Below are 144,179 nucleotides of genomic sequence, written 5' to 3'. Positions count from 1 at the left end.
AATCAGTCCCTGCTCGTATGAGAGCTGAATGTTAAACCATCCAAGCTACAAAAAAACAGGCCCGGCATTAACCTTGTAGATGGAGACGGTTCGCGCATCCACAGTACTTGGCAATGAAGGGAAAAGGAGAACTTCTCAAATTGTTTCCAGCCCTGAGCTGCATGAGCGAACGGGTCTGTGTGTGTGTGTGTGTGTGTGTGTGTGTGTGTGTGTGTGTGTGTGTGTGTGCGCGCGTGTGTGTGTGTGTGTGTGTGTGGCGGTTCCCGGCTTCGCTATAAATAAGCCTGGCTGCTGGAGAGGTGGAAGTCTGCAGAGGAACTGACAGTAGAGGGCAACACGGCCTTGTCTCACTGGGAGACGCCAATTAAAACTGGACCCAAACCCAAAGTGTGCAAACTACTTGAGAGAATGAGAAATGAGTTTTGGCATGGAGCAGGTTCGAAGTAACGGCGCTGCAAGATGTCAGCCAGTCATTTAAGGAGTTTCACTTTGAAAAATCGCTAACACGCAGCTTGTGTGGCGTCAAACAACAGAGTTAAAATCTTCTGGGATGGCAGACATCCCATTGCTGATGATCAGCTACAAATGACCCTGAGTATTTGCTAATACAGGCTATCTGATGTGCTAACAAGGAAAAGCGACGCACTGCTGAAGAGTAAAGAATAACTTGCTCCTAATGTGGGGTAAGTTACTCTAAAAAAGTCATTAATTTCTAGCTACTAATTACATTTTCAACCGTGCGATTAGATTACTATGTTACTCTCTCTAAAAAGTATTGCATTACTTATTACTAATTACTTTCTAAATCCCATATCAACTTCAACCAGTTGAACAATAAAAGGATATAGACATGAAACTGCTCTTTTATTCTTTTAAATAAATAATATAAAACTGCATAAATTATTCTTGACAGGCCAAAGTATTTAAAGGTAAATTTAGAAGGTTACATTAAAAACTTATATTTTAACATGAGATGTTAAATTTTGATGTTAAAGGGATACTCCACTTTTTTTGGAAATAGGCTCATTTTACAACTCCCCCAGAGTTAAACAGTTGAGTTTTACCGTTTTCGAATCCATTCAGCCGAACTCCGGGTCTGACAGTACCACTTTTAGCATAGCTTAGCATAGATCATTGAATCGGACAGGACCATTAGCATCTCTCTCAAAAAAATGACCAAAGAGTTTTGATATTTTTCCTATTTAAAACTTGACTCTTCTGTAGTTACATCGTGTACTAAGACCGACGGAAAATGTAAAGTTGCGATTTTCTAGGCTGATATGGCTAGGAACTATACTCTCATTCCTGCGTAATAATCAAGAAACTTTGCTGCCGTACCATGAGTGAAGCAGGCGTAATGATATGACGCAGCGCCTGAAAATAGGTCTAATAGGTTAGACAAACTTAGTCCCGGTCACGTTGGAAGTTACCGAGCTGGGGACTATTTTCAGGCGCTGCGTCATATCATTACGCCTGCTGCACCCATGGTACGGCAGCAAAGTTTCTTGATTATTACGCAGGAATGAGAGTATAGTTCCTAGCCATATCAGCCTAGAAAATCGCAACTTTACATTTTCCGTCGGTCTTAGTACACGTTGTAACTACAGAAGAGTCAAGTTTTAAATAGGAAAAATATATAAACTCTTTGGTAATTTTTTTGAGAGAGATGCTAATGGTCTTGTCCGATTCAATGATCTATGCTAAGCTATGCTAAAAGTGGTACCGCCAGACCCGGAGATCGGCTGAATGGATTCGAAAATGGTAAAACTCAACTGTTTAACTCTGGGGGAGTTGTAAAATGAGCCTATTTCCAAAAAAAGTGGAGTATCCCTTTAAATCCAGTATTGTTTTATAAAGAGTTTTATAGAGTTGTTCTATAGTCTATAGTATTTCATTCAATGACATGAGAAGTAAAAGTAATACAACTTCACCACTGGCAAAATGGGCTTTCAATAAAACTCGGCTGCCAATACAGTAGAAAGGCAAAATAATTGTTGAAATCACTGGTTCCTGGCTAGAGAAAACATTGAAAAAAGGCTGTTGGTTTCCCTTTTGCTAAATAGGTAGGAAAACTTCAACACCCATAATGCATTGGGCATGTTGTCGTCCAAGGTCATTCCCATCAGTTTGCTATGGATACGCTTGACCAGAGTCAAATACTGCCTTGTTGTAGATGGAAATACTTCTTAGCAAACTTTTTGTCATAATGGTTTAGTTGACTTGTATTGTTCCCGGGTGCAAGAATTCAAAGAGTAAATGTTTAGCGGGAGTGAGTTACTTTCGGTTTCCAGTGAAGGGTCCAGTGCGTTGTAGGCAGTGGATAAAAGCCACAAAGAATCGTAAATATGGAGAGATGTCACGACGTAAAATCTGAAAAACCTCTGTTTCTAGTCAGCATTTCAAACTGGATGACTAGAAACACAGTGTTTTAGGCCAAACGGAGCAGAAAAAATCTGAAAGAAACTGCTATTCTGTCTGTTTCCCCTATAAGGGATGACCTTAAAGGGACATCTTTGTACCCTATTTACATTTGGCAGACGCTTTTATCCAAAGCGACACATTGCATTTCAAGTTACACATTCTTATCAGTTCTTGCTTTTCCTTGGAATCGAACCCATGACCTTAGCGTTGCAAGCGCCAACGCTCTACTGTTTGAGCTACTATTTACCCATAATAGTTTTAGGGTACATATTACTGCTCTAAGGTATTAAAATGGTATTAAAAGAATATTTAATGCGTTTAAATGTATTGAATGTGCACTTATGTACTTCAAATCTTAAATGAATACAAAAAAACTGAAATAAAAGGCCACGTTAGTGTACTTAAATAGAGTACACTTTCATGGCTATGTTTTTTTAACACACTTTAATGTCAAATTAAAAGTTTTACTTTAAAGTGCATTTGAAATAATTGACTTATTTTGTCATGCTTTAAAAGTACACTTATTGGGATGTGTTGACTAACTTTTAAAAAGTGCACTTTATAATAATATCACATTAAAAGTTTTACTTTAAAGTGCTTTAAATCATGTTTTAATAATCTTTTGTCATGTTTTAAAGCACACAGTTCGATGTGTTGGCTAACATTCTAAAGCACATGTAAAATACGTGATTACAATCTGATATTGCATTTAAAGATAATATATTTTAATAATACAAACTAATATTGTCCTAATATTACAAATATATTAGTAAAATACTAATATTTTCCTAATATTAAAATATATTTAAATACAAGTTTCAATAGAAATGACATTCAAGTATGTTTTAGTTCACCATAAATGATTGCTAGGACATTCAAAAGTATGGTAAAAAGTTTGTTCCTGCTGCTGTATCATAAGAAACAAATTGACATACAGTATGACATACAACCAAAATCTGATAACAATATAAAAAGAAATCTGGTGTGAAAAAAAAAAAAGAAGGTTTTGTGCATGTCTAATTCACATTTTCTTTTATAGCTAAGGTAGCAAAAATCTAGGTTTTGCTTTTTTTTAAATCTATTCACACACAACAGAAGTATTTTACATGACCTTCAACCTTCAGCTTAAGAATACTGAATAAAATCATCCTTAAAGACACCTACACAACACCAGTCATTTTAGTCAACCTGGCCCAACTTTCACAAAAGCAGTGGCATACTTTTGCCGCATTCACATTGGCATTTGTGCTTGTAACATTCGAGGAACAAGCATCTGTGAATGATGAAGAAATATTCATTCTTACCTTGCCCTTGAGCATCCACTGAGTCTGTGCACAGGATCCACAGGACACAGGTAATGAGGAGGAGTGGAGGTCCAGCTAGGACACCAGCACACCTCGCTCGGTCTGGGTTGGCGGCCATGACACCATTGGTTACTGCCAGATAGAAAAGATTGAAAGATTTTTGTCAAGTGTACGGTAATTTGAAAATAATTAATTCAGTCTTTTATTCAATAAATTAATTGATAAAAATACAAAATAAATAAACAGTATTCTACTGTCAGTAGCAGTGTTAAGGTCAATGCATTACAAGTAACTAAAGAGTAATGTAATCAGATTACTTAACTAGTAAAGTAACACATTACTTTAAAATTTACAACAAAACATCTGTTACTTTGTTTTCTCATGTATTGACTGACAGCTCTCCTGTCCTCTTGTTGAAAGAAATCGTAAGCGTGTTGTAAGTGTGTGTGCTGTGTGTGAACATGATGATTATTGTAGATCTAGACTAAATGTGAACATACATTTACTCATTTACTCACTCGCACTAAAACAGATTTCAGTATTCATCTAAATTAATAAAAAACTGTGGAATGCAAATTTACAATATTATGCAAACTTCCAGTAATTAAATATGTTAAATAACATAAATACACTATGTATTTTAATCTCACTTGATTAACCTATGTCTTTGCTGATTATAGCCTTACCAAGCCTTTGATGATCAAATTCAACCATACGAATAAGCAAAAGTTACTTTAGGTACACATGTGTGTTGTTTTTATTTGTTTTTTTTCTGAAAGGTTTGTTTGAGCTGCACTCTCTACTGTACAGGTGTGAGTTTGCATTTCCTTCAGCCTAAAAATGATTTATTTCACTTTAAGTGTGAAAGGGCCTTTACATTTGTCAAAAATATAACTTTTTTGTTGTTATTGTTGTTAAAAAATAAACAAGCAAGCCCAGTCCAGATGAGAAAAAGTAACACAAAAGTAACTAAGTAATGCAATTAGTTACTTTTTAGGGAGTAACGCAATATTGTAATGCATTACTTTTAAAAGTTACTTTCCCCAAAACTGGTACCCTCAGCACTGCCCTGCCCTGACATTCATAAAGTTCATATTTCAAGTACTAAATAAAACAGAGTACAGTTCTTTTTGTGTGTTGTGGGAACATTGTGTCAGTGGTTAAACATGTAAAAAAAACACAAGTTTATGAATGTACCGAGACTCGTTACAAGATAAATTCCCATTTTTCTTAATATCTCAAAGGATATCTGAAAGTCAAGACATGTTCTGATATTACAAAACATTTATTTAGTAAGACAAGTCCAGTATGTGATTACTTCAATATCCAAGGACTAATTCTGAAAGAAAGCCGCGCGCAATTTATCAGAGGCGACATTCCCGCCATGCAAGACGTAGCCAAGCTTTCTTTTTTAATTCACTGAGAGTAAGACGACTGCTATGAAATATAACTCGCGGTCTGGAATGTCCCACTCATTAAACACAAAGCTTTTATGAACCAACAATTCATCAAATTTTAACGATATGTTTGTAGAGGCGCATTCAGGCCTAAATTTATGAAGTTACCATTACACTTAATGAAGTATCATGTCTTTATGATGCCAATAACTAAAACATGCCCAGCTGACATGGAGTGCGGTTTAAGTGAAAAACTGGCAGAAGTTGCAGCTCACAATTATTACTCAGTAGGCTATATGAAATGGAGGTTACCACACACGTTATGTATGAGACATTCCTCATTGTCGGCTGTGGCAGTGACACAATTCTTAAAGTCCCTAACATGCTCAAATGATTGCAATTAATGCAATGCAAATGAAAGAAGCAATAGCATACTGTAATGCAACACAAATCCATTTATGGATTTTATTGATTTCTCTGTTCAGATATTCTCTCTTTCACAGATACTCAGTCTGGCTCAGTCAGACCAGTGATGTATCATGCCTGACTTGGTTCACTTTGCCATCACTCACCCTTACACTTCTCGACATGCTTGCCTTGTAGCAGAGGGTAAATAAAATCAATAAGCCTCCATTTCGCATCACAACTATTTAATTTATTTCTCCATCAATAGCTCCTTGGCTGGAATTAAAAGCACAGGCATTTGCATATATACACAAGTCAAGACTGAGCATTACTGAGAATGAAGAAATGAAAGAGACTATTTTTACAGTTAGAACGTAGCCGCCATTGACAGAATGCACATTAAACATATCGTAACACCATTGATATTATAAATAATAATAATAATGGTACTTGTAAAAATATGTCTAAAAAGACTGTCTAAATACAGTATGTCTTTTAGTAGTTTAATAAAAGTTTCTGCATTTTATATGAAGCAGTTTGCCTCATGGGAGCTGCTGTTGCTGTTGAGCTGTAGAGAGAGAGAGAGAGAGAGAGAATTACCTGTGTCTGTGCACAGTGCAGCGTCTTTCTACTTTATGACGTGTGTCCCCCGCTGAAGTTGTGAGTTTAATTATTTAAAAAAGGCAATGTTACAACCCCCTTGCTGAGTAATATAATGTAGCGATTCAGTAGTGAACTTAATCTCTTAATAAAAGTCGCGGGGCAGCGTTGACAAGAAGTTTCTGTTGTCTCCGAACTGTGTGTGCAGTGATGTAGGCCTACGTGTGCGCGTGCGCTATTAAAGCAGCGCATTAATACAGAACGGTGATAGAACTGACTTGGAACTACCTGTTTTATTTCACTCCCTGCAGGCAATCAGAATCGCGTATTCAGTATAAAAAAACCAGCACTGATTAATGATGTGCTTTTTTTATCTCTTCCAGTAACTGCATGAAAAATACAGACCATCACATTTCTAACACAGATCACCAAATAGTAATTAATTAGCTTGTCATGACTACACAATTTAAAAAATATATAAAAAAAAACCCACACACTTTCATAATTCTCAGTATGGCCACAATAAATTAATAACTCCAGTTAATAAAATTAATAACAAATATGCCTATATTACAAGTATATCCATTCATATCTATCTTAAATGCTAAAAAAAAAAGTAAATATTTATAAAGTTTGACTCATTTTGACTTCCACACATACAGTATACTCGAGTACATACTAGATAGCAAGTCTCAACATGCCTGATTTTTCACACACAAAAAAAAACCCACATTAGCCTTAGCCTACCATCCAGCTAGATGGATGTGTGTCAGCCTGACAGTGTCAGGTTGTCACAGCAGTCTTATGGAGAAAGACAACCAAGATGCAGAATGACCAAGCGATAGAATTTTTGACAATACAAGGCACAATAGGGATGGTTAAGAGTGAGGATGATCCAAATAGTAGGACAGGGCAGTCAACAGGGGAAAGGCAAGACAGACGAGATCCGACCCGGGCAAGGATATGCTGGAGAATTGAGAAGATGGAGAAGCACCAGATAATGTCTGGAGATCAGGCAGTAGCTTGAGGAACCAGAGGCTGAAAACTTTGAGCTGCAACCAAAGCTGTATCAGTCACACTACCTGGTCTTATAAGCAGCAGCCAGGATGGAGGACAGGAACAAACACAACAAGAAAAAGCGATTACAGAAGAGCAATAAGCTAATTTAACTGAAAATAGAAAATAATAAAACATTTATAAATACTAGAAATAAATAACTGAAGCTACAAACAGAGAAAGGCCAAATCAAAATAGAAACCTAAAGCAAACTCAAAAGAATAAGGTGCAAAAACTAGAACTGGCAGGAAACACTGTCTAAAAGCTCAGTAGACATGCAAGAATCTCATCCACTACATGCAACAAACCAGCAGAGACATGAGGGAAAGGAGCACAATATAAAGGGACCAGAGCACATGAGGATCAGGTGAGCATAATTAGTGAAACAAGGACTAAACAAGGGGGCGTGGTAAAGGGAAACAAGGAGGCGGGACAACACAAACAAAGACAAAGCCATGTGCTCAGACACAAGACACACAAAGAAACATTGAACGGAGACAAGACTGACTAGCCTGGGAAAACCCAGACAACTTCCGGCAAATTTAGATTTGTTCTGCAAGCAGTCTGGCAAAGAGCCCATTCAAGCCCATTTCTAATCCGTCGAAATCGCGGCACCAATCAGAAACGTTGGGGCGGGCTTTACACGATGACGATCGCTCTGATTGGTTTTAGGTCTATCCAATTGCGCCCAGAGGCATTTGAGCGATGTCCGTTGGTGAAGTGCACCAATTTTTAAATGCATTATTATATTCAAATTGCAAACACATGAGGACTCCATGAAAGACCCACTGGCAGATGAACGTGCTACTACATTTCTCTCCGAAACGGTAGGAAATTAAATTAGATTTAATAGAGGATTTTAACTGTGACAAGATGATTGACAGGGTGACAGGATGCACGCGACAGATCTGTCCGATAAAGATGACAAAGTAGTATGTCCCAAAGCTTGCCTACTTTTTGCTACACATTCAAAAGTAAATACATTTTCTTCACAAAAAGAGTACATACTTTTATGGCGTAGTGTAACTTAGGCGAATTGGGACACAGCATATGGCTTTACACGATGACGATCTCGCTGATTGGTTTTAGGTCTATCCAATTGCGCCCAGAGGCATTTGAGTGATGTCCGTTGGTGACGCCCCTTTGGAAATGAGCTATTAAAGAAGCTTTGCCAGACCATAACTCAGTTACTACTGAGAATGGTCTGGTTTTAACCAGGCTAAAGACTGACAAGACTGTCTGGTCAAAACCCTGACAGTATACTTGCATAGAGCAATATGCTATTTAACATATCTCAACTGCCAGGTTACATGTAGGCTATTGTTTTAAAATGTAAACAATATTATCTGCTAAATAACTATAAGATATTAAGATATAACAAACTTTGAAACGGGTATTGTGAAAAGTGCTACACAAACAACTTGATTTTGAAGAATTTGAAGAACTTTTCAGTGAAAACTCTGCCCTAGTATAGTCGACATCACAAGAACCATTCAGTTTCAAACCTGCATCTACACTGACAAAAGTAGGCGCCACAGAGAAGACTAATTCCCCTGATCAATATCTACTTCCACGTTGGGCTGGAGTTCAGAGTGGATGGCAGTGGTCAATGACTCTTGCTCAGAGGTCCGGGGGCAGTGCTGGACACAGGCCCAGGAGAGACAGATTGGTGAAGAGTGGGACGGCTACAGCCAGGCGCCTGGATTCCTGTCATCCTCTCCCCCTCCTCCTCCTCCTTCTGTCTGCTAGATCAACATGCGCCACGGCTCTCAAACACAACAACCTGTTTGAGATTAGCCATCGGATGGGCTGCTCTGCATAACGACATCCTTACAGGCATCCACAATTACATGGCTTTTATCTTGTCACGTCAGGATATGTTTAAGGAGCTGTCCGTGGTTCTGAATGCTGTTGGATCGGTTCACGCTGTGGAGGTGTGGACGCAGAAGACGTGCTGTCCATCGGCCTGTCAGAATGTAATTATGTGGGAGCCTCGGAGTGCCAAGACAGAAAGAAAGAAAAAAAAAAAGGAAAAAAACACAGTCGAGGTCTTGGAGGGCAAGTGTGCCACCGTGGATTTCGGCAAACATTTCAGCAAACTCCCCTGAGCGTGGCAGGCCTCTGCCAAATCACAAAACCGTTAGGCGCCTCGCTCAGCAGAGAGGAGATCTTCAATGGTGATGTTGACACAAACCAATTAAATTCTCCTCTGCTGTAAGCTTGACATGCTGTGATCGGCTTTGGGTGCTCGAGCCCCTGCCCTTTTTCAAAATTAATCAAAAGAGCCCTTCTCAAACAAATATCAATGATTATATTGTGGTCAATAAAACAAAATGCATTTGATTATAATTAACATGACAATGTGTACAAAACTAAAGTAGCCTAAATTAGAGTTAGAACATATCACACCAGTCCTCAGGTCTTTACACTGGCTCCCAGTTAGATTTAGGATTGATTTTAAAGTAATATTACTGGTATATAAAACATTCAATGGCCTAGGACCTCAATACATTGCAGATATGCTCACTGAATATAAGCCCAACAGATCACTCAGATCATTAGGATCATATCAGCTAGAAATACCAAGGGTTCACTCTAAGCATGGTGAGTCTGCTTTTAGCTATTATGCCAGCCGCAGCTGGAACCAGCTTCCAGAGGAGATCAGATGTGCTCCTACAGTAATCACATTCAAATCCAGACTCAAAACACATCTGTTTAGCTATGCATTTACTGAATGAGCACTGTGCCACTGTTCGTCCGACTGTTTGTACTGTACTGTACTGTATTTTATTTTATTTTATTTTTTTTTTTTTATTTTTTTTTTTTTTAAACTGTTTTAATTTTTTTTAATTATTTTAATTTCTTCTATGTAAAGCACTTTGAATTGCCATTGTGTATGAAATGTGCTATATAAATAAACTTGCCTTGCCTAAATTCACGTTTATTTCAAACTGAGGTCGGTGTCGTTGCCACAACGCGTTGCTATTGGTTGCGCCACTTGCGTCAAGTTGCGTGTGTCTTGTAGTGTGTGTGGACGGCAGGCGTAACCGTAGCAAAACTTATGCGTTTTAAAATGAAAATGCACTTGTGTCAACGTAGATATTCCACAGTCTGCTCGGGAACCGATGCTCTCGAGCCAAAATATAGTTATTTCAATGAGTATATGGCTCGACGGCAGGAAGGACAATTTTTTTGAACCTTTTTTTTTTTTTTTATAATAAAATGTGTGTCGATTCAATAAAAAATCCACATATCACATGATACAGTATTTCAAAATATTACATAATTCATTGAAGCCTGTTTGTCATATAATACACCGACCAATCGTTATCTGGCACAACAAGTTCAAATTTCAGTGGACAATGTGAAGTGGAGCAGTAATTTTCCAGTCATTCATAAATCGTTTGAAAATTAGATGGAAAGACGAATTTACATTTATGAAGCGATCTGAATCTGCGTCGTTTAAACAATGGATGCTAATGACTACAAAGCACTGCACAAAACCAGCACCAAAAGTCGCATTGATGGTAGTATTAAAGTCACTTTTTATTTAGTCTATGCATATTGATACACCGTTAACCTTGATCAAACTATCATATATGGTTAAATAAAGCTCATCAGGCGCCACCTACAAGCCTATTATGTGAAGTGTAGGCGGACAACAACACGCGAAATGGTGATGTGAAAGGACTTTAACATTTTTGTTAATTATGCAGCAATAGTATAATTAAGTACTGTAGCCTATCACTGGTCAAAAATTTGGACACATTACTATGTTTATGTTTTTTTTTTTTTAAATAAGTTTCTTATGCGCATCAAGCTTGCATTTATTTGATCAAAAATACAGAAAAATATTATTACAATTTAAAATAATGTTTTTCTATTTCAATATACTTAAAAAAAAAAAAAAATTCTGTGATGCAAAGCTGGATTTTCAACAGTGTCACATGATTTTTCAGAAATCATTCTAATATGCTGATTTATTATCAATGTTAGAAACTTTTTTTAAATTTATTTATTTATTTATTTTTTATCCGTGATACTTTTTTCAGGATTCATTGATGAATTAAAAAGTTAAAAAGAACAGTATTTAATTAAGTCTTTACTGTCACTTTTGATCAATTTAGCATATCCTTGCTGAATAAAAATAGCCTATTAATTAATTTATTTTTAAAAAGACAGAAAGAAAGAATATTACTGATCCCAACCTTTTTTTTGTTGTTGTTGTTGTTGTTGTCTTGCATTGGTGAGTCAGGCATTAAAAGCATCTAAAAAGTTGTCTTAAAGGCAGTAAACTATAAAAGGTATCAGTATGCATTCATCACTGGGACGTTAAATGAGCCCACATTTAAAAAGAGATACATGTAAAAATGAGCAAATGTCATAAATAAACTTACAAAACAAACAAACAAAAGATTAAAATAAAAATAAAATAAAATGCATTCATCACTAATATATGGGATGTTGAATAAGCCCACATTTAAAAAGGGATTTATTAAAAATAAGCTAATATTGTATAAATAAAACTACAAATCAAAACAGAACAAAACCAAAATGCATTTATGCAAACTGCATTCATTACTAATATATGGGATATTGAAAAAAGCCCACATTTAAAAAGAGATGCATAAAAAATACGATAATATTATATAAATAAACCTAAATAATAAAATGTATTAATCGCTAATATCTGGGATGTTAAATATGTCCACATTTAAAAAGAGAAATAAGCTAATATTATATAAATAATCATATAATAAAATAAAACGCATTTATCATTAATATCTGGGATATTTGTGATGAAAAAGATACATTTAAAAAATAGGTTAATATATATATATAAATACACATAATACAATAAAATGCATTAATCACTAATATCTTAAATAGCCCACATTAAAAATAGATATATTTTAAAAACAAGCCAATATTATATAAATGAGCCAAAAAAAATGGCCATTAAAACCTGTTACAGAATTAAAATGATTTCAAATGTTACTTTAAGCAAATTACAGTTTTTTCTGATTGCTTAAGCACATTTTTTGTAACTATTGGCTATTTTTGCAAAACTCTACACACAAATAAGAAAACCTTTCACCCAATTATCAAAACATTGTAGTTCTCTTGCAAAAGCGAACACAGCTAGATTAACTCTTCACACCTTCGTAAAAATGGTGTTTTCGTATCAAACAGTAAACACAAGCCATCATCTACTAAGCACACAATGTGCCAACTACACACTGATGGTATGAATACAGAACACATCTGGCTTTTGCTTTCTCTGTGTACAGATGTCAATTTGAGGTCATACTTTTGTCATAGTGTCATGTAAACATACAAGGATCCAAACTTCAAGTATTGGTGTTTATTCACACTCATCAAAACCAAGACAAAGTCAGAACACAAAATAGTAATTTCACAAAAAAAAAGAAAAAAAAAGACAATCAGCCTACATCATGTTGTCTTTCTGGGACCGGCCACAAAATTTTGTCCACATCGCATGCGATATCCTCCAGTCCAAGGCACCGGGGAAAATATCTCCTTGAATGCCGTATCCAGGCCTGACATGATGCCTGGTCAATATCTCCACATGCCTCCTCCATTGCCTGTAAAAGGGCTACCTGTTGATGAGGATGACGGTCGTACACTTTCCAGCGCCAGGCAGAGAAGGAGAATGAAGAATGGAGAGTATGGAGGGAGGTTGAGTGCCATGAAGGATGGGTGGTCTGTAAACCAGTTGCGGACCAAAGCAGCCCGCATGGAAACTAACATTGTCCCATATGATGACATATCGGGTATGCTCTGGTCTCTGAACAGTGAGCATGTCATGTAAGGTGTCCAGGAATGCAATAATGTGTGCAGTGTTGTATGGGCCTATGGTTGCATGATGGTGAACAACACCATTTTGGCTTATAGCTGCACAAATGGTTATGTTACCACCACGTTGTCCTGGGACATTGATGATGGCACGGTGTCCAAAAATGTTCCTGCCACGTCTCCTGGTTTTACTGAGGTTAAAACCGGCCTCATCTACAAAAAGTAGCTCATGTCCCATGGCATCTGCTTCTAGTTCCATCACTCTCTGGACAAGACAAAACAAATGCAACACATCAGGCCCATGCACAGCACTACAGTATGCACTTCCAAATTCAGAACCATTGACACTATAGCTTACCTGCACATAGTCATATCGCAGTTGCTTTACACGTTCTGTGTTTCTCTCGAAAGGAACTCTGTAAATTTGCTTCATTCTTATTCTGTGGCGCGCAAGTACACGACTTAGTGCAGAAATGCTTACACTGTGTATATTTTGAAAGATGGTGTCATTATCAATTATGCGCTGCTGTATTTCGCGCAGTCTTATTGCATTATTGGCAATCACCATGTTCACTATATGGGTCTCTTGCTCTGGAGTGAACATTCTTCCTCTGCCCCCAACATCTGGACGTCTAGCAATTCTGTAAAGTAACAATTTCAGTATTTTTGCATGTATGGTACTGTTGTGTTTCTCATTAGAGTATGGCAGTGCTACAAAGTACTTACCGATTCTCATTTCGAAATGTCCTAATGATGCTTGCCACAGTGTAGCGGCTCAAATTAGGCTGAACCCGTTGGCCAGCTTCCCTCAGGGTCATCCCATGGTTGATGACATGGTCCACTATTGTAGCTCTGATGTCATCAGTTATTCTATTTCTTACTCTTCTTACCCTTCCTCTTCCCCCTCCTCGTCCTCTTCTTGCTCCTCCTTGTCCTCTTCCTCTAACTTCCTCTAACCCTCTCGCTTCTTCAACTCCACGTCCTCTTCCTCCAACTTCTTCACCTCCACGTCCTCTCCCTCGGCCTCCTCGTCCTCTTCTTGCTCCTCCTTGTCCTCTTCTTCTAACTTCCTCTAACCCTCTCGGTTCTTCAACTCCACGTCCTCTTCCTCCAACTTCTTCACCTCCACGTCCTCTTCCTCCAACTTCTTCACCTCCACGTCCTCTCCCTCGGCCTCCTCGGCCTCCTCTGATTCTCACTCTTCTCACTCTTACTGCTCCTTCCATTGTACTCCACACAGACAGCTTACCTGTGGCTTATTTATAGTGCTTAGGCTGATTGCAAAGTGAACTAATTATCTAAAACAGTTTTCACATGTGAAAGTGTGCCAGACAGTTGGCAAAATAGTGTTAATGATAGCCATACATGTGTATAATTTTGCTAGGAGTGTGTTGGAAATTTGGTAATTGAGTGTAAGCAGTTAGTTGTGTTTAAAGTTCTGCAAAAAGAGTGCTGTGCAGTGAATTGTGCCTACAGTTTTGCAAAGTGTGTGTTACAAAATTGCAAACTGAGTGCAAAGCAGTGTTTGTGCTTTTAGTTTTGCAAACTCAGTGAGTGGTTTTGCTATATGTATTAATAGTTTTAGAAATTGTGCTACAAGAATCACGATTAGCGCTTAAGCATTCAGAAAAAACTGTAATCAAGAGGTCTCCTTCCACTGGAAGAGTCTCTGACATAAGAAAATGACCATGCAAAAAATACACTATACACATATGAATCACTGCATATGGTGACCAGATGTTTTGTGTCATAACTATATTGAAGCCAGATCAGAAGCCAGACAAGCCATGTTAAGCAAGTATCAGTGAGAGTGAGTATCAGCAACCTTTTTTTTCTCCCTCCACCAATGAAAATAGTTCCAAAAGAAGCTAAATCGACGAGGCTTACGTGTATCCAAGCAACAAACTGTTCTGTAACCATGCATATTTTTCTTGATCTGAGCTCTGCTTTTAATACCGCGCCACCACACCTTATGCTCTCCAAACTAAATAGTTTTGCTGTCAATCCATATGGCATCAAATGGCTCAATTGAATTGAATTGAATTGAATGGCATCAAATGGCTCCATGCATTTCTTACTGGTAGGGCTCAACAAGTTATAGTCAAGCAGACTCTTTCTGAGTGTAGGTCCACTCTTATTTACTCTTATTTACACTGTACGCCAATACGTTTAGGAGTCACCATCCTTTGAATAACTGTTGTCAAATTTTCATATGATACTGCCATTCTTGGTCTTCTGTATAAGGATAAGGACATTCAAAATTATACAGAGGAAATTATTGTAGAAAACCACCTCATGATCAACAATGAGCCCATTAGACAGGTTGCTTCATACACATACTTAGGTTTACTTATTGATAATTAACTTTCATGGGAGGTGCATCTGTGTTGAAAGGTGCAACTTTTTTTATATTTTACAGAGGCTCAGACTTTTTGGAGTTGCTCAGAGGGTCATGTTGCTGTTTTATCATGCCTGTATCTCACTGTGTAGCAGCCTGGTTTGGTAATCTGACATTTACCCTTAAATCTCATCTGAACCGTTTGGTGCGTACGGCAATGAAGATGGTTGGTCTGGGGGTTTACAATCTATATTCAACAAAAGTACTTTTAAACAGGCAAGGAAAATTACTCTGGACCCTTCTCGTGGGCTCAATCCAAAATTCAATCTGGTCGACGTTTTTGTACCCCAAGGTTTAGATACAACTACTGTAAAAATGATTGTGTTCCTTTGGCTGTTAAACTCTAGCGAAAAGGACACGACTGTGTGACTGTGATTGTTATTGGTGTGGGTATCTTGTTTTTGCCCAAAACAAATTTCCCTTAAAAGGGACAAATAAAGTATAAAAGTATATACTGATTCTGGAACCTTTGCAATTATTGGCCCTATGCGAGAGTTTTATAAAGAAAGAAAAAAGAAAAAAGCAACTAGCAAATGTCTTAGTATAACCACAGAGGTGGGAAGAATCTGGCCAAAACTCTGAAAATCAAGAAAAACAGTTGATTCTTTAACACACCAGATCTGTCAAGATGCTTTGTCTTCATAGGAATTTAGGTTGTGTCCCATTCAACCTGAATTCACCCTACAGAGACTGACAATGGATTTGCATAAAGTCCAACAGTGAAAGTTGATATGTACCAAAGCAGAAAACTCCCAGATTACGTACTGTATAATGATATTGAATAACACATAATATACACTCTAAAGTGCACTCAACAGTAATGTAAGACTAATGTGAGAGCACTGTGACTGACTTCCATCAACACGCCATGTGACAAACAACCTAACCCACATGCACAGACATAGATGAAGTTCCTCTCGCCTAGCTTACCTCTATCAGCAGGTGTCTTCAAAGCATAGCTTGAAAACGCATTTGCGATGTGTTATTCCCCGTGCTCTCGGAATAGTTTGCGCACGGTTGGAATTCCTGCCCTCTCTCACACACAACTGGCAAAGCACTCTGCCTTCCTCCCAGGCTCATCCCATCTGCAAAGCGAGGGAGAGAGATGGAGCTCACGAGAGAGAGAGAGAGAGAGAGAGAGAGAGAGGATGAGGCAAAGGAGAGTAAAGGAGGAGGAGAGACATCGTTTCGATAATGCAGATTGTCATAAGAGCGCTGCATTCCTGGTAATCCAATAGAAGTGAAGTAAAAGCTTCTGTCATTTCAACAGACTTAATGAAAGCAATTTGATTAGGTGGCCCTGCATCTGCACAGCTTCCTTCAGACTCATTGTTTCGGATTTGTGCCGGCCTGTCTCACTCTCAAATTAACTTGCCTTTAAATGTATTTAATGTTTGGCTTGAATACTTGCACGATTCCTGCTTGGAACGGTTCGGTGGAGGGGAGCCATTCAATTGAAACTGCTATTCTTTGAGTGAAGTGAAGCTCAACTGTTACAGAATGGGGCTAGCAACATCAAGGTCATGGGTTTGATTCTCTGGGGGAAATGTTTACCTATGTAGCTTTGCCTAATGGTGACAGAAAATATGACATCAGTAACCCTGTAAGGTCTTAAAACGGGGGTATTCAACATTTTTCAGGCAAATGAACTATTGATGGATAAAGAGATGGAGCAGAGACCTGGTACATATTGTTTTCAAAATACAAACTGTTACATTTTATACCTGGCCAAAAAAAAGTGTATAGTACCACAATTATATAAGGCCATGTTTAAAAAGAGATGCATTACAATAATGTGTTATTATTATGTAAATAAGCCTACATGACATAAAAATGCTTTCATCACTAATATCTGGAACTTTGAATAAGCCCACATTTACATTATAAAAACAAGTTAATATTATATAAATGAGCCTATATAAAATAAAGAGCTAACATAAATAAAACTCAAATAAAATAAGGCCTTTAAAAAATGTAAAAGAATAAAAAATATATTTTAAACAAATTTATCAAGAAATATCCTTCAATTGGAAAAGCTGACCAAAAGATTTTAAAGATACAGGTTTTAGCATAATAACTACTCTCTGTTGTCATTCATGCTAAGTGTCTTGTTGCCAATATATTTAGCACTTTAAACCACACGTCTTGCACCGGATATATAATACGAACATATACAAATATTTATGAATGGTAAAATTAAAATGAAACACTGTAAAAACTATCAAAAAAAAAGAAAAGTAAAGTACCCCTATTATGGTTTTTCAAATATTCCCTTTCATGCAGTGTGTAATAGGCTATAGCTGTTTATAAATGTAAACGTTCTGCAAAGTTGTAAAGTTGAAAGTGCACGATCAATAAAGTTTCTGTCTCCCAAAAGAAAGAATCGACTCTTGGTGCGTTCAAGTCCTCCTGGGAAGTTCGTACTTTACGAGATGGGGAAGTCGTGTTTACGACGGCAGGTGCATTCAAGTCACTTTCGTCGGAGTAAGATGGCGGTGTACTTTCTCTTAATTAATTACACAAAAATAGAGCAAGTTTCTTAAACTCTAGTTCTAGAAAATGAAGAACAAAGAAATGTGCATCAGTGCTTTGGGTTTTTTATGTGTTTAATTTATGAAGCCACTGCAAACTTTATCGTTACATATTACATTGTTATATTATAATGCCATCATATTCTATGCAGGCAATTAGCTTACTTCGCTGTAAAGAGAAAAGTCTAGCAATATCACTGTTAAATAGGCTACCTTTAAAGGGATAGTTCGGCCAAAAATGATATTTAACCCATGATTTACTCACCCTCAAGCCATTCGAGATGTATATGTCAATCTTTTTTCAGACGAACACATTTTCAGTTATTTTAGAAAATGTCTTAGATCTTTCAGTGGTTATAATGTGAAGCTATGGGGTCCACCTCCTTCAAGTCCCAAAATGTGCATGCATCCTTCACAAAAGTAATCCATCCGGCTCCAGGGGGATAAACGAAGGCCTTCTGAGGGTAATCCGTGCGGTTTTGTCATAAAAATATACATATTTAAAACTTTATAAACGAAAATAACTGGCTTCTGGTAGCGGTCGACGCGCGTTCACGGAGATGGATGCTGGCGTATGACGTAGGACGCGTTGTGACGTAGAACGAACGTTGAGTTTTGTTTTGCTCTGCTCTCTGGCTGCGCTGTCACGTTCGTTTTATGTCACAACGCTTCCTACGCTACGTCCTACGTCATACGCCAGCATCCATCTCCGTGAACGCGCGTCGACCGCTACCGGAAGCCAGTTATTTTCGTTTACGAAGTTTTAAATATGTATATTTTTACGACAAAACCGCACGGATTACCCTCAGAAGGCCTCCGTTTATCCCCCTGGAGCCGGATGGATTACTTTTGTGAAGGATGCATGCACATTTTGGGACTTGAAGGAGGTGGACCCCATAGCTTCATATTATAACCACTGAAAGATCTAAGACATTTTCTAAAATAACTGAAAATGTGTTCGTCTGAAAAAAGATTAACATGTACATCTCGAACGGCTTGAGGGTGAGTAAATCATGGGTTAAATATCATTTTTGGCCGAACTATCCCTTTAAGTATTGTGGTATTCCGCGATGTTTCTCAGTGACACGCCCCCTACTCATAAAGATCGGGGATTAAAGAAAATTCCGAGCTTCCCACTCATATTTACGGCATTGTAGTGGTGTTCATATACATTCAACTCGTAAATATGATCGAGAAATTACGAATAGAAATAGAAATTACGAGATGACTTTAATGCACCATCTGAACCGCCAATACAAGTCGTTTTTCATTCGAATCCAACTGATTTACGGTTATACGTCACTAGAAGATTAATTTGCATAACGCCCGCCTATGTTGTACGTTGTACGAACTTGAACAGCCCTCAAATGTCATTTTACTGACAACTGCTTCTCAAAGTTCAACGTGGGATTCGCAAACCGCTTGCTCTTGAAAGATGGGTCAGTACCCAGTTTATTTGGACCAGCTTGCTCCTCAGAATCACAACCTGTAAGTATGAATAATTATTGATGTATATATTTTCTACCGGGTGTTCAAAATACTTTAGTGTTTTATATTGTGTAAGTTTCCAGCTAACCTGCTAACTCATGTTATCACTGTCTTACTGAAATACTTCTGCTAATCAGCTGTGGGCCACTATTACCTAAAACTCTGTCCATTAATGCAGATTGTCTGTTGTTCTTACTATGAGTAAAGATAAAGGATGGAGCAAGATTTGTTTTACAAATGTTTGTTACATCAGTCATTCACGTTAGTGCTGGGCAAACATGTGCACCGTTATTGATACAGTTATTGATACAGTTCCCGCGTATGCACTGCAATAAATTAGAAAAATACACATCGGTTTGTTGATGGACATACACTTCTTAATGCTGATGGTGAGGAATTACAGTTGCAACATCTCCTAATGTGCCTCAAACTGAGTAGTGTAACACTGAGAAACACCAGAGCCCGTCTACGGAGAGCCTGCCCACTCCCTATTAAGTCCTATTGTACCGAATTTTGGCTGTAGTACCACCAGAGTTCCACTGGGGGCGATCGCCATGAGTGCAAAATGAATGGGAGTCAATGGGGCTAGACAGCTAAATTTGTCTCTTTCACCCGATTGCCGTTGAGAAATCTCAGATCTGATTGTAGATTTTGCAAGTTCAACATGGGTTTTAGGTCGAAAGTTGAATGAACGAGTACTTATGTCCTTTTGATTTCTTACAGGTTGAGTTGCTGTTGCCCATAACACGCTAGCATTCTGCTAATGACGTCAGCATTCTGACGTCATTGACATTTTGAAAGACTTTTTAAAGCAAATAAGTGACTCTAAAAAATCTAACACCCAGCAATGTGTAATTTCTTTGCATCTCCTTTCGAATACAACATTCAAATTACTAGACAAAAAATTATATCCTGAGAAAAGTGGATTTTGAGGGGTATACCGCCATTGACCTCCATTCATTCTGCACTCGTCCTGTGAGCGCCCTCATATGGAATCAGAGTGGAACTGCAACCAGTTCAGAAGCCGGAAGTGTAGTGAGAGTGAAACTTCTCGCCATATTAGACATTCTCTGGAAACACTGAGTCCTGCTCGAGCCATCCTTGCGATGGAGGCCAATGTTTCATCATCGGACTCGCGCTCAGATTGATATGGTAAAATCGACGTCATCGTTACTGTCTTTAAAGTGTGTACAATTGCCATAGACAGTAAAAGAAATGGACACAGCGACCCCATTGGATTCAACGGAGAAAGTGAAGCCAAATTAGAAGCACTCACTTCCTGATGGCTGAGCGTACTGCGCAGACTCAAACTGAGCTTGACGACGTAGATGTGACGTGAGCAACCTGTCTGTCTTCTAGTAGCTGTGCCAAGAGAAATCTGAATCATTCCCTTCCAAAACTTGCAGAGATGGAGAGTGTGAGTAGGAGGTGTCCATGAGCTAGGAGCAGGAGAATCTTTTGCTAAGTATTCTGATTAATTATTTTGTCATTTTGCCTCCACATCCCCCCGATTGCCCGCGAGCTTCTCCTCCTGTCCATACGGTAATCTCTCTACTGTGACAGAGAGTCGCGTGGTTATGACGCAATCGTTAGCCTATTTTTACAGAAACTGCTTCTACGGGGCCATAACGTAAGATACAAGGTAATGGAGCCTTTTATACATTTTCGTGTTTCTTTAGAAATAAATAATGGGCAAATGGAGTCTTTAAACGCTTCAGATGTAAAGTTATTCGCTCTCAAAGTGACGCCAAAATGAATGGGAGTCAATGGAATGCTAACAGCAGGTGATGGTCTGCTTATCAATGGCGGCGCCCGGGGAAGCTTCAGTTTTTTTTGAAACATTACCCCCTTAACAATTGCCTCTGGACAGAGCTGATGTTCAGTTATGGTAATAGCCATGTAGCTTCCACGTGGTAGACCAATCACGACAGACTGGGCCATCTGGCCAATCAGAGCAGAGCAGGCTCTTGGAAAGGAGAGAATTTAGAGAGACTGATTCATCCATTGAGTCATTTGAGAATCATTGAAAAATGTGGTGATGTGCAATGTATATTATGAGAAAATTAAACAGTTTTTTTTACTTTTGATGCACGTAAACCTGTTATAGGAGACTCCAAAACAACATTATGAGCATTTAAAATAGCATAATAAGGGCACCACGTTTTTCCATTCTCCACTTTGCCTTGAGTTAATCAGATACAAAGCAATTATCCCCAATTCATCAGCAGCAACACAACTCCTTAATCAATCTCTCCAACATGAGAGATTGAAACACGACTATGAAAAAACGAAGTCATGGTTTACACGTCTCATACTGTACAAGCCGATGCATTTGTCATCATTACCTTCCGAGCGAGACTGATGGTAGTGCAATGCAAGTAAATGTAAACCAATTAATAACAGCAGAAATTGCATTAAACCATTGTGTCCTAAAGCGAAAACCACTAGAATTGCTCTAAAATGAACCGTTAACTACTTGAAGAATCTCTGTAAAATCTCTGTGGAAGATTTTTTTTTTTTTTAAATAAATGCATGAAAACTGTGCAGAGTAGCCCTATAAATCTTGTTTACGTTCAAACTAATGTGATCGACAGTTAAGTAATAATTTGCGGATTACGGCAAGTGCATGTTTTTGATATTATCAGCAGATTTAAACATCTAGTGGATTGTCCAGCCGTCAGAGGCTGATGAATGACCACTCATTAGAATTGCAAAGGCTGTCAGCTGCCGCAGCGGAGCGTGGTTCCAGACGGGGTTTGACAGGGCCACCAGACTCCATCGGGGTAATTAATTTGCCACATTCTAAAGGACGTAGGGTGTACTTCTCGAAATTAGGCCGGTAAGAGAAGTGGCAAAGGGTCATAATCAATTGATTATCATGACGACTGAGATGGAGGCAACATGGCTCTTTAATGATTAATGCTTTTGTTTGTGAGCTTTCAGAGAAACCCTTCCAATGCTAATCAAGTTCAGATAAGTTTAGCTTAAACCAAGTTTGACAAGCTGCAAAGCAATGCTAGCACATTGTGGTAGCAGAGAACCTAATATGCTGTCTTGTACTATATATCGATGGTCAGTGTTGGGGTAATGCATTACATGTACTGTAGTCCGATTACTTTTTTGATGTAACAAGTAAACTAACTCATTACTTTATACATTTACGCATAAAAATTTTAGTTACTTAAAAAAAAATAAGTAAAAGTAGTGCATATTTTGAAAATACTCTCTCTTCTCCATAATGTAGACACTTGTAGTCCTAATGTAGTACTCATTCGTGCAAATTGTGCAAAACGCATAGGGTCTAGGGCAGGGATGGGCAACGTCGGTCCTGGAGGGCCACTGTCCTACAGAGTTTAGCTTCAACCCTAATCAAACACACCTGAACAAGCTAATCAAGGTCCTCAGGATTACTAGAAAATTACAGGCAGGTGATTTTTTCAGGGTTGGAGCTAAACTCTGTAGGACAGTGGCCCTCCAGGACCGAAGTTGCCCATCCCTGGTCTAGGGTCATGAAATGTGTTCAGAATATGATAATATTCTAAATGTATTTTTAAAAGAAAATGACAGTGTATGTTATATAGACTGTTGTTGAATGCATTACTGTGTTGAACACTTGCAAAAAAGAACTTATCAGTAAAAAAACCCCAAAAACATTACTTTCCATAAAAAGTAACTAAGTAATTTTATTAATTTCTTTTTTAGGGAGTAACACCATATTGTAACTAGTGCTGTCAAATCAATTAATCACGATTAATCACAATCTGACATAAAAGTTTGTGTTTATATAATATATGTGTGTGTGTGTGTGTGTGTGTGTGTGTGTGTGTGTGTGTGCGCGCGCACACGTGTATGTACAGTATATATGTATATCATACATATCATACTGTCAGCTGTTAAATTTAAAGTAACACTAAGTAACTTTTCAACCTTCATAATATATTTCCAAAATCCTTGTGATGGTACATCGACTTAAAATAGGTTGAATGACACGTCTGCCATAGCCTGACGGGGTTTGTATAGTTTTTAATCGTACTTCTAAACTTCGGGGTTCGGGTAGTAACCCCGCGCACAAAAAGAACTACAAAATTCGACTGCTTTACGGCATAGGCTACCTCACTTCCCCCAACACGTCCTCACATGCTGTTGGACTTGTAAGTATATTGCTTATATTGTGTATCACTCGGACAAGCACCTGGCGTTCTTGTTGATGGATTAGTAGACATCTTCGGAGGCTGCTTGTTCGATGTCCGACGATTTGTAACGCGTTGTGTTTATTCCCCAATCGAACTCGTGTAACTGTCTGTCAAACGTTCTACCGTCCACAGCATTACTTGATAGACAAAAATAGGACAAGAATGAGCGTCATACAGAAACAACCCGCTTACGGGGTGTTCGAGGCGCACATATAATACAGACTGCCGAAAGTTAAACAGGGCGCGCACAGCTCTTAAAGGGGACACACCTTATTTCCACTCGTTACAGCTTCTATCCGACTGAACGGGGACCGGTATACAGGGGGAAGGGAATCAGGCCGTGAATGAAGAGACTGCTCTGCGTGAGTGGTATTTACGACAGTCACGTTAAATACAAGTAGTCCACAGCGACTCTAGGGGTCGTTGTTTGACCAAAACGGAAATCCTACATAGTGTGGCTTTAAGTACACAATTAGATAATACCAATATAGGTCAACCAATTACCAAGCAATGCTTAATTTAGTTCAGTCTGTGGTGTAAAAAGGTCACTTTAGCAATTAAAGAAATAACACTTAAGCAAAACATGGTCAGGTCAAAGTGTCTGAATAATTTTTGGTCCCAAATTTTCGTAAATGTTAATGGTAAGTCCACTGTATGAAGAATTTTCTTATGTCACAGTTTACTTTATTTTGCTATCCTCACTTAGGCTACATAAATTAACTATAGTGTCCTAAATATATATATAAAATATACACACCATATCATTTTTGATATTTTGATATTAGGACACTATAGTTAATTTATGTAAACACAATCATTTATGTTAGATGCGATTAATCTCGATTAATCAATTTTACAGCACTAATTGTAACATCACTTTTCAAAGTAATGTTCCCCATTTTCCCCCAAGGTTTCAAGGTATAGCTTGAATCATTAAACATTATTAGAGTCACACTGTAAAGGCAGAACGTGAACTGTAATTAACCAAATGAAATGCAACAGTACTGTGTGCTAATGAGTGTTCTCCTTGGGGAGCATTTCTGTTATTGGTGCTGAGTGGGTGGTACAGGCTTATTCCCAGAACAAGATGATACATCAGTAAACGAAAACAAGGCTGGTGCAGAGGCACAAAATCACTAAACGGGTCTTACACAACCACATTGTTCCTTTCTGGATTCACCTTTCAAGCTGACATGCGAGAGCTGCTCGCTATTTTGGTCTGACGTCTTTCTCAAGAGAAGTTGACTGATTTGAGGTGCTCCTATAAAGAATATGGAAAACCTTACGGTGAGTTTCAGATGGTTAGATTTGAATGAATCAATTATTAAATGCAATAAGCTCGAAAAGGGAATTTTTTATCACAAATAAAGGGTGTTTGTAGGCACATCGCAAAGTGGAGGGCCTAAAAGTCGTAAAATCACTGTAACTGTGATGGATTTGAGTGGCTTATTGGTTTTAACTGTGGCAATATGGTCAAATATAGCAATGTTTAATAACAGTTACATTTTGAAATCATTCTGAAAGTAGTTTATAAACAACTCTGCTGAGTAGTTTATTAGAAGAACTGTAGGCCATTTATGGTTTCCAAGCCGCATAGAAACTTGACGCATTAAAGGGATAGTTTACCCAAAAATGAAAATTCTGTCATTATTTACTAACCCTCAAGTTGTTCCAAACCTTCTGTTGAACACAAAAGCAGATATTTTGAAGAATATGGTTATGCAAACAGTTGATGGACCCCATTGACTTCCATAGTATGAATACTATGGAAGTCAATCTGGACTAGAAACTGTTTGGTTACCAACTTTCTTCAAAATGTCTTCTTTTGTGTTCAGCAGAAAAAATTAACTCATACAGATTTAGAAGAACTTGAGGGCGAGTAAATGATGACAGATTGCTTAATATTGTGGAAGCTGAGACATTTTTTCAGAATTAATGGCATTGTAAGTTATAATGGTGAAAATACACAAAAAAAGTCACCAGTATCATTAACATGAGAGTAATACATCTAAATATCAGATATTAAGATTTTTGGTTTGCTTCTTGAGGTTTCACCCTCTAATGATGGTTTGGTGGGTGTTTTTAACATCTCCTGTGTCCCGTCTCTTTGAGCAGACAGACAATTGGAGGGAGATTGTGAACAAAAAGCTTCACTTTCCACCGGAGCTGATCCCTGCAATCCAAGAGGGCAACATGGCCTGGGTGGACAGTCTCCTCTCCCTTGGTGATGGGATCATCCGTCAACTGGAAGAGTCTGAGGATCGGTTATGGAGGGAAGCGTTGAACCTCTCCATCCGACTGGGCGCCGAAGACATCATGACTTCCCTTCTTTTGGGCGTCAAGTTTGACTTCCGTCAGATCCATGAAGCTCTACTGGTGGCTGTCGACACCAACCAGCCACGATACGTCAAACACCTCCTGGACCGCCTGGATCAGGAAAAAGGCAATAAGATGGACGTTCGTTCCTTTAGCATGGCCATCTTCGACCACTCCATCGACGATTCTCAGTTCGCTCCGGGAGTGACGCCACTAACGCTGGCCTGCCAGAAGGACCTGTATGAGATCGTAACTATGCTGACCCAGAGAGGCCATGATATTCCCATGCCTCACTCAATCTCGTGCGCGTGCTTGGAGTGCCGTAACGGACGGCAATACGACTTGCTCAAGTTCTCGCTGTCCCGTATAAATACGTACAGAGGCATTGCCAGCCGCGCATATTTGTCGATCACCTCGGAAGACGCCATGCTCAGCGCTTTCCACCACAGCCGAGAACTGCGCAAACTGTCTAAGAAAGAACCAGAATTTAAGGTGAGCTCAGAAAAAAGGGTCATTCATTTTCTGAAAACATCACAAATAACAAATTCAAAAGACAAATCGTCAACATAGTGTCGGCCCAGATCCGGCCCACATCCGGTACACGTGGATTCCACACGGCCCAGATGTGGGCCGAATCTGGGCCAACACTATGTTGCTGTTGCTGTCTTGGCTGTTTTTCATGAACCAATCTGCCACCAGTAACTGACTTCTTGTTTTTACATGCATGTCCTTTCACAGATTATGCTTCACAACTTGTTAACATACACTATAAAGTAATGTAAATGATTTAATGGTGTTTTTTCATCAGGTAAAAAAACATTTTAAACAAAGAAATCTGTTGATTTTTGCCATTACCGCCAGATAAACATTTGTGAGCATGTCTGTTTGTGCTTTGAAATCATGCCAGAGAAAACTCCATTTCAAATCTCTTGCACACTTTAATTGATTGTTAGCATTTCTTTCTCAATACTCTTTATCGATGTTTAGCCTCAGTACCTGGCTTTGGAACAGCTGTGTCAGGAGTTTGCTGTGGAGCTTCTGGGAATGTGCCGGAACCAGAGCGAGGTCTCCACCATCCTCAACAGTGCTGAGGGGGACAGTGAGGATGAAGAACTAGGCCTAGATGAACAGACATTTGAGGAAGGCATCCCCAACCTTGCTCGTCTTCGCCAGGCGGTCAACTACAATCAAAAACAGGTAAATCATCTTGGTTTAATTGCAGCAGATAACTGAAAAAAAGTGATATAAACAACAATTTAAAAGACACAAATCTAAAAACCTACATTAAAGGTGCAGTAAGATATTTCTGAGAAACACTGTTGATATTTAAATTCAACCCAAAGAAGCACACCCCTCCCTTCATTACTCCGCCCACAAAATGCATGAACACGCAGTGCAAGAGTGGATGTCTCCTTATCATAGCTGAAGCAGAGCAAAGTAATGCATCACAAAAAATAACGACAAAGGAGAACAAAAAAATTAACATACACGTAACCGGTCCTACTCAACCCACTCCGAGCGGGATTCTAACTGGCGTCTCTGGCATGGGAGGTGGGCGTGGCCTCTTTAGGCCAGGGGAGTGAGGTTTACTCACCAAGCTCTTACTGGTTGGCCTCCGTTACAAACAGTAGCTACACAAGAGTATACAAGCAAGAGTTGGTTGTTAGTCACCAGCAGTATAGCATCCAGACAATAGTAACAGACTGTCCTGTTACTAGCTAACATTAAAACAGCATATCTTGGTTCTGAGAAACAAAAACAATGTTTTACACATTTAAATAGGTTTAAAAATAATCTTTTTTTTTGTGTGTTTTTTTTTTTTGCATTTACAAATTATAAAGTTGGCATAAAATGGAAGTTGAGATAGTCTTTTCTTTCCTATTGTGACGTATATCAGAGTGAAACGGCTTTTTGAACAAGAAAAAACGAAGGGTGGGACTTGATTTTGTCCAAGGGCAATTGATTGGATGTTTGTGGTTCGCTATTGGTCGATCTCATGTGAGTAACCACGTTTTCAGTAAACATGTCATCGGAGAAGAGAAGAGATGTTGCTGCAAGAGGGAGGGGAAGTTATTTTTATTAAAGATTACAAAGACACATGAACAAAACAACAAAATAACGTGCACGGATAAATCATTTATAATACACTTTATATATATATATATATGTATGTATATGTATATATGTTTTTCTTTTTCTTTTAACGTTAACGTTTATTTCATTTCAAGTAATGACAATATTTTTATTTTTTATATATTTTTTGGGGGTTTTAGTTTTAATAAACTATAATAACCCTGGTTCAGGTAACACACTGCCCACACAGACTGATGTATTTGAGGAGAAACACAGGGCATGTGAATCTCATCTTTCAAAAGCTCACAGTCGTTTGACCCCTGCGTTGATGCCGTATGGGATGCCTGATTGATTGACAGTTGGCTGGGAGGCCTGACTGTTTGTTTTCCTTGTCTAGTTTGTGACTCATCCCATCTGCCAGCAAGTGCTCTCCTCCATTTGGTGCGGGAGCCTGTCAGGTTGGAGGGGAAGTCGAACTGCTTGGAAACTGCTAGTGTCTTTGGGCATTTTCATTACCATGCCAGTTCTGTGCCTTGTCTACTGGATCGCCCCAAAGTCCAAGGTTATAATAGTTCAATAACATCATAATAATCAAGAAATCAGATGCCACGGCTGATGTAAACAGCATTCATACAGGTTTCAATTATTTATTTTTGTTCTACCAGCTGGGTAAATTGCTGAAGGTTCCCGTGATCAAGTTCCTGTTACACTCTGCATCATACATGTGGTTCCTCATCACTCTTTTGACGGAGTCGATTTTCATGGAGATCTACCGTAGCGATTTCGCCTCCCGGAAGCAGAACATTCTCCATAACTCTCTTCACATGATATGGGTTGCAGGTAGGTCATGTTGACAAATAAAAATCCATAGAAAAATCATTTAAAAGTCACTTAAATCTCTGAGTCTGATCAATAATTGTCTTTGAGATGGTCATGCAGAATAAGGCATTAACACGTGCTTTAGAAGTACTAATAAACAGCGTGTGTGTGTGTGTGTGTGGATGGATGGAAGAATGAGAGAGAGATTGATTATTGATTATTATCTAAATATTATCTATTATCAAATGATTATTATCTAAAAAGGACGGTTTCATTTTCTATATTGGTAGGATTCTTCTGGTTTGAGTGTAAGGAAGTTTGGCTCGAGGGTTTGAAGAGTTACTTCTTGGATTTATGGAACATTCTGGATATGATGGTGCTGAGCATGTATCTGGCATCCTTCACACTGCGCATTCTCATCGTGCTAAAGGGACATTTCCTCTGTCAGGACTCCAGCACACAAGAGCTGTGTGACTATTTCACCAACACAGGTGACATCTCAAAAAAAAAAAAAAAACACCAATCCATACTGCTACTGAATATATATATATATATATATATATAGTACAGGTCAAAAGTTTGGAAACATTACTATTTTTAATATTTTTGAAAGAAGTTTCTTCTGCTCATCAAGCATTTATGTGATTAAAAATACAGAATTTTTTTTTAATATTGTGATATATTATTACAATTTAAAATAATTGGTTTTCAATTTATTATACTTTAAATTATCATTTATTTCTGTGATGCAAAGCTGAATTTTCAGGATCATTACTCCAGTCTATCACATGATCCTTTAGAAATCATTCTAATATGATGATTCATTATCAAAGTTGGAAACAGTTCTGCTGCTTAATATTTTTTCAAAACCTGTGATACTTTTTTTAGGATACTTTGATGAATAAAAAATAAAAATAAAATAAAAAAGAAGCACATTTTTTAAAAATGGAAATCTTTTGTAACAACAATATACACTACTGAATAAATGCAGTTCTTTTTAACCTTTTATTCATCAAATATATTAGGCAGCAGAACTGTTTCCAACACTCATAATAAATCACAATATTAGAATGATTTCTAAAGGATCATGTGATAGACTGGATGTCACATGTGACACTGAAGACTGGAGTAATGATCCTGAAAATTCAGCTTTGCATCACAGGAATAAATTATTTTTTAAAGTATATTCAAATAGAAAACTATAATTTTAAGTAGTAATAATATTTCACAATATTACAGTTTTTTTTTTTCTGTATTTTTGATCAAATAAACACAGCCTTGATAAGCATTAGAGACTTCTTTCAAAAATATAAAAAAATCGTAATGTTTCCAAACTTTTGACCTGTACTACTATATATATATATATATATGTGTGTGTATATGTATATATGTATATGTATATGTATATGTGTGTGTATATGTATATATATGTATGTATACACACACACACACACAATCAAATTTGAAATGATTATTATTATTTTTACATTTGAAATAATCTTACAATCTATTATTATTATTATTATATTTAAAAGAGATAATAATAATAATGTTAAATGATATTAAAATAATAATTATTGTAATTTTATTTAAATAGTATTATTGTTAATTATTATTATTATAATCTTATTAGTAGTAGTATAATTATCATAATAATAACTGTCATAATATTATATTAATTATTGTAATCTAATTTAAATAATACAATAATAATTATTGTTATTATTATTACAATAACAAGCATTCTTAGCAGTAGTAATTATAGTAGTATAATTGTCATAATTTTTGCATTATTATTTATTTGTATTTAAAAACATTATTATATATTTAAAATACATTTAAAATAATAATAACAATATATATGCATTTAAAAATACATTTAAAATGAAAATAATAATAATAATGTAGAAAATTTAATTTAAAACTACTATTACTATTACTACTACTATTATTATTAAAGCATATATTTTGATCATGTTTCCGAACAGTACGAGAGGACTGGAAACAGGAGGATCCTCAGCTGATTGCAGAGACTCTCTTTGCCGTGACCAGCATGTTGAGTTTCACACGTCTCGCCTACATTCTGCCGGCCCACGAATCCCTGGGAACCCTGCAGATATCCATGGGAAGAATGATCGATGACATGATGAGGTCAGATCTCGGGGTTTGATCTTCGCAATCGCACGTCCGATATGCTTACAAGAGTGAGAGTGGCTTTCATCAAATGTTTTTCTTCCTCTACAGGTTCATGTTCATCCTCATGATTATAGGAACAGCATTTTTGTGCGGAATAAATAACATATACGTCCCATATGTTGTGTCTGAACATCTTGGAAGGTGATTAATAACTTGTTTGCATGCAATTTCGCGTGTTTGGTTGGAGATGAATTATAAATGTGTTTGTCTCTTGTATTCCTTTTAAGACTTAATGAGACATTTAACTTCCTCTTCTGGACCATGTTTGGAATGTCAAACCAAGAATATGTAGACATGCATGATTACGCTCTGGCTGAGTTTGTAGGAAGGATCTTCTACGGGATATTCACACTGCTCATCGTAATAGTGCTCCTGAACATGCTTATTGCCATGATCTCAAACTCATTTCAGAGGATTGAGGTGAGCACGTATTTATGAAGAATGATTTGAAATGATTTGGTAGGAAACACTGTAGTTTTAGCACTCAAAAATGAAAATTGCAATTATTTACAGTTCATGTCATTTCAAACCTGCGGAAAACAAAAGACGACCATTTTAACCTGACCTGGAATTTTAATTTTTTTTGTATCTGAGGGGTCCAAGACCCCATGACTTTTGTTGCACTTGAACCAGGAATACACAAAAAAATAAATAAAAATTATGGATTCGAATTTTAAAAAAGTAACAAATCCTTCCCTCGTGGTTCAAATTGACCCCCATAGGAATGACTGGAATGCAAGGAATGCTTTAGTACACATAGAAAAGTTCTCAAAATTCGAACTAAAAAAGGCTAAAACTTTACCAAAAAAAAATATTTTATAATGTCTGCATGTGTATCTGAACGCATAATGAAGAGAAATGACTTTAGGACCCAGAGGAACGGCGCATTTGCTCCAAATAGATTTACGTATCTCTTGTTCAAAACGTCTCTTCCTCACAGGATGATGCAGATGTCGAGTGGAAGTTTGCTCGCTCTAAACTCTACCTCAGTTACTTTAGGGAGGGTCTAACTATGCCAGTTCCCTTTAATATCATCCCATCTCCAAAGGCTCTCTTTTATGTGTTAAGGTAGGAAAACTTAAGCAATGTCAAACCTTGTACAGTGACTGCATGATATCCCAGAGTATGTGAACGTCTATGAGGTTCTTCACCTTCAAGACCAGATGTAACCTTCATGTTCCTCGCCGTTTTGTGTAGAAGCATCTTCCAAAAGATTTGCTGTTGCTGTAAGAAGAAAGCCCCAGAATACCCTCCCATCACATCTATGGTGAGTATCCGAGGGGTTTTATAACTAGATCCTCTTTAATTCTTGGTTAAATTTGGCTGATGAGGTGTTTTTCATACTTTTTTTGTAGTCTAGCAATACCCTGAATAACAGCGGAGGTCAAGGTGAGGGCAGAGTGCCATACCGCCTGCAGGTCACCAAGGCTCTAGTGCACCGCTATATTGAAGCCGCACGCAGAGAGTTTGAAGAGAGCAAGCGTAAAGGTAGGTCATATTTTCGGCATCTCTGGGTAATAATCCGAAAGCATGCAGTATTTCAGGAAAAGAGTGACACATACAGCATTGCACTACCTAAAAATAACCTGTTCAGGGTGCTGCGGCCTAGTGGTCAAAGATATGTTCTAGTAACCACAAGGTTGTGGGTTCAAACCCCAGAAGGGGATCCTTCAGAAAGACTTCAAGTTTCTCCAGAGGAACTGTCTCTGTAATTAAAGAATGGAATAAGTGGACTAGAATACAAAATGGATAAAAGTGTCTGATCTTGTTTTAAGACAGTTAGGCTACTTCTGGTCATCTGGGATCAACACTTGGAATGCATACAGTATCATAATTCAGTAAACACTCTGTAGTGCATACTAGAGCCGGGGCGCTGTTTTCACAGGTGTATAAACGCATTTGTTTTATCAAGAAAAAATAAGACATTTTAAATCAGTAAACCTCCGGTAAGGATTTTAATTACAAAGTGTAAGTGGTCTACTTAGTGTTGTAAGTAGATTTTAATTTTACACGGTTTACTTTCTTGAAACTGGAATAGTCTATTCTTTTGATTGACGCACACCAGGGTAGGACTGCACCAGCCGTTCGTAAGTTCTTTCTTAAATTGGAACGTAAAGTCCACACTAGAGGCTTAGTAACTACTAGCAAGTTTGTAACTAACTCTGTACTTTATTCCGTTGCACCATTTGTACGTAAGGCAGAACGTTGCTAGTAGGTCGTAAGCTCTCCGTAAAGTAATGCGTAGTCGCATAATATGACGTTTCGCCTCGATGATCCAATAGCAGCCTTCAAATACATGAGCAAAAGTTGTTGAAATGCCGTGAATTTCAGTTTATCCTTCATTCTTTGCCTCACGTTACTAACGGTAAAAATAAGTTTCCATTAAATACGAAAGCCTACTTGATCATTAAAGGTACAATATGTAAGAATTTTGCATTAAAATATCCCATAATCTCAAGGCCAGTGTTATATATTTTGTTAAGTTGATTACTTACAATATCCCAAATGTTTCCAACTATTTTTAAATCGTGAGAAAAATCCGATTTTAACCAAGGAAACGGGGCGTTAGAGCAGGGGTGAGCTGGGAGTCGCCAGTCAATTGCGTCATATCCGCGTTACCCTCGTTTTCCGCTCGTACTGCGTGGAGTCCTGGACAAATGTGGAAGTTGTAGTTGTAGCGTCTATCAAGCAACAAACGTTAGCTTGTTTCGTGCAGTCGTTATGGAACACAATTATTCTTTACCGATTGCAGCTGGTTCTGTCGACAAAGCATTTTTAATTTTATATTTTCCAAATGTAGCATTCGGTAATAGTTATGTTTATGTAAGGGAAGTATTATTGCTTTAAATTTGTGTTTAGTTTATTGACATTGTTTATCACGTCTGGTGTTTATGGCCATGTAAATAAACATAGCATGTGTTATACATAAAGATTAATCAGTATTTTGGCAAATGATGTGGGTATGTTCGAATGTACTTTTACAACAATTGTTTAGAACACGTAAAACTGCGCAGCGTTATCACAACAATGAATTCGACATACAGTAACATCTATGATAACCAATATAGTATTAAACCTTACTTTTCTTGTGGTTAATTCATTTTAATGAAATAAAAGTGTGATGAGGTTCAAGAGTCAGGAAGGAAGAAGACGGGTCGGCATGACTGGGACTTGTACTTTATTAAAATAAAACGAAACAAACAAAAGTCGCACACAACGCGCATTCACCGTGGCAACCGCGACGGCTCAAAACAGTTAAAAAATGAGAGCTCGGATCCACCGGTTTTCTTTCTCTGCATCCAATTTTCTCTCCAGTCTCTCTCGTTCCAGCGCGCGGCTTATAAGCGGTCTCTCCACGCCGATCACTGCAATAAGACACAGGTGTTCGTCATTTGCACTTGACCTACTTGCGGGACGCTCGTCTCTTCTCTCTCCCATTACAGACTGCGCTGAAGCACGCCCCCCTGCCCCCCCATGTCATTATAAAAATAAAACTTAACCTCATCCATAAACATGATTTTTCGATTCCCATCTGACTGATTTACATCCACGGTGGAGTTTAAAACGACAGTTCCCATCATTCAACGCTCCTTCACATCGTCATCAAGCTACGCCGTTGTTGTTTGGAATGTAGCGCCCTCTAGCGGCCAAACATTCTTGCATATTGTACCTTTAATAACATAAGTGTTTTTATATGTAAATAACATTCAGAAACTGTATTTGAAATGAAATGAATAAGGATCAATAAATAAATATTGATACAAAAAACATAAGAAATTACGTTTATTGATTATGACTGATATTTGACATGCACAACATGGACCGATGCACACAGCGTCGTGCTGTTCAGGACGGGTTCGTGTTAAAGAGCCGCTAACAAAGTTATATTTTCACATAATGTTCTCTCTCTTAAAATGTAAGCGAGTGTAAATGTCAGCATAAATAATCATATATGTCTAAAGAATTGAAGTCTGTCAGGTAAAAGAAGAGCTTATTGATGCAGTTCAGTCTGTCTGATGTTTTATTCCAACCATTACTCCTGATCGGAGGCTGCCGTAAATATTTAGTTTATACTTAGAGTTACGCTTCAACTAAGTTTAATGGTGCAACGCAAAAATATTTAGAAGTGCATAAGTCGTAACTTAGTGTCCATTTACGTCAAAACTAGGCTAAGTTGTAACTTACTGTAGTTGGTGCAACTGGCCCCTGGATCTGAAATTAATGGGGGCTAGTGGCAAAAATGCTAACAAAATGACAAAAATGCCTCCAAAACTCAAGTTATGTGGGCAAAAACAAGCCTCAATGAGGTTCTCTTTTTGTATTTATAACTATATTTAAGCAATATCACACAAACAGGAGTGCACAGTAAAAAAATGATATAATCAATAAGTTATGACAACATGTTTTAACACATAAAATAAGTTATACAAGATTCAACAAATTTTTTAGATCAGTTTAATGTAATTTAAGTTGAAATGACTTAACCAAGGTGAGTTTACTTACAAATTTAAGGCAGCAACTTTTTTTTATTGTGCAGTTTTCCCCGCGAACAATTTATTGCAAATGTGAAATTGATTTTATAGAACATATCAAACAAGAAGTTAATATTAAGTAACGTACAGTAAATGTATACAAAAATGCGTTTTGTCAAACCTATCTGTTTTTGCTCCTTCCAAGAAAATAGTTCAAAACAAAGCCACATCAGAAATGTTTCACGTCTGTGAGCAACATTTAGTTCTTGAATGAATCAACGTTTCTGAACAAATTGATCTGAATGAATGATTTAATTTGGTGATAAGGTAGGCACAAGAGTTTGAGCTGCATAATTAAGAGTTAAAGGGATAGTTCACCCCAAAAATTTAAATTCTGTCATTAGTTACTAGTTAACTAATTAGTTATCATTACTCATGTCGTTCTAAACCCGTAAGACTTTTGTTCATCTTCAGAACACAAATGAAGATCTTTTTGATGATATCTGAGCAATTTCTGTCCCTCCATTGACCGTCTACTCAACTACCACTTTGACGCTTCAAAAAGAGATCGTAAAATTAATCCATATTGAGCGGTTTTGTCCAAAATTCACTTTATATGATGAAAAGACTAAATTTAGGCTTTTATTGTGCCCGTAAAAAGACATTTGTAATTATTTATACATTTCAAAGATTTATATTTCAAATAAACTGTTCTTTTGAAAATTCTATTCTTCAAAGAATCCTGAAAAAAAAAGAAAAAAAGTTGCTTTTCCATTATAAGTATTCATTACATTTTAAATATAGGCTTATATTAAAATTATGGAAGCTTGTTTCCACTATGGAATAAAAAATAAAATAAATGGTTATTGCAACATTCTGACTTTTTTCTCGCAATTATGAGTTTCTATCTTACAATTCAGAGAATAAAAGTCTGAATGGCGGGATACTTTTTTTTTTTTGCAATTGAAAGGGAAAAAAAAGAAGTGAATTGTGCAATGGTTCCTTTTTTAGTTTTACTCTGTGGCAGAAACAAGTTATTTTATTTCATAAAAATATTTTACAACATTACTATTTTACTGTATTTTTGGTCAAGTAAATGCAGCTATGCATTGGAGATATGTTTAAAAAATTCTCAAACCTTCCAGTCTAATGAAATGAGGCAAGAAAGCGAAGAGGAAAAACACTTTGGCAGCACTTTGCAGTTTATCATCCAGGAATTCCATGCATGTAAAATGCTTGTTATTCATGCAGCAAGTAGAATGCTATAATAAACCTTGCCATTGTCTTTGTGTTGTTGTGATGCTCAGATGTGGGGAACAGAATCACCGAGCTGAATAAAGTTGTGGGCCGGCTGCACACCGAGATGAAGGACTTCCACCAGAAGCTGCAGTGGCGGCGCAAAAGCGAGCCAGACCAGGCCAACATTCTGGGCAAATACATCATGGGGGCAAAAAACAATTTCCGTTACTTTGATAGGAATGAGGCCATGGGGTGTGAAAATGCAGGTCTGCACATCAGTACGCAGCTCACAGAGGAAGAGGAGGAGAAGAAAGGAGAGATCGCCTCAGAGGAGAGGGAGGAGCCCGAGTCCGAGGGCTCTGTGGAGCCCGTCCCGGGAGAAGAAACTGCTTTTGAGACTGCTAGCACTCCTGATGTGTGAGAAACAAACACTGCACTGCCGTTCCCTGGCAAAATATCTAGTAAGAAGTTTCTAGATACATTCAAAACACTTTACATTACTGATCAAATTTGACATACTGTAGTCAGGTTTAATGTCATTTGTATCGTAACTGATATTTGAATTAATACGCCTAGACAGATCAATCTTTTTTATAAGATTAATGAGGTTTAGATGATGCCAACAATATATGATAAATACATTTTAGAGAGTGCTCTGTTTACTTACGCAAGTACCTTGATAACCTTAAACAACAACAAAAAAAAAAAAATCACCAAAAATTAAAGCACAAATTTTCCAAAAATAAAAGCACATTATTTTCAAGTTGATAGATGACCACATTGTTTTATATTACGATTATCAATGACAAAAAAACACTTTCTACAAATTAAGTAATATTTTTTGAATAATATTTTTTTTTAAATGTTTTTGAAAGAAGTCTCTTCTGCTCACCAATGCTGCATTTATTTGATCAAAAATACAGTAATATTGTGAAATATGTATGTAAAGTGGAATTTATTCCTGCATCAAGAAACATTTCTGATTATTAATGTTGAAAACAGTTAATATTTTTGTGGAAACCATGATACATTTTTTTTTTTTTTTTTGGATTCATTGATGAATGTAACAAAATAACAAACGCTTCAAAATATTTCAATTAAAAAAAAAAAATTCTAATTGAAAGTTAATGGTTAAAAAATAAGTGATGAATAAATAAGTGACAAGGTCCCATTCGTAAATGTTAATGCATTAACTAACAGTGAGAAATATTCCTGCAACACTTATTAACCTTTGTTAATGTTAGTTAAAAGTTTAAGTTATGTTGTTCAAGTTTACAGTGCATAAACTAATGTTACCAGATACAACTTTTGATTTTAAATGCTGAAATGAACATTTACTAAGATTAACAAATGCTGTAGAAATATTGGCCATTGTTAGTTCAGGTTTACTACTAGTGTAGTTAAATGAAACCTTACTGTAAAGCGTTACTTTTTTTTTTTTTTACTTTTGGGAAAATATAACTTTACAGTGTGCAAAGCAACAGTTGGTAATGCAAAATATAATAAAAAGCAGTAACACTTTACAATAAGGTCTCATTTGTTAACATTAGTATATATTATATACACTAACCATGAGCAATACATTTGTTACTGTAGCCTGTTTGTTAATGTTAGTTACAAACGCTGTTAATTGTTTGTTCATGTTGGTTCACAACGCATTAACTTATGTTACCAAATACAACTTTTGATTTTAATAATGTATTAGTAAATGGTGAAATTACCATCAACTAAGATTAATAAAAGCTGTAGAAGGATTCTTAGGTCATGTTAAAGGGTTAGTTCACCCAAAAATTAAAATTCTGTCAGTAATTACTCACCCTCATGTTGTTCCAACCGCGTAAGACCTTCGTTCATCTTCGGAACACAAATTAAGATATTTTTGATGAAATCTGAGCCATGTTTCACTCCTCCATAGGCTTCCAGTGTGACCGAAACTTGCTGGCCCAGAAAAGTTATTAAAGAGATCGTTAATATAGTCCAAGTGACTCCAGTGGCTCAATCTTAAGTATATCAAGCGACGAGAATACTTTTTGTGCGCAAAAACAAACAAAAATAACGACTTTATTCCACTATTCATTTCCTTCTCTCTGGATGTCTAGTTGGTTTGCGTAGTGTTTTTGCGCAGCGCGTCTGTGTTACACGTCACCACGTAGGCTCACTATTGGCCGACGCCAGTCATTTGTGTGTTGCGTGATGACGTGCAACACAGACGCGCAGCGCAAACACACTACGAGGCCCAGAGAGAAGGAAATGAAAAGTGGAATAAAGTCGTTATTTTTGTTTGTTTTTGCGCACAAAAAGTATTCTCGTCGCATGATAAACTTAATGTAGTGCCACTGTAGTTACTTGGACTATTTTAACGATGTTTTAATAACTATTCTGGGCCGGTGAGTTTCGGTCACACTGGAAGCCTATGGAGGAGTCAAAATTCTGTCAGATTTCATCAAAAATATCTTAATTTGTGTTCCGAAGATGAACGAAAGACTTACATGGTTGGAACAACATGAGGGTGAGTAATTACTGACAGAATTTTCATTTTTGGGTGAACTAACCCTTTAACTAAAGTAGTTAACTTTTATTGTAAAGTGTTTCCAAAAAAGCTAATATTTAGAGTTGAAAGCACCATTTTGTACCCCATTTGTGGAAAGTGCCAAATATTACTTGCTCCTTTAGTGCCTTTTAAAGTCAAAGTCAAAAACATCATCTAAAGTTCAGCAATTATATATAAAAGCCAGCAAGGGACAAAGAGCGCAGAGGCAATTTTTCACAATGATTGAGGGCTTTAAAACTTGTTTCTTTAGCTATTACATTGATTGAATCGTGTGCAGAGTCAAACATATTCCCTGAGCACTTTATAAAAGCCCATTTAATAAAATATCTTCACATTATGTTTACTGTAAATTAGCCCACGAAATGCATACATTGTGAGGAGACCCATGCTTCCAGAATAAGGGTCTCCCACAGAAAGCATGAGTTTTTTTTTTTAGGTGAACGCAGTGAGATTCCGGTCCCCTGATGAGTCAGCACTTGACACTCCCTGTCACTGGGGATCAGTCAGCTTTTGGTGTTGTTTTTAATTAACCGTGAGCTTCGGTGTGTGTGTGTGTGGCCGTGGGCACATCACATCGCAGCTTGCTACACACCTGCTGTTTGCATCAGAAGCCTGGGGAGTCCTCGCTCTCAGGCAGAGTGGCCCCCGCTGGGACACCGTACCTCCAAGAGGGGGTACAAGGAGTTTGCCTTGAGAGTTTGAGACACCAAAGTGGTACAGTCAGATTAAATTACGTGTCAGAAACAAGAAGCCAACAAGTTCAATGGGAATTAAACTTAAAAATATTACTTTATTGAGAATAATTATTTTACTTGTCATGTTTTTTGTTGTTGTTTTTTTTAACTGATGATTTAAGTGACAAAAAATTAGGCAGAAAATGTAACTTTTTTCAAAAAAGCACTTTCATATTATTATAAAATTCATATTATATCCACTAGTTTATAAATAAGTTTGCTCTAAAAAGTTAAGTCTACCCGAATAGAGATCGCTGCATTTTAAACAGCATTACGCAGTTAAATGTGCTTCTTTTATAAAGAAATGTCCAATTATCCTGCTGTCAAATCGATTAATCACATCTAACATAAGTTTGTAAATATATAATCGATTTGACAGCATTCATTTTGTTATTTCTCAATGACAAAAACGAGGATTAAAAAAAACCAAACTAATTGGTAACACTTTACTTGAAGCCTTTATGATGCATTTTAAAGGTATTCTAAATGTATCTTTTCATAAATAATTGAAACCAAAATTAAAATGCATTTTATTTACAGATTCCTTGTTACATCTAAAATTGGTTTTCATGTGTTTTAATGCATTGTACTTTCAATGCATTATATATTAAGGCTTAAAGTAAAGTGTTACCAATTATTCCTATTAAAAAGCAAAGGTTAACAAGTGCTTTGTGTGGAAGAAAACCACTGAGTATAATAGAAGAATATTAAAAGTGATCTAGTAGTTTCCGTCAGGATTCCTCCTCTTCTTCCTCCTGGGATTGGCTGGAAGCAGATGATTGGTGGAGTGGTGTTGTCCTCCATTTAAAGAGTCCGAATGCAAAAGACAGGGTTCCTATTGCTGCTGCTGAAACTGTGGCGATGAGCTACAGGAACAGAGAACGGCTAGTGTGAACATCTACTTGTGGAAATGAGTCCCTCATCATTACACATGAAGAGATGAATCATTATGATGTTAACACGCTATCGTCCCAATGAGGCGATCGTGCAATTATACACTATTAAACAAATTAAACAACAAGGAGCTCATCCAGGCTATTTCTTTCTTTTCTTTTTTGTTGTTGACTGACTGACTCGTGTTATAATTACACTAAATTATCCATGATACAGTATGCTTTTGGACACACATTCAGTCAACATTTGTACTTTAAAAGGATAGTTCACCCAAAAATGAACATTTTGTCATTACTTAATCACCCTCATTGTGGTTGCAAACCTCTTTTCTGTTGAACACAAAATATATTTTGAAGAATATTTGTTATGGAAGTCAGTGGGGTCCATCAACTGTCTGGTTACCAACATTCTTCAAAATATCTTCTTTAGTGTTCAACAGGACAAAGAAACTCATACAGGTTTGCAACAACATGAGGGTGAGTAAGTAAGACAATTTTCATTTTTGAAAAATATATATACACAGACCTTTAAGGCAGTATCTTGATGAACTTGGAAAGATCGTAGGTGTGCGCTGATCAGTGCCAGTGTGCATGGCAGGTATGCGTCGGTGCTATTGGTCTCTCTACATCTACGGAAAAAACATGGAGAATAAGACACACTGTAATAGAGTTGTAGGAGCAGGTATGACGTCAGAACCACGAAGACTAATTCGCCGCTGGTTCCTTCGAGATTTTCCTATGGGGTTTTATAATGGTTTTTTTTGATTTATGAGTAAAATAAAGCCTGTGGTAAACATAACGTGATGATACTCATTTATTTTACCCATAAATCGAAAACCCCCATTATAAAAGCCCATTGGAAAATCTCGAAGGAACCAGCGGCCAATCAGACTTCCAGGTCCTGACGTCATACTGTACCTGCACCGCTCTATAGCTTGTGAGAACAGTATAATGGAGTCGTCTGAAGTGTATAATGGCAGTCTGAATGTTTTAGGGTGATTGAGATGTTGTCTTGCCTTTGGTACAGGGTGCTGAGAAGCTTCTGTCGGTCTGTTAAGTGAAGGTGGAGCAAATTAAGCTCAGAGAGAACACTGAACGGCAGAGACTCTCCGTTTTGGACGAGCAGGCCAAGATTATACCAACCCTGAGGAGACAGAAATGTGAATATTAAAATATGAAAAATGAATGAGCCAAAGAGAAACCAACCCTAAACAAAAAAGTTTTTTTATTTTTTTATTATTATTATTATTTATTTTTTTAAGTAAACTGAAAATAACGAAATCCTGGAAATAACGAAATCTTAAAAATAATAGAGCTTGATAGAAGAAATACATATAGCTTGTTAGAACAAACAAACAAATATGGCTTATTAAAATAATAAATACAAATGAACTCAGCTTGTTAGAATATAAAAATATATATTTATGTTATAATAATTAAATATAGCTTGTTAAACCAAACATATATAGCTTAAAACAAACTAATACAAAAAAACTAAATTAAATCTAGCCTGTTAGAACAAATACAGCTTGTTAGAATAAACAAAATATTTCTGTTCATTTAAAACAAATACTTTTTTGAATAAAATAATATAGCTTGTTAAAAACAAAACAAATATAGCTGTTAGAATACATAAAATAAATATTTCAGTTTTTTAGAACAAACAAATATAGCTTAGTAGAATAAAACGATAAACATTTATGTTAGGAGAAATATATATATAGCTTGTTAAAACAAAAAAAGCTTGTTAGATTCAAACATTTTTTTGTTATATAAATAAAGCTTGTTAGAATATTTTTTTTGTTTGTTATATAAATAAAGCTTGATAGAATAAAAAATAAATACTTCTGTTAGGATAAAGCTTGTTAGAATATATACATGTATATAAGAATAAAAAAATATGAATAAATAAACAAAGCTGTTTGGATTTTTTTTTTTTACGTGTTAGAACAAACAAACAAACAAACAAACATAAATAAATAAATAAATAAAGTGTGAGTGAGCTTATCTTTTCCCCAAATAATGACTTCTGCTTTGTCGGTTATTAAATAACTACATTTCCTGATCATTCAAGGTCAGAGCACTAGCTGACACTGGTACCTGTGGTTCGTTTTTGAGAGCTGCTTGCTTGTACATCTCTGCGGCATCAGAAACCTCTTTTCTGCCCAAAGCCTGTTCACCGTAGAACAGATCTCCCATTCTGATCAAAGCTGAGAGGAAAACAGACACTCATCACCACATGCAGTCACTGAAGCTTAAGCCACAGGGAGCATGAGAAAGAGCACACGCCATCCAACCTCAGCTGTCCTTCAAGAGGAGCACTTCAGTTCACTGTGAAGACACATGACTGCCGCCCTGATTATATTACACTGCAGGTATGTATTCGTATTAATAAGAATTAAAAATGGCTAAATTGCCCCTCCCAATATTTGATATTCTTGATGCTGCTCTGCTGCACTCCATTACACACCACTCTGTTTGTTAGGATGACAAAAACGGTTTAAAAATTTACATTTAAGGCTGGTCAGCCGTCAACAGTGCTCGTCAATGTCAAAATTAATGAGACGGCCAATCAGATTAAAGAAGGTGGGGCTTATTGTTCACTGACCCGAGTGAGAATTCCAACGCGACACTTTAGTTTTTACAGTGAAAAGAGTGTATAAGATCCAAGTAACTACACATTTTATATTTGACAAATGTTTTACGATAGATATGTTCAACGACAGACAGTAATAAAACAGTGCAAACTGCTCAACTTTTATGGAATTGTGCCATTTTGCATTGAAAATATGCTCTCATTTACATGATCATGTCATTTGTTTTTGACACAAGACAAACAAATAAGAGTGAATTTGTGCATATTTTCTTAAATAAAATATAATTTGCAAAAATGTTACCGTCCTTATTAAGTTTTTTTTTTTAATTCCTTAAATCACTTTTTAATCCTTTAATTTCATACACACATGTACACGTACACGTACATACACACGCGTACACACACATATATAACACATACACACACACTCTCTCATGTGTATACACATAAAATGAAACAATGTATTAGTATATTAATCATAAATTTGTTTAAATTACCATAAGGAGCTGGAACTTGATTCTGTATCGACATGTTGTAATATCTTAACATGCAGTGAGTCACCAGTGCTGGATCCAAAGAGCCCTATAAAAGATATAAAACATCTATCAAAGCCAATCGAGTGAATATGTTCATCTGAATCTAAAGCAAGTGTTTAGAACGGACTCACTGAGTTGAGTTCACAAAGGTACGCCACATTAAACTGAGCGGCTTCAAATCCACTCTCTGCCGCACTGAGGTAATAAATCAAAGACATGATCCTGCAACAATACGAGAGAGAGAGAGAGAGGGGGGTAAACAATAGAAAGTGGCCTTTGCAACTTCCTTTTCTAATGTAAATTAAATCTAAAAGGATTCTCTTATTGTAATTTAATATTATGATAATTATACATTAATATTTGCACTCAAACAAAAAGGTTTACCAGTCTCCTTTGAAATAGGCATTCAGCCCGTTCCTCAAGACTGTTCCCAGATATCCATTCTGTTCAGATGCCCATTTAACCCAACTAAAGTCCAAAGAGAGAGAGAATTATGTAAATAAATCCTCATAGCGCTTTATACAATACAGATTGTTTCAAAGCAGTGATCAAGAGGAAAATAATGATTCGATGACGCAAACAGAGTTCAATTCAAACGCAAAGTCAAAATGTCAACTAGTAATACTAAGAAAGAATGCCACTAGGGGATTATGGGTAGCAGAGGCATCATGCCCATTCACACGTGCACACTCAGCCAATTATGTTAAGTTGCACGAAGGGTTGATGAAGCTTGGGTCTATATCTACAATAACAATTTTTATATAATATTATTTTGAGTTACATACAGAATAGCGTCTGCTGGGCGTCGAACAACTTGGCCGGGGATGCCATGAATCCAAATGTCAGCCAATTCAATGCCACCGCTTAAGAGTCCTCTCTGGGCTGACTTCAAGTAGTACTTATATGCCTTAAACTGATGAAAAGGCAAAATCATAGTTAAAGAAAAAACAATCTTTATGTGATTAATATAATAGGTTTAAAAGCACATCGCCGTGTGAGGATTTACCTGGTCGGCAGGTTCTCCGGGATAAAGGCCCTGAGAGTAGAAAACTCCCAGATTCATGGCAGCATCGGGGTGACCTTTGGCATCAGCCTGTTCCCACAGATGTACCGCCTTCTCGTAATCCTTCTCGTACTGCTCAAAGTACCAGCCCAGAGCTGTGAGAGCGGGAACAGACCCCTGCGGGATGGCACATCACTTAAAGGGTGTCTATTGAGTGACATACAGTCAATATGGCAGTAAAAAATTAAAGAAATGCATGAGCATCTATTACATTCAGTAACATAAATAAACAGCGTGCATAAACAAATCAAACTGTTTATTTTTTAAAAGCCGAAATAGTTCAAGATATGACAATTAAAAGGTAAATTGGGCTAATTTGAATTGGAAAAGGCTGATTATCTCTTAACTAACTAACTGACATAAATGTATTTAAAATACATTTTAGTATTGTTTTGTTTTTTTCACTAACTAAGTTTATGCACCAAGCCCCAGTCTAAACAAATTTAGATGTACGACACCGGGAAGACATACCTGTTCTATTGCTTTCTTCAGGAATTTAACACCTTTCTGAACATCTTTTGGAACTCCTTGACCCTGTTAGTACAAGAAAATATGATATTTAGTACGCCTGGTTTAGCTTTCTCTTCAGCAGTATTCACCTTAAATGTTTTGCAAGACTGCCCTCTGCTGGCCAAATCAGATATTCTTTATGAACCATCACATTCTGAAACATATTCTGAACATATATGATTCAGGATTGCACATAAGATCAGAAATATCAAAGATATAAAGGTCACGGACCGTAAGGAGCACAATGGCGTAATCGTACATGGACACGGGGTCGTTGAGTTTGATGGCTCCTCTTTCATAGTGCTTCACTGCTGTCTGAATGTCTGGAGACACACCTTGCTGACCCCAGAATAACATACGACCCATTGCTTGCTGAAGAAGAAAACAAACAAACCTTTTCAGCAAGGATGTATTAAACTGACACACAGTACAGTGGAATACCATCTTCTAAGATTATGTGCATTTGATTTGTTGTTGGATGTGAATTGTAGTACTTCAGCCTCAGCCACTCCGCTTCGTGCCTGCAGCTTTAGCCAGTGAAATAGATCATCATTTTCATTGGTTTGGGCCTTCAGGGTCTCTTCATCATTTAAACGGATCAACTCAACAAAAGTCTAGAGAGAAGATGAAATGTTATTTAGAAAGCCATTGAAACTGCCTTGCACAACTACCAGAAAGGTAGTAAAGACATCATAAAAGTAATCCATGTGACTCCAGTGGATTAACCTCAATTTTATGAATAATTAATGACAGACTTTTTATCTGTAGGTGAACTAACCCTTTACAAAGGTATTATAGAAGATGTTATTTTAAAATGCAATGGCAAAAAAAAAAAAAAAAAAAAAAAATGCATCAATGAAATTAAGCACATCCATTCAGTCTAAAGTCTTTATAAAAATGTCTACTGGATAAGACATTTTCAATGTTTTGTTGTGCCTCACAGCCTTATTTTTGTCTGTTAAATTCAATTTTAATACAGGAGACAACTTAAAGGTATAGCGGAGGATTTTCTTTTAACGGGTGGATCATCAAGACTATTGGTCCTCCTAAGTGTCAATCATTCTGGTGATATGTTTACATAAGGCCGTCATACGTGCTCGTGCACACGATTCACACTATGGCGTGCTCTCAAAACACAGGTTGGGCTTCCCACTGATGCCTCAGTCACGAAGTTTCTACTTGACAGGTAAAGTTTGGCTTGCTATTTGGAGAAATCCATTTAAAATCACTGCTAGTAAAAGTTAATGTAAGCTATGATTAGCTCGTGCATGCTCTCTCGTGCACACGTTTAATAGGCGTTCCCTCTCGGGAGCAGGTAGAGCATGTGCATTTTTTCAAAAAGTGGAGAGGGCGGTTCTTTTCTAAAATTCGGGAAAATCCTCTGCTATACCTTTAATTTATCCACCCATAATACTGGATGAAGTTTATGGAGCCCTTAAAGGAACATGGTGTTTGAAAAAAGTATTGCATTCCACTGAAAAACATTAGATGTGTCCCAATTTGCGTACTTATGCACTATTCTATGCCGTTTTGTAGTATGAATGGTGTGAGTACATTCACATTGAAAATTCAGAAAAGAAAAAAGGCCAATAAATACCCAGATGATACACATAATTAGCCTAAAAAACAAAAGTGTGGAATATTGGACATGCATGCACTCAACTGACGCAGTTTTAATTACGTAGCGGGCTATCAAACTTCGATGTTGAATAACAAAATAAGTACAGATTGTATAAGTACATAGTGTATAGTGCGTCATTTGGGACAACTACTATTGTGTTCTCTCGCAAAAGTATTTTGTTCTTTCACAAAACGCAGCGTTCCACCAAGAAACATTGCGTTCTCTTGAGGAACGTTTGCGTTCCACTGAGAAACATTGCATTCTCTCGCAAAACATTTTCCATTCCACAAGAAACACTGCATTCTCACGCAGAAGTATTGCGTTCCACCTAGAGACATGATGTTCTCTCACAAAAGTATTGCGTTCCACTGAGACACATTGCGTTCTCTCGCAAATCATTTGCGTTTTCTCACAAAACAATTTCCGTTCCACCGAGAAACATTGCATTCTCTGGAAAAAGTTGAAAATTTCATTTTAGCAAAACAATTGCGTTCCCCCGAGAAACTTTCTGTTCTCTCAAGGTTTGCAATACAACAGAATCTCTCAGGGAATGCAAATGTTTTGCAAAAGAATGCAAACGCATTAAACTATATTTCAATCCCATCTTTTTAAAAATTTATTTTTACCATCAAGTCCCTAGCGGTTCCATCGAAATTTGGGACTTGTTAAAAGTTTGAAATTGGGCTTTACAAAGCAAAAGCAACAACAACAACAAAAAAAGCCTCTTACTTGCTGTGGGGTGGGTTTCTTCTGATCAATGCTGGTTTGTCTCGCAATATTAATGTAATAAGCATAGGAAAGGTCACGGTCAGGGGTCATCTCCAGGTCACCAACATGGTGCATGTGCCCTAAACGCAGAAGTGCCAATCTCCAGTCCTTCTGAGCTGCCAACAGGGACAACAGCCAAGCCTGCAGTGCCACAGATCAGGTTACATCTTACTCGGCTAATTCTCATTCACTTTTTGTTGTATTATACAGCCATGCTTGAGATCATATTACAATTACACACGCAAGAATAATGCCGGAGTGACCTGATCACCACATTACCCCCCCAAAAAAATACACACCTTGTATGGCCGTCTCTTGACTCCGATTCCACTGCTGTAGAGCACAGAGGACAGATGCAGAGCTCTATAGTCTCCCAAGCAGCCAGACTGCAGCAGGAAAGGCATCATCCTGGTTATAACCTCCACACTGTGAGCTGCACTGATTTTACGGAGGACTAGAGCATACAGCACCCTTCCCACTGCTGTAGCATCCACCCTGCCTACAATAGAGGAAACAATAAAATCACAAAAGTACATATCATTGTGGCAGCGGCTTTTGCACAGACAGGCACGTTTCGAAGATAAGAATCAGACTGAGATTTATTGCCAAGTATGCTTAAACGCGAGGAATTTATCTTGGTGACAGAAGCTCCAGTGCACAGAGAGAATGACAGAATGACAAGACACACACAAAAAAAAAAGTAAAACAAAAAACAAAACATGGCCTGGGTAAATAAACTTTTCTTGTGTCTGGCTGTTCTAGTGCTCTGTAGTGCCAACCAGATGGCAACAGTTGGGCCTGCATGGTGTGAAGGGTCCAGAGTAATTTGAGCCCTTTTCCTCACTCTGGATGAGTACAGTTCTTGTAGAGTGGGAAGGGTTTATTCCCTCAGCAGTCCAGACTGTCTGTTGTAGTCTTCCGAGGTCTGATTTGGTAGCTGAGCTGAACCAGACAGTTGAAGTGCAGAGGACAGACTCAGTGACAGCCGAGTAGAAATGTGTCAGCAGCTTCTGTGGGAGATTGAACTTCCTCAGTTGGCGAAAGAATTACAACCTCTGCTGGGCCTTTTTCACAAATATGAGTGTCCCACTTTAAGTCCTGAGAGATGGTAGAGCCCAGGAGTGTTCATGATGGAAAGGGGAGGAGTGCTGGGGTCGTCCTCCTGAAGTCCACCATCATCACTGGCCTTGTCCCAAATGGCACACTTCATGTGCACTTGCAGTATGTGGACTTACAATGGTGGACTTACCGCAAGGTGTCCCATTTGTCATTTTAGGTTTCAGAGGGTGCCCCCTTCGCGGCCGATATGCGCACTTTCGATCCCCCAAGCCCGCGAGCTCCGCAACAGACTTCTACCCAACCGTCAAAGTGGAAATACGTCACGAAAGTGTGGACTAGGAGGAAGATTGTGAGGGCTTAGGGTTCCATTTGGGCCAGTTTTGAGCGTGTTCAGCTCCAGGTTGTTGTGACCCACACCAGACAGCCAGCTGTTCATCCGCTCTTCTATACAGACTCATCACAATCTCGGATGAGGCCGATGACTGTGGTGTCATCTGTGCACTTTAGGAGGTTAACAGAGGGGTCTTTGGCAGTGCAGTCATTTGTGTAGAGGGAGAAGAGCAGTGGGGAGAGAAAACACACAGTGTGCGGGTGTTGGATGTGATTTTTCCCCATCCTCTAGGGATGCTGCCTGTCTGTCAAGAAGTTGCTGATCCGCTGACAGATTGAGGTTGGCACAGAGAGCCGAGTTAATCATGCAAGGATCCGGTTTGTGGACTTCAGCTTGGCCTTCAACACCATCATCCCAAACCTCCTCCTGTCCAAAGTCCCTGGTTTGTCTAGATTTTGCAGGATGTAGTGCAGTCCCCATGCTGACGGTATCATCCGAGGACCTGTTTGCCCGATAAGCAAACTGAAGGGGGTCTAGCAAGGGTCTAGTGATGTCCTTCAGGTGGTCCAACACCAGTCTCTCAAATGACTTCATGACCACAGACATTAAAGCAACAGGTCTGTAGTAATTCATTCCTGTGATCTTGGGTTTCTTTGGGATGGAGACCCTTTCTTTCTTTCAGTGGAGCATTGGAAGCATGTAGGAACTTTGCATCACTCCAGAAATCTGGGTGAAGATGGATGACAGCTGGTCTGCAAAGACTTTTAGACAGGTGGGTGAGATACTGTCTGGGCCTGGTGCTCTCCTGATCTTCTGTTTTCGGGAGAGCCAACATACATTCTCTACACAGATTCTAAGTGCAGGTTGAGTAGTAGGAGCGCAGAGACAGGGGTTAACAGGAGGTGTTGATGGCTGTGCGGAGAAAATGTCACGAGATCGTTTGCTGGAACCTGTTTTCAACTTCTCTGAGTAGCTTCTCTTGGCTACTTATGTCCTTTGTCAGTGTTTTTGGCCCGTTTATACAAGACTCTTCCCCCACTTCTATAGGAATCTTCTTTGAATTGGTGAAGCAGTTTGATTTTTGCAGTGGACCATAGTTTATCGTTATCTATTATGTTGAGTTAGTCCTGGTGGGAATGCACATGCCCTCACAGAAACTGATTTCACAGTATCAGTAAGCTCATCTGAAATCAGTGGCTCCATCTTCAAAACACTCCAATCAGTGCAGTCGACGCTCTGGTGGTTGCCAGAATATTGCTATAAGATTGCTAAGGTGCTCTATGTATGCATCAGTGCTATGCAGTTTCTAAGGGGATCTGAGTCTGTGCCTGCTAAAAAAAACATCTTAGATCAGTCTAAGGTGGTTTGCTGGTCCCCCAGTTCCAGCTGGTCTGTAGACTGGTTTTAGAGGAGATTTGGGCTAGGAAAAACCAACTAAATCCATTTCAAACTACCTTAGACCTTCAAGCTTTTTTTTTTTTTTTTTCACCAGGGATGATATTCTAATTTCTAGATATTGCTTGGGTTCCTCCATTGTAAATGTATCAACACTTATGATATAGTGGGCTACCTTTAAAATATTTGAGGTCAGTAAAATGTTTTAATGTTTTTGAAAAAAGTATTTTATGCTCATGATTTTCTTAGATACAAAATGCAGTAAAAACGAATATTGTAAAGCATTAATTAATTAATTTATCCATGTGATGGCAAAGCTGAATTTTCAGCATTTCAGCATACTGCTGAATATTTGAGGACATTTTCAGGATTCTTTGATGAATAGAAAGTTCAAAATAAAATTAATTTGAAACATAAATATTTTGTAGCATTATAAATCTTCAGTTTTGATCAATTTAATGCATTCTTGCTGAATAAAATTAGTAATTTCTAATAGAAAAAAAAAAAAAAAAAAAACTCTTACCGACCCCAAACTTTTGAATGGTAGTGTACATAATATGAACACTTGATCTTCCATCAATAAACTATTTAAATATAATCTTACCATATTTTTGTGACAGTAGTTTGGTCAACTGTGCAACTTGGCGTCTGTAAGGATTTGTCTGAGATTCAAAGAACATGCATTGCTCTGTTGAGTTTCCTGTACTGTGATTCAGCAGCAGTTCTGTGTATGTGTCCAAACAGCTGTCTGGATGTGAACATACATACACAATTGTAGACAATGACAAAAATACATATTTTGATCTCTAGCGCAGACTAGTGGACATCTGTGGTACTTACCTGATAGTCTCTTTAAAGTGAGCGAGTGACTTGGCACAGAGAGGAAAAGCTCTGATTTGAAATTTTCACAAGACTGAAACCATCCAGTGATATTAACCTTTGATATTATATGAGGAAGGTGAATCTCAGCCTATGAAGATGTAAAATATCATGCTTAGTCCAGGGGAATAGAATACAGTATATACTCAAAATGTTGCTAGAGCAATGCAAAAATCCTGGGGTCAATTTTCAGGGAACGCATCAACTGTTAAAATTGTATACTGTGAATGCAATGTAAGTCACTTTGGATAAAATAATCTTTATATAATATAAAAGCATTAAAAAAAAAAGATCATATTCTACCTGGTCAGCTGGGAGCCCCTGTATGCGATAGAATGTAGTCGGTCCGTAATATCCTTCAATCCCATGTATGAATTTACCTCCACCAATCACAAAATAGCCATGCGTGTCATCCAACATGATGTTCATACCAAATCTGCACAAAACACCAGATCCTTCTTATAGCTATAGCTTATAACTGTGAAACTTCAATTTTACTGCTTTAAATGAAGAATCTTACATGTGCTCATCAGTTTTTTGCTGTCCATTGGTACATGCAATAGAAATTTGTGCCTACAGGAGAAGAAACATGATGAGTTTCAAATATGAAAGAACAGGAGCATTTTGCACTAGAACAGTGAGCCAAACCACAGTAGAGAGGTGTACAAATGTTATACCTGGCCCCTTTTGTGCCACCAACTGAGATCATTCAGTACTGTGTGCTTATCACACATTTTATTACACACACACATCCAATCACAAGCTCACCATTCGTCCCAGAATCTCTAGGTTGATACGACACCACTGATGAAGAGGAACCGTAAACGATGAAAGGAACGCTGATGAGCGCCCCACATCTCCATGCACCTGGATGTGAATCTTACCTGAACGAATCGGACAAAGGTAAATTCTGTAATTGATCAAAACCAGAAATGAGTGAGAGTGGTCTGAGACCATCACAGCCTTACCAGTGTCAGTGAGGAACAAGGTAGGGGTGGCATAATTATTTTTCACGTCAATGTGGTGCAGAAGTCCACATAAACGGTCACGGCAAGGATTTGTCAGCAAAACCCAGAGAGATATGGCACACCTAAAGAGTCAGAATCAACAATAACTCAGTAATAACTCAGCTAAACTTAAGCCTGGTTGGCAAATAAGTAGAAATGCACAAGCTCTCACCAGGGGTAATAGATAGATTTGATTCTCAGGCCTTCCAAAACTTCATTTCTGAATGGCTGGAGGGTTTTGGTGATGCCATAACGCTCACCAGTAGAGGCATACAATGTGGAAAGAAGAGACGCCACCTCTTAAAGGAAAAGAAAAGAGTGTGAAAACAAGCTTGCAAAGAAAAACACTAAAAAAGGATATTATTGTGCCATTGATGCATTTTATTGTTGCTTAAGTGTCCAAATACTATTTGGGTCAACTATGCACAATGATACAGATTATTAATATATAATTTAATGAAACCTCAAGGTACTTAAAATAGTACCACAATAATGCTATTACTAAAATTTCCAGGTATGTCCTATGATAGTACCATACTATAATACCATTTTGTTCCGCGCACTGTGGCATGCCATCTCCCCTGACTCTCCAGAGCAGATCTGTGTCCCAGTTGGCACAAAGCAGGTGTTGTTTGAGGGGTCGACTCAGTGGTGAGTGAACATCGAGGGGAACTGTGACACTGGTTCTAAAAAGCCTGCCCGGTCCGGTGGATTCATCAGGGCCGATCCAACCTCGCAATAAACAGCTGAGAACCCAGTCAGAACTGCGCGTTATCCAATCGGGCCGGTACACAAGCCAGTCAGGAAAACTCACGACCACCACTCGGGTTCTGCCACGACCGGGCTCGCAGGTCCAGTATTTGTGAAAAACAACTGAGGTAGATCCAGAATCGAACGAAACCAGAACCTGAACGTGTACCTCAGACGACTCATAACAGGTGTACTGAACGCGTAAAGGACAACTGGAGACTGGCGCGTCAGGTGCGTCGAGGAAAGCCACAACACCTGTGCTGGATCGGCTCAGACAGACAGTTAAAGGCACCTGGTTATAAACAAATAAAACACATTTAATTATGGATGTAAACTATTGGTCTACCTCTAATTTGCATTTGAAATGTAGTACTGTAGGCTACTTACAGAAACAATGACATGTAAACACAACCAATAAAAACTCAAATCTCCCATCATTCGTCTTCAAAAAAACCAGCAGCTATCATAAGATTTGGATTAAACAAAATAATTTAATTAAAATGAACACAGACGGATGGTTTCCATATCCGCGTCCATAACCGTTGAAGTGCAGGATTTCACGTGATCAAATGCCAAAGCAGGTACCCGATCCCGGGATAACATCCTGTTTGAGCTGCAGGTGGAAGAATTTAAGCAAACAGAAGGGACAGTTCCACCCTCTAATGCAAATCTAGCGTAAGATACTCATGAATAATTCTCGTGCTTAAGCGCTGTGATTCTTGCCTGCCTGTAATTCGAATTAGAATGTAGGCCTAGGCTATGTGTACCGAGAATAAACTCCCAATGCAATCTTAAAATGATGCAATGACTGTGACCTATGCAGACGAATGCATGTACATGCTCATGAATGTTGCAAATTTCAGAATTAGCACCGTTTAATTAAAGAGTTTGTTATTTTAATTAAATTGACCACACCCTACCGGAAGTTGAAAAAGAAAAAGAAGAAAGTGGAATTGTGAATTACAATTCAGAGTGATAGATGAGTCCGTCTCCCACCTTTCTTTTTGGAGAAAAAATATGTTTGTTTGTACACATCTTAGTTTTTATTTGTTATAAGGATGTTTTATTTGGCATTTATAATTTTGACACATTTAAAAAAAAAAAGTATTTTCTAATAAATTACTTTTCTAGCTTTTTTTTTGTCTGTGAAGCTCCTATTTATTCTTTTTTTTTTTTTTTTTTGTAAAGATTTGAAATATTATTTGGCTATTATTTCTACTTCCAACAACGTCAAAGACTTAAAATCCATCTGAATGTGAACAATGTGTATGCATTTTTATAATATAGTTTACCATGCTGTGTATAAAAAAAAAGGACTGATGAGGCATTTTTTTTTTTTTTTTTTTACATCTGTTGTGAGATTAAAAACAAATTCAGAGAAAGTCAGACGATAATGGCATTCTGGGAAATGAAGTGTTTTCCCCTTGTCCATCTGTTTATGGGTCATTGACGAATAAGGTTTTTAAAAGTGTAAAAAAATAGAATGGAGATAGAACTATATTTGAAACCATTTTTTTAGTTTACCTAGGTGTTAACAATAAGATTTTGTGGTTTGTACAATCAATTAACACTGTTTTTTGTCATTTTTTACAAGATGGAAAAAATTTGTCACCAAAAAAAGTCATTCGGTTTAACCACTGATTTGAAAGTTAAAAACTGATTTGACATTGATGTTGAGATAATATATAGTGTGTACCACAGAAGAAATATTAAATAAAATGATCACTGATCTCATAAATGTAATCATTTATTGGACTACTCTAAACACTCCAACATATTCAAGTAAAACATTGCACAGGGAAAGGAGAAAAGGGGAAATGTAAAAAAAAAAAAAGAGCCTTATCTGCTTTATATTTGTATTATTGTAGTTCCTTTAGTTATTAAAAACAATATTATTCCATTTAAATATTTATTATATCGGTTTTACCGAATGACCTTTTGACACTTCAAAATCTTTAAAATACCTTTATATGTAGTAAAATATAATTAAAACCTTTTGGATTCAGTAAAAGAGATCAAGTTGTACCACCTTACATACTTTGGATGTTATATATTTGTTTTGTTTTTTTATTATTAAGGCCTTTGGACAAAAAAAATGACCCGTCACGTCATTGACCCTTATACAAGTGTCTAAATAAAGTATTATTTTCATGTGACAGATCATTTTACATGTACATTTTCAGATAAGGCTGTATTAACGGGATAGTTCACCCAAAATTCTGGAGTTGCTAGGCAGTTGCTAGGGTCTTCTGGGTGGTTGCTATGGTGTTGCTAGGCGGTTGCTAGGGTATTTTGGGTGGTTGATAGGGTTCCAAACCTGTATGAGTTTCTTTCTTCTGTTGAACACAAAAGGTATTTTAAGAATGCTAGTATTCAGACAATTGACAGCACCCATTTACTTTCATAGTAGGGAAAAAAAAAAATACTATGGAAGTCAATGGCTTCCGTCAACTGTCTGGTTACCAACATTCTTTAAAATCCCTTTAGTGTTCAACAGGACAAAGAAACTACAGGTTTGGAACAACATGAGGGTGAGTGAATGATGACCATTTTCATTTTTGGGTGAACTATCCCTTTAAGAAAAGTATTCAAAGTTTCAACAGACAGACACAGACAGATAGAATACAATCAAATGAATAATGGAGATCTCACTAATTTTAAAAACTTTTTATTGCTTACATGCAGGAGTGCCATAAAATTTGAAGACTACAGTTTTGAACATTACAGAAGATGCAAAATTATCCGTTTTACCTTGTTTCACCTCGCTCTGTACAGTATAGGCATAAATAGCTCAAACGGAGAAGTGAACAGGGATATCTAAATAGGAACAAAGTCTAAAACAGCTCCCGTCTCCTCCCTCTCCGTGTTTGAGAACATGCATCAACACAGTGAAGTGCAGTTTACTGGACCGGACTGACGCGTGCGCACTGACATACACACTGACAAAAGAGCTTCTTCGTGCAAAAGAGGCACAGATGAAACAGATACATCTGCATGGTTTTAATACCTGTTAAGGACTGACTGGTTGATATACATTAGAATGTGGTCTTGTACCATCTTTCACAAAAGAAATGCCGAAGAAGTTTTGTGCAGCACTGCTTTGGTTTGCCTCCAGGTTAGTGGATACATTGGACCTTCGAAGCCTGTGGGTAAAAACTAATAAAATGCATAGTGACATCCCTCACCAAGTCTTTTTATTCTTAACCCCCTCTCTTTTCAGAAAGTGTGCTTGTAATTTTCAGTGCTCTGGGATAAAACCAACGTTTATCTTAAAGTGAACATCACGTAAACCACAAGAAGAACAGAGAGTGGTCTCCACTTCCTCTGAAAATGCACAGTGGTAAAATCAGTCCGCCTGAACATCTCTCGGTTTAAAGGCAAGTCACTCTATTACAACAGCAACTGCTTGTGGTCCAGCCTGCTTCAAAAAGTTTCAGGGGAGTTTTATGACCTAATAAAAGGAACATAACATATCCAAGCTCTCTCTCAAACATGTCAGAAGTAGTAACTCCCACCATCCCACCACAATTTGGATAATATGCACCTTATTGCAAGACTGTCCAAAAAACTGAAATTTGACCTTCGGGAAGTGTATACATTTTCTGGACAGCGGCTTTAGTTTGGCACTTTGAGTACAAGACGACGAGATCTCTTGACTTGATGTAATTTGAACAAAGTGAGGTGTGCATTCACCTTGTGATCTCTTGGGATCTCGGAGGATGCCACCAGAAACAGTCAGCAGACAAGGGCAAGGTTACTTGTAAAAGCTCAAAAAGCATTCATATGCCACCTTTATTCATAAGCCACCTTGTATTTGCCAAATGATTTGGAATGATCCACAAAGATCAAATAATCGAATCGCTTAATTATTGTACATCCCAGAAATCCCTGAAGCCTTGGAGATACGTTCAGTGTATTGATTTGTGTAAACGTTTTAGTGCGTTTTCCAGCATATTCTTAATTATCTTTACAAAACCGACAAATCAACATTTAGAAATAGTGCAAAATATTTGAGGGGAGTTTCACACTGATAGTTCAGCCCTTTTACAGTTTCTCTGACCATCGACAAACACTGACCAAAGAAGTACCGTTAAACATTCAGCTGACAATTCATTTTAACTTCAAAAGACAAATGAGTGTGCTTATTGAAACGAAAGAATCAGGCTATTTTGCGTTTTTAAGCAAAGGAGAACAAGAACCAAGCAAACATCTAGGAGCATTCAAAGTTCAATCAAACAAAGGCGAATACATGCAAACTGATATGGATTATACAAGGAAAGAATTCCATTAGAGTGAAGATTCCTTTGAAAGTCTGGCACTTTCTCCTGCTGAATAAATAAGTTACATTCCCCCAAAAAATAGTCCACCCCGTTTCCACTGGTGTTTCACACCCGCCCCCAAAATCATGCTTGTTCCTAAGTGTTCCTCTGAAAAAGCAAACATTACAATAAAGACCTGGGAAAGGTGTTTGGTTGTGCCGTAACTTCTGACCGGAAGGGGGGGGGATAAATCAAAACATTTATATCAACAAAATGACAAAAATAAATGTAATGGAAAAATGAAACGGTTGTCCAGTTGTCTTATTTCTTCTGTTTTTTGAAGATCTTGAAGGTGTGTTTCTTGCGGCTGGCAGCAGAGTCAGTGTCTTCACCCGTAGAGCCGCTGTCCTCTTCTGGGGGGCTCTTTTTCGAGGAGATCTGGGGTAAGCGGTTTCCAGCCTTCACCTCCGTCAGTCCAGTGGGGGACGGCGTGTCGGGTTCAGTGGAGTTTGGGCTTAAGGAGCGTGAGGATTCTGACATGGACATCACCACCTGAGAGCTAAGGATCTCACTCATACTGGCAGATTTCTCAATGCCATACACCTTCTTCATTAATATGGGACTATCAGGGCCTCCGTCGAGAGATACGCCCCCATCGTGAACTCTGTTGCCTCCATTGTGGCTGTGAGAGTGGGCTCCCTCTTCAGAGCGCGAGTGAGGGCCATAGAGGAGTGAAGTGGGCTTCACGGGGAAGTTTTTGGAACTGTAGGACAAGCGTAGCTGTTCGCCGGTCTGGGATATACACAAAGAGGAATCGGAGTCGGAGCGATTCAAGTCCCTGTGAAGGAAACGATGAAATTAGCATTGGGAAAAGTGAGATATCAGGCCAGTCCAAAATCTGTGAGTTCTGTGAGCAGGCAAACAAGTCAACATTATCAAGCTCAAAAGTTGTCCAAACTGAAGCACAACATGCCAAGACTCAACTACCCAGAGCTAAAGAAGTGCAAGCTACACACACACACACACACAGAGCAGGGGTGTCCAGAGTTTAGCTGCAACTCTAAGTAGAAACACCTTAACCAGCCAATTATGGTCTTCCAGATAACTAGAAACTTCCAGCAAGATGTGTTGGTACAGGCTGGAGCTAAACTCTGCAGGAGGTGGTCCTCCAGGAACAAGATTGGACAGAGACACCCAACATCATGGGTGTCCAAATCTGCTCCTGGAGGGCCAGGGTACTGAAGAGTTTAGCACCAACCCCAAATCAGCACACCTGAAACAGATAATCAAGGTTTTTAGGATTAGTAGAAACATCCAGGCAGGTGTGTCATGGCACGTTGGAGCTAAACCAACTCCAGTCCTAAATGACCGGTGTCCAGCAGACTAAAGTTCCAACCCTAACCCAACACAAGCTTATTGCAGTCAATGTTCATATTTACTCGCAATTTACAGACAACTGTGTTTATTTAGGGTTGGAACTAAACTGCAGGACACCGGCCTTCCAAGACTGGAGTTAAAGAGACCAGGGCATGCATGTGTGAGAACGGTTCAAAATAAGGTGCACATGTGTAAGAACAGATTAAGCAACCAGGTAGAATGTCACAGGAAGTAACACAGCCAAGTTCTAAGCTGCAGTGTCATGAACTGTAGTGAGTATACTGTAGCCCATTACAGCAACAAACCCCACAAGTAGTGATTCACCACAAAATGTAAAGTGTGAGGTAAAAGACTTGTTAAGTGATTTGGAAGAAGTCCCAGGATCATGCCAGGTGAAAAAAAGCACAAAACAAGCACAACAGAATGAAGCAATACCCATAGCTGGCACAACGGTGTGGGCGCTCTGGGCTGGCATCATATGGGAGATCTGGGATGGTGTCCATGGGCTGGAAATATGAAGAGTGATAGTGGGATGCATGAGGGACATTGGCGACGGGAGAGGAGTGGGGACCGTGGGATGAGGCGGCGGAGTAGATAGAGGGATGAGACATGGCTGAGGAAAGCGGAGGCAGTCCCATAGAGTCAAACTGCCCGAAAGGTTGGCTGTGCGCCTGGCGTAGTGATGTCCTAGGTCTGGACAAGTATGAGCTACCCTCCCCTTCCTGCCCACAAAGTGCAAGACAACTCTCTACCAACCTCTGCGAACCCAGGGCCAGCTGCGGGTCAATGTGGCGTTGCCGGAGTGACATCATACTGGGAGCTGTGGGGGCACATAACAATAAGGTCACTCAGAGAAATGATTCAGAGCATGCAGACATTGAAATAGCGCGTGATGGGTGGCAGGCTGGAGAAGGTGAAGCAAGAAACTTTGTGCTAAGAAGGAAAAATGTACAGGTGTGTACAGGTTCAATGGCTTTTCTCAGAAATAGACACACAAGGGAAGTTGCGGGCAAGCTTGGACACTAACCAACCATTCATTAATTTCTTCATGTTGCATTTCCTGTTTCTGTTGAAATTGCTTAAGGTGATGAATGTCTAATGTTACTGTAAGATCCAAATGCTTCCGTATTAACTACGCTGAGGCATTTATTAAACTTTGCAAAAAAAACAAAAAAAAAAACAACAACTGTCCAATAACAATGTATGTTTTTTGACAATTAAAGTCAACATGAAATGCTGTCCATGACCCATTTTACTTCCATAACACATTTCAGAGCAAAGCAGAATATTCCGTGAGAAAATGTATCATAGAAGATTGGGATTTGATTGGAACGGGAAAAATTAAAGGATTTGAAGTCATTTCAGAAGCGCATACTACATTTTGATGATATTTTTAAACTTCTAAATAATGCTAACTAATGAATTGTTCATGATAAGACCAGGAATATATGTATTAAGGAAGTAAAAAAAAGGGTCTTTTTTATTTCGTATTGACTCCATTAAAGTTGCATAAATCAAAGCAGTATCATGTAAGAATCTACAAATGTTTCTTTGTGATGTGATAGCTGATTTATTTTAGCCTGTTTTGTTCTCTAAACTATTTCAAAGTATGCCATTTCACAGCTGTGAACAAGAACAAGATTGAGAGGTGTAGACGGGGAATGGTTCTTTCTGCCCAGTTTCCCCATCCCCTGGGGTAATGGGAAGAATACCGCTTTAAGAGAGTGGTTCAGGAAAACAAGAGGAAGTAAGAGGAGTGGTTGGGGTAAAGGGCATGGTAGTTTAGCCCACCAGAGTACTTCCAAAACGACTGGCAATCCGCATTGAAAGACCAGAGATCACTTGCTCGACGGCCCATTTGCCACGCTGCATCTGGAGGGGGTAAGGGGCAGGGGTAGGGTGCGACTGTTAATCATTTTACTACCAACATAGTGCTACAGAACAGACGTCCCCACAACTTTTTTTTTCTCAATGAAAAAAAAACACTTGAGGATTTAGAAGGATGTAAATCCTTGATCAAATAGTCTTTAAAACTCGGAGTTCTTGATAGCTACGAAAATAATTTTTCAACAACAATTCAGACATATTGTTCAAAGAGTGATCAGCAATGCAAATATCAAATTGAATACACTTTACCCAATAAACACCAATTTTATTTCATGCTTTGCACCTGGGAAGACAACTATTTGTGGGCTTCTTTGAGCTTCCTTAACATTATTTCATACATTCAGATGGAGCATTACAATTACAGAAATCAACCTCAGACTTCCACTGGACCGATAATATTAACTCACACATTTCTTCCGGCCAACTCCGTAACCCTCCATCAAATTTAATACAATAAACTAAAAAAAAAAAAGAAAAAAAAAAAAAGATCTGTACAAAGAGTGCATAACTGCTATTTCAAAAACATATGACACCAATGTGTAGTGAAGATCTTTACTCCCCTCTGTGTAATACAGACCAGTAGATGAGGGGGGGGAAAAACACTCCAACTAAAAGAGTAAATAAGAATTGCGCAAACACACTCAGTGCATACAACCGTTTCTGACAGATAGTGCTTATAGACAAACTAAATAGCTCAAAACGAGGGATTTTTGGATTTGCTCAAAAGGTCACAAGGTCTTTGCTGGCCTTTAGCTGACCGTGGCTTATCCCTATCGATGTCCGACAAGCCCTTACATTGCAGTGTTCCAGGCGCCACTATGTCCTCGTCCATGTCATCCATGTCGTCGGACAAGAAGTGCTGGGGTGTGCTGCGTCCGCCCATGAAGCTGGGGTCCAAGTTGAGGGCGGAGGCCAGAGAGGGCAGGCCTGGGTTATTTACCAGCGTGAAGCCTGTTAAAATCTCAATCTGCTGCCAGCGATGGAGTCTCTCTCTCAGAGCTGCGGTTACCTCACCCAGAGCTTGCCTGGAGAGAAAGAGATACAAAATTACAAGACATAAGTGTTAGGGTTATTATTCCAATTATTAATTTATTTTTAATTAGGCATTCGCCAGGAGAAATGTTTGTGACGTACTTGGCAGCAAGTATTTTGTGATCGACATCATCCAGTGAAGAACTGTGTGCAACATGGAACGTCCCGAATAAAGTATTTCTCTTCTTCTTAATCTTTTCTGCCTAAGAAACCATGCCACATTTTTAAAGAAAACTATCATTTTATATTACTATTATTGTATACTTTATAATAATGTAATATATAATACAATTTATATTACATTTTAAATCCACCAACTGATCTATCACAAATCTAACAAAGGATTTGTCTCACCAAATCATACGATTTTATACAAATCATACGAACTTAACAATATATTTAATATATATATATATATATATATATATATATATATATATATATATATATATATATATATATATATATTTTTTTTTTTTTTTCTGACATTAAAATATATACTTAACTGTCAATTAGTAGTAGCATTTCATTATCCTTTAAAAACTTTCTAAAACTATCTTGCAGTCTTGGTTACCACATTCTGAGGTTGTACTGTCATGTTTTTACCATTGTTCCATCTTAGCTAAACGAACGACTGCAACAAATGCTGCTCACCCCGTCTTTGGCCACCTGCAGCTGTCTCTCTGCGTTCTGTTTCTTGATGTTGTAGTACTGCACCTCCACCTCGTGAGTGAGCTGCAGCCATTTCTGCAGGGCTCCAGGAGGAGACCAGCTGCTGCGAGACTCCAGCTCCTTCTCAGCTTTCTTCAGGGCCATACGCACCTGCAGGGGGCGCCAGAGACAGGTCAGAGAGCAAAAAAGCAGATACAAAGCAAATCTCACTTTTTAATCAGACAATTAAAGAAAGTGCTTTGTTGATTAAAAAAATAAATAAAAAAATACAATTACAAAACAGGAACTTAATAATACCGTCCACATAGCAGTGTTAATTTAGGATCATTGATATACTATTATAGTTTTTATTAATATTTTGAATGTTTTTATTGTTAGATTTTGTTTTCATTATAATTTCACTTAATTTTTTTTGGTAATGTTGTTGTACATTTTTGTCATTTGTATTAGTTTTTATGTCTAAAGAGTTTTTATGAATTTATTTTAGTACTTTGAGTTAAACTAAACAAAAATGAGAAATGTTTTCTTTGGCACCTAGCTGAAATAAAATTATTTATTTATATTTAGTTCACATATAACCCTATGACATCTGTAAACACTAGAAAATAACAACCACCCAAATGCTTGGGGACTGAAATTGCAAGATAGCATTTAACCTTACAACCTCTTCTATTTATCCTCTAATTTGCATGTGTGATTATGACAATTAGCTCATTTACATGACTCATGAATGACTAATTTGGCAAGCTAATGAGAATAAACAGCATAAATTACACTGCCTGAAACATTTTGTTGCGACAAGATGCTAATTATTTAGCCACAAATAAGCTTAACAACCTAACCTAACTAAGATAAACACAATTAATCAACAGCTCCATTCGTGGTAAATACACAGATCTCATCCAGCAAGGGTCTTGGGGAGTGGGCTGATGGGTCGGCGAGCCGAAAGACCCCATTTCTTGTGGAACAGCGCTAATGAGCTACAAACCCACAGAGATTTGTGCCGCCCTCTGACCCAGAATACCCACTTAGCGCCAGGGTTTTAATAGGCCAACATATGCAAAAAAAACAAAAAACAATTAATCCAATTCAGGTCTATTTTTCTCCAGAGATGCCACTTGTGGATTCCGTACACATTATATAAAAAAAACCTGAAAACAAATATGGTCACAAAAGGAACCCACTTTGCTGTCGTTGACACATGAGAGCTTGTTACAATTCTCTGATCAGGTTCTGCAAAGATTTTTCTCCTTTCAAATCTGAAGTGTTAATCTGTCCCACTGCGGCAGTACACAGCTCTGGACACTGCGCTGGGAATATACTCAAAAGGTATCAACAACATGATTTTCCTGTACTGATGAAGTTTAATACAGTTTTATCAGTAGAAGTACGAGGGGGCAGTCGTGGCGTAACGGTTAGAGAGACTTGTAACCCAAATTGTAACCTGAAGCAACAATTTGATTCTCAATACTGGTAGGAAACATCTGAGGTGCCCTTGAGCAAGGCACCTAACCCCCAATTGTTCCCCGAGCGCCGCAGTGTGTGTGTGTGTGTGTGTGTGTGTGTGTGTTCTCTACTCACTGCCCATAATGTGTGTGCACCAACTTGGATGGGTTAAATGCAGAGGACAAATTCTGAGTATGGGTTACCATATTTGGCCTTCACGTCACATCACTTCAAAGTCTGAGATCATCTTACGACCATTTCCACCCACTTCCTTTCTGATATTTCGTGAAGAATGCCCACTCAATTAGAATCAACATACGGCAGCATATTGAGAGATCTAGACCACTAACACCAGTGACATATAACCACACTTCAACATCTTGCATTTTTATAAGGGGACTTTTCACCTACGCTAAATTCGTACCTATGCGAAATTTTCTAAATATATATACACACACTAGTCATTTTGTTAACAACATGTATTCATTACTTCCATGAGCTCATTGTTTCTGCCTTAAATTAATACATTTCTCAGATTAAGCTAACTGCATGATTTGTTTATGTACATTTCTGAAATCCCTTGCTTGGACACAATCACCTCTGATAACAGATCACTCTAAATTGTAACGTAGACGCATGCATTTTCTGTAAAGCTGATTTGAAACGATATGTATTGTGAAAAGCATTATATAAAATAAATGAGGATTGAATTTTACCTGATCCAGCTCCTCCTCTGCGTATTTCTGTCGGCTCAGCTCGTTCACGGTTCCCTCCCGGAGCTCCTTCAGTCTCTGCGCCTCCTGTTTGGCAGCGTTGATCTCGTCCCTCAGCTTCTGCTCCAGGTTTACCTTCTCCACCTCCACTGAACGGTGCTCCTCCTGAGCAATCTGTAGCCTGTGAGGAGACAAATTAAAGAAAAAAAACAAAGAAATGAGTCACAGAACAGTCACAGTAGAGCATGATGTCAGCTACACCAGGGTAATGGGTTCGAATTCCCAGGGAATGCATTAACTAACAAAATGTGTAGCTTGGATGCACTGTAAGTTGCTTTGGATAAAAGCGTCTGCCAAATGTAAATGTACACACCAAAGGCTTAATCATTAAACTTATGACCAAATAGCTAACGTGACTTCTAGAGTGATTTCTGACCGTAAAAAAAAAAAAAAATCTATTTCAGTATATCCGTTCCTATTTGAAGCCATGTTTTGGATGTTCTTACGACCTTGATTTTACTGATCCCTTCGGGAACTTTAGTAAATACACTGTTGTAAATAAACAACAATACAAAACTTGTTTATTGCAAGTTTGAATTTGGGCCTCGAATTTTCCCCTTTTCTCTCTCTCTCTCACACACACACACACACACACACACACACACACACACACACACACACACACACACACACACACACACACATATAATGTATACACATACACCAGAGCACGCATACATAGAAGGTTCAGTTTTAAACTACGTGACTAAGAACCAAACATTTTCAGCATTTCAGCATCAGTAATTGGAGCAGATTTAAGCTCTTAGCAAATCACATGTCGTCTCACTCCTTTTGTGCCAATTAAATTGTCTCTACAGTTCAGCAAACAGATAGTCGAGTAACAGAGATGCAAGGATTAAGATGCTAAAATAAAACATAACTGATGACGGGAAACTAAGACATGCTTGATAAAATTCCTGTCAGACAAATGACACTAAATCACGACGGACACTTTAAACCCAGCTGTGCTCTCTTTAGCTTCAGGGTCATGACTGAGGGTTCAAAGAGGTTCAAAACTCAAAAGCAGATTTTAAACACAAAGACAAATATGACTGCTTTATATAAGTATATTAAAAAAAAAAAAGTCATCACTGATGCAGTCTGTCATCTGGACAGCTTTATTTGATTAAGGACTGAACCATATCATACCAATATGGGTTATTAATGGCAGATATATAGAGAACAGGCTACATATACAATGGGGTCCAGAATCTGTTTTTGTTTTGTTTTAAATAGTTTAAGTTAGTGATTTTGAAAAGTTGAAAAAAAGGATGATGATGATGATAATACACATTTACTAAATTCAGAATAACTTGAATAATACAACATCTGGAAACAGAATGTGCATAATTCTGAAAAACTGGAGAAAAAAAAAAAAAAAACACACTAAATGATACATAAAAACAAAACAAAAATGTATATGAAAATAAAATGTGCATAAATCTGGAGCCAGTGCAAGTTTATTATTTATCATCTTAAAAAGCTCAACTATTGACCGATTAATAGGCCTGGCTTGTACAGTATATTGGCCTATCAGCTAACTGCAATTACCCATTTTGGTAATTACACTCAAGAACAAGAGTCACACCATAACAACCCATTATAAACAGCCCATTAGCAGGATAAAAGAACTAAAGATAATCCTTGATGTTCAGCTGGTGCGTACGCATTTTCAGCACCTTCAGCCGGAAACTACATTCACAGGAAAGTCTGACTGCAAAACAGAGGCGTCATCAAAAAGATAATGATGATGTAACAAGCAGGAAGGGGGAGCGGAAAAATAACTGCAACCAAAGTCTACTCTAGGCTTTCCTGAGCTACGACAGGATTAACGATTTTTCCTGGCGAAAGAGAGAGGAAACACGGGGCCTCGATTCAGCCAGTCATGTCTATATAACCCCCCAGATCAATCTTCACTTAAAGGAAGAGGCTTTATCTGTCTGAGGGCTTCGCTTGAAGCGTATCAAATGACAACGGTTTAGGGGACACTGGCCTCATAAGACGTGATATGTATCCCTCCAGGATTATGGGTACCGAGTTTAAATCAAATTGACTTACATGACTTACAAAAGCATACTTGACTCAGGTGACTTACAGAAGCATACATCACACCTGCTGTTTGAACTCATGGCAGCTCTGTTTTGAAAATCTTGTCTTATTGTTAAAAATCAATTTGTCTATGGAGAAAATGAACGGAATCCTTGAACCCTACTGACTAGAAAAGAATAGATACGCTTGTGATACGAATGGCTCCTGCAGTTTTGTTGGCATCCAGAAGATGGCAGATAGAAGGATTCGGAGGCCTGACGGAAAGAGAAACAGGTGGATTGGGGGAGAAGTTTTTCATTGAGTGAAGTACTAGTGTAAGGTGATCTGAAGTTACAGCTAAGATGGGAAATCTAATACCCCCAAACCTGACCTCTGCCATTCACCATCCTCCAAAATAAGTAATGGAACCTCAGCCCTACAAGCCAACAACAAATATCTAGCAAGGCTCTTTATGATTGTATTAGTCGGAGATCTAAAGTTTTAATTGTTTTTCAATTCACCAGCTTTTACGCATTCAAAACATTTCGTCTGACTCACCATTTATTTGTTTAACTCGCGCATTCAAAAAAACACATTCCTTTGTGCTGGTGAAAGTATGACTATGAAAACAAAAGACAATACAAACAATAGACTAGACTATGCACGCAATGATTAATTAAACTTTTCTTCCTCTCCTACAAACGTGCACCTGCAGCCTCAGATAAGCACGGTTACCGTAACTGTCGGGCGCATGAGAACATTTTCTCTCACGTCTGATTTTACGAGGGTAAATCAAGCATGTGAGAGATGTGGCAGAGAACACGAGATGGTCTCTAAGAATGAGTGTCATGTGCGCTTGTCTTACATTCTCAATACCATTTTTTTTTAAAAGCCCTAAAACTAAGTAGTAAACGTCAGTTAGTAATTTGTACCAGTCACAGTAAAGACAGAAATGAAGACAGTGCTTTTCTATTCAGCTCTTTGTTTACAATAGTCTTTAGCTTTAAGTTAAAAAAATACCATTTACTCAATTAAGTAAAAATGTGAAAACAGAATGTGCATAATCTGAGGGCGTTTACACAACAACGTACTAAAACAGATAAAGTTGTTTTATGCATGCCAAGCCAGTAGTTAGTTATAGGGATTTTGGCCGATACCAATAAACGATAATCCTTTATATTTGAAAGCCGATAACCGATATATTGACCAATAAATCTAAATCGACATATTTTTTGAGAGCCTTAATACAAAAACAAAGTCTCACCATTAAAAGCCATGTCCCAAGTAGAGCTGAAACAACTAATCGATTTAATCGATTAAAATCGATTATTAAAATAGTTGTCAACTAATTTAGTCATCGATTAGTTGCTAAATAACTTTTATTTGCCGTAAGCGGCTCATTTCGTGCATATTTTTAAATCTGCGGTGACCAAAGTGTGGCAGTAATGAGCCACCGGAGGTTTTACACAGCCAGTACAGCAGGAGAAGTAGCGAATAGCCAATAGCTGGCCTTGTTTTATGTCACGTGCTTCCCGCACAGCGTCTGCAGCATTCAGCGAGATAGCGGAGGCAGGCGGCAGTGGAGCTCGAGAAAGAAAAAGAAAAAAGCGGAAGATAAAACTAATCGAACGAAGCAGCATTCGGCAGTTTAGAATATCGCACAAGATTTGTCAACAAAGAAAACATTTCATCACTGGAGAGTTTTTTTTTCCGACACCATCGTATCAATTGATTTTGATTAATATGCGCGAGAGAGAGAGCAAGACAGAGCAAGACTCGGGTGAGTGCGCGCGCGCGCGGCCGGGGCTCTCTGTTAAACTGACAGGACTTGTCACAAGCAAATGATAAACTTTAACTCCATATTAGACATTCTCTGGTTAAACTCTGCAATTCATTATTTTTTCTCGGAACTAATGTTTTGGTAGGAACGAAAGTTTACCATAAATTTACCAAAAAAAAGCTACTTTCAACTTTCTGATTGATTTCACAGCATAAGCTATAAAGCTGTTTCCCAGGTATAAGCTGTGTTTACAGGAAAAAATAAAATAAAATGCAATTTACTGCAACTGTATTCTTTCTTATTCTTCGTGAAAATATGTTCTGCAAGATTCCTTAATGCTTTGTTCGGGATGTTAAACTACTTTAGGAGCCCTAAGGACTGGCATGGTGAAAACATTTGAAATCTCCTTGTGAAATTTGCTAGAGTACGTATGGGTCAGTGTTTTGATTGCAGAAGAGTTCGACAAAGGATTACTAACACATAATAAAACATAACTCCAAGTATGTTTTTGATGAGGATATGACAATGCAAAATGGTTAAAATCTCTAAAAAGTCTATGTTGAATAATAAAGACCCTTAATAATTTACTTGGGAAAAAATGGCCAAAACTAAAATATAAGTACATAAACCGATTAATCGATTAATCGTAAAAATAATCGTCCGATTAATCGATTATTAAAATAATCGTTAGTTGCAGCCCTAGTCCCAAGCACTTCAACATATCAAACATACAGTACAGTAGCCTAGTTTGAGCCAGTATAAGATTCTTTAACTTTTCAAATAAATGTTACGCTCCTATGGCCAACTTTCTTTATCAAATAAATAAATAAAACAAAGAATGAAATAAAATACTGCCTAAATAATGCAAACAAGTCATACTTGTGTAAAAAGAATCAAAATGCATGTGGCATTGATCAAATGGAATAGCCTCCGCACGGACAATAATGAAATGATTTTAATAAAACCAGTGTTAATTAAAATAATATGAGAATAAAAGTGCTAGTTATCATTAATAATGCCTCAATGTTTTGGAAAAAGAAACGTCTAAAATTAATGAGCTGAATGAACACCGGGAATCTTTGTTAGCCGGTTAATTAACTCAAAGAAACCTATGAGATTAATCAGATCATGTGACAACTTGTATCTGCACAAAGTGACATGAATGCACAACTGAAAATTACACAACTTATCGGGTCCATAATGACAACATTAAAAATGAACATATCGGCTGATAAATCATGCATCCCTAGTTGGCTCTTTGTAAAGAAACACTACATGCCTATAATCTGAACACATAATACACATGCACATGATGTTACTGTTTTCACAAATTCGCATTTTTGTAGTTTACACAGAGACGATAACAGTATTGTTTTCAAAAACTTGCACTTTGAAACCATCGTTTGCATTTTCAGGCCATCTAATAAATGAACGGCCAAAACATAAAAGTTTTCCTTTTTTAGTTGAAAACGGTGGTGTATAAACGCCCGAGACTTTTGGCTTGGGCCATAAATAATGTAACAATCTAAACCTACCAATGCCATTGCAACTACCCAGAATGACCTGACAACCTCACTAAACAGTGACGCACTAAAGAAGGCTGGAAAGCAATGCCACTCACACACAACAAGGTAGTGCGTTTTGGGCAAGCATCACATATTTTCTTCCGCAAATGTAAACTTCTGCTTTATAACATGCACTTCTAATCAAATTGAATAGTTAACTGCCATGTAGAAAGGGCAGATTACATTACGCCTCATTTATGACTCAGAGTGAATGGACAGGGATTGCGCATGTGATAATTTGGCAGCGTTCGAGAAGAGGTTTGTCTGTTGGCGAAATGCATCAGCACACCTACACATTCAACTGTTGGAAAGCCTGACTCAACTGCCACAGCCTTGATAAGCATTTACAATACGTCTCAAATGGAGGAAAAAAAAAATGCCTATACAAACGGCCAAGCTCCCTTAAAAGGCGAACTGACATTTTGTCTCATCTCAAAATGTTCCCAAAACAAGCCTACATCAAATAAAATGAACTTATGAAACGACAACCCACAAGGACCTGCGTTCATGTGTGACATAACTGCCATTTATTTTATTTTTATCCTTGAGTTTAAGCTGAGATGATTCGAAGTATCCGGGGGTTAATCACCTCCCTCAGGGGCGACCGGAGCACTGTAGGCCTCTCACCCACCAATCACTAGAGACGTGACCCGGTGACTCGCCTGGTTTTGTCAAAACACAACATGCTGGATGTCCTCCATTGTAACACACTCTGCATAGTTTCCACTGCCCTGTCCCCTTCACACACGCGCTCACACTTCATTCACATGTTTAAGGGATACACAGACCCCTCCGGACACACAGGCTCCTGTGTCATTCTCTTAAAGGTGACAGACTATGAGTCTGCATGAGGACTTCAACAGGAAGCTAGCGGAAGACGGTTGGTATTGAGGGATCAGAGCATTATCCGCGTTCCCACATTCCTAAAGATTCCTCAGTGTATGCGTAACGGTTAGCAAACACAGCCATCTGACGAACTCAATATTTGCTGGTAAATATTCGCAGAGAACAAATTATCCTATGGAATGGAAGACGTCTTTCAAACATCTAGTGTTAATAAATTGCATAATGCCATATCAAAATAAATATTTGTATATATGTTGGGATATAATTATGTAAGTACCACAGGTACTTCTTTAATGTTTACAAATGTGCAAAATATAACATTTCAACAAATATGCACTTTTCATTTGTAAGTTTACCATGCAAAACTATAAAATCATCAGAGCTTGGTAACATAACTTCAAGTCTTACAGAATATAATCAATTAAAATAAATAAGCAATTTTATTTTAATAAAAAAGTTAATTTGCTAATATAGCAAGAAACTTTGCCCTGTTTATAACCTGGTGCAAAGAAGCATTTTCACCAATAAGAGAAAGACGTTTAACCACATGTAAATTGTCTAAAGGTTGAGCTTGTCCACTTTTGACCACTTCCAGAGGTAGTTGAAAACTCATTTGACTGGATTGCTTTCGTAGTGGAAACGCTCATGTGGTCGAATGCGTTCGAACAGCCTCAAATGACCGCCTCTCGGCCTACTGACCTAATGCGTAAACATTAAGGGAGGCACGCTGGCCAGACGGGATTTAAACTTGGTTGGATGAAGATCTAAGTTTGGTTTGAAGTACCAAGATTTCCTGTTTCTAACATGCACTCACAGCATTCGCTGTGGTCTGGCGACTATCAAAGTAAACAAAAGTTTTGCGCATGCTTTTCCGACGTCTCCTTTGGCGTTCATATGTAAATGCCGTGAGCCTCCCCTTGAAGAAATCATGACAGAAGTGGTCCAAAGTGGACAAAAGAGACCAATTAAAACACCAGGGGCCCTATTTTAATAATCTAAGCGCATGGTCTAAAGCAAGTTCACTTAGGCATTGTCCGAATCCACTTTTGCTAGTTTAACGACGGGAAAAATGGTCTGCACACCCGGCGCATGGTCTAAAAGGGTTGTCCCAATTCTCTTAATGAGTAATGGGTGTGTTTTGGGATTTACGTGCGTTAAACCAATCAGAGTCTCATCTCCCATTCCCTTTAAATGCCAGTTGCGCTCGTGCCATGGCAGATTCGCTATTTACATGATGGAATTTGATAGTGGAAAAACCGAAGCCGTCTCCAGAGCGCAAACGGAACTGCTCGTGCGTGAGGTAAAAGTGCGCAAGCAGACCATCTACGGGACAAGCCGGATTCACCATATATTTATGTACACAATAATAATCTTTTACATTGTAATTTTTAATATTTGTCATGTTTGTGTGCTGCTGTGCGTCCCTGTGTGTTTAATAAGCAGAGTGTACGTGCGTTGTGGACCCGCCTATAGGCGCACATTACTAACACGCTCTTTAAATAACAAAAAAACTAAAAAAGATTGCGCCATTGACTTTAGACCAGGTTTCAGTTGGTCAATGGCGCAGTCTATTTGTTGCCTCAAAATAGCAACACGCCAACAATGCACCAGAACACACAGAGCGCACCAGAAAATGCATTTGCTATTTAAACAACATGGCGCAGGACGTGAAAATGATAACTGCGTCGGGCTGAAACTAGCAAAAAATACTAGCATCGCACTTGCGCCGGGTGTAAGATAGGGCCCCAGGTGTACACGGGTATGAGTCTCCCGCGTCTACTTGTGATCCGATCGACCAAAACGCATCTTAATACCAGGTGGAAACAGGGCCCTAGAAACAAAATGGGTGAGGGCCAGCCAAAAAAGTAATATAAAATGATAAAACTCATGATAAAAGTAAAGGGAAAAAAGTGACATTAGTCTATGTTTAATGCATTGAGAAAATGCACAAATGAACAAAAACTTTTTTTTTTTAAAGGATGGACAGGAACAAAATCCATTTGGTAGAAGTATACAATTATATCAGAGGCTTCAAGAAACTGGCATCTTAAGTGAAACAGAACGAAATTGTAATTATAAAGTTCCTCCTTTTCTAGCCATTCCTCTCTCTCACTCTCTCTTTCTCAAACAGATGTCCTCTCCTGCAGATTATTCCCATGCGGCTCCATATCCTGTTCCCTCAGAAGGGAAGGCCTGGTTCACTAAACACTGTAAAAACTGTGACAAATCTATCTGACATCAAAGCTCATAGGCACTTAAGTTTAGACAGTGACTACAAATCATACGCAATGCCATCCTCACTTTATGAGCTCCTGTGCATAATACATATTTCAGTATTTTCGTCCACCATAAACAGGAGTACAAGGCTCAGCTGGAGGTCTAGGTTACTTCATATAATGGTTATTTTAAATATCAAAACAAGCTGCACAAGTTTCCAAAAGTAAAAAAAATAATTAGTTCACATTGCATCGACCAAGTCGACTGACCAAACAATGCCTTACACCTGAGCCAAGTGCTTTAAAGCCACCACAGAGTTTCTCACACTTGTTCAAGAATCTAAAAGTAAAGAAAGTGCAGAACAGGTTCTCACTTCTGCTGTAGGTCGTGAAGGCTCTGCTCTGCCCGATGGAGGCTCTCAAGGTCTATCATCATCTTCTTCATGTGGTCTTTAGAGTGCCGGTTCTGGATGAAAGCGAACCAGCAACCTCCCATTCCGATGACTATAGACACCACCAGCATGAAGTCCTTCAGATGGTTATGTCTGTTCACTGTGAGAGACAGAAACCAGTACATACTTCAGTACTCATATAGCAAATGAATCAGTGCACAACGCCTCTATTCCAAAACCTAGTAAGCGGTCTTCTTAGGCAGATGTACATACAAAGAGTCAGCTGTTATAGCATGTTGCCAAGTTAGTGATACACAACTCTAAAAAGTATGAAAATACAGCACACAAATAATTGGTAAAATAGCCTTTGAAAATAGCCTTTGATACTTCTCAGGATTGAATGATATTTACAAAGGATACCTTCAGCAAAAGCCTTCACATCAAGAGTGTCTCTATGATGCTTTAAAATGCTACCGTTCAACAGCTTTCGGAACAAAGCCCATGTACTGTTTAAGAGTGTGAATTTGAGCTGTCGATTGTAGTACTAGATGTCAATCTGCATTCTGCACAATAGGGGCTTTCGCACCGGAGGAACCTTTTCATAGTTCCTAGAACTATTGGTGGAAGGTGTTTTTTGGCGTGTTCGCACCGCAGGAACTAGGGACGATTTTAGTTTAGTATAGGAACTACCAGTGACGTTAGTGTACGCTGATTGGACGAAAGCACTTAAAACACCAGCAACTGCCATTTAAAAAATAAATAAAAAATGATGTGTAAACAGAGATTATGGTCTATATATTTACTCCAGAAACTAACACTATGAACATGGAAAACAGTGATAGATGGGCCTCTTAACCTTTATGTTGAGGAGAAAATCCAGCGCAACATTGAGGGGACCAAGAGAAACATGATAATGTAATTCTGCTCAGCTAGCAACACTGGACATCAACCACACGGCATATGCTAATACCTTTTCATATACTGTCTACCATCTATGTATAACAGTTCTATCTAATAACGTATTAGACAGGACTGCAACCAGGAAAACCTTCCTAGGGGAACCATTATTTATCTGGGAACCACCCTGGTGGCTAGTTCCTAGAACTACCCGGTGCGAAAGCCCATAATGAGGTAGAACAGCTTATTTCAGTAAAAAAATCTTAATCATGCACAGTTGTCACGGTACCAAAATTTCAGCAGATATGATTATACAACACTTATAAAAACATGCTGTAAATAGAACCTTTGACGCTCAAACAAACATGAACGAGAGCGTTTTGAAAGCAGCGTCTATCAAATATACCCGGTACTCCGTACTACTGGTACTGCAGAAATCAGTCGTTTCACAACCCTAACTATAGGGTTGCATTGGCTTCTGCGGTCACAGTCCTGCAATACTTACCACTGCTGTGCCATTGGGTAAGACAGTTAACCTAACAACCGCCCCGGGGACACCACGCAGTCCAGACCCTAGCTGACTCAACTTCTTACTCCATCTGTACATATCCATGATTAAATATAATTAAGTCTTCGTTGAGAGATGGAAAATAACACTCTTAACTCCTCACCCTCTAGGGAGCGCGACAAAAAGTTGGTCTGCATCAGATCGAAAGCTTTGAGAACCAAAAGCCACATCCTAAAACAATTTTTGCAAAGTTAAACCTTGATAAAACCTGCAACACCAATATGCGAACCACAAGCTAAATATCTAGAACGTGCACTAACAGCTGCACCATGGCTTTAACATTAAAAACAAATCTCAAAAGCAGAAGGCTTTGATGGAACACTCATGAGACAGATTATTCAAATGTTGTTGTTAACCACTGAAGCGTAAGCTTTTATAACCTGTCAACCGTGTCAGCGGTTTAACAAAAAACAGAGTCGTGTTTCTGATGGAGGTATTGTCCCGAGGTACCAGGGCAGCTGGAATCGGTGTCAGTAGATCGGTAGGGGAGGTGTTGGGCTGTCACATGCAGCATGCAGCCTCTCCCTGGTTTCCTGGAGCTAGACCTCTTCAGAGTCAACTCACACACTGAGACCTGCCACATACAGACACTGTTCAGTATCGAGTCTGTCCCTGACTCCCCGTTAGGACCTCCGAGAAGATGGTCTCAATAATGGCTGACAGCAGAACATTCTCTAATAGGAGCCAGAGAAGGGAACGTCAAATGCAAATGCCAAAAAACATTAAGGTTGCTGGGTTTAAAGTAATTTTGTAGCATTTTAGTTTTTTTAGTGCAGGCTCTTGCACCGAAAACTTGAACGTTTTCCATCCTCGGACAAATAGAGACAGACGTCTTAAATACATAAATTAAAATAATAAAATAAAATAAAAAACCTTGGTGTGAGAAAAAAAAGAAAAGAAAAGACATCAAATGAAAACACACTACAATTCAAAAGTTGTGTTTTTTAAAGAGATCTCTAATGCTCACCAAGGCTGCATTATTTGATAATTTATTTATTTTAGAAAAAAAAAAAAAATGTAATATTTATTCCTGTGATGACAAAGCTGAATTTTCAGCATCATTACTCCATTACTTCAGAGTCACATGATACTTTAACTGTTTATTTATTTATTTTCATTAAAAAAAAACTGCACATTTCTTTTAACCTTCATGAGAATTTCTGAGACATTTTTGCTCGGGATGCAACACATTTTAAACTTCTTAGGTTCACATTGCGAGAGTTAAGAGTTGTCTACATAGTATACAACAAACTAGAAGTTCAAAAGAGCAAGCTTTTTTTATAAGAAACATATACATAAAATAAAAACAGAACGCCGCACACTGTTCACAACATCTCTGACAGGTCGACCCAGCTTTTTTCGTCCAATGCATAATAAATATAAACAATGCCAATAAAAGAAGGAAAGACATGTCACATAGCTAATAAAAACAAGCTCTTTGGACAGATTTGGAACAGCATTCTGAACGAGGCATTTAGTGCTGCGCTATATCACGTCCATAATGTCAAACACCCTCATTCTAGTGCAAAAACAACTTCTAGGACCTTTCTCTCTCATAACAAAAGGCATGTGAAGCGCACGGTTATGTCAGCCCCGGTGTATTCTGGGATGTGGGCGTAAATCAAATCACAGCGTTACTTGTACGAGCTGAGGCATGCAACACAGGTTGATGGATCACAGACTGAACCCGTTTCCAGGTCAAGGCAGATTCTTCAGATAACGCTGCCAGGAATGCATCAGATTGTCTGAGAATGTGTTCCTGGGAAAATGTGTTTGGGTAAATACAAAAACGCATTGATGAAACAAAAGGAAGCCAATGAAAAAAAGAAGAAGAAAAAAAGAGTCTCTCTTTAAAGCCTGCGTATTTTACAAATATCTCTAAACCTACTGAACCGGTTCACCAGCATATTGGAGGGGTAGACACTGGCTGCATCCGTTTCAGTGCGCCAAAGACGTGTGCTCAGAATACAGAGTAACCGTCTACACCCTCCCTGTCCAACCCCTGGAGCTTTCCCCTCGGCCTACAGCAGATGACTACGAGCCTCAAGACCTGTGGATATTGGCTAATTATTTTCAGAGACCATCTAAAAAGGAGGAGACGGACCACGGTAAAAAGAAGAAAATGGAAGAAATTGCATTAATCAATATTGCAGAAAATTGGCAATGCCTTGAGGTATTTTTGGTCTAGGACCAGCTGGACCAAACTAATAAAAATAAATTGGTCTCTATCCTACCATTCAAATGTGTAATAGCATAATAGGGGAACTTTAAAGCTTCGTAATTTTGTCTCTTACAATAGGTTTACATGCATCCAAGGTCAAAAAAGTATTTTCTCATAATATGCATTGCACATCACCTAAATTCTCAAAGATTCTGAAAACGGTTCCTTCGAGGATTCTGTGTCTCTAAACCCCTCCTTTCCGAGTCTACTCTGATTGGTCAGACGGTCCAGTCTGTTGTAATTGGTCTACTGCTTACAATGCGCATCGGAAAAGAAATGTCCATTACCATACCTAATACCTACATAGGTTTGAGCAGGAAGTAACAGTAGAATTACTGATGATTCGTTTCGGCAGTTCAGAATAGTTTCTTTCTTTTTGTTAAACAATAACTTTATTTGCACTTTGATCTTAAACACTTTGCAGACCTTTTACATTCACAAACAGCTACATTACACTTTATATTGCATTAAAAAGTAATATTCGAAAAAGCATCATAAGGGCCCTTTAATACATTTATCCAGCAAGGATGCATTTTATTGATCAAAAGTGACAGAAAAGACATTTATAATGTTACTTACAACAGATTTCTATTTCAAATAAACGCTGTTCCTTTTAACTTTCTATTAATCAAAGAATCCTAAAAAAATTGTTTTCAACATTGATAATAAGAAGAAATGTTTCCAGGGCATCATATCAACATTTTTCTGAAGGATCATGTGACACTGAAAACTGGAGTAATGATGCTGAAAATTCAGCTTTGATCACAGGATAAATAATACATTTATAAAAAATAAATAAAAAAATAATCAATTACATTTTAAAATATAGTCAAACAGAAAAATAGTTATTTGAATTGTATTGTATAATACAATTGTAATAATAAAGTTCACAATATTACTGTTTTTAATCTATTTCTTATCAAATAAATTCAGCCTTAGTGAGCATAAGGGACTTTTCCAAAAAAAATTAAAGAATCTCACCGACCACATACTTTTGAATGGTACTGCAGCTACCCAGTCTCTACCTAGTGAAAACCACAACTTTTTGACTTTCTTTGACCTTCTCACATACAAAGGCTTTTAATAGAGACACATCCTCCATGGCAATGCCATCTTGGATGATAGAGAGGTTTCCAGAGAAGTCAAAAACTAACAGCAGCTGTCCGTTTCTCAGATGTCAAACCCAAATCCGAGGAAACGCCATGTGTTTTTTTTTAATGCTCCGCCCATATGAAGCAACAACTGCTCATGGTTCACAACAAGACATCTGAAGACCAAAAGGTTAAGCAGGTTCTTCTGAGCTTATTTGCATTGTTGGACTATCAATCATCTGATGTAATAGACAACACACTACGAATGTGTTTAAAAGAGAAGATAAGATTACATCTGAGAAACATAACTCCACCTAAGCAGGCATAAAGTGAAACAGATCTCTAAAAACATATCTAGAAAATATTTAAACATCCATATATGAAAGATTTAAGTACATTGTTTTATATTTATGACATTTGTTCTAGGCATGATGCTCTACCAGAGGGAAAAATCACACTCACTCATAGGGGCTCCGAACAGAACCGTATCCAGAGCTTTAAGCTGTAGTTTCTGAACGTGACTCCGGTCCAGAATCTTCAGAACTGTTTGTGTCAGAGTGACATTCTTCATTGCCAATCTAGATGGAAAAATAAATAAATAAATAAATAAATAAATGCAAAAGTGCAGCAGATGGGCACTCAATAAGAGGCCAGGTTTTCATCAACCTAGTCAAATGGAAAAATTAGTTTCAGAGCTAAACATTTGACCATAATAAACATGTTTTTAATCCAAGGATGATGCTCACAGTGGTCAAGTTTTGAGGGTCAAGTGATTCTGGTCTCACCAAAAGTGTAATAAATGCTTGGTTAGGACAAATGTCAAGTGTTTCCGGTCACACTAGGACCAAACTAATTTAACCTGTATGTTAGAAGCTAAGAGCACACAGTCTCACATGTACTTAACACAAGCTAGCAAATGGTACATGCACCATTTGGGAGTATGTCTGTAAGTGTTTTTTTTAAAAGAACTCAAAAGTGACAGAAAATCATATACAATGTGATATATACAGTTACAAAACATTTCAATTTCAAATAAATGCTGTTTTAAATATAAAATATTAAGCAGAAGACTGTTTTCAACATTGATAATTAGAAATGTTTCTTGAGCATCAAATCATCATCATTAGAATGATTCCTGAAGTATCATGTGACACTAAAGACTAGAGCAATGAAGCTGAAAATTCAGCTTTGACCACAGGAATAAATTCCATCCATCCATCCATCCATCCATAAATTACAGGAACGTCTTTCCCTGTGTGTGTGTGTGTGTGTGTGTGTGTGTGTGTGTGTGTGTGTGGTTTACGAGGACTTAATGTGTGTGTGTGATATCATTAAATATATATTGGTAAAAGCAGCACACATTGGCTTTTGCCGCTCTAGCCGCTGACCACTCCCCCTCTCACACTGAGAGACAGAGAGGGTCGAAGAAAGCAGCGGAGCCTGCTCCCTGAATCGTTGCGCATTTGTGGATGTTAACTGAATCTGTAAGTCAGCATACTCTGTTTACTTCTGAATATTATATATTTTATCGGTCGTTAACTGGATAGTAGTCAACAGTGGGTAACGTTATCGCTACTGTGTAAGGCCTCGTTTACACTGCAGGTCTTGATGCCCAATTCTGATTTATTGCCTATATCCGATTTTTTCGACCGTCCGTTTACACGTTCTTTCAATTGTGAGCCATATCCAATTAATTTGTTTATACTTGCCATACTATCTGAAACATTGTGCATGCTTAAAGGGGGTTCTTGCACAGATCGACAAACGCGAAATATGTGTGTGTGTGTGTGTTTATTAACTTACTCACCGGGGCATGGCGGTACCATTGAAATTCATCTTCCGGAAGGCTTCCACGTATTGTGGCAACTCGACGTAGTTGATAATCCAGTCCACAACCTGATCCACTGTCCAGTTGTACACTGGGGAACAGAAACACAAAGGCCAACCTCATAAACATCATCACAAATCAGAATACATGTTTCAAAACAAGCTAATAAAACACAATGAGTGACCAAAAGTGGGTGGTTTTGACTTAAAATGTTAATTTAGTAAGAATCGTGACTGTTTTAAAAAACAAATCATTACATCATCAGAGGTCTGCTGGGAAAAGGGCAGTGTGACTAAAAGTGCCAGTATTTGTTTTTGTTTTTTTAACTGATCAGTATCGGCCCAATCCTTTATTTGATGTCAGCTGTCACGCAGGTGTCATGCGGTAGGTGATGATATGCAGCTTTAAGTGGATTTGCCAACTGCCATTAAAGAATGCCAGAAAAGCAGCTCAAATGTGCGTGCATGATGCGTCAGAATCAACAGGGTCTGTTCTAGTGTAACACGTACATTTGAGCATCCATGTTTAGTACATTTGATGCACACGTTTGTGACAAATCACTCAAAAGTAATTTATTTACTGTTTATTTGTATCTGCCGTCAGTTTATCTGAGATGTCAGTGCCATAACACACTGTTATAAGTTGCGTCTTGCTTCGGCCTTGACTGACAGACTGGCATAATGACATTTTCTTTTTGTTGCAATTATTCTGCTCATTGTACATATAAAACACAAGTTTATATCAGTAGTATATAACAGCAGATATTGCATGTGTTCTAGCTCAAGCACACCTGGTGCAAGTAATGAAGCCCTTGATTCGTTGCATCAGGTGTGCTTGACAACACCTGATTTGCAGTTGTGTTTGAGTTGTGCTGTTGTGAGGAATTCTATTCAGAAGTCTCTGCAGAAGTCATTAAAAGTTGCATTTTCAGTTGAATTTGGGGAAATCAATTGAAACATTTGTTGTGTTGAGCTATTTCAATTACAACAAATTAAACTAAAGTCTGTCATTTTTGCTAATAAACCTTATTTGCAATGGGGGTTGAATAATTCCGATTACAACTGTATACACACACACAGGCCTATAAATATTATCACTGTAGTAATTGTTATATTGGAATTACTCTGTAGTGATATAGGCTACACACCTTTTTTGAGCCCCTGAGAAACTCTGCATATCCCTGTACATTGGATTGATTTGAATAACTGTAATGTACTTGAAGTATGCACCAAGCACTAGGAAACTACAAGTATTGGATCAATATTCAATAACTCTGATCGGAGGCACAAAAAAACTTGATTGGCACATCCCTTCTTAGAACAAGGTTTCTCAAACTGGTTTTCATGAGGCAACTGCAGGGGGTTGGCAAGATAAAACTCTTAATAAAAAGATGAAATATTTTATTTGTTTACCTGCAAGGCACGTGACTATTAACCGATATCAGAGAACTGTGAACAAGCAAGTGTGTTGTTAAATTATTGAAATATGAATGTAAAATCTCAGGAGATACTGGATCATCGCAATTAATCAGCTGTCATTGAGAATGACACACCAAGCGATCAAAACTGCCCATGATGTAAGAAATCTAAACCGATTACTAAAATTTGTCTCAGACATCAAAAACATGGCCTAAATACATTTGCCAGTGATATTTGAATTAACCCCCCCCACCCCACCCCCAAACAAAAATAAAGCATATTAAGCAGAGTGACAGCTGGCATAATAACAATCCAATATATTATAGACATCAAATTTTACTGGAGTATAAATATTACACTGGCATAAATAACACAGATATTCACTGTCACACCACCTTTGAAAAAAGCAGACGCTGCCAGCTCTCAAAGAAAACACTGTAAGGGTATATCTCTCGCCTGACCCTGGCACAAAACTGTTCTCTGTGTGTGTGTACGTGTGTGTGTGTGTGTGTCTTGGCTGGGAAAGATCAGCTTTCATAACCTTGGCTCTTCAGCTGTGCTTTGAGGAAGAGCTGCAATGCAGAATAAAACTGACCAAAGAGCAAAAGGAGAAAATGAGGAGGAAACCCAAGACAGACATTGTTCGGTCAATCTGACCATTACGGTCAGATCCAAAAATAGAAGAAATATTTGCCAAAATGTGCAGTGCACACTCAGAGCATATGCATGATGCAATGTGCTTGACTTGACCTTTCATTTCCAGATGAATGAAGTGCAAGTAATAAGTGTGACTTTAACTTCTCATTCAACTAGTTGTTCACGCAAACCCATTTTTAAAATATATTTTAGAACAAAAAAAATACAACTAACAGCTTTAACATATAAACAGGCTAAATAACTATAACCTGCACTACTGTTCTTTGTTTTTGTTTTTCAGGATTATTTGATTAATAGAAAGTTCAAAAGAACAGCATTTATTTCAAATAAAAAAAAGATTTTGTAACATTATAAATGTCTTTCCTGTCACTTTTGATTAATTCAATGTATCATTACTGACTAAGAGTGTTTTTTTTTTTTTTTTTTTTTATCTCTGACCCTGAACTTTTGAATGGTAGTATAAATATTATTTTTTTTGCACTAAATTATCATTGAATCATTGATTATAATGGGAGGAAACAATACAATATGCCACTCGCTTCCAGTATTGACAATGATGAAATCGATAAACTGACTAGATGTTGAATAACTATATTTTCTTTTACCTTGCATACTTTTGTTCATGATTTGAGGATGAGGGCTGATACAAATTTGTTGCTGACCTCATCAACAAAAGATTTGTGAAGCGTTTTATCCTTCCTTTTGAAACATGATAGGCTAAAACCTACCTGTTTTCTTTAGTGTATTGATTATTTTCCTCGGCTGGTTTTACCAATTTATATTTGAGTCTGATACTGTTTTGCTACTCCTGTTTTATGGTTACTCTTAGCTATGTTGCTTTTATTTTTTGTTATGCATGTTTTTCTTCTTCTAATCTTGTTGTTTAACAGCCTACTGGCTGTTATGTGCTATATAAATATAATTTTACTTTAAATTTATTGTGCTGTCCAAAATTACACAAATATCTGGTTACTTATTGATTGCATACAGCATTGTTTGTTCAGAAACAAACCTGAAACACATTTTGGCCCACAATCCACCAGAATCGCTGCATTATACACCGTGCAGCAGTATAGGCTATACATTGCAGTAAGCGGTACCCTTATATTCCCTTCTGAACATGGCATTCGTTTTACCAAGATCTCATTCCCAGCTGTACATTCATGAGCAGGACGTAGAAGGTTGAGTGTTCTGGAGCGGATCTGGACATTATCTGGATTTAGAGGTGTTGAAAACCGTGAAATCGCCTCCCTAAGTGTTCACACACTTCCGCTGTTAAGAGGCCCATTTAAGATACCACTTAACAACACATGCCCTACAAAAAGTACAATGTACTAGTATTATGATTATACCATGTTATTGACTGACTGACTGACTGATTCATTATTATTATTATTATTTATTAACTGGAAAAAACTGTGAAAAAATTATTTAAAAACATAATATTATGATAATTTTGTTTCAAACCTGTAAAATATATTCATCTTCTATATGCAGTTACCTTCGGTTTATCATGGTACTGAGCCTAAAAGAAAATATATTCTTACTATGATGTCCAAAGTGTGTGTTATCATCATCATCAATTTGGGATAGATTTTAAATAATTAACCCATTTTTTATGCAGTATTTCATCCAGCTGGATAGTTTGAGGCACATTGTGCAGTCAACTAAAAACAACTTGACTAAAAAAATCTGTCCCTGATGTTAAAGTCAGCAAAACCTTGTAAGAATGTAAGTCTGCATTAGCAAAGGTCAACCAATGAGCCGTTTTTCATTAAAAGCTACAACATATTCCACTGTGCATGTGAGAAAACCATGACTCACGGCTTTTTGCGCTAATGGCTCATTATGAAACAGTCGCGCTCACCTTCTGAACTCTTCCAGGCGTTCCACAGGTCCTCCACGCTGATGAGCTGGTCGTCACCGTGGAAACTGTTGTGCTTGGCTTTGGGGTCATGGTAGTTGAGGTCCTCTCTTAAAAACTGTCAGATAACAGGGAACAAAAGGAAGTCTATTCCAATTAGCAGCTCAAGGATCCCAGAGAATTCAGGAGAAAATGAAGATTTTGAATGCAATCACTATATTCTCCACTAGTTGATAAAGCAGACATTTATTTTTCTCTCTTTTATGAAGTTGTACAGGAGCTCTGTGCAAATTATTGTACTCTTTTTCAAGGTCTGCACAAACTCAAGCAGACATTTATCACAGCCCTTAAATTACTATAGTGGTACCATGGTACAGTGATGGTATCAGATGGCAATAACAAAAATTATAATAAAAAATAAAAAAAGTAAAATAAAATGTATAAAATATCCTCCATCGTTCTTGTCCGTCCATCCATCCGTCCATCCGTCCATCCATCCGTCCATCCATCCGTCCATCCATCCATCCATCCATCCATGTATATAAAAGTGAATAAAATAAATACAAAAATAAAAATATACAATTTAAAATAAAAAAAATAATAATTGAAAATATATATCGTTCTGTATATCTGTCGTTCTGTCTATTCATCCGTCCGTCTGTCCATCCATCCATCTATATTAGGGGTGTAACAATATATCGTGTCACAATATATCGCAACACAAAAATGCAACAATATGTATCGTGGATAGTGACAATATATATTGTGTATAGTTCACCCAAAATAAAAAATTACCGTGTGAGTTTCAGTTTGCAGAGTTTCAGTGTTGAATATAATGTATAATAATGCAATGGGGGAATATTTGTGGGTCCTGATAATGCCAAATGTCTTATGTTACCAGTAAAAAGTGGCCTACATTATTTTAAATATATCTAGTCAGTGACAGAGTGCGAGCATATTCGTCTAAAATAATTTTAGCTTCAAAATCATGACTATTATTCTGGTGTCACTATTGTCCTGTGCATTGCGTTACAAGCCGAAGCCTATTAATTTACACCCACAATGTAATCAAATTTAGCCTTTTAATCAACAGTACATATTTGGTCATCCTTTTATCATATGTCTTCGAGTATCGCAATAATATTGTATCGTGAGTTCAGTTTCATGATATGTATCGAACCGTGACATGAGTGTATCGTTACACACCTTATCTATCTATCTATCTATCTATCTATCTATCTATCTATCTATCTATCTATCTATCTATCTATCTATCTATCTATCTATCTATCTATCTATCTATCTATCTATCTACACAAATAAAATAAATACTAAAATACAAATATACAATTTATATAAAAAAAAAAAAAAAAAGTGTTTGCTAATGAATAATAGAAAGCCTTTACATCCTTAACAGACATTAGGTATGTACCAACATCGTAACCGGCTATAACAAGCAATTCTGCACTTTATCGGTCACTTGGTTTCCAAGCCGGAAAGCCCTACCCAAAACTCACTGGACTGAAAATGACAGTTTGTTTGCCCATTATGAGCAAATGACCAGAACTTAATTCAAATGACAATAAACTGTTAGAAACCCTAGGGAACATTTAAGAGCCAAACCAAAGTCTATCTTATAGACGTAATGTTTTAAGATATTCTGGGTGTATTAATGCCGTTGAGTGCTGTGAACAAATAGCGGAGCAAAGGCTCAGTTTGCTCAGACACAGCTGACGGCAACAATGATTACACAACATAACGCAACAGAAGGTTAGAGAGCAGTTCAAGGGATATTTAAGATGGTAAAGAGCTTCAAACTGTGGTTAAACTGCAACCACTGTGAGAGATTTGTCATAAATGTGTAAATATTTAGATGGAGACTAATCACACCTGCTTTCTACAAATCAAATTTGTCAACCGCATTGTTACAACTGACACATCAAGACATGTACAGACGATTGGCTTTTTTTTCCCCCCACAACATGTCACAGCAGCAATAATTGATGACATAATATCACTGGAAACGCTGTCACTACCCCATGCCTTTATAAATGCAAATGAGTCATGGTTTTAAGACACAGGCCAAGATATTCCTCGAAATGCCCACTCAAAGACAAGTGTCGAGCACTCAAGTCTATGCGGTGTGGAAACAAACACAGCAAGTAGCGCAACCTAATCTAACGGTTTAATTCTGCGATTGCAAACTGCATCGTATGCCATCAAATCATAGTTTTAAAATTTTGGACTCTCACAAGAATACCAGGATCTTTGCAATTCTGTGGTTGCCATTTCATCAGATTTGCTTTGATGCTGCTTCGGGAAGGTTGGAGGCGGCAGGACAGAACGCCTACACAACATATCGCTGGACTGAAAGGATGCCAGGAAGGGGCAGGCTCTGCTCCGCTGCGTATGCTTCCAAAACGACACCCAACGAACACGGTGACTGGCTTTCCTTGGGCAAACAGCCACCGGGTCACAATCACAAGCAGTATTAGCAATGTTGGACATCATTCATAAAAGAGAGATGGTACAAAAGGCAAATGTGTGAGTTTATTGCTGCGAGAATGAACAGGCCTGGTCTGCTGGGAATTTCTTTGCGGTTTTGAGCTGGCTAATGTTGCTCAACATTAACTGGTGGGGTAATTCAAATTTGTAGTGGCTAAGCTAACTCGATGTGGGTGAAACAGAATAAAAAAATAAAATAAATTCTAATAACAAAATGGTACCTGACAAACTTAACCCTGTAAAGACTAACATATGAAATAATCTAATTTGAGATGGTACAGTTTATTTAACCTTTAGACAAAATATTTCAGCTTTTTTTTTTTTAAAGTACATACGTATTTTATGTTTGTATCATATTTGATACATCAGGCTTTTACAGCTCATATAGGCTATGATAGTAAAATATGGAGTAAAAATAAAAATATTCAGTTTGGTGCAGATTTTATTTATATGGCCAAAAAGTACGATTAAATTCTGATAACTTGTAAATCAATGAGCTTTTTAAAACAGCATAGAATAATTACATAAAATACATATATAAATATCATTATTGAGACATTTAGTTGCTGAGTTTAACAAAGCTCTGTAGTTTTAATTATGGGGTGGGGCGCAAAACATATAATGCAATGCAATACAATACAATAATGATTACGAGATGTACAAATAAATGCTTCTCAAAAGCTCGTTGTATCATATTTGATTTTTTTTGTTTTTAAAAAAAAAATCTTGTTAAAAAGTAATGTATGGATAATCATGTAAACCTAAATTGCTTCAGTCCAGTAAATGTTAATCTTGAAATATAACTAATAATAACTGTGCGTTCACACCGCCGCCGGCGAGAGCGTCAAAGTGTCCGGAAGTCATTCACTTTCAATGAGAGCTGGCGGCGAGCTTCGGCGAGGGCGGCGCGTCTTGGACGGTGAGAGCGGCGAGGAGAGTTGAAGTCAGGTCAACTTTATGGTAATAAGCTATGACGAGGTTCGGCGGCAACCAATCAGAATGTAGAAGTCCTCCGCCTGAGAGGATTCCAGAGAACGCAAAGTTTAAAAAAAGATCACGCCTTCGTTCTACGTCAGAGCATCAGGGCGTCCCCGAATCTCTCTCCGGCGTCGTTGGCAGGGCGGCGAGAGCGAATTTTGCCGCTCTCGCCGGCGGCGGTGTGAACGTACAGTTAGGGCTGTGCGATTAATCGTAATTGATTTTCTATTTCAATTTTGGCTTCCAACGATTATGAAAAACTAGACAATTGAGGCAAAACGATTATTGTGCCACTTAATTATCGCTGAAAAAGCCTATCGAAAATTGTGAAATTTTTACTGATGTCTAAAATTACTCCCATCATGAAATACTCATATCATATCATGACTTTGATCATATCTCCCACCAATAGTGTTAAAGTATCTTGATTTCAATATTGACCAAAACAATCATGATTATGATTATTGAAATAAAAGAACAGCCTTACTAAAAATATAAAAGTTATTCATTTAGTTTATTAAAAGGCCTTTTACTTACTAAGTATGACATATCAATAAGGGGGCCAGAAGGCATGAAGAAGATTGTGTACAACAAATATTTCAGCAAAGTTTTGATCATATGAATAATTTAGAGGCCTTAATTGCATGGCTCAAATATGATACAGTAGGCTTTAAAGTGCTAATGGCACGATGCTCAAAAACATCACTAGATGCAATGTAATTTAACAACTAAAAAGTGTATGGCTGTGACAATGTCACTTCAAAAGAAATTTAAATAAAACAAGTATGCTGACAGGGTTTTTTCAATCCATTAGGTGAATAAGAAGAATTACAAGTGGAAGTAAACAGTAAAACTGTAAACCCGTGTGATTACGATTATGCACATTCAAGTTAAAAATGGCTGCCCCCATTTTTATGTTAAAAATAACGTGAATACGATGCAAATGGTCCAATAGAAATTACATAGCAAGCTAAATGAATGCATCTAAAGTTTCTATTGCAAGAAAACATCTAGATAAACAAATCGATAATTTGGTTCTTGGACTAGTATCATAACCATCCTGACTTATTATTTCTCCTAAATAGTTGTGAAACCACTGCTTCACATTTATTTGTTACTGAAAGCCTCCTGGGAATGGATCAATGACATCTGAGATGTGACTAATGATAACTGTAAAGAAAATGTGCACAATTATGTCCAGTCATAAGTCTATTCTGCACGTCATCTCCTTAGGCGGTAGAATGCTTACAACTGCATTACATCAGAACCAGTAGGGCAAAGTTCTTTAAGACGATTTTCTAAGCTTGTGCAGATGACATGCACAAGTGTGGATTTTGACAAGAAATTCCTCTCTTTTTATCCTTTATAATCAGTGGTTTTATTTAGTAACAGGTTAGGCTGACGCTGTGAGCATTATTTCTGCGAGACACCTCCACATGTGTCTACACTAGCGGTTTCGGCCTCTTCAGACCACCTGATTCAGAATGCCATAGTGAGATGGTTTCTGGTTTCCTGCATCTTGCAGCCCAAATAGCAAGATAACACCAACCATGACACACATTGCTGAACTATGTCACACAGGCTGATAAAACCCATCGTGTGCTAATGCTTTAACAAGCCCAGACCACTGGAAAGAGCATTAGACAGGATGAATTAGCCAAATCTTATTATTTACAGACATCCTTAGAGGAGGAAGGAAGGATGCAGTTGACTTGAGCACGATACTCTTGTGCTAAGACCATGAGATATTGTGTGTTTATACAACTATCCTCGTTTACGATCTCGCTGTGTTGTGTTCCAGATGGGCGTTACCTCTGCTAATCTGCTATATAAGGAAAGGACCACCCCAAACACTCATCCACTGCCTTCGTGCCTCGTTGACTTCGTGCTTTATGCCATTGTGTTTCACTTTCATCCTGATTGATTGCGTTTCTCGTCAAGTCAAGTCAAGTCTATTTGTATAGCGCTTTTCACAATACAGATTGTATCAAAGCAGCTTCACAGTATTAAATTAAAATAATACAACAAGGTTTGTTTCTAGTGGAATTTATTGATTGATAAAATCAAATTAAATATCCCCAAAATATCCCCAACTGAGCAAGCCAAAGGCAACAGTGGCAAGGAACCGAAAAACTCCATCAAGTGACCTAATGGTGACCTAAAACTCCATCAGGTGACCCAATGGAGAAAAAAAAACCTTGGGAAAACCCAGGCTCAGTCGGGGGCCAGTTCTCCTCTGGCGTTTATGAACTAGAGGCCGGATTGTAGTTCGAACTGTAAGATTAAAAATATTATATGAATGCCTGGCTGAAGAGATGCGACTTTAATCTAGTTTTAAACTGGGAGAGCGAGTCTGAGCAACGAACAGTATCAGGAAGACTATTCCAGAGTTTTGGGGCTAAATGTGAAAATGCTTTCCCTCCTTTGGTGGTTCTGGATATCCTAGGTATGAGCAAAAGCCTTGAATTTAGTGATCTTAAAGAGCGCGATGGATTATAGGGCGATAGAAGATCCGTTAAATAGACTGGAGCTAAGCCGTTTAGGGCTTTATAAGTCAGTAGCAATACCTTGTAATTTATACGGAACTTTATAGGAAACCGCTCTCAGAAAGAATGGGTCGTCATGTCCACACATGCATTTATTAATTTCATAAAAATCACAGTGTTTTGCGCCATATAATCGCATAGGCTTGACATCGCGATTGCGCTATGATTAATCGTGCAGCACTAAGCAATATTATATATATTTGTATGCTTTAAAACAAAGTTAGTAATTTTCTGATTAATCTCAGTGATAGTTGTCTTGGTTCATGACTTGAATGCCTATGGAGAAAATATATTTTAAAAATACTTCCAAAACCAAGGCAGTCACTCTTGCAGCCCCTAGGGTAAATGAACAGACATGTAAAATGACACACAAGTCACAAGCGGTGACAAGTATTAGAGTTCTATTAACCTGCTGCAGATTACTCATTTACCGTCATGCTGACTTGAATGTTAATGCTATGAGAAAAATTAAATCAAACACTTGACTTTAAAAGAGAACAAAGGTATATCAACTGCCTAGTTAACCAAATGTTAGCCACTTAAGAATCAGCTTTAAAAGTAATTCACTGACCCCATCAGTCTCAGAAACATCCACATTTCCATTGGCATCGTCGTCCATTTGCTTGTGAATGCTGCGGATGGCCTCAAAACTGAGGATGGCGATCTCGTCCAGGCATAGCAGCTCGTCGATGCGGCAAAGCTCTGAAGAAAAGAAATGTCACAGTTAGCAAGATACTAAAACAAGCCAGGCTATAAACACCTCATTTATTCTTATAACGCATGTTCCTGATCTTCGTGATCTTTAATCAAACTATAATAATTTCCTCTTTCTTTGAAACAACGTCCTTTCTAAAGCCCTGCATTTCAGCCCGAGCCCGACGGGCCCCGACTTTTTTACGCCCCTAGGGCCGGGCTTCGGGCCAATTTTCACGTCATAGTTCACATGCGGGCCGGGCCTCGGGCCTTTTTTGGGTTATCCTTTTTATATTTTTAGACATTAATTAAAAAAGTTGACGTCGACGATAGAAAAACAAACATAGAAAGACATTTCATAACCTCGTAACTTTCATAATCTTATAATTACACTGACATTTGATTGACATGACAGTCTCACGCACGCAAGCACACAGAAGGTTTCCCGGCAGCGCGACCCACTATTCACCTCATGTGCAAATAATGGAGAATATTAAGAGAAAAATCGCAGAGTGATAGAAGAGAGGAGGACTGGGTTAAAACCTTCCACTGTGGATGCTACCGGTATTCTTTTTCTCCACGATGCTCTGTAAGAGATTGTTCTAACTTTTCATTTGATTGGACTTTTTTTTCGTTTAACTGTTGGAAACTACTGATGTTTTTCGTTTGATTGGACTTTATTTTCGTTTAACTGTTGGAAACTACTGGAAAAAAGAATGGCCATGTTCCATGGTGCATTTCTGAGCGGCTCGGGCCAGGGCCGGGCTCGGGCCTAGATTTGAGGCCCGTGCAGGGCTCTAGTTCTTTCCTATGATGTAACCAAGGCCATGCAGGCTATTGGATAATGATAACCACTAGCTATTTAGTCATTGTTTTTAGTGGTCAAACCAACAATCAGTTGGCCATCACATAATCCTAGAGGCTTTATTGGCGTTAAATTAAGGACTAGCGCATTCAAACCGAGGATCACATTAAACAGAGAAAGCGATCTTTGGAAATAAAGGTGAGATAAAGACCCAAAATGAACTGTTGCTGTAGTGATAGTTAATTTAACTGTCCAGGGGTCACAAAGCATTCTTTAATGAGAACATTGTGTGCTAATGAAGACTGTCTGCGTTCAAAATGATAGCACCAGATCCAATTTTAGAATTCAAAGGTGCTTCCAAACAGCTGTCCTAAAATCCCACTGTGTCCGCAGAGGTTTCCAGCTCAAACTATGAGGGGGGGCTAAAAATAGACCTGGCTGTGTTATTAACTAAAACTAGCAAGCAACTATTTTTAGGATAAAAATCTGTACAGCTGTTGTGTTACCACACTCGAGGTTCTGAGGGCTAAGAAAGCTATGGTGTGTGCTGCACAAAGCAGTGAGAGAACCTGAAGTAGTTTGTGTGAACATTCACAAGTGGGAACTTCATCAGATCAGAGTGTGTGGTACTAGAGAGTCTGATGTAGGCTGTGATATATCCGGTTGTGTTTGTGTATATCAGAGGATTATAACTCAAAGGCACCTGTCCAAGAGACCCATGAGCTCCAAAAATAAACCTTGGCGTCTGTCTTTTCATAACACAAGAATGCCATTTCGAAACCTAAGAGAAGACTTCTCTTAAAACGCTCCAAAACACAGAGAAGTCTAAGGCCCAATCCCAATTCTCTGTCTTACCCCTTCCCCTTCCCACTTCCCCTTAGTTTTTCACGTTCAAGTGAGAGTAAGGGCTATCCACGTGAACGTGCAAAACTAAGGGGAAGGGGTAAGACAGAGAATAGTGATTGGGCATAAGTCTATCAAAGTCACCTTGAAGGCTTGGTAGATGGTAAAGGGACATGAAGAGAATCATATCTGGTTTCTGAAATGTATCACTTATCAAGTATAATGAACTAGAACCTTTGAGGATATTAAATGCATCATCTTATAGGCTATAACATGCTTTACTCAACAAAAATTGAGCAAACTATAAGAAACTGAGCAAAGCCTATACATTTCTCAATTGCATTTCTCAATTGCTTTTAACAATTGCAAAACAAACTGGTGTTGATCATTTTTATTTTTTTACACATTTTTGAAAAAATGTCTTTTTATGTTCACCAAGGCTTCGTTTATTTGAATAGAGTAAAAATACAGTAAAAACAGTAATAATGTCAAATATACATTTTAAAATGTAATTTATTCCCATGATGGAATAAATTTTGTTTACTTGGTATTTAATAACCTAGAAATAAATAGATTATGGCAACTTGATTCTGTAATTCTATTACAGTATTTTTCATATATAAAGAAATTTGTGTAAAAAAAAAAAGGTGAATAAAAAGGATGTAAGCACTGTCACCAACAGAGCACTCTGTTACCAGTAATCTGGTAAGTTTGTGCACACTGGGAATCTTTTTTTTTTTTTTTGTAAATGAAGACCAGGTAACACTGATTTTACATACAGCACACTGTGAAAATGACATGAATATGACAGTGGCCAACTGGATTTAGTGCAGTATAGTTTGAAATCAAGGGTTTAAAGGTTTAGTAAGCGATTTCTGAAAAAGGCTGTTGAAAGTGGATCAGACTGAGTACCACAACACACTAATAGCCAATCAGCAACAGGGGGCGTGTCGACTCATGATGCGGAAGGAGAGAGAGTGAGCAAGAGGGAGATTTGAAGAAATACTGTAGAAAGAGAGATGGTTGAGAGACATTACAAAAAGAGAAAAGGTCAGAGGAATATCAGTGGGAAAATAAGCGTTATGATCAGACAAAAGCTTTAAGACCCACATTAATATTAGAAAAGTTTTTCTTATGGAAGGCCAGAAAATGGACGTAGAGGTTGCATTATTTCTGCTCCACACGCGAGTAACACTGTGTACTGTACGTTCATTTTGTGTTCCTTATATGTTCCTTTATTTGCTTCGCTTCTGCTATTATAAACAGACATCCACTCTTGCATTTCATACATTTTGGGGGCGGAGCAATGAAGGGAGGGGTGTGTTTGTTTGGGTTGATTACAAATATCAACAGTGTTCAACAATGATTCTCAGAAATTGCTTACTGCACCTTTAAAGTTTGTCAACAGTGCGCGTCCAGTGACAGCAGAACTCTCCTCTCTGCAGTTAAGAAGCACAGACCGACCGACAGAACTGTTAAACAGCGCTGTGTGTTCAGGTGCTGGTGTTCTCAGCGCTATCAAAATAAAATCCCCGCTTCCAAACAGAAACACTGATCGGCTGATGCAGAAATTGAAATAAATGACAGGTTTACCGCTAATAAAAATTATTATCATCACTATATCATGTTAATTTTTAGGTCCAAATCATACTCTACCCTAGCAAAAGAAATCAAAAGCTTGATTGCATTCCATCATGATACATCATCAACGCAAATCATAGGAAGTATGCATTGCATTCGCCAAATTGCCACAACAGAAAATAGTGGAAATTGTCAGTTCTGCATTTTAGGTCTAATACAGTCATGGCGAGCAACAGTTTATAAAGTGTTGGCATGTTTACTGCTAGCTACCAGAATAACAGCCAGGAAACTATAGCCTCCCTGAGTAAAGTCACACAGCATCATAAGAATGCTTGTCAAGAACATACAATGGGACAGAGCACTTGCAATGCATTTGCACACTGTTGTGAAGAGCATCTTCCTGGCTTTTGGTTACAAACTGATGTCCTAGCTATATAAGGTGTGTTTTATATCACCAGAACAGGGTTAAGATCAAAAGCACTGGTCAAAGCCTTTGTATGAAACACGGCTCGCTCTATCAAATCAGGGTTCAGTGAATACAGTGTTATGTAATGCTTCAGTCCCCTTTATTACAATTATTACAGAGAGCGGATAGTCAAGAGATGTCATTATAAACCTGCATCGCAAACTACATATAACAGATTACCTAAAAGTATGCATCTCCAAAAGAAAGAAAGAGAGAGGACAGCAAACCACAAGTTATTTTCTGTCAATTTGTTGTTATATAACAGATCTTTGGGGGGAGTATGACAACTAGTGCACCAAATGTAGCTCATTGTCTTCTCCAACAGGGCTGCAAACAAAAGCAGGCCAGTGGCATCAGTGTTGCTTGCTCTGTGGAGCGCGACCAGCAGCCTCAGGAGACACTGAGCTCTAGCGGTGCGGTTCTATCAGACCTGACACAGACCAAGGCCCGTGGAGGCGTGGCGGGTACAGGTGCTCTCCGCTGAACCTTGAGTTTTTGGTCATAGGGAGGATGTTTAATAAGGGCTGGATAAGAGCCGCAGTTTTAGGAAATACACAACTGTACGAAAGTTTGAGGCTAATATGTTTTTTTAAAGAATTATCTTATGCTCACCAAGGCTGCATCTATTTGAGCAAAAATACCGTAAAATCAGTAATATTGTGAAATATTATTGTAACTGTTTTCTATTTCAATTTATTGTAAAATGCAATTTATTCCTGTAAGGGCAAAGCTGAATTTTCAGCATCATTACTCCAGTGTTCAGTGTCACATGATCCTTCCAACTTTTGCAGCCTTTGGACCCAAGCTATGGAATAGCTTACCGGCTCACATCAGATCTGGCCAAACTTTGTCAATTTTCAAATCTACTTTGAAAACACATTTCTTTTCAATAGCTTTTAATATATCTTGATGTGTGTCTCTTCTGTTTTCTGTGTCTTATGTTTATATTGTATTTGTTATCGTATATCTTTTGGCCTTGTTAAGCACTTTGGTCAAAGCCAGTTGTGTTTAAATGTGCTATACAAATAAAATTGTATTGTATTGTATTGTAAATCATTCTAATGTGCTGATTTGCTGCTCAAGAATTTCTTATTAATGTTGAAACTGCTTAATGTTTTTTTGCAAACTAATACATTTCAGAATTCTTTGATGGAATTACATTTACAATTTGCATTACATTATTTGAAATAGAAATATTTTGTAGCATATTATAAATGTATTTACTGTCACTTTTGATCACTTGCAGAATTTATTTATTTATTTTTAAACAAAACCTCATAGACAACACAACGTATGGCTTCCTCCAGATATAATTGGTGGTGTCAGTAGATTACATTTCAAATGGTTGTTCATGAATTGATGTTAATTGTGTCATGAGTTTGAAGCCACATTATAGTGAGAGGAAAAAAAGAACTGGAAATCTTGCAACCCCAAACTTCCTTAAACGCTTGTGAACAAATTTGAAAAAGGGCAAAGTTGCCACATTTCCCATGTGCTTATTAAGTGCTGGGAAAGCTAGAACAACACTATTATCTAAGGCTAATTTCAGTTACTTCTTAATACTTGTATCTTCATCCTGTCTAGTATAATAGCCACTCAAAAATAGCCACTCGGCCTGGTATTTTAATGCTGTCAACTTCAGCGTGCTCGAAAATGTTTAAATACTCAGTGACAAATAAAATGTCCCTGATGCAAAGAATAAGAACAACAGTAACAACATCTTAATGAATACAGCTATTAACCCTAAAACAGGCAACGTGATCTGGGAGTCACATCGTTTTTGTCGTCTTTTTTGGGGTATAAGAACGATTTTTTCATCAGATCCTTTTATCATTTATCACAGCCTGGTCTGTCTTGAGTATGCTGGTCACATGATTTGCTTCAAGTTTTTTGTGATACATTAGTCAGCCTGACCTAAATCCAACATGGCTACCGGTGGTGCCGGACGTTCAGATTTTGAGGGAAGTAAATATATATTAAACTTACTTTTCTTCAGGAAAAATAATAATAATACTGCTAACATTAATTGTGAACATTGTCTTAAGGTGCTGAAGAAGAAAATGAATATGTTGTTCATGTTGTTATTTAGCACGTTTTGAAATATATATGACTCCTGAGTCACGTTGCCTGTTTAGGGTATAAAAAAGGGATTAGCCCTAATTTTGACCATCTTTGTATTTTGAGTTTTTAATTCACTATATTACAATTAAATCCTAATCTAATCATGACAAACTATATATCGTTGGAAAGGTCTAAGAGTCCTAAATAGATATTTTAGCTCTGTTTTTTTGTTACAAATTATGTAGAAACAGTAATAGATGAATTTATGACAAGAGTGCACCTCAGAAAATCTACATCATAACAGGAGTTCTGGCTTTGTCACAAAAAGTCAATGCACACACTTTTAATAATTTAAACTTTGGTTTTCATGCTAAAAGTTCATAAAACAATCTAGTATTTGTCAATAAAAAAATGATATCCTCTAAAAAGTATAATATATATTATCCTCTAAAATATAATAATTTTTTTATCACCTTTTTTATTACATCACATATTTTAGTAGTTATCATGAATTAGGCATAATTTGAAAGCTTACAATCTCAGAATTCATCCTGTGAAAACTGTTTTGAAATTGGACGTTACCATAGAAACTAGGGCTGAACGATATATCGTTATCGTATCTATATCTAGATATGAACTTTCAAGATATTACTATCGAAAAAAGCAACGCTATAGACGATATAGATTTCCCCTCTCCGCGCTCGCCCTGCATACAACTCTGGCAGTCACAACAAACATCAGTTTTACGAGTGCCCTTGAATGCACCGCTAAAGCCAGCGCGTACACACTACCAGGGACGTGGGAACTATATTGTGAGAGGGTGGGCGGCGTTTCCATGGTGACGCGTCATTGCTTGTCACGTGACACACCGCAGCAGCAACAGCGCTGAATGAATGATGATCTGCTTTTATGTCATTTTTCCTTTTTTATTCAGAATATTCACAAATGTGTTAGCTATGGCATGAAATATTTGATATTCCGATTGTCAAATACATGCAAGTTGAAGTATATTGTTGTTTAAACACCTTTATAACGATCGCATTAGTTGAGCTGTATGCGCGATGGGCACCGCCGTGTTAGTTTGTGCCGCAGATGCAGTTCAGAGAATCGGATCTGTTGGATTTACAACCTCTATGTTTACAACACGTGAATTCATCCACTTCTCCCGAAATACTTAAAAGTAAGTGGCTGGTGAACTGGGAATAGAATAGAGTAAACATTGAAGTTACTTACACAATGTGTATCTGATATGAATAAAACGTGTCGAATTATAATGGAAAGGATTATTATTACCTCTTCCATAGACATCAGTGTGTATTTTACAAACTCTAAATGTATTGTTTTTTTGGTACTTACGTAGTCATATCGTATTGTATCGATATCGAGATATCTGGCATGAAAATCGAGATATGAAATTTTGTCCATATCGTTCAGCCCTAATAGAAACGGTACTCTAAATTATTTTATCTGGCTCCACCCCTTTTGGGCGTAATCATGTTTCAGAATTTATGATCAAAACCTTTTCTAATCTTGACAAAATATTGTCAGAAAGGTCTGAGTCTCAAGGTTCGATATTTTGTGACAGAAATTTATTCATTTAATTAATAAATAATTTAATTAATAATTAGTCACGGCAGAATGCACACAATTAAATTCAATGGAATGTATGTCACCCGGTGGCTATTTTTGGTATTACGCCTAAACAAAATCTCATGGGAACTTCAAGTTTTGTGATATCAACTTCAAATTTGGAACACAACTTGGTAAGATATATGGCTTTGATTTTATATTAATTTTACAGTAAAAAATATTTTGTAAAATATATAAAAGAATATTAAGTACAGTATATTTGATTTACTGTAAATTTAAACTTCCGTAACTTTTTCACACTTTCATTTTTTTGAAGTGCTTTCACTTCAGCAATAATCTGCTGAGTGTTTTCTTTAAAACAAGACCAAACTTAGGTCTATAAGCATTCTTGAATTACAACCATTTAAGTTTGAATAGTGCATTTTAATGTCCATTCTCAAAAAGGGGGCTGAGAGTTAAGGGGTTAAAGTACCATTTTTATAGTAACGCAAGGTCCGATTTCAAAACAGTTTCCATAGGCTGAATCTTGAGTTCGTAAGCTTTCGAATGATATATAATTTGTCAACATTAGATCAGAGGAAGTATAGGATATAATTGTTTTAAAAATGCAGTGGCAAGTGGGCCAGTAACAGTTAACAGATTAATGACTTGGTCCTTTTTTTATACCCTAATCAGGCAACGTGACCCGGGAGTCACAACTCATAAAATCCAAAATATATCAAATATTTCAAAAATTCTTTTGGATAACACCCATACATGATTCTGAGGTCAGTCGAAAATCACCCCAAATAATATTTCAGCATTCATTTGATTAAGAATTACTGTGTATATGTGTGCTGTATGAAACAGATTCACAAACAGTTTTTTAAACCACACAATATTGTTATTCCTGTCTTACAATAATTCATATCACAGAAGTACTGGGATAAAAGTTTATAGCTCGGATATAAACACTGATGTCTACGGTAGATCAAAATAGAGTAAATCACCTTTTGCTATAAATAACTGTATTTGCTTCAAAAGACTGTGTCAATTACATCGTTGCACCAGTAGGTGGCGACAAGTGATTTAAATGTATTCGTCACTGAATCAATCATTCAAAGGATTCATTCAAAAATGCTCTTAAGTAATTATTTATGAGTGAGTCACAGAATCATGCATTCAAACCAATTTTTTTTTTTTTTTTTTTTAAATCAATTTAAATATTTTTAAATAGACTGCAGCAATTAACATTTAGTCAGAACATGCTATATGTTATTTTGTTTCGTTGTCTATTAAGAATTGTGAACTATTTTAAACAAAAAATGTAATCGAACAGATCTAACCAACACACGTTTACTCAGAGTGACTAAAATTATGCATAGTTCAACTTTAAAGGTGCATTAAGCAACTTTTCATGTTAAAAATACCCGTTTTTCTAACCCATACATGCTTAAACAATTGCCTGATGGGCTGAATGAGCCCTTCTATGATCACTGCGATTGCCTCTATAATCCTGTACAGTAAAATAAATAAGAGGGATTCGTCATGCACGCGTTCACGCTCACCTGGCTATGTCTGGCAGGTTTGTGTATTCGCCGCCATTATCCGCATCAGCGAAGACAACTCAAGCGACTTTTGCAAAAGTAGAAGATGGATTCAAAGAGACCGGCTTCTAGTTCATCCCAAACCCCAACGCAAACTCCACGTAACCGCGTGCACAACTCTGGTTGCAGTTTCGCGTGTCGCCAGAAGGGGGCATAGTTTTGCAAAAACTCAGACTTGCGCAATGCACCTTTAATATGCCATAACCACAAAATATACATTATAAACCGCCAGGAAGGAGACGCACTGCGCACATGATAATTTGCTTTGCAAACTTCTTATCCTTATGAAATATTTACATTAACCAGTTTCATGTGAAATAACTTACCCCGATCAGAACAGGGCTATGTTCGAATTTGAAAAAACATGCAAACTTGCTACTCTAACTACGTGCAAAGTATGCAAATTCTCTGCACGGGATACCCAGATTCTCTACTACCTTTACCAGATCGTGCAGTATAGAACAGTGCACACTGTGAGTGCAAGTAACTCTATCCCACAATGCAAAGCACTCGACTTGAACTTTAGTTCCCAGTGTGATGAATGAAGTGGAAGTAACACCAACTGCCATTTTAAATATCTTTATCACTGAAGTATGATAACACAAAAATGTATTAAAAGATACAAAATAACAATTTCAAGACACCACATGGAATTAATGTGATACTACTAGGGCTGTCACGATTTCTTGATTAAATTCGAATACTCCAAAAAAAAAAAAAAAAAAAACCTCGATTGCAATTTACCCATGTCAAGTAACCGGCAAAATACCGGACGGTGCGCATTCCACTGACGAGAATCCATGAACCGCATTATTAGACCATTTTCTAAGGCTGCACATGTATTAAAACCATTTTTAAAACATACTACAGCATAGATAATGCTATTGAGTGATTTAATTATTTACATGCGTCTCAAGAGCGGCTCCATTCACATCACTTACGTGCGTGGAGCGCGTCTTAAACTCCCTCTCTGCGTATGCTGTGAGTTTGGATTGCTCATAACGTTCATCTGGGAACGCAATGTGCGCCATTTCACCAGACTTGTAAGGTGAATCATCTTTAAACCCAAGAGAATACATCATTATATGTTTCTAAATATGCAAACTGTTCATTGCGATTTCAAAATAAAAGTCTAAACCCTCGCTCTGAGATTGTGTGTTTTTATGTCCACATTTTCTTATAAAAAAATAATAATTACAGTGGCTGTAGCATTTCTACTGTAAAGAAGTTGCCAAATATTACAGATTTTAGTTAACATTTGAATTAAATATTGTTTGGCCAATATTAAACCAGGATTTGATCTACTGTAAAGTGTAACACCAGAATGTTGGCCCCCTTCTGCAGGCATTTGTTATAATACAAAGCCTAATGTACATAAGTTGATTGTCTATATTATGCATGTTATATTATGTATTTTAACCGCGTTTTCTATAAAACTAAAATATAATTACTTGATTTTGATACTTTATTTGAAACACTTGTTATTGCCTCATTGTTATTATTTATGTATGTATTTATTTAAAAGCTATTGTTTGCTTAGGTCTGTTTTTATTACCACAAAAAAAAATCTGATTACTCGATTAACCGCCAAAATAATCGCCTGATTACTCAACTACCAAAATAATTAGTAGGGACAGCCCTAGAAACTACTTTGCAAAGTTACATGCAACTCTCTACAGGTCAATTCAACACGAAATTTAGTGTGAAAAACTCGTTCAGCCAGTAGCCGAATGGTGTAGTATCACCTCATGACTGGGATCTATTCCAGCTCAACAAAAGCTTTGAAACACACTGTGGACTTTAGGCAGTTTTCCAAAAGGGCTCTTATGTCATTATGCTGCCATCAAGATCAGATGGTTTGATTCGTTAACATAACACGGAAAAAGCAAGACCACCAGAAGGCCATCGCTATTCATTGTAAAGCACAACTTTTACATCTTCAAGTTGAATTACGCAAGAGCAATTCAGCCAGAACATGACTGATAATACACAAACCCAACGCTAACATCAGCAGGTTCACATGTAATAATACTAGCTATGTAAACAGTAACTGCATTAAGAAAATTGTCCACTTAACATTTGTGTTGTTCTCCTCAAATAGATTGCTATAAACAGTCGTGACTATAAAACAGGGGTGTCCAAAGTTGGGCCCGGGGGCATTAAAATATATTATGTGTGTCATGCCACGAATATTTTACAAATCATGCAGTTTCACAATGTCAACACAAGGTGACAGCACAGTAAACTGTGTGATAATTTGATGACTTATAAGCTGCCATTTCTGTTGCGTATGAGAAACCTTAAACGCACCAAAAGTGGGACAGCGCTACTTGTTGTAAGTGTACTCATTAAGCCCACTTTCAATTCAAATCATTTTATGCTGCTCATTATTTTAACCAATCCAGTGACATTTTTTAATGCATACCAAATTACCAATAATATTTGGCAATGTTGAGTTAGCCCCAAACATGTGCATGCTGTCTCAGGGGAACTCACACAAAAACACCCAAAAACTTTGGTTTCGGGACCCTTCAGAAATCAACACATTTCAGCAATTTTCAGCCATTTCTTTGGTAAGTGGATTGATATGTCAAATAAGAGATACATGTATTGTTTTTTTTGTCTGGAATAAAAATAGTATTTTTGTGTTGTAAACATTTATTCTGAAGCAATATCCTCATCAGTGTTCTATCAGCGTTGACATATTTAAATCTGCATATTTGTGATATTTATCCCAAGGACTTCTTTCTTCTTTTTTTTTACCTTTATAAATGGATTTTTTTTTTCTTAATCTTATTACATGTACGCTTCATCTTTCATTTTAAATTCTTAAATTTGATCTATAAATTCAATTAGAATAATAAGACACTATAGGGCTGTTATTAGGGGTGTAACGATATTCGAACCGAACCGAACCGAACAACCGCGATACACCCATACTGTCTATGGATACACCACCCACGATACGAATCGCGATACTCTCATGGCGTACCGAACACGCCCCCTGCTGTCCCGGCTCATTGGACCTCATGTCTTATGTGTACACAACGAATACAGCGTTGCCTAACCACCATTAACCACATTTAATCGCAATAAGCTCAGTGTTTTGTTACATTCGATAATAAGCAAGGTGTAATCTTTCAAATTATGTCTATTTGATCACGAAATTCAAACATTAAATGACGTTTTGGCGCTCTTTGATGTGGCGTGACAGATCACCGTACTAGGCTCCTCATTTAAAGCGGCAGCGCGGAGCGCGAGTAAACGCGATTCTCTTCCTCAGTTACAGAATAAACATGAATGGACACCTGAAGGTATGTTGAAAGATACAGTATACTTACTGAAAGGCATCATAACTCGTGTAATCGCTCAGTCAGTGTTTCAACAGCGGAAATACGTCAATAAAACGCTTAGTTTTTCACATAGCTTTATTTACCTCAGGCAAGTCATTCAGTCTCCACAGCTTGTTGGTTTGCTAAGGAAATGAACTCTTTCACTAAATAAATGCACTATATTAGCCTATATATTATATTTTACTTAACCTGTTAATGACATCTTGATTATTTAATGTACGTTTAAAATATCTGTCATGCAAATGACAGCAACTGTGTAAATGATTATATTTCAATAATATATTAGAGTAAAAATGTTAATGTAAAAACTGCCTTATGTGCAGTTTACATGTTTTCATACAATTTGTTACTTGAGTGTTGATTATTTTTATATCTAAAAATAAATAGCAACTGAATTTAGGCTAAAAGTCTAGGCTCTGTTGTTAAGCTTTAATGTTATAATAATGTGCAAGTAAGGGCTCCTATATAGTTTACAGCATTAGCAGATGATTTTTTTTATCCTTGCGAAACGTTTACTTGCAATTGAATTAATTTAAAGACAAGGACACAATTTGTTAATTAAAGCACTGTTTAAAAAAAAGAAGAAGCAATTTTAGCTTTCTAAACCCCCCACCCCACCTAAATGAACCGAACCGAACAGAGACGTCAAAACCGTGGGACATAGCGAACTGTCAGTTTTGTGTATCGTTACACCCTTAGCTGTTATCAATCAAATTAAATCAATTACACTGAAAAAATACAAATGCATTAAATAAGGTTATGAGATTGTTTGAAATATTTTTTTTTTATAAAAATAAGAAATGTTGGAAATGATACTTTTAAACATGAAGAAACTAAACTGCTAGCAGGTGACGGCAGGTGACTGACTGTCTAAATGAGCGAGTCATATTCGTCCAAACGGCTGATTCATTCAGAAGCAAGAGGCAGTTGTTTTATGAATGGGTCACTGAATCTTTGACTCAACCTATTCGTTCAAAACGTTGAATCATTCAGTAATGAAACACGGTTGAGTGATCCTGTGAGATGCGCTATGGTCTTCTGCTGTGATCTTTGTTTGGAACTATTTTCACCGCTGAAACAGAACAAAAACAATCAATACTGCGTCTAAAATGTAAGTGACCTAATTTACCGCAGTATGTTAACTGAGTTTCTTTGTGTGCTGCGCTCATTTGTTTTGATTTCTCCTTGAGAGGCTGTGCAAGCCTCAACAGCGCAACTTAGTTACCATCAGTTCGTTATATATTATTATTTACTTTCAGTCGCCACTTACAATAAATGAAATAAAATCAGAAACATTCTCGCATTTTTGGTGGTTCCCTAGTTTTTGACGTTTTATCCAGGCTACTTGTCAGGTCGGGCAAGTAAAATTCTCTTTCACTTGCCCCTTAAAAAAGAAATCCACTAGTCCAGACAAGTGTTAATGTCAAGCCCTGCACACACACACATACAGCTATATATAATAATAATAATCATCTATCTATCTTTATTTTTTTAGAGGCATCCGGGCAAGAAGCAACAGATCCCAATCTTCTCCAGTTAAACCCAGATGAACTCTTAAGTAAGGACTACCTTTTTAGGGCCTAAAACACATTACGGAAGAAATTGTACACGCTATGATGCTCTAGGCACCTTTATTTGACACAGCTCAAGTGAGCACAGCGCTTAACAGAGAATGCATTCCCTTCCTATTCTCAGCCGGGCCACATTTAGACCCCCATACAATTTCTAAATAAGTCTATTCGGCACTGGCAAAGGGGGCTGCAAAGCACAGAACGTTTTGAAGTGCATCTTGTTTGTAGAAATGGCCGTCAGCTCTCATCTATGATGACACAGCTACTTTTCCCCAATATAAGAGCGTAATTCCAGGATATACTCACCGGAGACGCCGTTGTCCGCTGGTAAGGGGTCTGGGATTACTTGACTGGGTTTGTCCGCTCGACATTCCAACAAGAAGCATATACATACAGTCCAGTACGTCACCAGTCTGCTGAGCTCCATAGTGGGAGAGCTGGTTTTAGATACGAGAGAGAGAAATCTCGTCAACTACAACACATCGAATCAACAATCCAACCCTGCATGTCAAGTCAAGCATTAACCTAACCCTGAGATAATATAGAGGAGAACGCTGGCAAATGGAACACACGGTTTACACAGTGTTGTCCCAAATGACGCACTTTAGACCTTATTCACAGCAGCGCCATCGGGAGTCAAGGCTGTGAGGGATACACATAGGCTACATCTCTTCAGTGGGTTGCACTGCTTTTTACCGTGTTTCTGGATTGTTCTGCTGACGAAACGCTGCAAAACATATCTTTCAGAGAAATTTCAGTAGACAAAAAAACCCAGAGAGCCATGAGCAGTGGAAAATAAGTGATCTAAGAGCTTTATACAGCTTTTTTTACAGCAGATGCCATTGAAAACACAGCAAGTCTATCCCTCACAGCCTCTCTTTCATACCTGTCATACCGCTGCTCTGAATAAGGCCTGTACACTGCACTCAGTGTAGAGTATGAATTTTCATTTATAAGGTTATTTTGTCAAAGTTAGAGACTAAAAGCCTCTTCTCCTCCGCTATTGTAAAGAAAGCTGTGACAGTTGAGCGCACACGTAGTTTTAATTAAGTACATTTAAAGTGCACTTTTTCCTTTTCTGACTTCTCAGTGTGAACACACAACTTGCACTTTTGATTGATACTAAAAAGCAGCATAGAAAAGTGCATAAGTATGCAAATTGGGACGCACCTTTTTCCTCTTCAATCACTAGTTATGACACTTATTCTGCATCTGCACATGCTCAGAAGAGCTCTTTAGATACTGATAAAAGTCCCTATTTTTTTATTGCTCAGTATTAAATTATGGTGCCTATAAATTTGAATGTATTCCTTTTATCGCTATAATGTATAATAAAAGTATATTAATATATTGTAATATATTAATAATGTAGGCCCCACCTAAACTTTTGCTTTAAACACATTTCTGACAGGTAACTGAATTAGGACAATATAAAGGTGAAAATGGGTAAGCAAGAGTGACGCAAGTCATTTTGAGGCAATTAGTCGAGATACTTTGTAATAAATCACTTTCTGTAACCTGAGTGATATTCTTTGCCTTCAAATTATCACGTTCTTCTGACCTACTGATCTGCACTGTTCGTTTCTGATTTGGGGTTAATTTGACCCCCAGTAAAACAAAAACACAAAATGGACAATTTTAGAGTGTAAACACCAAACAAACAATGTTAATTATTATTGTATTCATGTTTTTATCTGGGGACTCCACTGACATAGGCTAAGAGGCATGCAACGTTTTTTCACAATGACGTGTAATAAATGTTATCAAGTTACTCATCAACTCATCTGCCAACTAGTTAACGCTTATAAGTTGAAACTATGTAAACCAACCCTTTCTTGACTATACTGTACATCTAAAAGGTCTGAATGTATAGCTTTACATGCACAATATTAAGGATAGCATAAACCTAACACATTATAATAATCTGAATAATTAACACATTAACCTATGTAGGCTATTACGTAGCCAGGTATGGGTTTAAATAGCTCAAGAGCAGATCTGAACTAGTATGAGTTGCAATACCCACATTTGCTTAACAAAATCAGTCATAAATAGCTGATTCATAACCAACGGCACTGTATTTATTATCTTTATTTTCATGCGGCTGAATTGCGCAGCTGGCTTCGTAGCGGCACGAGGCCACTGACACCCACATTTCCCCCTTTATAAACACCCAAATCAATTGCTGAAAAAAAACACATGTAAGTTAATGTAAAACACAGCAAATCCATATGTTAAAGCGTTTAAAATGAGCTGTGTTACCTCGGGTCCTCGTGCTAGACCGTCCTAGTGTTTGAGGTTCGTCTTCAGTTGCTCTCTCCTCCCATCAGACTCCATGGAGACTTTGTATTGAAACACTCCAAAAACACACGACCACACGGTTCTGCACGGTTCCCCGTCCCGCCGGTGAGAGAAAACGGCAGGTGGACGGAGGTTTGCTCGTCCTCTGTCAGTGACAGAAGCAGAGAGAGGCCGAAAGAGCTGCGCTTCCTCTTCGTTTCAAGCCGGGCTCACGATCTGCGGCGCGGCGCATGCGCAGTCGCTCACTCACTCCCTGCTAATCACACTCTGCCTGCCACCTCACTACCATAATCACACACACACACACACGCGCTTATTTAACGGTGTCGACTTTACATTGACTTCTATTGTTTTTATATTATGTATTATATTATATGTAGCTAGTTATATTCTAATTTAGTTCATTCTATTTTGTATCTCCTGGCCCTAAATGCAAACTTGTTTATTAAAGTTTATTGTAGTTTTTCATTAAGCAGATATTTTTCATTATTTTGTATGTTTATTTAGCCATTAGCCACAATCTACTGTGGAGGTTGTTAAATATATTTGTTATATATATATATATTATATTAAATATTAAATTATTTTTTAAAATTTTAATTATATAATGGTCTAATTTAGTTATAATATTTTAATAATTTTAATATGAGACTAGTCTGTATAACATTTTTATCAAATATCTGCACATGCATTATACATTTATTAGTATTATGATATTCAATTCACGTTTATTTGTATAGTGCTAATTTCAAAGCAGCTTTACAGAAAGTGCATGAGTCCACATTACAGTTTAGTGATCTGTTATCAGAGGTAACTGTCTTAGTTAAGTATTTCAGAAATGTAAATATACAAAGTCACAGTTAGCTAAAAATGTATTAATCTAAACAATGTAATAATTTAATGCATATATAATGAGCTCATTGAAGTAATGAATACTTGTTTGTTAACAAATGATTATGACATTTAGAAAATATAGCATTGGTGCATGCTGATGATATAATGTTGATGTTTCTAATTTTTATTTAAAAAATAGGCTACATTTATTAATATTAGACATATTTGTTTTATTAATATCAAATATTTTTTCTTTAAAAACTGCATGTGCTAACTTTTTATTTACTGTTCTTCTAAGAGTTATCGTTAATGCATTAAGAGACAATTTCATCCAAAGCAACTTACAAATGATGCATTTTATCAGTTGCTGCGTTCCCTGGGATTCAAACCATGACCTTGGTGTTGGTGTTTAGTGCCATGCTGTTTGTGCTAATAACTAAATCATAGAAAATCATTTTCTAACCTCATTATCTAACCTTCTTCTTTTATGGGGGCTTGTGGAGCATTTTTGACACCGATTTCTGCATAAAGTCAAGTCAAGTCACCTTTATTTATTTAGCGCTTTATACAATACGGATTGTTGCAAAGTAGCTTTACAGGGTTAAACAGGGAAATAATGATTCAGTGATGCAAAGCAGCTCTAAAAAGAAAATAGTGTCAACATTCAGCTGAAGTCAGTTTAGAGTTGATTCAGTTTGTTTCAATAACTGTAATCTGCAGATTTCCCACAAGCTCAGTACAGAAAAAACTAAAATAAAAGTCCACAGAAACTAGAAGCCAAAAAAAAAACTTCCATTTTGATTTCATGGGGACTTGTTAATCAAACAAGAAAAGAAAAAAGAAATTCACTAACTGCTATTTAGTAGATTTAATATAATTAATCTATATTTATTTTATACAGTGAAGACTAGTGTTGTTTTACATTTAATTGCTTTCAGTTGATACATTTCTGTTTTTTTTTTATATTTATTATTATTAATTTTTTTTTTAATTATGAGCTCAAAGTTGTATAATCACCTCTAAGAGAGGGAATGGAATATTCTGGCCTCAAAAATCCTTCACTGTATAAATTAAATATAGGCCTAAATTAATAATAAATCTACTAAAGAGCAATGAGTGATTTTCTCTTTGTCTTTTCTTCTTTGATTAACAAGTCCCCATGAAATCAAAATGGAGGGTTTTTTTTTTTTTTTTTTGCCTAATATGTTGTTATTGTTCTGTTATGCAATAAAAAAATAAAAATAAAAAAATAAATAAAATAATAAAAAGATTTTCTGTCCAATCAAATGCTCTTTAGAAAATGAAGCGTCACACCCCCGTACATTATACATAGACGCTGAAGCTGCGGCTGAAATTAGTCTCTTATTCACACATTTATTATTATCTATGGTGAATGGCACATAGTGCACTATATAGGTGATAGGGGCTTCGCTTTTCAAGGCACTTCAGTGGGCCTTTAATAATCACCATAAAACAGCCTAGTCACTATCACTCTGCCTAATCATCAACAATAAATAGTCAATAATTACACAGCTTGAATACATTTTTCAGTAGTGCACAGAAGGACATATGGAAGCGGTCCTTTGACTGCTGCCAAAGAAATAAGTGCACTGACTGTTTGGTTGAACATCGACATCTGCTGTGGTTGTGCTGCTTTCCTGACACTTTTCTTTTTTCTACTCACCTCTTTGTATAAAGGGACTGCAGTGTGTTTGTGTCTGTAAAAAACGATTACACTGACACCTAGTGGCCTTTTAATGACACTGCAAAATGTTATTCTAATGGGTGTTCACATTTTACAGTTTCAGTTTGACATGTCTCTCTCTCTCTCTCTCTCTCTCTCTCTCTCTATATATATATACTGTATACACTGTATATATATGTGACCCTGGACCACAAAACCAGTCACATATTGCATATATTTGTGGCAATAGCCAACAATACATTGTATGTATGGATCAAAATGATCGATTTTTCTTTTATGCCAAAAATCATCAGGATATTAAGTAAAGCTCACGTTCCATGAAGATATTTTGTAAATTTCCTACCGTAAATATGTAAAATATTTATTTTTGTGACAAAATACTGCTGCAATTGCAATTGGTAACATTTCAAATTCAACGTTAGAATAGCTAATAATGTGTTGTTTCAACTTAAAATATTTGTGCTGCCTTAAAATTGGATATTTGAGTTATCTCAACAAAAAACACTACATTTTAAGTTGTGATTTTCTTTTTTACAGTGTACAAGTGTCTTTTTTTAAACACACCCTATTAATTTATGGCCTACATCATCTCTGAACTTCTCCACTGGCTCTTTGCCTTTTTGTGTCACTGACTTCCTCTCAGTGCACTAGGCTGTGCTCACTTCCTCCTATAATCCCCGTGCCACTGTTTTTAGGGACAGTTTCATTCAGACTACTATAGGCAGTTTACTGGACGCTCTTTTGGATGATGCACGGTGAGTTTTATTTCGTATTTGCCCAAACTTACCGTCAACCTTCATTCTTTAGGGAGCAGTTTTAATCTCTGGTTTGAACATTTGATAAGTGATAAGAATGCAGTGATGTCATTTGGAAACAGTTACGTCTTTTTTGTTCTGCTATATTCAAATGGAGCTCAGCGCGGTTTTAAAATAGAGCTTTCTGAATTTGAAAATAAATAAAATAGAGTTTTATGTAATGGTATTTTACATTTTATTTGTTTTAAATGCAATTAATAATTAAAGAAAACTTGACTTTACACACATTACTTGTGCTACTTAAAATTGTAATGCAAGCTACATTATGTGAAGCCTACAGTGTAGATACAGTAGCATAAACAAACAGACATTATTTTATTTATTAGATAATAAATTACAATATAAGATCAGACAAGCATCAGCTGAAATAATGGTGAGATGCACATAAACTGATTTGATGACTGTGGCACATTGAAATACTTTGCAGTTTATTCTTAGACAGAGACTGTAAAGCGATGACCACAGTTCCTTTCTATGTGGCATTCAGCGAATATCTTTGTGAATATCTATTATGATTGCTATAAAGTGCCTCATACACTGACCCATTGAATGCAGGCCTATACCAGTATATGGAGTGAATATCTTCAAAAATGTAACATGCATCTGGAAAACGTACAATTTTACTAATTATAAAACAAATGCATTCTGACTCCCGGAATTTGCATTGCATTTTCACTCTAACACTTTCCAGTTGTGCAGTCTGAATCAAACGATAGGTGAATGGACTGTGGGCGGTCCGTGACCCCTACAACAGTGAGCAGTACAGTTTTAAGTTCGTCTAGTTTCTTTAAAAAAAGGAACTTTCTCCTTGGCAACAAAGTTATTTTAGACCCCTAAACCTGTTATATGATATATAGGCCTACTGTAAAAAAATACTGTAATTTTTACTGTAACAATGTGACAGTAAAAACCTGTTTCTGTACCATATCCAGATAAAAACTGTAACCTTACATTTTGTGCAATTTTACAGTAAAATACTGTTAAATGTAAAAAAAAAAAAAAATTACAGAATCGTCTTATAATTTACCGTAAAAAGCCATAAACTGACATTCCAAGACCTCCCTTGGTACCCATACAACATTACATTAAAATGTACATACTAGGAAAAAATGGTTCTTTTAAGAACTATTCAATGAAAAGTTATTTGGCAAGGCAAGGCAAGTTTATTTATATAGCACATTTCATACACTATGGCAATTCAAAGTGCTTTACAGAAAGGAATTAAAATAAATCACGCAATAAAAGCAAGGAAAATTAAAACAGTTATAAAATGAATTAAAAGAGTAAAAAGATGATGCATAGATAAACTTCATAAAATCATATTTTTCACAACTCCCAGTTTTACTCTGAGATTTCCCCATGGTGATTACTCTGTGTCTGTGACTATATAAGAAATCTATTGAACGCCTCCGATGGACCCGATTTTCCCCTAAAATCAGACAGGAGGAGCTCTAGGACTGACTCACGGGGTAACCTCGGGTTCACTGCCTCATCCCAAAAACTCATTTGTCCGGAAGATCTAGGAATGGGATCAGTCCAGTCCGAACCCCACAGAACCTCGAGTTTAATCACGTCAAACTCACTACTCCACCATTCCACTTTTGAGGAAACTAAAATGTTTAAACCTTTATTTTTATAAAGTGTAGATTTTTTCAAGCTAATGAGAATGCACATCTATGTTATGATGAATATTGCAAGATTATTACCGTTTGGCTAATAGACATCCTTGTGAGATGAATTACTTCCCCATCAGCTCTGCGCAACTGTTCTTCTCAGAAAGATATAAATAAAGGTCATTGACAACAATGTAATGTTTTGTGGGTACTGGGTATTAAGGGAGGTCATTTTGACCTCAAATGCACGTGATAATCTGACTCAAGCATAATTTACACAACCATGATGGTCTTCTAGCATGAGTATGACTGTTTTTTTTCTAATACTGACAACTCAAGTTTGATATATTCACAGTTCTGTATGTTGTTTCAAGTTGCTAAATAGTTGCTAAATATCTATGACATAAAAAGTCGAAATTTTGACATCCTAAGTCATTATTATGAGATGAAAAGTCAATAGTAAGACTGAAAAAGTCATAGTTATGACATTTAAAGATGAAATTATGAAAAACTGAGTCAAAATTATGACTTAAAATATAATTATTATGACATAAAAGGCAAAATTCTGACATACTAAATAGAGATTGTTGTGACATTAAAGGTGCAGTGTGATCAACCCAAACAAGCATGAACACGCAATGCAAGAGTGTCTCTTTTATCATAGCAGAAGTAAGAAAAAATATTCACAAAAAAAAAGCAAAGATGATGAACAAACGACAAGGAAGTATAAAAAAATTTACATACAGTACACATGAGTATAGTAAGCAATAGTTTATTGTAAGTCCCCAGTGATACTCATGTATGGAGAAGAAATAACGAAACCCGGCGTCCATTTTCAGGCCTTCCCGCTTGGGTCTCTCCAGCTCTGGAAATCTTTTATAACACGGGTCCTAAAGCTTTTGATCATAACCCTTCTTTTTCCAGTGATATTCCTCTCACTTTTTTTTCTTTTGTAATATAGACATCTCTCTTTCAACAGTCTTTCTTCAAATCTCCCTCTTGCTCACTCTCTCTACTCCCGCATAATGAGTGGACACGCCCCCCGTTGCTGATTGGCTAATAGTGTGTTGTGGTACTCAGTCTGATCCACTTTCATAAGTGTTTTTCAAAAATAGGTTACTGCGCCTTTAAATCATAATTTCAACTTTTTTTTCTTTCTTTTTTTTTTTACATAATGACTTAATGAGCCCTATTTTAATGATCTACTGTAAGTGCATGGTCTAAAGCGCAGGGTGCAAGTTCACTTAGGGCGTGTCCGAATCCACTTATGCTAGTTTAACGACGGGAAAAATGGTCTAAAAGGGTTGTCCCTATTCTCATAATGAGTAATGGGTGGGTTTTGGGATTTACGTGCGTTAAACCAATCAAAGTCTCATCTCCCATTCCCTTTAAATGCCAGTTGCGCTCACGCCATGGCAGATTCGCTATTTACATGACTAAAAAAAATAGTGGAAAGACCAAAGCAGTCTCCAGAACGCAAACGGAACTGCTCGTGCGCAAGCAGACCATCTACAGGACAAGCCGGATTCACCATATCTTTATGTACACAATAATAATCTTTTACATTGTAATCCTTTTATTTTAAATATTTGGCATATTTGTGTGCTGCTGTACTTGTGTACTTATGTGCTGCTGCTGTGGACCCGCCTATAGGCGCACATTACTAACACGCTCTTTAAATAACAAAAAAATATTTAAACAACGTGGCGCAGGATGTGAAAATGATAACTGCGTCGGGCTGAAGCTAGCAAAACACTTGCATCGCGCTTGGCGCTGCATTGCGCCAGGTGGAAGATAGGGCCCAATATGTCACTATTTAGACCTTTAATCTCATAATCATGACCTTTTACTTTTAAATGTCGTAATAATGACTTTTAGAAGTAATCATTTAAACTTAGTGTGTTTTGACTTATGTCTTATGTTTGGTCCTAATCTCCTAACTTATGACTTTTTATAAGACTTTTTATCTCATAATTATTACTGTTTATGTAAATCCTTCTACTTTTTAAGTAATAATTTCCACTTAGTATGTCATAATTTTGACTTTTCCTTCAAAATGATTTTGAGTGTCATAATTTTGACATTTTTATGTCATAATTTTGACATTTTTATGTCATAATTTTGACTTTTTAATGTTGTAATTATAACCTTTTAAGTAAGATTTTTGACTTTGTATGTAATAATTTCTCCTTTTTATGTCATAATTATGACTTAGTCTGCCATAGCTATGACTTGGCATGATATGTCATAATCATGACTTATGCCATAATTAAGATTTACCAAAGCATGATATATGTGGGAGCTTCCTAATTAGAGAACGTTTGGAACAATGTGGCAAATGGTAAAACTAGTCCTTGTGTACATTTCAGTTATTGGAAGCTGAAGGCAGAACAACAATGCAGAACATCAAGTGTGTCGTGGTGGGAGACGGTGCCGTTGGGAAGACCTGCCTCCTGATTTCCTTCACCACCAACGCCTTTCCCAAAGAATACATTCCCACTGTATTTGACAACTACAGCGCACAGCTGGCGGTGGACTCTAAAGTCATCAGTCTGAACCTGTGGGACACCGCGGGACAGGAGGAATACGACCGTCTCCGGACCCTCTCTTACCCACAGACCAACGTCTTCGTCATCTGCTTTTGCGTCACCAGCCCCTCGTCCTACGAGAACGTCAAGCTAAAGTGGTACCCCGAGGTGTCAGAACACTGTCCTCATGTGCCCATCCTGCTGGTGGGGACTAAAAAAGATCTGAGAGATGATGCAGAGGTGCTGAAGAAGCTGAAAGAGAAGAACCTGTCCGCGGTGTCCCAGCAGCAGGGGGCGGCGCTGGCCAAACAAATCCAGGCCAGTAAATACATGGAGTGCTCAGCGCTCAACCAGGACGGGGTGAAGGAGGTGTTTACAGAAGCGGTTCGCGCCTTCCTCCACCCCAAGCCACAGGCCTCCAAGAAATCATGCGTGCTGCTATAAATCTGATGGGACCTAAACATATGTATATTGTTGCATGGGGTATTTGCTTTATAACATGTACTGTAAATGATTAATTAATATTGAAGAAAAATTTATATGAAAACAAAGTTAGGTTTCAAATAATAAAACAATAAAAACTACTATGCAAAATAATGAGATTAATAAGTACAGTATTTGGACACATTCTGAGTGTAAAACCTATTGGAACAAGTGCAAGCATTTTTTCTTAATTATTGTTTTTTTTTTCATATTTTTTTTTTTTCAGATGTTAGTTTTATATTTTGTTAGGCCTATATAATGAAATTTTTTTTTTATATATATATATACATTTGTTACAATAAATGTAAATATTTGATTCAGTGTTCAATGTAAAATTGATCATTCCCTACTTCTTACTTATTTAAAGTGCCCCTTTGGTGAAAATCAAGCTTTTAACGTTGTTTATATGTCTATTTGGTGTTTTTATTAATGTGCTTAAGACTAACCATGTGTAAATTCATAAGTCAACACCATTGCTAAATATTTTCTCCTTAAAACTCCAGTGAACCAAAGACTTTGCACTTTGAAATCGCTGGTGTTTCTGACGTCACAAACTACCTTGTAACCACTAATGTCAACGTGTGATCGTCAACGAGTGGATCTCTGAGCTGGTGCGAGTGAGTGGAGGCGGGGCTAATTTGCATATTCATAGAACCGCGTATACTAAATGAGGCAAGGGTGTAGAGTTACATTCAAGCCATTTTAAGAAGAAGAAGAAGAAAAAAAAAACCTTTAAATGTGTAATTTTGGAGATCAAAGATGAGTTTTACGTGTTAAAATGATTGATTACAGGGGGGCTTTAATAATTTTTTCTTTGTTACTCAAAGGTAAATATAACCAACAGATGTAAGTTGCCAATGATTCAAACTATATTGATTAATCAGTTTGTGAATCAGTCAATTCATGATAAACAATCCAAATATTCTGGATCAAGAAAGCACAGCATGACATATAAAGATCTTAGACTGTTCAGTCCAACAAAGCCTGCTTTTTATTTTGATGTTAATTTGCATATTTAATCTGGAGACTTGCTTCCAGTTGCAACCTCACTGCAGAATTTAGTGTTTAAATCATACATAGGCCTACTGTTGAAGTTAAACACAAGAAAGACCAATTCAGATCAATTTCACATACACTGCCAATGCCATATATTAAAGGTTTTCCATAAAATGCTGACTGTAGTACTTTTCGACACACATTAATAAAATGAGGAACCGTTTATGCAAACCTGTGCTTTATACACTTACCTCACGATTACAAAACATGAAACTCATTAGTTTCAGGTTCTTTTTTTTTCTTTTCTTTTTGCACGTTTGGGAGATGAGTTTGTGGCTGCTTATGAAGCGATTTTCATTCTTTCCATTTACTTTCTTTTGTGCTGATTTTTCGATTCTTTTGTTAGTGAGAGCAGGAGAAACGAGAAATGTTCACTTCCCTCCTGTAAATCCTCAGCTATTTCAGGCACAGTTAGTTTGCAGCAGTTTCGATGTTGTTGTAAATGTCTGGAGAGACATCTTGACAGGAGAACGAAACGGCGAACATAATGAAAATAGAATTAAATGAAATCTCAGGGTTGCAGACCAGAAACTTTCTAGCTGTGAAAAAAAAAAAAAAAAAAAAAACATAAAGAAAATGAAATGAAATAAAATGAAATAGAATCTTAGGTTTGCAGATCAGAAACAACAAGAACAACAACAAAAACTGCCAAGCTCTCTCTCTCTCTCTCTCTATAGATATGTGTGTGTTTGTGTGTGTGTGTGTGTGTGTGTGTGTGAGGAGCAGCTCTGATCCTCCATCTCCCAGAGTTACATGGTATTGCATTTGCCTCAGTGTGATTTGAAAGTAAAATGAACTAGACTAGTACGAGACTGCTACAGTTTTACTCTCAAGCAAACACTGCTCTTCATTCACTTAAATTCTGACCACAAGCCAGTGAATTTGACAGTGAAATCAGTGTTATGGCCTCCGGCAAACACAAAAAAACACGCCTGTCTTTGTTTGGACCTTGTGCTGTGACTTTCATTATGTTTAGTTTTTTTCATTAATACAAATACGATTTCCAATTCGACCATTTACAAATACATTTGTTCAAATATATCTGATCAGGTAAAATACGCTTCCTTCCTTCTAACATTAACACGACACGATGATATAAAAGCTTCAGTTTGTTGTGGTAAAACAAGGCTCTCCAGTTTAAATATGAGCAAATACTGCCATCCAGTGGATATATTTGGAAAAACACCTCATGCAGCCTAAACTGCTTAAACTGCTTGATATATAACAGCTGGATTTATTCAAGTCTGGCCCTCACAAATCTACAAACCGTGAAATTAGTGAGCTGTTGTGAGACCATCTTACGGCCATCATTCTGTGCATTAAAAAAGTTTGAAATATTTTATTTATCTATAGTTAGGGTTGTGAAGCAATGGTTATTTTAGCTGAATAATGACACTATTGACTCCTGCAGTATATATATATATATATATATATATATATATATATATATATATATATATATATATATATATATATATATATATATGTATATATATGTATGTATGTATTTATACATAACTCAATTTCAGCAAAAAGTGGGCATTTACTCTATACTGTATAATACGGTATCAAATACAGAGATGCACAGAGCCTGGATTACACATGTGCTCTGTTTGGAGGATTAAACGGTTTAGTGTCTGTGTTTTATAGACTTTCATACAGCAGCTGTCCTCTGAAGTTGACAGGACTAGATCTTCAATGAATCAGATATCTATTCACCTGTCAGTTTATGGCCGATAGCCAATGAAGATGACTGTCAAGAATGTTCAGTGTTTTGCCTTGTTTGTCTTCTGCTTGATGCTCACACCAGGTAATACATTCTTACATTTCAATCTGTCCTGTTTTCTGTTGTCGGATTCTGTTCACATCTGTTGTGGCATTTTTAGCCATTAGGTATTAAATCTTCTTAAAATTATAAGCAAATTCATGTTTTGAATCAAATAGGCCTATGTCTGATGTTTGGTCAAAAGCAAAATGCATCATTTTCCATTTACTGTGTGTATTGATTCCCTACACCTAATGATTTTTATATATCTATTTCTGCGTGTTGTCAACTCATTGTCAATCCAACATCATAATCCTTTCTGTAAATCTCTTTTAGAGCTTTACTGAAATGACAAAGCAGTTGCAAACATCTGGCAAAGTCCATATCTGTGTGTGTCTAATGTTCATGGTTTCACTAACTCTTTAAGGAATTTAACACTGCAATATGTAACCCCATATAGTGAGAGACCATGTTATATGCTTCTGGGGCATGTTGTCACAGAGGGTCAAAGTGTGTTTCATGAACTATATACTTTTTTTTTTCTGGCAAATAATGGCGTAAATATTCAATAGTATATAGACCAACTGCTTGATGGCAGATTTACTCAATCTCTTCTGATGTTGTATAGTTTCAGATGGGTAATCTAGCGGGAGATCTCTTCGCTCCTCTCCTCCTGATTAAGCCATCTGTCATGTGGACATGTGTTATCCGTCACACAACTGCTGTCATGTGGCTCTGATTTATTCCTGTCCAACAAAACCATGTCAAATATGTGATAAAACTGATTATGATTTGGTTTACCTTAAAATTAATCGTTTTGTCTTCTCCTTTGTAAGTATTCAACGCATAAATTAATAAATGCAGTGTAAATAAACTTGCTATATAACATTTAGACTCGATTTACAATTATGCATTACCGGTCAAAAGTTTGACATTTTCAGTTACATTAAGTAACATGAGTGACATAATCAGAGTACTTTTTCCAAGTAACTAGTAAAGTGAAAAATTACTTTTAAATTTACAACAAAACATCTGAGTTAAAAAACTACTTTGTTTTCCCATTTATAGACCGACAGCTCTTCTGAAATCACGAGTCAGTGCAGAGGCGTTGTGTGTGCTGTGTGTGAACATGATGATTATTGTAGACTATAATGACTATATATATATCTAGAGTCTAGAATGACTTAATGCATTTACTCATTTACTCACTTGCACAAAAACACATTCAGTATTCCTCAAAATCAATAAAAACAGTCAAATGCAAACTCAGAATATTATGCCTACCTGCAATTATTAAATATGTTACATTACACAAATATACTTTATGTATAATCTAAAGAGAGTTGAAGTTGTTTGAGCTGCGACCTCTACTGTACAGGCGTGAAATAGAAATATTTTGTTAATTAAAAACAAATAAGCAAGTCCAGTCCAGATGAGAAAAAAGTAATGCAAAAGTAACTTTTTTAGGGAATAATGCAATATTGTAATGCAATACTTTAAAAAATAACTTTTCCCAACACTGCTAATGCTGCATTTATTTTACCATAAAATACAGTAAAAAATAAATGATAAAATAAGTAATATTGTATCCTTCAGAAATCCTTCTAATATGATGATTTGCTGCTCAAGAAACATTTATTACCATCACTGTTGAAAACAGTTGTATATTCATGAATATTCATGATTTTTTAATTAATCAAAAGAGTTCAAAAGAACAGCATTTATTTGAAAAATATTTATCTTTTGTAACACATTATAAATGTTATGTTTGATCAATTTAATGCATCCTTGTTGAACAAATGTATTCAGCTTTGCTATCACATTTAACAAAATATATTTGAATAGTTTTTTAAATTGTAAAAATATTTCACAATATTACTGCTTTTACTGTATTTTTGGTCAAATAAATGCAGCCTTACTGAGCATAAGAGATTTCTTTCAAAAAACATTTAAAAAATCTTAATGATCCCTAACTTTTGACTGGTAGTATGTCATCACTGAATCTGTAAAACGAATGTCTTTCTTTCATTCCAGTTTGCTGGAGTGCCAGTGGGATATACGCCCAGAAACTTCTCAGTGATTTATTTAGCAACTACACAAGTGCGCTGAGGCCAGTGGAGGACACAGAAGACATCCTTAATGTCACGCTTCAGATCACCCTCTCTCAAATCATTGACATGGTAATCTGCCCCATAAAACCACAGCCTGACAGACATGAGGACACTGTAGAGAACATGTTGCCAAACACAGATAAGTGTCATGAATGCTGAGTAATAAATTATTCAGCAAGGAAATAAAGGAATTATAATTTCTAAAAAAGTGCCAAAATACTGTATATTTGATATGATATTTAGAATTATGAATATATTGCAATGTTTATTTTTTTTAAGTTTAGTAGCCCATTTGTTGAGTTAGGGGTGCCAAGTTTATTAAATCAACTGGTGAAGTGAAGATTTTAAATAAAATCTATGCTGTATAGGATGCCTGCCATTGAATTTAGATTGTAAACTGGCCAAACAAAAGCTTTAGGGAATTTTATTTGCCCATAAATTGACTTTAAAACACATTATTCAATTATGATGTTTTATTTTCTCTAAGGCAAGAAATCGCATTTTGAATGATTTGTAATGTTTCACTGGACTAAAATCGCTGCATGACTGATACGCTTCTGTTCCAGGACGAGCGTAACCAGATTCTGACGGCGTATTTGTGGATACGGCAGGTGTGGGTTGACAAGTATCTCACCTGGAATAAAGATAACTATGACGGACTTGATACCATCCGTATACCTGGTAGTTATGTATGGAGACCTGATATAGTCCTATATAACAAGTAGGTCGGATTGGTATCGGGTTTGAGGTTTTTTTACTCTTTCTTCTTTCTCCACATGGAGGCACAAGCTGAACACTTAATAAATGCATTTATGGTTAAGTGTTTAGGAAATCGTCTGTTTCTGTTTTTTATGGCTCTATGGTATATTGATAGGCAAATAATTTATTCCCAATTTAAAAAAAAAAAAAACAACAAAAAAAAAACATAAAATGGAGCAAACATTAATATTCAAGTATGATACAGCTGCTTCTGTGGTGAATTTGGAGCACCTCTCAATATTGCAGTATAGTCTTAGCTAATAGACTACCGCACCATTTGTTTTTTTTTTCCAATGGTTGTTCTTTTTTGTGGCATCTATTTCAAAGATACTCACCCCTGAACAAACCAAAACAAACCCATCAAAAGAAGAGTTCACCCAAAAATAAAAAAAGTTGCAGTGTTTATGAACAAAGCCGTCTTTCGAGTTGGATATTTTCAATGAATCAATTAATTCTGTTCACCAAACTGGTCTGAATGATTAATTCATTAATCAAATCAGTTTGGTGAATAAAATCAACTGATTCATTGAAAATATCCAACTCGAAAAACGGATTTGTTCATAAACACTGCAACTTTTTTTATTTCCACATGAATTTTCAGGGAATTCTTCACACAAAGCTAACATATGGCTTCAGATGACTTAGCCTATTGCATGAGTTTTATGAACCACTATTATGATGCTTTTGCATTCTTTGTACAACTTTAAATCTTAGCTATATTCATAGTAATTGTATGAAAGAGTTTATTTTGTTTTTCATGGAAGAGAGAAAGTCAAACAGGTATGGAACAACATGAGGATGAATACATATTGACAGAAAGTTTCTTTAAGGTTAATGTGTTATAAAGAAAAAAACATAAAACACAGAAACAATTACTCTAATCTTGTGCCTTCAGATTCTTTCTTGACCACTTTTATTTGCCATTTTAGGGAAACCTAATGACTCTACAGTGGCTATAAAAACTCCACACACCCCTGTTAAGACGGCAGCTTTTTTTGATGTAAAAATTAATCCAAATAAATTCATAGATGTTCTTTGGAAATAACCATTAAAATCTGAAGATGAGTAGGATGTTTATTATTATTATTAATAAAAATAATTCTTCATGATAAGAACCTCAAACACAAAAGTCTAATTTGATCTAAGTCAACAAAGGAGAAGGTTTTAAAATGGCCCAGTCAGAGCCAAGTCTAAAATCCAATCCAAAAACAAATAATAAAAAAGACCTTGGGGAATTTACTCAAAAGTGGGATGTACATACAGTAGAAGAGGCTCCTACATTATGACCATGGAGCTCTTATGCAAGGGAAAATTGACGAATGAAGCAAAATATGTTTCAGTATTAATGCACTTGTGCAACCAGGCTAATATATATATATTAGTTTTTCTTTAAAAGTAGATTGTTATTAGAATTTTATTGGTTTTAATATTGCATTAAAAGTGGAAAAAGATCAGAATTTTTTTACAGGGGTGTGTGGACTTTAGGGCTTTTCAAACTGCGCTTACACCCGGGTTATCCTCGTTCCAGCACCGCTTTTAACCCTGAATAAGGGAATGTTTCGCTTTTGCAGCGTGTTAATCCCGCATTGCGAATGCCAAACATGTCTAGCGTAAAAACAACATTGTTAGAATGTTAGACAGCCAATCCTGTGCCTTGCGTTGCATATTTATGTGCATTGGACAGTCACAGAAACACAGCGCGTTGTGAAGGCTAAACAGTTGTTTCAGCGGTTTCAAAATGCGATAACCGGAGCGAAGAAGAGACCGTTTCATTCTTACCTTCATTCAGGATAAACTTGATATTATAGTCGGCGATGTAGAATATGATGATGGAAATGTTAGATGTAAACAGGTCGCATGCTGCATTCATCCAGGGACACTGACGCTGCACATATGCAAAGAACTTTAACCCTGCAGGGTTTAGGAAAGTGCAGTGTGAAACGTCAGTTTATAAATACCCAGGATTAACTGTTAACTCTGGCTAAATTATGAGCAATGCGAACGTGAAGCAAGATAACCCAGGATTACTCAGGGTTTAGTATGACCCAGGCAGGGTTAACTATTTAAAGTGTGAAAAGCCCTTTTTTATAATGACCCCAATTACTTGACTGTTTACTCTAATAGCATATTCTGTTTCTTGTAGCGCTGATGATCACTTCACCAGCACTATGGACACCAATGTGGTGATACGCCATGACGGCCAGATCATGTGGGATGCTCCAGCCATTACCAAAAGCTCCTGTAAAGTGGATGTCTCATTCTTCCCCTTTGACGCCCAGCAGTGCCGACTGACCTACGGGTCTTGGACTTACAATGGCAACCAGCTTGACATTTTGAACGCAATGGAGAGCGCGGATCTCGCCGACTTGGTTGACAATGTGGAATGGGAGGTGCTGGGAATGCCGGCCAAGAGAAGCGTCATTCTGTATGGGTGCTGTGCAGATCCTTATCCGGACGTGACATACACTCTGGAACTGAAGAGAAGAGCCTCGTTTTACGTCTTCAACTTGCTCATTCCCTGCGTGATGATCTCATTCTTGGCTCCGCTGGGCTTCTATCTGCCTGCAGACTCTGGGGAGAAAGTGTCACTGGGGGTTACTGTGATGCTGGCACTCACCGTGTTTCAGCTGCTGGTGGCTGAGATCATGCCTCCCTCGGAGAATGTACCTCTTATAGGTGAATCACACCTGCTTGACAAGTTATAGATATGGTTAGAGTTTGTATAAATACAACGTTTGAATTCGAAATTAATAAAAAGGCAAAGCCAGTGTAAACCAGTATGGCTGTTCTGATGCTCGGTGTTCTGTAGCGCCGGACAGAGGGCAACAGTTCAAAGAGAGAGTGGGTTTGGGTGTGCGGGGTCCAAAGGGATTTACTTAGCCCTTTTTCTCACTCTGGAAGTGTAAAGATCTTGGAGGGTGTGCAAGGGGAACCAGTAATCCTCTCAGCCATCCTGACTGTACATTGTAGTCTCTTGATGTCTATATTTGGTAGCTGAACCAAAACCGATAGTTATAGATGAGCAGAGGACAGACTCGATGACCGCAGAGTTGAACTGTTTCAGCAGGTCCTGTGGAAGGTTGAACTTCCTCATCTGACAAAGGAAGTACAGCCTCTGCTGGGCCTTTTTCACTATGGAGTCTATATGAGTGTCCCACTTCAGGTCCTGAGAGATGGTGGTGCCCAGGAACCTAAATGACTCCACTGCTTCCACAGTGCTGTTTATGATGATGAGTGGGGGGAGTGCTGGGTGTTTCTCCTGAAGTCCACTATCATCTCCACTGTTTTGAGTGTGTACAGCTCAAGGTTGTTAAGACTGCACGAGACAGCCAGCTGTTCAATCTCCAGTCTGTAAGCAAACTCATCACCTTTTTGTATAAGGCCGATGACTGTTGTGTCATCTGCAAACTTCAGAAGCTTGACTGAGGGGTCTGAGGAGGATCCAGCAGGGGTCTAGTGATGTTCCTCAGGTAGGCCAACACCAGTGACTTTATGACCACAGATGTGAGAGCGACAGGTATGTAGTCATTAAGTCCAGTGATTTGGTTTTTTTTGGGGACCGGAATGATAGTGGAGCATTTGAAGCAGCAGTGAACTTCACATTGCTTCAGTGATCTGTTGAAGATCTGTGTGAAGATTTGGGCAAGTTGGTCAGCGCAGACTTTTAAACACAGTTGAAACATGGTCTGGGCCTGAAGCTTTCCTAGTATTCTGTCTTTTTTGAAGACCTAGCTCATGTCCTCCACAGGTTGGATGGCAGGAGGGGGATTGCAGGAGGTGTTGGTGAATATGTGAAGTACAGATCAGAGCGGGTGTGGGGTGTGAGTCTGGGCTTTTCAAACCTGCACTAAAACACATTCAGATCCTCAGCCATTTGTTGATTTTGCAACAGGCCTGTCCAGACTGACTCCGGACAGCTCAGCTCTCACTGGATTCTTTTCTTGATTAGACTCGTCTGCATCTCTCAGCTCATGCTCCATGTTTGCTTGTGCAAAGCAAGGGTTTCAATCAGCTGAGGGCAGCGTAGACGAATGTTATTTGCTTCTCACCCTGTACCACAGTATGTGGTGTCCTAACTGCCAAAAGTTAGCAGTTTATGGCAAGGCATGTGTGGTAGCAGGTCTGGCCATGGGGCTCATCAGGTGACAGGATTTGTCTAATCTCCACTCAGCAACGCTGGTGGAGTCTGGTGGAGTCCCATTTTTTTTAACCCTTATAATTGTGTTTGCCAACGTACCTAAAATGACTAAAATAATAATTAATGGTTATATGGTATATAAAACAGTTAAGGAACCAGACTCATTAAACTCTTACATATAACAGAGCCTACATATAATTCAACAGAATTGGTAAAATGCTATTCTTAACTTGTCAATCTAATTTAATCATGTATTATTTAAAAAAACTAACACTAAAAGTTTCTGTACCTTCTCTTACATTCTACAGGAAAGTACTACATAGCCACAATGACCATGATCACTGCATCCACCGCCCTCACTATCTTTATTATGAACATACATCACTGTGGCCCAGAGGCCAAACCAGTCCCAGACTGGGCCAAGAAATTCATACTGCAGTATCTGGCTAGGATTTGCTTCGTCTACGAAGTCGGTGAGAACTGCATGACGCCGCAACCAGAGAAACCAGAGTCTCAACTTCAGAAACCGCCTGACTCCAACTGCAACATGAATGGGCAAGCTGGGAAAGATGACTTTGTTTTCAAATTTGAACAAGGTCAAGATGCCACATTTCCAAAACTCACAGAGGACACCGAAGACATGTCTCAGATCATGAGCCCGGCGTGCTCACTGGGAAAACAGCCCACCTGTCGCTACGGCATGTGGAAGGAGGGAATGTTCATGAGCATGGATTGCGGCGATGGGGCGGCAGAGGCGGGGAAAGCCCCAGGAAGAGGAGGGGAAAGAGGGGATGGATGCAGAGATCATGATGGTGGGCTCAAACTGCAGTGCAAGTGTGAGCAGCAGCATCTCATGAGGAATATCGAGTATGTCGCAAACTGTTACCGCGATCAGAGAGCTACGGCGAGAAGAACGGGGGAGTGGAAAAAGGTTGCCAAGGTTCTGGATCGATTCTTCATGTGGCTGTTTTTCATTATGGTTTTCTTCATGAGCCTGCTCATAATGGGGAAAGCCATATGACATGGAAGTGTTAGTGACTGAAATGAGGACACAACTTATCACAAAACAAACCCAGACAGAATGATCAAAATGAAAATATTTGGCAATTAAGATACACAATATATTTCATATCAGGTTTTTTTGTTATTTTATTATGTGAGAAAGAAGAGACCATTGAGTGACACAATACATGAAACTAGCACGGCAATGCAGGAAAGTTGTTGCCAAGGGTCAACAGTAAATTATGCAGTCAATAGGGAAAATACTTGAGAGTACTGCATTTGACCAATCAGAATCAAGTATTCCAGAGTGCCGTTTAACCCTAGTGCGTCCTTATGGACATTTTTGTCTTTTTCAGTTTTGTTTTTCCTGTGTTAATGCCTGCATACATTTTGGCACAAGTGTGTATTTTTATTGGAATTTCACCATTTCACCCCCATTTCCTTTACACTAGGTACAAAACATAGTAACACTTATAGGACCTTAAGGACAAATAAATTAAACTCTAATTACATATAACAAAGCCTACATATAATTCAACATAAAATGTCATTCTTAACTTGTCAATCTAATTTATTCATGTATTGATTAAAAAAACTGACACTAAAAGTTTCTGTACCTTCTCTTACATTCTACAGGAAAGTACTACATAGCCACGATGACCATGATCACTGCATCCAACTTTTACATTTAGATTTTACATTTAACTAAACTTAGGCAATCTTTGTTAATAGGCTTTCATTCTGTTAGCAAGGCTTCAAAATGATTGTTTACTATTGTTTAACAGATGGTGCCATTTCTCAGGTTTGGCCTATAAAGCAAATATTCACTTTCTGCTAATTCCAAACTGGATTAAATATGCAGCTATGCTGTATATGTGTGGGTGTGTTGGTATGGATGTCAGAGTGTGGTTTGTATGCGTGTAATAAAAGAAATTGTGTGTGCGTGTTATATTTGAGAGAGAAAAAACTGCAAATCACAAATCCAATCACTGTGTATACCACTGGAGCTTTGGTGGCATCTAATGGGGAAAATTTGGTCAAAAATGGGCAAAATCTTACTGAAAGCTAATTATTTTAGATATCATCCTCACATTTGGTACACAACTTGTTAGATTTATGGCTTTGATTTTCTAGCAGTTTTTGAGTTCAACATGTTTTATTATATTTTATTTACAATAATGTTCATAAATCATTTTCATAAACTTAAACCTCTGTAACTTTTGTTTTTTACTTCAAAAAAAATTGCAACAAAAAGTGTCTTAAAGCCCATGATTTACTCACCCTGAAGCCATCCTAGGTGTATATGACATTCTTCTTTCAGACGAATACAATAAGAGTTATATAAAAAAATAAAGGCCTTATGAAGTGAAGCGATGCGTTCGTGTAAGAAAAATATCCACATTTAAAATGTTATCGACTAAAATATCTAGCTTCTGGCAGACGGCCTATACAAGTCTACTTACGCCAAAAGAGTAACACTTGGCGCAATGTATGACGTAGGATGTAGGAGAAGCATAAGCTTTGACACCTCTCGCGGTTTAAACAAACAGGGCAGTACAAATTCTCGTTCAAACTCCCGCATTCGTCAATGCGTCAGGTGAAGTGTCACTCTTTCGCCGTAAATCAATGCGTACGGCCGTCTGCCGGAAGCTAGTTATTTTAGTCGATAAAGTTTTAAATATGGATATTTTTCTTACACAAACGCATCGCTTTACTTCAGAAGGCCTTTATTAACCCCCCAGAGCCACAGACTTCCAAAAAATATACCCATTGACTCCCATTATAAAGCTTGGAAGAGCCAGGACATGTTTTAATATAACTCAGATTTTATTTGTCTGAAAGAAGAATGTCATATACACATAAGATGGCTTGAGTGTGAGTAAATTATGGGCTAATTTTCATTTTTGGGTGAACTATCCTTTTAAGTCAAATCTTTATGACAGTTTTTTTGACATGGACATTTTTGTCCTCTAAGGACCTCAGAGTAACCTTTTAAAATTGATGCACAAGGGTTAATTTACATTATTTATGATAAAGCATTTTAGCCTAAATGATTTGTGATTGGCTAACAATTATTCGTTTTTTTTTTTTTTTTTTGATGTTTACAGGCGTTAATGTTTAAGTTCAATGGATTATTCATTACTAAAAACTAAGCAAATCCTATCCTCTTTTCTGATCAACATGCCTGAAACAAAAGCATTAAAAAATGATGACAGATGTTGTGGAGCTTTGTTGATTGTTGTATTTATTCTTATTTTTTTCACATATCTCCCAGAACTTAATCTTCCTTTTATCCTTTGCACACAATACTACTGTCATTTGAACTTAACCACTACAGAACAAGCAGTGGATCTATTTTTGGGCCTGTGCATGTCCTTCATTTTAAGAATTAATGCACTTGGGATGTTACATTTTAGCAGGGAAGAGTAGAGATGAGGATCCTTATGCAGCAGTTTTAATTTAACAAACAAGATAATTCTAAAGGTGCCAGAAACCAGAAACGCAACATGGACAGTAACTGACATTGAACAGAACACACTTAAGAGTATAAATGCATAGGATAATGATAAACAAAACTAGACACAGGTGAGGAACATAATCAGTAACCAATGAAACAAATGAGAACATACTTAGAGACCATGACAACCAAGGAAGTAGAAACTAAAAGTACATGAACCATGGAATGAAATGAAAGTCAAAATAATGGTGCGTGTGAAAACTTATACTGAGTAGGAACATTTTAATTTGAACTTACTTGGCAACCATTAAAAAAGTATGTTCTATGAATGTGGATAGTATGAATGCATTTCGGACGTACTATATCCGCACTGTTGCTATTGTCACGTGACCTTCCAGCATCAGTTGCGTCGCTTTCCTGGCATGCCATTCACAAAAACTCTTCTGTGGCCTCATGGAATAGTAAAGTGGCCATCAAATGCACACTTGCCGGAATTTGTAGGTAATCTGGGTACTTTTCGCAAACTTTTTCAAAAAGATAGAATGAATTCAGACATAGGCTACTACTCTATTGGCAAGCTGTTTTCCGTATACTATGTAGGGAAGTATTCGATTTCAGACGCAGTGTGCATGAGAGTCCTTGAACATAACTCAGCAAAACTAGATATGCGACAATTTACACGTTTTTGCAAAGCAGAGAACTTCCTATGCACATTTAACTTGTTACATTTCCAATAGACCTTAACTATTTTCACCCCCTTTATCGCTTTCAAATCTAAAAAAAACAATCTTGCATTTTTGGCTAATAATGCATTTGAATCAGACTATGGTTAATTTATTTGTTTTACTGAATTATGCTAATTATTTCCATATTTATGATTGTCATGCACAACAATCCACCATTTGTGAAAGTCAGTGTAATGAGGAAGGATGCAGCTTGTACACTCATGTGCTGCTTCTGCAGTTTTACGACTAAAGCTTCTGAGAACACCGTGAACAGTTTGACTTGAAGCGGTAAGGTCAATTTAATGCTGTAAATTTTCATTTCAAATGCAGTTTTCTTTACTGCCATGACACATATTTTATATATGCACTGCCACATTAAAATATAGAATAATATATTGGAAATTTGAATGCATAGCATTTATATTAATGGTCAAGCAATGTTTCTTTTTTTGTGTGCAGATCTGTGGAATGTTTAAAATGCAGATCATTTCAAGCTGTACAATCCTCTCTATGTTAGTATTCAATATTTTGTGTAAAGGTACGTATTACATGTTTTACAGTTACATTTAAGTTTAAATATTCTTATTAAATTTGAAAAAATATGTATTTTTTTAAATAAAACTTCTGCACTTCACACTCCTCAACCATCACTTCTATGTGTAAAATGTACATCATACACACTATGTACATGTGAAGTTTATGTAGCTTCATACATGCACATGTATTGAGCATGAACAGGCAGCTATTATTTTAAGATATGAGATGTCCTGTGTCCAGGCAGTTCATCACTTTCTTCTGTTATTCAAGGCAATGGAAATAAGCCCTGGAGCATCACCTTCAATCCGCCAGAAATTACTGCAGTTCCAGGATTATGTGTTCTGATTTCATGTACCTTCACCTATCCAGAAGAAGCAAAACCTATTGATATCGTTCAGTGGTGTAAAAATAGTCAATGTAAAACTGGTAGTATTTTCAAGGGGAAAGTGAGTACACAACAAGCAAACCAACTGGAAGAGAAGGAAACTGAAACAGAGCGGATTAAGATGCTTGAACCTGATCTGACCAAAAACAACTGCAGCATCATCATGAAAGATATAAAAGCGGAAGATGCAAATAAATATGCATTCAGAGTGGAGGGGCAGAAAACACATAAAAGCACATATAATCCCACAGTTCAAATCATCATTCAAGGTAATGCTTGCTTGTGTTTGGCAAAGGTCCTGCCCTTTTCTCTAGTCTGATGTTCTCTTTCAGTTCTCAGTTGTTTCAGAGGGATGTTCAGCTCACTGCACACTTTCTGATGCTAAGATTTCATAATCTCAGCAGAGGAACTATGTTGGACATGATCTCTTAAAGAAAGAAACTTAAACGAATGGCTGTGCTCTGCTAATCACACAGCTTTTTCTTTTCATCTTAGTAAAATATGCATTTGATCTGAATCAGTCCTCAAAAAATGACTCAATTATTTACACTGTGGAAATCTGCAATGTCTACATTATCTCTTTGCAGACAAGCCTATAATGGTTATTCCTCCTCTCAGTGAAGGAGTGGAAGCCAATCTGACATGTTCAGCTCCTTTTCCTTGCCCGGAAACTCCACCTGAAATAACATGGTGGATCAAAACAAGAGGAGAAAATATCACCAATCTGAAGGATGACATCACTCTGATCACCCCCAGAAGCCTATACATCTCAACTTTGCCCTTGACTCCAACCTCCAAAATGCACAATGCCACTATAGGATGTGATGTGAGCTATGGAGACAAAACCATCAGTGCCAGTAGGACTCTAGAAGTCACGTGTGAGTACAAGTATACATATTTAACCAAACTCCTTGAAAAGGCATGTTTCTTTAAAAATTACTAAAAACAAAAATTCTGAAATTCAGTTCAGAAGAGCGTAGGCGTCACTGCTGAGATCTACCATCTTCTACCATTGATCAATGAGTAGAACTAAAATTATGTATTTCTTGCATACTGTGTCTATATGGTGTCAAAACTAATGCAGTTGCTCTTTTTCAGATGTACAGACTCTTCGAATTCTTGGCGATGACACAGTGATGGAAGGTGACACTCTCCACCTGACCTGCACTGTTGAGAGTCACCCACCGTCCTCTGGTCCTGTATGGAGTTTCAGTGGAACTGCAGATAGAATCAGGAACTACACGTCTGCAGAAAATCTCATGATTACCAATGTGAGAAAAGAGCATGCTGGGATATACGTCTGTGAGATGACTTTTATGATGGAGACTTTGAATGCATCCATCACTATCAATGTCATTCGTAAGTAGAACCAGATTCCACATGAAATGTTGATAACCGTGCCACAGACTTACAAACATAATTCACTTATTATAGACAAATGTAAGAAATTCAAGACTATAACAATTTGTGTTCTTAAATTCAAGGTAAAGAAGCTATCCAAATGCAAGTGGACATTAGAATGATAATAGGATTTTTGTTTGGAATATCAGTTTCAGCAGTCATCTTCTCTGTGGTTTTGTGCTGTCACGAGTCTTGGCAAAGGTAAGGAAGTGCTTAAAATGTCTACATTTTGTTGCGCCTTGTGCATATCTTATACTATTTACATGAAGGTGTACTGAGTGATATTGAGATGGGATTCTGGTTGATGTGAAAGCATGTGCACACTGTTGTCCACAGTCATGAGAATCAGTATATTTTACTCCATTTGCTTGTCTTATTCCCTGAATATGTTTTCCAGCAGAGACACGATACATGAAGTGATGGCCGCAAACACAGACACTGAAGTTATACTGGAGGTTATTTATGACCAACAACGACATCAGAAAGTTTATTATTAAAAAAGCTCATAGGGAGGTCCTTAAATTCCCATTATGTTGGATTTTGCTTAATCTAAAATTGTAAAATATCTGGAGGTTATTGCTATTTCATTTGTTATGTTTATATAATTTAGTCAATATTTAATACAGGCTATACTTTTTACAAATACAGTACAGAAACTTCATCCTATCTGAGCTTATTTTTTGCTTATTATTTTGAGCCTATTAAAAATCCTTATCCATTTATAAATGTATATTGTATTATACAATATGAAAAATGTAAAAGTTTTTTTTTAATTTAAAGTAATAAAAATAAATAAAAAGTTTTGTCATTCCATATTGTTTTCTTCTTGCTCCGGTGTACTTTTTTTTTACAATTAAACTGTGAATTACTTCAAAGTGTTCAAATTCATCATTTCACCCTTTCTTTGTTTTAAAGGATGTTTGTAGAACTAAAGTAAATTGTATACCCCCCAGGTGTTCATTATCCATACATATGAGAAACTGTGTAGAACATGGACATTTGTGTGGAGTTTTTGTTGTTGTTGTTGAAAAATGTAAAATATTAGGCCTATTAGATTACAGGAAGAAGATTACAGTTTTTCTTAATTGCTTAAACACTGGGAGGAGGGAGGGAGGGAGGGAGGGGGGAGGAGGAAGAGGGGAAAGAGGAGGACGAGAAGGAGGAGAAAGAGGAGGACGAGAAGGAGGAGAAAGAGGAGAACGAGACGGGGAAAGAGGAGGAGGAGGAAGAGCCCTTACGAAAAATAAGTTTATTCAAGTGTGCTATTAGTATACTTCTTTTAAACTAAAAATAAGAAAGTATACTTTCAGTCTACTTTTTATATACTTCTCAGAAATATACTTCAAATTCCACTTAAGTATACTTGACTTATACTGACAGAAAAGTCTAAGTATATTTGGCCTCTACTTGTTGATCGAGATATACTTAAAAGTATAATTAAGTATTCTAAGTATTCTTGGCTTGTACTTGTGTTTACTATTTTGATTGAGTAGTTTATTAAATACTTTTTTAAAAACATATTACACACTGTCGTATAAACTAACATGTTCAGCTTTATATAGTAACAAACTTTCGGGTGGAATAGCTTACAGAGTAAATAAAATAAGCATGGAAAATAAGTTTATTCGAGTGTTCTATTAGTATACTTCTTTTCAACTAAAAAGAAGAAAGCATACTTTCAGTCTACATTTTATATACTTCTCAAAAATATATTTAATTACACTTAAGTGTACTTGGCCTATACTTGTACTCAATATTTTGATCGAGATATACAAAGTATACTTGGCTTGTAGTTGTGTTAAAGGGATACTCCACTTTTTTTGGAAATAGGCCATTTGGAAAAAATGAACAAAGAGTTTCGATATTTTTCCTATTTAAAACTTGACTCTTCTGTAGTTACATCGTGTACTAAGACCGACGGAAAATGAAAAGTTGCGATTTTCTATGGTCTTAGTACACGATGTAACTATAAAACATGATTTGTTGACACAACTTGACTTAGTCAAGTCATCTTGTTGCATTGACTCAGTTAAGTTTAGCCAACGTTAGGATTTAAGTTCACTCAACTTTTATGTATTTATTGAAATTACTTGCAATAAATTGAGCCAACGTACTGTATCAATTAATAAGCATTTATAATTTTTAGTTAAGTCAACTGAAAAACATATTGGTTGAACTTAATTTTTCATGTTTTCACAACCATTAACCAAGTCTAATTGACATAAAATAGTCATTTTTCCTCAACATCATAACTTAACTATTTGAGTTTACTGGACTTCATTGCTTGCTTTAACAAGAAGTTCTAGATATCTATCTGGAACCAGATTTTTAATGAAATCAACAACTGCAAAATTGAAACACTCAGCATTTATTTTTTTTAAATAGATGCATTGCACCCAAAAGACACAGACACAAAGAATTATCTTGCAAAGATAAAAAAACACCATAAGAAAAACCCTCACATATATACAGCTCACACAAACAAGTGCAAACTTCTCTATGCACAGACCCATCTTAGAGCCAAAATAGTACAAATAACTCTCCTTGTCATTATCAGATATTCTTCATTACATGAAGAATTCACAATAAGCTGTATTAAAACCTTCACAGATTAAACTATTTAAAAACAGTGTCTTCAATTCCCACTCATAGAAACATGACAAGGAAAGAGCAAGCAGGACAAGGTAACAAGAAAACAGTCTGTTTGAAAATCAAGAATACCAACATTTGTTTTCTGTCTTATCTCAGCAACTTGCTCTTCAAAGAGTGAACTCTTGCATTGCAAGAGTCTGATCCAACACCAATAAACAGGCGCTGTATCACTTCAGAAGTGAATTTCTTTGGGTAGTCAAGGTTTAATGTGTACACCAGGCCCATCAGGTTCAGGAAAGCATTAGGTACAGCACTCAGGTGACGCATTACCACTTCTTCCTCAATCACCAGGACAACGTCATTGTAGAACGCTGACTGAGGTTCCATCACATTTTCTACAACCAGTAGGATTCCTATCACCACACCCTTGATCACTTCCTCTTCAATGTCACTGGGTTTTATAGAATGCAAACAAAACAAGGTACTATTACTTAAAACCAATTACACAAACAATTTACAGACCCCTGCAATTTTTCCTTGTTTTGCCTTAAAGGTTTCAGCTTACCTCACATATCTTCATGAATTTTGAAGGAATCTCTCGCATGTACCACGGCAGGCCAAGCAATGCTGCAGTCCTCATCCTTTGGTTTGTTGTCTGTAAATTAAAGGATGGTTAAAGTACCAGCTTTATTGGTTCAATCCTTTGTTTTTCTTTATTCGTTTATCCTTTCTGCCCCTCTCTCTGTCTTGTTTTTAGAAAAAATAAAAACATTCATTTCAAATTTGCACATTTACACTTGTACACTTTTGTTGTAAATAATTTACCAGTGATGTGGTGCAACAACAGTTGTTTGTTACCTTTTTGTTCAGCACCAAAATAAGATTTAATAGCGGGTGTAACACGCTCATGGCACTGAAATCAGGAGTGTCTAAGGGTGCTTTCACACTGGCAGTTTAGTTTAGGGGGCTTTCACACTGGGCTCGTTTGCTGCGGTACGAGCCCGAGCGCGATTGTTCCCGCCCCCCACCACCACACTCAACTTGATTCTATCGAAACCTGGTGCGTTTGCGTGCATATTACGTCATGGCAAACGTTCATGGCGCATGATAGAAAACAGAATATGGGGCAATATATTGTGTTTTTTATTAATTCGGTGCTATTATGCGCAGCTGAGTGAACAACAACACGAGCCGGGAACAATCGCGCTCGGGCTCGTACTGCAGCAAATGACCCCAGTGTGAAAGCACTCTAAGTCTGCTCCTGGAGGGCCAATAATGTATTGCAGAGTTTAACTACAACTTGGTTCAACACACCTGCCTGGAAGTTTGTAGTGATCCTGAACACCTTGATTAGCTGGTTCAGGTGTGTTTAATTGGGGTTGAAGCTAAACTCTGCAGGATCTTGGCTCCCCAGGAGCAGGATTGGGCACCCCTGCCTTAAATGAATTGGGGTTGTAACAACACTTAAAGGATTTAAAAGGATAGGTTACCAAAGATAATTGTCATTTACTCACCAGCATGCCACTCCAAACACATGCAAAAATATTAATAAATGAACAATGGCTAGGCTGTTAAGCTCTATAAAGGACAAGTCAACGCTATAAAAAATGCAGTTAAAAGTAGTGGATGAGTCTTGTTGCCTATTTTAAAAGTTTTAAAACTTTGTGTAATGAACTGATCATATCAGTGTTGATGTTACTACGACATACTACAACAACAACATCAAACCTCATTAGTTCTTGTGTCATGACATTTGATCAAAAGTCTTGCAAGAACCAATGCAATGAGGCTTGATATTTACATGTATGTAGTAGCTAATACAATAAAACATGATTGTAAACAAAGACTGAAATGTGTATGTTTTCATCATACAAAGAGATTGTATGATTGCAGAAGACTTTGAATATGACATACAAATCGTTTTTCATTTTCATTGTATGAAAATATGTCACTATCACTAGGTTTATGTTGTGAGTAAGTGAGTAAATGATCACAGAATTGTCATTTTGGAGAGAGAAAGACTGCTTTAAAATAAATTGAGTCACATCCTTATCAAGGTTCTCCAGTACTGAAGTCATTTCTGGAATGTCCTCATACCGCTTTGACCTGAATAACTGTATCAGCTTTGAGAGATGACCATCTAGGCCTTCCAAAAAGGACTTGCTCGGGTCCTTTGACACAAGCCTGGTGAATTCTTTGCTGATCTATAAAAACATAAATACATTTACAAATTTAACAAAGATGCCAGGGTCTCAGTGACAGTCTTAAAACATTAACAAGTTAAAACATTTTAATTTCACTCAACATTATAATAGGCAAAATAGGAAAATTATGATTTTTGTCATAATCATGTAGCTCTAAAACATCTTACTCCCCAAATATAATGAGGAAAAAAATAAACACTTTTTTTTTTCTATGGCTGGGTGATGCATTGAATATTATACTGATGATGTTGCTGTCAATATAAAAGTGAGCAATGCTATACATATAGCTTTCATTATGTGAAAATGTTTTCTACAAATAACGTAATTCTGATTTCATGATTCTTCAGAGCTTCACAGGTAACACAAATTACAAGTTTAATAATGTGATTATTACACTACAAAAATGTATTAACTTATATTAATAACTTACATCGCAACTTACCTTATAGGCCTAACGTTAGCTGCTAACGTTACAGAAGACACGCCGTTTGTACGTGCTCAAAAACATTCATATGGTAGCCTATGTCATTTGAAAAAATAACAACAGGGTGTTTAAGAAACATAAGTCAATCAAGCATTTTATTTGTCATGTTAAACAAATATGGACTGGCGGCGCTGCTTCAGATATAAACTTAACGTTAACGTTACTGGTTATTAGGTGTTTCTAACGATAATGAGATCCGATTAAGAACACGCTAAAAATAACTTACATGTAACGTTACACTATTTGATCTATTTATAAACATTAACTTATAATGACGAGTCGACTTCTCTTTCTGCTCACGTCTCGACAGCAGCTCGGTGTCTCTGTCGAGCGAGCAGAAATTTGCCTGGCAGTGCGTGTGGCTCCTATCACATAACGTTTGGTTATGGCGTGTGTTATGCGCATGCTCAGCCGCATCTAACTTCCACTGTAAACACATGTAGTATGATGCGAAAACAAAACCATCGAGCGAAATACCGGAGTGAACATGGCTGTGAACGACTTTTACAGATTATGTGAAGTAAATCTACGCATCCACGGTACAATCAGCGTCCACGTCACGGCTCTCAGCCCGCCCTCTGTTCGTTGATTGGCCGGCTGTTTTCAGGCCGGAGGAAAACGTAAAGCTATTACGCTGTCTCAGACTGAGTACAGAAGCGAAATGAAATTGAGCGGAAGTAAGAAGTCTGACGTAGTCAGGCTATGTGGCTCCTGATAACTAACGTTAATCGAGTTTGCCAAATGCTAATCAAAATGTGCCTGGAATCAAAACACGGACGAGGTGCACTAACGAAACAAGCCTAATTTAACATGAAAGAAAGCACAAATTAGGGTATACTTACTCATTTCATTATTTGCAGTCCATAAAGGTCCACCTGTACTCGTTCAAACGCGGGCTCCTTAGTCTTTTCTTGCATCAGCAACTTCTCGTGCAGAAAAATGGCGATGGCGCGTCTGCCTCAAATTCGTTCAAATAGTACGTCACCATGACGTAGAGTTTCTGGCACATGCGCATTACACAGAAAGTTGATAGAACCTATGCTTTGTTGTTATATGAACACGTTATTTAAAGTTTTCCATTTCCCTTCAAGTTGAGGTTGTCATAACTCATCCTATTGTGTAGTGAGACACTGCAAGTTGACAGGACATGATTTTACTAGTCCACCTGACTAAAACTCAGAATCACTTTTTACAGTATGAAGAGTCAAGTTTTAAATAGGAAAAATATCGAAACTCTTTGTTCATTTTTTTTGAGAGAGATGCTAATGGTCTTGTCCGGTGTTGTGGAAATTCTTTCTAGACTTTAAACAATAATTGGAAGACAGCTGGAGATTTTAAAAATTATAAAGATCTTTATTTCTTGCAAGGAAGGTCGTTCACACATCAGTCAGAGTCTGATATGAGAAGCGCACTGACTTCTCCTATTTGCCCAGCTTATATACAGAAAACTTATCACACTTATTCTAACACCCCTTTATACGCACACACTTACACACATATGCCATTAAAAACAATTGAGTATATATTTTCCAATGCAACACCTTTGCTCTTAGTGCAAGCGAGCTTATCTGTATTTAGAAAGAACAAACTGTCCTTTCTGCAAATGTCATTTTGACCTCGTTCTTCCGCAGTAAGGAAGAAGATGATATGCAACTTGCAGTTTCTTTAACACCATGTATGGCAGGGATAGGCAACTCCAGTCCTGGAGGGCCACTGTCCTGCAGAGGTTAGCTTCAGCCCTGATAAAAACTCACCTGCCTGTATCTATCTAGTAATCCTGAAAACACTGATTGCCTTGTTCAGGTGTGTTTAATTAGGGTTGGAGCTAAACTCTGCAGGACAGTGGCCCTCCAGGATTGGAGTTGCCTATCCCTGATGTATGGTATAAGCTGGCTAGAATAAAAATTTCCATTACACCGGTTCAATTCATTATGCTAAGCTATGCTAAAAGTGGGACCCCCAGACCCGGAGATCGGCTGAATGGATTCGAAAATGGTAAAACTCAACTGTTTAACTCTGGGGGAGTTGTAAAATGAGCCTATTTCCAAAAAAAGTGGAGTATCCCTTTAACTCTTTTGATCGAGTAGCCTATTAAATATACTTTTTTTACATCGGTTTTCATATGAAACTTTGTTTGAAAATATTGTTTAAAATATTGATATAAAACAGATATGTTTCTAATTCTGCGTATCTGAATTATTGTGTAGGCTAGTCCACTGGTGTTTCCAGCTATCCATGTTTTCACTGGTATACTGTAGGGGGCGCTATGACACATCTTCTAGTACAGAATCTCCAGATCAAAACACACACAGGAGAAGAAGAAGCTGAAACAAGTGATAGAAGATTGCTCACTCAAATGTAAAATAATGTGATCATCAAACATTAAACAGCTTGTAAATCAAAACTGCTTAATGTTTCCAAATGAAGCGTAACCCATTAAGAGAAAACGACTGAAGCTGTGGGGGTGTCGGACTCGATTTACTCCATCTGTGTTTGATCATCGATCTGAATCTGATCAAGGCATAGTCTTTGACAAAAATGTGATTTTCTCAACTATTTTGTTTAAAATGTTGCCTTTCTTTATGAAACTTACCGACATTCAAGTGTTGATAAAAAAGGATGCATGAAGCTAATAAAAGGTTTTTAAAATTAAAGTACAGTTAAAGGTATTTTTCAAGTATAAAAAATAACATTTGAACATTATAGGCCTACTGCAAGTGCAAAATTGTATATAAATAGTAAACTATAAGTATAATGTTAAGTTCACTTAAAGATAACTTGTAGTATAAACTACTAGTAGTTTACTGAGAGTACACTAAAAGAAAACTTTCTAATATACTTGCGGTATAAAACTAAACTAGTAGTTTACTGAGAGTACACTAAAAGAGCAAAAATAATATATAAATGGTAAACTATAAGTATGATGTTAAGTTCACTTAAAGAAAACTTGTAGTATAAAACTACTAAACTAGTAGTTTACTGAGAGAGTATACTTCAAAGTTGTTACAAGTATTAAAATAGTAAACTACTAGTATACTCATAAGTTCATGCACTTGCAGTACAAATGAGAAACATAATTATGAACTAGTTGTGCACTTAAGGTTTACTACTGTTACACTTATAGTACACTTAAACATACTTTTATATACTTCAAGTGGGCCAATTTAGTCCCAAGCGGTATTAAAATAGTACACTTACAAGTTTACTACTAGTACATATTGACATTAGTATACTTACTACATAAAGTATACTTAAAAATATACTTGAACATTACTCAAGTATACTTCATAAAATTAACTTGAAGTATACTTTTGTTTCGTAAGGGAGGTGAAGGAAGAGGATGAGGAAGGTGAAGGGCAAGGCCAAAGAGAAAAGCAGTGCCGATCATAAGACCCTTCAGGGAGAAAAACAGGTAGATGTACTTCAGACTGCTCTCTACTGTAACTTTTGAGTGTGCTGTTACAACACACATATGCTACATGTACTGTAGCTGTTGCCCTATACCACTGTAATAAAATGAAATGTGTCAAATTGCTTCACATACAGATGGAGTTTTCTGAATGCTTCCATTTTATAAAAAGGATGTGTTACAGATACAGTAATCAGTACTTCTATTTTTCTACACAAAGACGATGAACTGGAAGAAGCCTGCCAAATATTTCAGCTGATGCGTGCCAGTGGGGAACAGGCATGCAAGTGGATTTTACCCCCGCTGCTTGGCTAGGGCCAAAATAGCCTGTGATGCTGACAAGATTCTCTGGCCTGACCCAGACCAAAGACAGTATGCTGGGGCAGAGTATTTCTTTTTGTTTGTTTGGTGTATTGTACTGTACAATACAGTGGAACATGCAAAAAACAAAAAACAAAAAAAAACATGCATATAGAAAAAAACACCCACAAATTAAGAAAACATCTTCATTAGTTTCACAACACACTTGTGCTCCAAATACTCATAACACAACCAAGTACAGAAACACGCTGCAGACGTTCACAACACAACCAGAAACGCGCTGCAAATAACACACACCACAACAGAAATGTTTCTAGGGGAACCAAATAAGTGACAAACCCGGCTGGGACGTGCTTACAGCTCAGAAGTCTACTTCATTTTATTTTATTTCTTTTAACTTTTGTTGTTGTTGTTGTTGAAAAACATACAGAGATTACATTTTTATGACATACAACTTGCATATAATATACAAAATGTATTAACAATATGTTCAATGTCATCAGAATACAAATGAGAAAAGAACAATGCGCTGAAAACTAAAATAAATAAAAAAGAACATGAGGGAAAGATATTAATCTATACATCAGTTACACTGTACACATTTTTTCATGTTATGTTTAAATTTTCATAAAGAAAAGTTTCATAAGAAATGTTAGGTAATGTAGGGTCCAAAGTTTTAAAGTTGAGACACTCACACACAGATATATAACGCATATTTTAAAAGCTTTTTTGTAAAAAATAATATATTTATTTGCAACCGTTATGTTAACAGCATTATATTTATTACATAATCAATCAATAATCAATTCATTACATAATGGCACACTAGTGTCCTGCTCACTCCAAAGTCCCACTTCAAGAGCTCTACCGTCTGCCCTTCGAAGGGAGCAGGGCATAGGGATGCTCACGAGCAATAAGCACGTCCCAGCCGGGTTTGTCACTTATTTGGTTCCCCTGGAAACATTTCCATTGTGGTCTATGTTATGTGCAGCGCGTTTCTGTACTTGGTTGTGTTGTGAACTTTTGCAGCGCGTTTCTGTATTTGGTTGTGTTGTGTTATTTGGAGCACACGTGTGTTGTGAAACTGATGAAGATGTTTTCTTACATCTTACATCATCGAATTGTTTACACACAAATACTGGTACTTGAGACACAATGACCACAACATACTCATTCACCAACCCCCTGAACCAATTCTGCTAAACTACAAGCACAATTCCTACTTTACACTCAAATTGCAGTTCTAAAACACACCTTTTTCAAAACACTACACACAATTCTCTGCTTTTGGCACAATTTTCATGCAGAAAATCTCTTGTTTTCACAAGGAACACACTGCCATTCAGATATGCACACTGACTCATCACATGGGCAAACACCCGTCACACAGTTTTACAATTAGCAATCAGAGCTTTAGCATAAAAGGGCAACAGGTGAGCTCTTCAATGGAGCAATGGATGCCAACATTGGAATATTTTTTTTTTTTACTGTGTATACAGTAAATTATTCTGTTGTGTTGTATGTAGACCACTGTATGTACAACTTTGTGTTGGTTGGGATGTACACTGTGTACATTGTTTTTGTGGGAAAAATAAAATATATCTGTTACCGTGTATTTGTGTGTTCTGAGTATAAAAACAATATTCTCAAATATTTTACAATGTAGTAAGTCTGTAGTAAGTGTAACACTGAACAAAAAAAAGGCCTAAGTCATTATGATGAATGGAGAAGAAGTGTTTTCCATTCATCATAGTGTTTTACATTGAGCACATTAGTGTTCAACTGGTTCTTATAAATGTCTATTCATATGATGGTTTGTGTGTGTCATTTGAAAACAAAATACCATTTTGAGAAGAAATAACATTGTTTTGAATGTAAAGTTTCATTTTGCAGGAGAATTGAGGGGTTTTGCCCATTGTGTGTGTGTTTTCTGATTTGTGTGTAGAGTTCTGAGAAAATGAGGCATGCTTTCAGAAAATGTGTGTAAACAATCGAGAAAAACTGTAATATGCGGGTGTTTTTTTCTATTTGCATGTGTTTTCTTCAGTTGCTGGGCGTTGAGCTCTCTCGGCCACCGTACATTACGGAATAAAAAAATGTGCCAATGTATCCATTGGTTGTGTCTTTTGTGTTCATCTTGTGAAAAGGTTTGTGAGGGGGGGAACCACAAGCAACATAACTTACCAGTTTTGGAAATGCTGTTTTGAATATATTGCACCAGTGTGTTAGACTATGTTGTAGTGAGTGTGTTTGTGAGGGCTTGTGTGTGATGTCTGAGGGCAAACGTTTGGTTTTTCAGCAAGAGTGAATGGTTTTGAGACCTGAAAATAGGATGTTTGGGGAACTGGGTGAGACGTTATGGATTTGTGTTTACTGTTTTGAGAATACGAGGCATAGTTTCAAGAAATGTTTTTAAGCAATTGAGAAAAACTGTAAGAAAGAATGTGTGAATATTGTGAATTAATTTAATAAATGTGGTCGCTTGGCTTTACTGGAAGCTTTATAGTAAAATATATGTTTTCTTCCATTTCCATTAGACCAAAACTTAATTGCCTTTATCTCTTCCAAATCTAAAAACAAATTCTTTGGCTATAGATACATTTGAATCTGTCAGGGTATGGCAGCTTTGACTGTGTTGTCTTTGTTTCATGATGTTTGTGTTGTGCTTGAACATATGGCTTTGTCTTTGTTTGTGTTTGCCATGTGCTCCTCTGTTCCTGTCTCCTTGTTTCCCAGTACCACGCCCTCTTGTCTAGTTGAGTCCTTAGCCGTTTCTCAATACCAAGTACGCAAACTTCGGACTTGAGTCCTTGGTAGTTCGGACTTGACAAGTTCGACTCAGGAGAACGAACTCCCGAGGACGGGAGGACGCAAGTCCGATATTTCTGCAAATGGAACAGCGGCGTACTTGATATCGTCACTCAGCTCTCTCTGGGTATTCCGGTTATCTCTTTATGTATATTTAGGCTACAATAAAACAAAATATGTTATAAAACACCACTCTGCCTCTTTTCATTTTCATTAAAAAAAAATCTTAAACATATAATGGCCACACAAATGTGGTTCAGGCAACGCAATTGATTATCTTCACTGCATATATTTATAACAACACAAAATATAAAACACAACCCTGACTCTTTTTGTTTTCATTTTAAAAATATGATACATAAAAAAACATTATAATATTGATAATTAAAACTGATATTTAGCAAAAAGAGACAGGGTTGTGTCATTTTATTGTATTATATATGTACATATAGTGAAAAGAATGTAGGCAACATGTATAATAAAATATTTTATATGTTTTAAATATATAAAATAAAATGACATAACCCTTTTTGTTAAATGTCAGTTTTAATGATCAATAATAGTCATTATAAAAGTATAAGTAGCCTAAAAGGTATAAGAAGCTATACAATAATAAAGCAAACGATTCAGTCAAACATAAGTCAGCTCTCTAGGCTACAACGTTAAAGTTAAATAGACTAAATATATAAAGCTATGAAACTTCACTTTGCCTTCAGCCAAAACGTTTTGCTAGATTAATGAGACAAAAAAAATAAAAAATAAATCACCCGTTAGATAAACACAAGACGATTTATATCTCATGTTAACTAGCAGCACTAGCCGAGAAAAGGCTGTTCTCGGCGGGGTACATGAGCGCTGAGCGTCCAGTGATCGCCTGGATCTCCCAACTCCGAAAACGTCAGATCAAATGTTCAAATAGGCGCTATCTTTAT

The 144,179-nt window shown here is 37.2% G+C and overlaps 7 protein-coding genes and 1 long non-coding RNA gene across 22 annotated transcripts in view; 4 read left to right on the top strand and 4 right to left on the bottom strand.

Moving 5' to 3' along the window:
• The window catches only part of robo2 (roundabout, axon guidance receptor, homolog 2), a 453,442-nt gene extending 437,016 nt beyond the window's left edge, over positions 1–16,426 (bottom strand). For all 11 annotated transcript variants that reach the window (XM_084418220.1, XM_084418222.1, XM_084418224.1 and 8 more), the window contains exons 1-2: positions 16,329–16,426; positions 3,726–3,857 (exon numbers count right to left, since the gene is read on the bottom strand). In XM_084418220.1, coding sequence (XP_084274346.1) covers positions 3,726–3,843 — 118 coding nt within the window. In that variant the 5' untranslated portion in view covers positions 3,844–3,857; positions 16,329–16,426. The remainder of the gene's footprint in view (positions 1–3,725; positions 3,858–16,328) is intronic.
• LOC311297245 lies at positions 13,180–14,375 on the bottom strand. The gene is made up of 3 exons (XR_014628784.1): positions 14,154–14,375; positions 13,359–14,003; positions 13,180–13,265 (listed from the first exon to the last, which is right to left on the bottom strand). It is a non-coding gene; the product is annotated as an uncharacterized lncRNA (long non-coding RNA).
• Positions 16,427–24,882: 8,456 nt separating the features above from the next.
• trpc2a (transient receptor potential cation channel subfamily C member 2a) lies at positions 24,883–37,146 on the top strand (the record flags this gene model as incomplete). Its single annotated transcript, XM_084419626.1, has 13 exons — positions 24,883–24,897; positions 25,726–26,418; positions 26,914–27,123; positions 28,397–28,561; positions 28,665–28,839; positions 29,109–29,309; positions 30,807–30,969; positions 31,063–31,155; positions 31,242–31,434; positions 31,955–32,082; positions 32,212–32,281; positions 32,370–32,502; positions 36,794–37,146. The coding sequence occupies 13 exons, from the start codon at positions 24,883–24,885 to the stop codon at positions 37,144–37,146; spliced, it is 2,592 nt and encodes an 863-aa protein (XP_084275752.1).
• Positions 37,147–40,037: 2,891 nt separating this feature from the next.
• On the bottom strand, positions 40,038–54,272 carry LOC311296536 (protein sel-1 homolog 3). Its single transcript, XM_084418365.1, has 23 exons — positions 53,806–54,272; positions 53,215–53,710; positions 52,841–52,967; positions 52,630–52,751; positions 52,430–52,545; positions 52,182–52,234; positions 51,965–52,097; positions 51,623–51,752; positions 51,387–51,530; positions 48,297–48,496; positions 47,959–48,138; positions 46,103–46,222; positions 45,840–45,980; positions 45,570–45,632; positions 45,042–45,215; positions 44,821–44,948; positions 44,420–44,503; positions 44,167–44,257; positions 43,997–44,081; positions 43,004–43,113; positions 41,920–42,047; positions 41,430–41,532; positions 40,038–40,876 (listed from the first exon to the last, which is right to left on the bottom strand). Exons 1-23 carry the CDS (start codon positions 53,854–53,856, stop codon positions 40,742–40,744), a joined length of 3,114 nt encoding a protein of 1,037 aa, XP_084274491.1. The 5' UTR covers positions 53,857–54,272; the 3' UTR covers positions 40,038–40,741.
• A 1,798-nt stretch (positions 54,273–56,070) lies between these two features.
• stim1a (stromal interaction molecule 1a) lies at positions 56,071–107,423 on the bottom strand. 3 transcript variants are annotated; one of them, XM_084418117.1, is made up of 14 exons: positions 107,076–107,423; positions 105,120–105,250; positions 90,836–90,966; positions 84,239–84,353; positions 80,276–80,387; positions 78,931–79,046; positions 73,674–73,851; positions 64,808–64,985; positions 62,628–62,795; positions 62,076–62,176; positions 61,737–61,966; positions 60,846–60,926; positions 59,490–59,874; positions 56,078–58,515 (listed from the first exon to the last, which is right to left on the bottom strand). In XM_084418117.1, exons 2-14 carry the CDS (start codon positions 105,238–105,240, stop codon positions 57,999–58,001), a joined length of 2,433 nt encoding a protein of 810 aa, XP_084274243.1. In that variant the 5' UTR covers positions 105,241–105,250; positions 107,076–107,423; the 3' UTR covers positions 56,078–57,998. The 3 variants fall into 3 exon arrangements, with proteins under 3 accessions (XP_084274241.1, XP_084274242.1, XP_084274243.1); XM_084418115.1 differs by lacking the exon at positions 60,846–60,926 and having other exon boundaries at positions 56,071–58,515; XM_084418116.1 differs by lacking the exon at positions 60,846–60,926 and having other exon boundaries at positions 56,071–58,515; positions 59,811–59,874.
• Positions 107,424–110,300: 2,877 nt separating this feature from the next.
• Positions 110,301–115,124, top strand: rhoga (ras homolog family member Ga). Its single transcript, XM_084418114.1, has 2 exons — positions 110,301–110,408; positions 114,451–115,124. Exon 2 carries the CDS (start codon positions 114,478–114,480, stop codon positions 115,051–115,053), a length of 576 nt encoding a protein of 191 aa, XP_084274240.1. The 5' UTR covers positions 110,301–110,408; positions 114,451–114,477; the 3' UTR covers positions 115,054–115,124.
• Positions 115,125–117,804: 2,680 nt separating this feature from the next.
• Positions 117,805–126,526, top strand: chrna10a (cholinergic receptor, nicotinic, alpha 10a). Its single transcript, XM_084419033.1, has 5 exons — positions 117,805–117,958; positions 119,948–120,093; positions 120,591–120,745; positions 122,927–123,459; positions 125,230–126,526. Exons 1-5 carry the CDS (start codon positions 117,892–117,894, stop codon positions 125,940–125,942), a joined length of 1,614 nt encoding a protein of 537 aa, XP_084275159.1. The 5' UTR covers positions 117,805–117,891; the 3' UTR covers positions 125,943–126,526.
• Positions 126,527–129,296: 2,770 nt separating this feature from the next.
• Positions 129,297–132,242, top strand: LOC311297074 (sialic acid-binding Ig-like lectin 14). 3 transcript variants are annotated; one of them, XM_084419180.1, is made up of 7 exons: positions 129,297–129,394; positions 129,566–129,644; positions 129,914–130,297; positions 130,616–130,906; positions 131,127–131,387; positions 131,513–131,630; positions 131,827–132,242. In XM_084419180.1, exons 2-7 carry the CDS (start codon positions 129,575–129,577, stop codon positions 131,924–131,926), a joined length of 1,224 nt encoding a protein of 407 aa, XP_084275306.1. In that variant the 5' UTR covers positions 129,297–129,394; positions 129,566–129,574; the 3' UTR covers positions 131,927–132,242. The 3 variants fall into 3 exon arrangements, with proteins under 3 accessions (XP_084275306.1, XP_084275305.1, XP_084275307.1); XM_084419179.1 differs by having other exon boundaries at positions 129,347–129,394; positions 131,830–132,242; XM_084419181.1 differs by having other exon boundaries at positions 129,375–129,394; positions 130,084–130,297.
• Positions 132,243–144,179: the final 11,937 nt, after the last annotated feature.

The sequence above is a fragment of the Rutilus rutilus genome (assembly GCF_951802725.1).
Source record: "Rutilus rutilus genome assembly, chromosome: 9".
Lineage (NCBI taxonomy): Eukaryota > Metazoa > Chordata > Actinopteri > Cypriniformes > Leuciscidae > Rutilus > Rutilus rutilus.
Note: the sequence above shows the minus strand (reverse complement) of the source record. Positions and strands in the feature narration are given on the sequence as shown.

Excerpts from the sequence above, each read along its gene's own strand:
- LOC311296536 (XM_084418365.1), bottom strand. The coding sequence starts at position 53,856 with ATGATGGGAGATTTGAGTTTTTATTGGTTGTGTTTACATGTCATTGTT. Across the intron at positions 44,082-44,166 it reads ACCTTTGTGAACTCAACTCA|GGCTCTTTGGATCCAGCACT; the intron begins GTGAGTCCGTTC and ends TATCTTTTATAG. Across the intron at positions 41,533-41,919 it reads CTCAGCACCCTGTACCAAAG|ATGTAGAGAGACCAATAGCA; the intron begins GCAAGACAACAT and ends TTTTTTCCGTAG.
- stim1a (XM_084418117.1), bottom strand. The coding sequence starts at position 105,240 with ATGGAGCTCAGCAGACTGGTGACGTACTGGACTGTATGTATATGCTTC. Across the intron at positions 79,047-80,275 it reads AATGGTACCGCCATGCCCCG|ATTGGCAATGAAGAATGTCA; the intron begins GTGAGTAAGTTA and ends TTTTCCATCTAG. Across the intron at positions 62,796-64,807 it reads CAGAGGAGGAGCTGGATCAG|GTGCGTATGGCCCTGAAGAA; the intron begins GTAAAATTCAAT and ends CGCCCCCTGCAG.
- rhoga (XM_084418114.1), top strand. The coding sequence starts at position 114,478 with ATGCAGAACATCAAGTGTGTCGTGGTGGGAGACGGTGCCGTTGGGAAG.
- chrna10a (XM_084419033.1), top strand. The coding sequence starts at position 117,892 with ATGAAGATGACTGTCAAGAATGTTCAGTGTTTTGCCTTGTTTGTCTTC. Across the intron at positions 120,746-122,926 it reads GATATAGTCCTATATAACAA|CGCTGATGATCACTTCACCA; the intron begins GTAGGTCGGATT and ends TGTTTCTTGTAG. Across the intron at positions 123,460-125,229 it reads GGAGAATGTACCTCTTATAG|GAAAGTACTACATAGCCACA; the intron begins GTGAATCACACC and ends TACATTCTACAG.
- LOC311297074 (XM_084419180.1), top strand. The coding sequence starts at position 129,575 with ATGTTTAAAATGCAGATCATTTCAAGCTGTACAATCCTCTCTATGTTA. Across the intron at positions 129,645-129,913 it reads ATTCAATATTTTGTGTAAAG|GCAATGGAAATAAGCCCTGG; the intron begins GTACGTATTACA and ends CTGTTATTCAAG. Across the intron at positions 130,298-130,615 it reads AGTTCAAATCATCATTCAAG|ACAAGCCTATAATGGTTATT; the intron begins GTAATGCTTGCT and ends ATCTCTTTGCAG.